This window comes from Diospyros lotus, chromosome 12 (genome assembly GCF_014633365.1).
Source record: "Diospyros lotus cultivar Yz01 chromosome 12, ASM1463336v1, whole genome shotgun sequence".
NCBI classification, from domain to species: Eukaryota; Viridiplantae; Streptophyta; class Magnoliopsida; order Ericales; family Ebenaceae; genus Diospyros; species Diospyros lotus.
The window spans coordinates 31,698,015-31,800,377 of record NC_068349.1 but is presented as its reverse complement, the minus strand read 5'-3'; the positions used below and the strand labels follow the sequence as shown (position 1 = coordinate 31,800,377).

At 37.8% G+C, this 102,363-nt stretch overlaps 2 protein-coding genes across 3 annotated transcripts; both read left to right on the top strand.

Moving 5' to 3' along the window:
• Positions 1-30,067: 30,067 nt before the first annotated feature.
• On the top strand, positions 30,068-89,091 carry LOC127786697 (nucleolin 1). Of its 2 annotated transcripts, XM_052314295.1 has the most exons (10): positions 30,068-30,601; positions 48,538-48,638; positions 48,725-49,079; positions 79,970-80,154; positions 80,260-80,785; positions 80,918-80,975; positions 81,249-81,310; positions 81,398-81,504; positions 82,203-82,290; positions 88,280-89,091. In XM_052314295.1, the coding sequence occupies exons 1-10, from the start codon at positions 30,464-30,466 to the stop codon at positions 88,598-88,600; spliced, it is 1,941 nt and encodes a 646-aa protein (XP_052170255.1). In that variant the 5' UTR covers positions 30,068-30,463; the 3' UTR covers positions 88,601-89,091. The 2 variants fall into 2 exon arrangements, with proteins under 2 accessions (XP_052170255.1, XP_052170254.1); XM_052314294.1 differs by having other exon boundaries at positions 79,970-80,785.
• Positions 89,092-98,687: 9,596 nt separating this feature from the next.
• Positions 98,688-99,756, top strand: LOC127813998 (uncharacterized). Its single transcript, XM_052355201.1, has one exon. It carries the CDS (start codon positions 98,816-98,818, stop codon positions 99,623-99,625), a length of 810 nt encoding a protein of 269 aa, XP_052211161.1. The 5' UTR covers positions 98,688-98,815; the 3' UTR covers positions 99,626-99,756.
• The last annotated feature ends 2,607 nt before the right edge of the window (positions 99,757-102,363 follow it).

Genomic DNA, 102,363 nt, shown 5'->3' with positions numbered 1-102,363 from the left:
TGTGTGACTAATTTTAATCACCTTCTATTTTGGAAAATTATATACATTATTGATAATGTTATTTGATGGTGGTGTAATGCATAATATAAAAAGTGTTCTATATAACATAATTTATATTTTTTTATTATAATATTTTTTATTATATTTAATTGAAGTAATTAAATTTATGTATAAAATTAAACTAAATCAAAATAATAAATACGAAAATTGAATAGATGAAATAAAAATATTTGTACATGATATAAGTGTTCCTCAAATAAAAAAAATATTACCTCATTAAGAATAATTTGTACTTGATTTACTTTTGTAAGCAAATTTTAGTTCAGAAATATTACTCGATTGAAAATATTTTTTATTAGAATAAAAATAATATTACTTGATTAAAAAATTTCTCTTATTTGAGTAAAAATAATATTATTTAATTAAAAAATTTATCTTACTCTAACAAAAAATAACATTTCAATCAGTTTGATTATTTTGATTTTTTTCAATTAAGAGACCGAACTAAACCGAAATAATTGAAAAACTTAAATTTAGAAGCTAAATTGAACCAAAAAGAATCGTCAATTTTGGTTGATTCAATTCAATTATTTCAATTTAATTAAAATTTTACTCACTGTTAATCAAGTCTTTTAGTCATATGAATCATTTTTAAGTTATATAAATAATACTTTTGTCACATATGATTCTTTTATTCTTATCACTTTTTCTTTACATTGTTACCTTATTGGAGTGATCATAACATGACAATACGGAAGAGTAACAAAATGAGAGTAATTAAATAAATGTGATAAGTGTTTCTCTATGTTTGATTTGTCTAAACTTTTTAAGCATTACTTAATAAATTATTATTATTTTTTTTTTTTGGTTAATGCACCATCATGAGCGCCCTTACTGTTCGACCCTACGATATTAGTAAGAGATGTAAATTAGATGACTCAACAGCCAGTTCAATCCCTAATTCTGCCGCAAACGTGAGGGCGATAAGCGATTTTTAACTTTCAGAATTACTCTGATTACTTAACTTCCCCCTCTAACCAGGCCTCGAATACTAAACTTGAGTGTCCAAAGAACAACACCCTAAAGTGTACTTCCTTTACTAGCAGAGCTACACCCTAAGGGCAAAAAATTATATTTTTATAAAATATGGAAGGTAATATGAAAAATTATCACACCTAAATTTATTCTTAAAATACTAAACATGCGAAAAAAAGTACGACGTTTAAAAGTTTTCCACAATAAAAGATAAATAACACTCTTGAAAGATATTTATGTCATTTCACTTATATTTAATGTAATGATAATGCTTTTCTAAGTGTTAATATTACCATCTACAAAATATTTTACACTTTTATATTTTAATACAATATTTATATAGAAAAAGTACATACGATACACCTAAGGTTTAGAGTAATTACAAAATAATATCTCTAATATTTAAAAAAAAAATACAACTATTACCCTTTACTTTTATATCATGTTACAATTTCTCTCATGCCATTACTTAACCCTAATTAAATATTTAAAAAATTTAAAATATCATTAAATTTTAAGGACACACTTTCAATTTATTTCCATTCTATTTGTTTGCCCCTTATTCTAGATTCTCAACTACCTGAGCACATATCTATTTCTTCCTCTTAGTGGTTATGGCATCTCCATCTCCTTTTTTAACAATAGCTATCAACAATAAAGACAATAATGAGTGGTGGTCGGTAAGGATAAGCGAGAATCAATTTAATTATAATTTTTAAAATAACAATAATCGTAATCAAGGTATTATGTCTGTAATCGTACTTATACGATTATGGCTTCTTATAATTGCGTTTGAAATCGACAAATTAATCATATTCGCAATTTATATTCATAATTGTTTTAACGAATTATATAATTAAATAAAAAATAAAATTATTTATTAAATTAAATAATAGGCAACCAACACACAAAAAATGCATAAAATTGACAACCAAAATTGAAAATGAACATTTAAATTAGAATTAACTAATAATTACACAAATTAGAATTGACTCCAAGAAATCTAGTAAATGAAATGAAAATCTTATAATGATGATCTTAAAATGATTACATGTTTTATGGGAAATGGTTTTGCTATTTTTTTGGGATATTGTTGTAATATGTTTTAAAGTAACGATTTTATTTATTAAACATTATTGTAATATATTACAATTTAAGGATATTTTATAAATTATTATTAATTTATAAGTTAATATTATAATATATATAAATTCTATTACGATTATAGTTATAATTACTATAATTGACGTTCTTCAATTTTTTTAACCGCAATCATATTTGTATCTGTTTTATTTTATTTTTAATTGTGTTTGTTGAACATAGTTACAAATTTATTTACAAATTAATCAATCTACGCACATCCCTAGTGGTTGGGGCACATGACAACGACGAAGCTTTTTTGTTATCTTCAGTAAGGAACTCTTCACTTCAACTTGCTTCCAAGGAGTCTGGGTCTTCGATAGTGGCGCCCAATAACTAAATCATTTGCTTGCCCCTTCGTTATTTTTTTCCTTTGAATATGGAAAACGAACTCTTTTTAGTGTATTTTTTCAACAACATCAACAACCCTCGATTACAGGTGTGTAATGATTGATTTGCATAGTTTAAAATGTGTTTTTCAAGTCAAACTATCAAGACTTATTTGCTTATTTTTTAAATCATAACTAGACCACCATATGTTTGTGTTATGCTTGGCAAAAATAAATCTAAAAAGTGGATTGGCCAAAAACAAGCTAAGGGATCAGAGAAATGAGGCCATGCCATGTGGCTGCCCGAGCAGCCACTTTGGGCCCCCACGTAGGGGTTAATTGGGGATGACGCAACCAGGCGGGGCCCCCCACTCACATGGTCGTGCCACGCAGCCACGTGCCTACACACGCTAGTGCCCCAACACACCCGAGTGAGGGTCACTCGAGGGTGCCATGGGCTTGCTCGTGCCCATACCCACGCGCCCACTCTCTCACTCGGGCATCCACGTGCCCATGCTAACATGCCATGTACCATTACCCCCACAAAACCCAGTCAAAACTACCTCCAATTTATTCATCGAGAACATTGAACCGCCTAACACATGTTGGCCTCTTCCATCATTATAAATAGGGGGTCCTTCCCATATTTGGGTATGTAATTTCTCACCTTCACATTTCTTTATTGTATTCAAGTATTCTGCACTTTTGAGAGACTAATTTAGGCATTAGAAAGTCTGCACGAGAATTTTCACTCATGCCCTTAACTGATTTTTTTTCTAGACAGGTCATCCATCGCGTGAAGGGGTTATCCATGGCTTGAGGGGGTTATCCATTGCTATCATTCAGCTGTGAAAGAGTCATTCATCATTGTCACTCTACCTCAGAAGAGTCATCCATCACTTTAAAAGGTCACCCATCGTCCGGATAATCCACTTGTGGGCCATCTTAAGGTAGTTTTTCATACCTAAATTCATTATTGTAATTAAACAACAAGAATTGACGTCATCTGTGGGAAACCAACAAAAGGCCAAGAAGCACTCACTTGTCTTCGCACAAACTCAAAAACAACCAACATACCCTTCCTCGTGGCACTCATTCACCCCAACGAGATACCCTATCTCGTGTTGAAGATCATTAACAGCCAGGTTGTGAGGGCCAAACACTTTCACCCATCAGTCTTCCCGTAAGGGTCATCCACCACTCACTCATCAGTAGCCACCCTTCACAAGGCATTTACACCCATTGGAGATTCAATTCCAACTGTCGCCCTTCAACACCTCATGTGCCCATCCGGGGACCTATTTTCCTAGTCACATTAGCCCGAGTGAACATGCCACATCTATGGTTCCCTGAGCTGAGTACGAAACCTTACGATAACAGCATGTTGAGGGGATGCAAGCCCTTTGTGAATTGGTAGGAATGTTACAAAATATGGTTCCCCGAGGCACAATGCCAACTACCTTGAGGAAGTTTATACTATAAACGGCTCCATCACAAAAAGGCCTCATCAGCAAGTACCAGGAAATAACTCTTATTAGGAGACCATTCTCAAGACTCATTCTTAATCCGTTCATTCTCAAAATAATCAACCAAGGCCTCCTACATGAGGAGCTCATACCCAAGCTCCCCCCCGACAAAGAAATCAAAAAGAGAGGCTAATCGTTGAAGGACAAGTAGGCGAAGCCCTCAAAAGAATAAATGCTCAGAAATTATGGCTAGCACCCCCACAGAGGGAGGTCTGAACTTTCCTAAACTAGTAACAAAATGGAACAATGAGGTTGATGACAACCGTTCGACCTTTAGTGCTCGTGAGGCAGCTAATATGAAGAAAATGATTGAGAAAATGCTTTAACAAAAGAAGTTATTACCGGTCTCAAATGAGCAATCTCGAAAGAGACTTCCATTTATAGCAGGTAATGGAAAAACCCTTACCAAAGAAATTCAAGATGCCCAAAATAACCCCTTACTCAGGCAATCATGACTCTTATGATCCTGTGCAAAACTATGAATCTTTGATGATGCTCCATGGTTGGGACCCCTTAACCTTAGTTGGACATGCTTGGGCTTGGTTTGGTTTAATAGTTTACCAGAAGCTTCCATCTCTTCATTTGGGCAACTAAGGGCGGAATGTTAAAATTGTATAGCAATGACACCACACACTAAGAGGGGGGTGAATTGGTTGATTGAGAAATTTAAAACTTTTTGGGAGGTTTTGAAAACTAAACAAGAAAACAATGAAACACAACCAAAATATAATGCAAGAGGTACACAAGCGATATAGTGGTTTGGCTAAACTAAGCCTAATCTACTACTTTAACTCCTCACAAATGATTTTCAAATCAATCCACTAAACCTCATACCAAACCCGATAGGCCCTCTAGCATAAATCGGTAGGAAATACAAACATCCTACTTATACACAAGTAAGCTCTTTAGTTTAAATTATTAGGAATTACAACCTCCTACCAACACCTGGTAGGCCCTCTAGCTCACAAACTAGAAAATACTATAAATGTATAGAAAATAGAGTCTAAGAAATGAATTTCTTAGTTACAAAATCTCTCAATAGTAAACACAAGACTTAAATGAAATGATACAAATGATAATCAAAACTTCTTGAGAAAAAAATGAAAGCACACGTATAATGGAGAAGTAAAAAAATAAATGTTACCTTAAATGAATTTATTTTTGCTTCTTGGTGGTCTTAAGAGCATCCTTGAAATATTTATAGGCATCCCAAGAGGTTCAAAAGAAATTAGTCATTTTTATAGCTGTTACTGTTTACAACGGTAGGATTACTATTCACAACGTCCGATTACTATTCATTGTTCATTGTTCATTGTACCAAATGGTAAAAAATCTTTTAAATAAATTTTTGCACATTTTAAGCAAATAAAACATAATATTCCAAATGCCATAAAAAAATTATTACAAGATTTTTGGCATTGGATTGCATGATGAAATTGATTTTTAGTTTGGTGCTTAATAAAACATATAAAAGTAATTTGGAGTACCAAATTAATAACCATTAACAAAATAATTCCATCATCAAAACACAATTATTTTTCATCAGCAAAACCATATCAAATACAAAATATCACAGAATTTATTAAAGCATTCGTTATTAACAACCGAATGCAGAAAGATGCAACATATCTCCTTAGCATTCGATAGGGAGGCAAAGAGACCCTCCATTAATATGTGGACAAGTTTCGAAACGCCACACTTAAGGTTCATGACCTACTGATTGAAGTGGCAATATTCGTTACGTTACAAGAGATGTGGTTAACTTCCTTATAAGAATCCTTATCTCTAGACCCGCCAATGTCTCTAGCAGATCTGTTCATCAGAGCAAATAAATACATGCTCCATACGGAAGTAATAAGGACTATAAGAGAAGATGAAAACGAGCAATGAAAAAGAAAGGAGTGAGATGTTGAACAAGGGCCAAGTTAGCGATAGGAAATTACCAGGAGACTAGATATAGTCGGGCCCCAATTTAATCACTATGTCAGACTCAACCAACCCCGATCAGCCATATTAGCAGCCAAAGAAGGCTCGGGCCTCCTCATAATTTCAAAAAAGGCTGACTTACCTATGGAAATAATGAAGATGAGTATTGCAGATACCACAAAACTTGTGGTCACTCCACTGACTAGTGTATAGAATTGAAGAATCAAATTGAGGCACTTATTCGAGATGAACACCTACAAAGGTATGTAAGAGGTGAATGAAGAAACAATCGGGAACTTTAGAGGAGGGAAGATAGGCCTGAGGGCCAAGACAAGAGAAATCAGTGATAAAATGAGGAGAGAAGGGATGAAATATTGGTCATTCCCTTGGATAATAAGCCCACGCATCAAGCTATTCACGTTATCTTCGACGGTGAAACCTTAGTCAAAGACATCTCATCTTTTAGAAAAGCATGTACCTGTCAAGCCTATCAGGTGAATTCAGTGATGGAAGTACAAGACAATGAAGAACCAATTGTTTTCACTCCCACCGATAAGGGAGATGTGATTACACCCCATGATGACCTTATGGTGATTTCAGTTGTCATTGCAAAACACCTTATTGAGAGGCTCTTGGTTGATAGTGTTAGTTCGGTCAACCTTATTTACTTGGATTGTTTTGAACAAATGTATATCTCCCATGATCAGCTGAGAAAAGTCTCATCCCCACTGTATAGTTTCACTAGGAAAGTAGTGCCAGTCATTGGTTTAATTGAGTTGCCAATCACACTAGGTTCAAACCCACAAAGTGTGACTCGCCAAACCAACTTCATGGTAGTAAAAGCTTATCCAGTCACCTATAATGTGATTTTGGGGCACCCCCTACTCAATGATATAAGGGCAGTAGTCTCATCATGTTACCTATTGATGAAATTCCCTACGCCCTAATGGGTGGGGTAAGTCTATGGGGATCAAAGAAAGGCTCACATTTGTTATGTCTCTTCCATGAAGGGAAAGAAGAAGGATGAGACCCTATTAATTACTGAGCAAGCCATACATAAGTCACTCGCCAAGCAAACTATACATATACCTTAACCAATGGAGAAACTAGAAGCTATACAGTTGAGTGAGAATGAACATGAGAAACCTGCTTATGTGGACTCACAACTATTAGAGGAAGTAAAAGGGGAAATCGATGAATGTTTAAAAGCTAATATGGATATATTTACCTGGACGGTGACTAATATGTTTGGAATCAACCCAAATGTAATCTATAATCACCTGAATGTTGATCCACAGTTTAAACTCGTTAAAAAAAAAAAAAAGGAAATATCACCCATGATAGGTTATTGGCGCTAGAAGAAGAAATAGACAAGCTATTGGATGTTGGTTTCATCTGGAAAGTACAATACCCTGATTGGTTAGCCAACGTTGATGGTTAAAAAGCCCAATGGAAAGTGGTGAGTATACATTGACTTCACTAATCTCAACACAGTTTGCCTAAAAGACTCGTGTCCCTTACCCTAGATCAACTGATTAGTAGATGAGACATCAGGATATCGATTGTTGAGCTTCATTCATGCCTTTTTAGGGTATCACCAGATTATGATGTATCCTCTAGACCAAGAAAAAACCTTTCTTATCACAGAAAATGAAACTTATTGCTACAGGGTCTTGCTTTTTTGGTTGAAAAACACTAAAGCTACATACCAGCAAATGGTGAATAAGGGTTTAAGAACTTACTGGGTAATATGATGAAGACATACGTTGATGATATGATCATAAAAAGTTTAAAAGAAGAATCTCATGTTGAAAAGTTGACTCAAGTGTTTAGAGTACCCCAACAGTATAATATGTGGTTAAACCCTCTAACGTGTGCGTTCAAGATTCAATCAATGAGATTCTTGGGGTACATGATTACACAAAGAGGAATCGAGGCCAACCCTGAACAAATACAAGCCATATCAGACATAACACCCCCGATGACCATCAAAGAAGTACCACAATTGACGGAAAGAATAGCAACCCTAAGTTGATTCCTGTCTGAATTAGCTGAAAGAAGCCTCCCATTTTTCCAAACATTAAGGGCCAGAAAGGGGTTTGAGTGGACAGATTAGTGTTAGAAGTCCTTTGAAAACCTAAAAGAGTATCTGAATGAGGCTTCCCTCTTGACAAGGCCTAGAATAGGAGAATCCTTATACATGTATTTGGGGGTGAGCGACAAAGCCGTGAACACTGTGTTGATAAGGAATGAAGGCCAAGTTGATCGTCCATTCTATTATGTTAGCAAAGTCCTACAAGGAGCGAAAATGCGATATCCTTTCACATAAAAGATAGCCCTGGCCTTGGGGAATGCCTCTAGAAAATTGTGCCCATATTTCCAACCTCATTCCATCATTGTCTTGAGTAATCAATCGCTAAGAAGTATCCTGCAGAAACTAGAATGTTCGGGTCGACTTACAAATTGGTCTATAGAACTGAACGAGTATGATATACATTTTCAGCTAAGGCAAGCTATAAAGGGACAAGCTCTGACCGATTTTATTGTTGAATGCACTTCCGCTAGGGAAGCTGAATAAGAGAATGAGGTAGAGTGGTTGCTATTTGTTCATAGGGTTGGCCGTTCACATGGAAGTGGAGCCAAAATAGTGTTCATCCCGCCTAAAGGGGAACCTCTGGAGTACTCATTGCAATTCATTTTCCCTAACTCAAACAATGTGATTGAGTATGAGGCATTGATTATTGGTTTGAGTTTGGCTCAGAAACTCAAGGTGGCACAACTGATAGCCCACAGAGACTCCCACTTGATTATTTAGCAATACCACGGGCAATAGGAAACTAGGGAGCCAATTATGGGACAATATCTGCAAAAGGTTAGGACCCTTGTTCAGGCATTTAAAAATTTTTAGTTGGTTCAAATCAACAGGTTCCTCAACAATCATGAAGACGTGTTATCTAAGTTGGCATCCAATAAAGAAACCACCAGAAGAACAGTATTTGTTGAAATCCTGTTAGTGTTGCATACCCTAATGCTAGATTTAGATGACGTCTAGTGAGATTGTAATAAATATATTTGTTATATCTTTATATATATTAACAAAAGACAAGTTTATCTTATTCATAAACTCTCTAGTTTGCTATATAAATGAGTCCTTAGATCTTCTGTTTGAGAGTCTCATTTTTAAGATGTTAAGAATATGTGATGAGATTCTCTAGTGACAGGAGTTTTTAAATGATTCCTAGTCCTTAGATTAATCAGATGGGACTCTGATTAGTCAAGTATGTGATGGTTTACTCTTGTGATTAGTTTTGATGATGAAAAACATCATTTGGTTTGGATCCCCAAGTCATGAGTCAAGTTTATGGTTTTCAACCAAAATCAATTTCAAGTAGTGCGTTGTTAAAATGAAAACCACAATGATTTATGATTTTCTATATTATATGGAGATTTGCAAAGTCAAATATTTAGTCTTAAAAGAATCTCCTAAAATGATTTTCAAAATAGCTTTGAAGTCGTTGGTCAACATAGAGCTAAATTTATTCTAAAGCAAAAAACCAATTTGATGAAAAACCAATCTTAAATATGAAAAATCATTTATGTTAATCTCATATTTCAAAATAAGTTTTTCATATTTTGAAATATGCATGAAAGGTTTTGGCCTGAAATTCAAATGTCTGAAAAATCCTTTAGTTCATGCATCATGTTTCAAGACTCATTTTGATAAGGTTTCAATATTTTTTTAAGTCTGGAAGGTTAGCACCATATATGGAGACATATAAGAAAATGTTTTCATTTTGAAAAACTATCTCCCGGTATTTCAATAGCTAACATTCATTGGTGTTAAAATGATTTTTAACGAATTTTTCAAGAAATAAAAAGTGTATATCTTGAAGGTGGTAAAATCGCAAAATCCTAAGTTTGTACTAAAACCCAAATTCTACTTTCTTATTGTTATGGATTTTGATTTTTTAAATATTTTTATTGAATCCAAATGGGGGGTATTTTCTTATTTACATTTATGTATTAAAGTAAATGGAAGGTAAATATGTTGTGGATTGTATCATCAAAGCATGTAAATATGTTGTGGATTGTATCATCAAAGCAGTGAATTTTTATCTTAGCAAACTATCAACAGTTTATTTCAAGATGTCGACAATTTTTATAAAAATGTCGACAGTTGAATAGAAACTGTCGACAGTTTCAAACATTGCTCTCTGTATTTAAATGTCGATAGTTCCTGCATAAAAAATGTCGACAGATTTTTAATACTGTCGACAGTTCTTCATCAAATGTTGACAGTTTATGTCGCAGACAGCTTCTAACGGCTAGATTCTCCACTATTCATGTCTCCAACAGCTATATTTTTTAATAGGCTCGAAATGCACTATAAATAGAGATCAAATGGGTGATTCAAAAAAATCAAGAGATTACATTTCAAGCTTCCAAGTGCTTACTCTATTGTGTGCTTCATTGGTGATTTTATTTCTCTCCAAAAAGGCTTTGTGCTTATCTTTGTAAATTTATCTTCAAGTCTTATTGTATTATTGAGAGAATTTGTAACTAAGAGTAATAACTCTTAGATCCTATCTTATCTTGTACTACTTTGTAAAATTCCTAGCTTGTTGTGCTAGAAGACTTGCTTATTGAAGCAAGGGGTTGAAATACCTAACTTAGTGCTAGAGGGCTTGCTTGGTTAAGCAAGAGGTTGTATCTCCTAGCTTGTTGCTAGAGGGCCTATCCGAAGAGATCGGAGGTTTTTAATGGATCGATTGCAAAATCCTTAGTGAGAAGCTAAGGTAGTGGATTAGGCTTGGTTTAAGCCAAACCATTATATATCGTCGTGTCTCTTATTTTCTTGTGCTCTTTGTTTCATTTATTGTTTCAAGCATTTCATTAATCCTCACTTTCACTAAATTCTCATTTTTCATCAAAAGGATTTTCAAGTTCAATCAAATTTTTAAAACAACCCAATTCACCCCCCTCTTGGCGTTGGTGCCATTGCTATTCAAATCAAACAATATGAACTAATATAAAGTTTACTACTTTGATCAGTATGAGTTATTAATGGTAGGGTGGTGAGTCATATGCCATATGACATGGGGATGTCTCTAGTAAACTCATGGGTGGTTGTTGGAGAACAATGCACTGAATGTGATGCTGATGACGAACCACATAGCATTGTGGATAACGGTCATGTTGTCAAGTTGTGATAATGTAACTGATCCTTAAATTTGAACTAACACGGTTATCTTTTGTATTGGTGTGCGGGATTTGCTAATGGACTGAACTATCTAATTGTGAGGTCGAGAGGTTCATCTATGTGGTTCCATATTACTGGTATATGATGGCATGTGTTCAAGGATATGTTCTATCACCCTCGTTGTTATTGATGGGGTGAACTTACTATATGGTTTATATTAGTGTGACATGACAGTCCTAGGCCAAGGCAGATTAATTATCAGGAAAGGTGTTTCCTGAAATGTCATCTAGTCACTCTAATAAGATCTAACGCATAGTTATTGAGTTTATGAATTTATCATTCCACGACTCTCGCTCAGTCAGGATGTTAGGTGATGGAAGGATTATAGCACACAATAATTATCAACTATAATAGGTTTACTTAAAGTGAGATTTCATTATCTTCTATATTGTCCTGAACCGTTGCTATGCGCTTCTTAGGACCTCTCAAATCGTCTTCGGGATATAGAGAGATTCCTGTTATGGGTCAAGGTTTTGGCCAATACCAAACGAGTTTTGGTGCTATTTGGTTGCTATCGAACAATGAATTTAGAAAGTCACACACCATATAGTGTTGCATCTGGTGTTAGTATTATGTATCAAATGTGTTGCATGTATGTCATTAAGTGTTAATGACGACAGCAAGTCAAAGGTTGACTTACTGGAGCACTAAGAGTCGACTGCCTCTTTTATGGGACTGGGAGTTAACTACATTGGCACTGGACGAGAGTCAACTCTTGGTGCTACCTTAGCTCCTAAGTGCAATCCACGTGGCTATAAATTAGGAGGGCAAAAGAAGGTGGCCAAATGAAGAAATTAGACGTGAGAAGAAGCAATTGGAGAACACATAAAGCTTCTCCTTGTCTTCTTCAGTTTTCTCTATTTCTTCTGTCATTTTCTGCTTCTACCTCAGAAATTAACAGGTGTGTGATTGTCATGCGTAGGAAACATAAGAGTGTTGGTGGTACGAAATCCTCAAGGTAGCACAGGAAGAGATGCACGGAGTGATACCAGAAAGCATGCAAGATGAAGACATACTAGAACCACCGTAATGTGAAGTAGATTCGGTCTCGATACATAAACAATTTCTGTATCCAACCTGACATCATACTTCAGGTATTAATCTATTGTATTCCATATAAGAAAATAATGTGTTGCTTAAATATCCACGGTATGTATAGTGTATATTTATTGCTTTCGCTGTGTATATCTAATGCACATAAAAATTTTAATTTTACCTAAACCACCATATGTGAATTCATTCAAGTCCTTTAGCAACCAAGTATAGAAAAAAGTGAGGTGGCATGTGCTAAAAACAACGACAACTGCCGACTGACTCGGTGAAAGTCAAGAAAATGAAAATCCAAGGAGCTTGATTCACCATGATTATACTATATAAGTGAGCTTTCACTATGCCATTCCTTAAATGTTGGGGCCTTCAACAGACCTTGGTTGAAGTTCATAGCGGGGTTTATGGAAAACATATGGGGGAAAAGGCTCTTGCAGCCAAAATTTTATGTTTTGGTTTCTTTTGACCCATATTATAACAAGATGCCTTGAGGAAAGTAAGGGGGTGTGGCAGAAGTTAAAGACATGCTCCAATTTAGTCCGCTCCAATATCTCAATTGCAACCTATAGTAAAATCCATCCATTTGACACAATGGGGTTTGGACATTCTAGGCCATTTTCCTCAAGTTATGGGTCAAAGGATTTTTTTTTTTCAAATTACAACAAATTACTTCATTAAATGGATTGAAGTCAAAGCTCTAACCATGATCATTGCAAATAAAGTGGAAGTCATGGTTTGGAAAGACTGTCGATTTAGGGTCCCAATGATCATTAATACTGACCACGGAAAGTAGTTTGATTGTAATTTCATTCAAAGTTTCTATGAGAACCTAGGAATTCAATTGCGGATTGCCTTGGTGGCATATCCCCAAGCCAATGGACAGGTCGAAGTCAACAACGAAACCATCTTGCATGGCTTGAAAACTCATCTAGAAAGGGTAAGTGAAGCATGGATTGATGAATCGCCAGCCGTCATGTGGGCTTACTCGACTACCAGCCAAGTGTCAACAAGATAAACGCCTCTTAATTTGGTATATGGATAGAGGCTTTGATTCTGATGGAAATAGCTGTTAAATCTCCTAATTTGTGCACTTGTGAAGATGGTGGTAGCTTAGGCAACTCTGAATCATTGAGAGAAAACCTTCATCTTGTCGATGATGAAAAGGACAGGGCAACCGTTCGAATTGCTACCTATCACAAAAGGATTGTTAGCTGCTACAACTCCCATGTAAGAAGCATACCCATAGTTGAATAAATTTGAAATAAGTAAAAGATTCTCCAAATTTCCTAAAATAATCAACAATATAGTAAATTTCTCTTATACATGATAGAATTTTCATAGAAAATGCGTAATAATATTTATTTATTCTCAATCATAATTACCAATTTGAAAATCATTTGTATTGTTCTTATAACCAAAACATTGTTATTTATGTCTTCTTTGTGGAGACATTGTATATCTATAAGTATACAAATATCGTGTTTTATTTGTTTCATTATGACAAAATAATTTTTTTTATATTTGACTGTTTTCAAAATGGTTGATTGTCTTGCCATACGAAATAATATAATATATGTTATTATCTAAATATAACAAATAACATTTAGATTCTTGGAGAATCCATCTTCTAACCTGTAGAATCCTATAAAGAACACCGACAAAAGACCCAAGATGATCCATACGTAAACACTTTGATACTTATGTTAGTATAGGACCAATTGCTAAAAAAACTCACAAAACACTTAATATCAGTAAGAATCACTTATCTTGGAACTATTGGTCCTCCTTTATTTATAGGAATGATTTATTAAAATATGTAAATTTTCTTGTTATTGTTAGATAAGAATTGCTAATTGATAAACCTTATATGTTTAGAGATTCTAGAGTGAACATTGGAGATAGGTTGCATGTTTCTTCTCGAGAAGCCTCGTAACTAATCACTTGAGAGACTAAATCAAAGTAGATGCTTTGGACTTTCTCGAGAGACTCTTCTGGGAGTCTCCTTTAAGGGCTGACATAGGAGGGTCTTCGAGAGACTCTCTCTCGCCTAATAGATTCTGTTAGGTCCCTTCGCCTAGTCTTTTGCCCCTCTTTATATATTTTTTTTCTTTACTTTTATTTTATTCTTCGTTATTATACACGTCAACATCAAAGGTACTATTGCACTTCAAAAAAAATCTAATGTTTCATTTAATTGGGGAAAATAGCTTTTATCTCTTAGAAAATTATTCCATAAAAAGTAAAAAATATTTAAATGTAAAAAATATTCAAATGGAAAATGAATATTTGGATAAAATGGTTTCTTAAAATGAAGTAAACTTTTAGAAAACTTTCAAAATGAGTTTTTAAATTTTTTCTTGTTAATTTGGAGATTTAAAAATTACAATTTTCTAAACAATTTCCATACACTACATTCGTCTTGTTAATAGAAACTAGTGTTCACTCGTGTGATGCATGAGAGATGTAATCACAATAAATTTAAAAATTAAATTTTAATTAATATTAAAAAATTGATATATTAGTCTTAAAAATGCAATATCTTAAATCTTAATTAGTATTGAAAAATTCATGCATTGGCCTTGCATCAAATTAAAGGTACTTATTGATTAATTATTAAAACAAAATTATTTATTATATTATATATTTATTTATAAATTATAAATATAAATTAAAACTTCTAAATGTGAGGAAACATGAATTTTTCAATGTTAATTAAAAATTCATTTGAAATTTATAATTTTTTATCTTGAAATTTAATTTTTGCACTGATAACAAAACTTTGAAAATATGAATTTTAACTTATTTTTCTTTCACTATGTATTAATTTTTTTGCATAGTCTTGCAAATGTAATCTGCTAAATCTTAATTAACATTGAAATACCCATACATTAATATTTATTTTTTAATAATTGAGGAATTAATGAAAAATAATATTATAAATATTTTTGATTAATAATATTTATAAAAAATATTTATTTTTAATTTATTAAGAAATTATATATCTATACATGACTTAATTAATAATTTAAATTATCTATTCAAATTTTCTATTAATAATATTTATTTAATTAATAACGAAAAGTTTCAAGGTACTTTATAGAAGATCTCCAATTGCTTTAGAATAATAAGTATGAAATATAAATTATTTTTATTTTATACAAATGAACAATTTTTTATGACTTAATTAATAGTTTAAGTTGTTTATTCATATTATTCAGAAATAATATTTATTTTTGATAGATTGAGGAATTAATCAAAAATAATATTATAAATATTTTTAAATAATAATATTGATAAAAAATAATACTTATTTTTAATTAATTGAGGAATTAATTGATGAGAAGATTAATTGAGTTTAAAATTAAATTATAAATAAATATTATAAATAGTATTCGAAACATATTTTCTTTCCGAACACACGTTCTAATTTTCTAGATTGAAAACTAATTTACGTATTTATACTTCTAAATAATTTTTCTAAATTAAAAATCTCTCCCTTTTAAAGTAAAGCTTCATTTAACAAAGTTCATAACCATGTTGTGAGGTTAATGTCAAATTTAATAATATAGATGTTCATTAACGTTCTGTTCTTTTCAACTCACTTAGTTTGGTTGAGTTTGAAAACTCAATCTCACCATTTTGGTGAGGTTGCCTTCCAAAACACAAAAATTCACAATTTATTTTAATTTTAATCTTTTAAAAAAATAATTGGTACAAAATTTTCTTCCAATTAATTATTATATCTAATTATCTAAAACAAACTAGTTATTGACATTCCAACAAAATTGAAGTTGCTAAATTTATCAAACATATTTTTCTAATCATACTTATCTCACCTTTACTTAATTTTTATAATTCAATACCAAACAAGAGTTAAGTCAACAATAAATAATTGTGTGAGCGCACTACCCAATGCCTTATCGTTGAGGCACATTAACAATGAATAAGTTTATTAATATGAAGTAATAAGTTGGTAAATTGAAAAAGAAAAATGCAAAAGCTTTTATTTAAGTTTTGAATTTATTTTAAGGTAACGTTTATTATTTAACTTACAAACTTTGAAATATTTGTCAATTTTTCATTAAAATTAGATTAAAGTTGTTAATCACATGAGAGCACACCTCTAATGGTTAGGCACGATCTGAACAAAAATTTGTTAATATTAAATTCAAGAAATTAAACCCTTGGTCACTCGATTCGAGAAGTCGACACTCTTTTCTTAAGCCAAATAGTATCTATCTATTTATCAATTTTATTTTTCTATTTTATTATACAAGCGAATGCCGAATTTAGTGTTACCAAATATTGAAACTCTATCAAATTTTTTAAAATTCAATAATGCCTTTTTTAACATTCCTAAAACCCAACAATAATTTTATTAACAAATTATGAATCCATGACCTTTAACTTAAGATAAATTTATTTTACTATTAAACTAAATTTTGTAATTATTTAATTTTTTCCTACAAAACTAAATAATTTACAACTTCCAATCAACATCAAATAAATATCTATTTAAAGTTTTATTCAATATTTTATTTAGATATAAACAAAATAGATAATCTATTTTCTCTTGTGTAAACATAGGCCGTAGGTGTAGGGGATTCACGCTTTAGTATTATATACTAGAGTTGTACATATATATAAGAAAAAATAATAATAAAAACACCACACATTACCATGCATTATGTGTGCTTGATTTTTTTAGTTTTTCATTATTAAACAAACTCACTAGGCCTTTGCAATTTTTTGGTTAAACCGAACCCATCGAATCGAACTGACCGAACCAACTTATTCGGTTCTATTATTTAGCTTATCGGTTGGAGGGTTGGTGGAAGTTCGGTTCAGTTTATCGGTTCGATTAGTTTCACCCGACGAAATCGAACCGACCGATATATGGAACGACATTGTTTTGTATTTCTTAAAATGACGTCGTTTTGCATTTAGAACCTTGTATACTGCATACCCCAACCCAGTTCAATTCGCGCGCCATTGCCATTTGCCATTCGAGAGACTTCCCAAGTTTAGAGAGAGAGAGAGAGATATTAAAACCCTAACCCCCTTTGGTACCCCGACTATTGTCATTGCCGCCGTCCGTCACCCTCGGTTCCTTCGTTGCCTTCGTCGTCCGTCGCCTTTCCGTTTGCTGTTAGACATCGACATAGTCACATAGGTGAGTCTCATCGCGTCTTGCTCTCTATCTCTCTGGTATTTAACTTTGTTTTTGGTTATGCAGATATCAGCGCCTACGGTCCTCTGTGACTTGTCTGTCCACCGTCATTTCGCCTTCCGACCATCATCCGTCCATGCCTAGGTATTTTTTGATTTATTTTGGTTTTGTCGTTTTCGTTTTGATATAGTACTCAACTTTGTATACACTATTGCGAGCCACTTATGCTAACCGAACGATGAAAAATGTGCTATAGTTGTGGAATTTTTGTGTTTGATTGGGTAGAACTAAATGTTTATTTCTTTATTTTGTTTTGTCTTGAGGTTTATTATTGATGAGAAAAGTCTGCATTCCTAATTTGTTCTCTGCTTCCAAACTAGGGTTTAGTTTTCGACTTCATTTATAATCAATCGATATACTTACACAATTGCACAAAACAGTACACTGCTTATGAACATAGGTTTCTATGGATACTAGTGGTTGTATTATTTAAATCCCACTAAGGTTATCCTTCGAAGGCCATTCAAATAATAGTAACAATAACATTATTATTATTTGAAAGAGATTAATTTTGATAATATTATTGTAATATAATAGCGAGTATAAGTGTTATTACAGTGGTACTTCATTCAAAATGGCAGCCTCGACGTCCTCCTCTTGCAATGTACATAAAGTCATACTCCTATATGGTATTTTTGTAATTGATCCTTGTTTTCATGTGTTGGGTTTTCTAATTTATGTACATAGATGGCATTTCCAACTATAGTCTTTAGTCTTTAAAAACATTTAAATTAAATTAAAATTACTCTTTAGTCTTTAAATACATTTAAATTAAAATTACAATTGTCAATTGTATTAATATAATTTTAGATGGCAAGAGAAGAAGTCATGACTCACACCACAAATATCCCTAGTATGGATGATAGTTCATGGCCTGCACCAATAGCACCAACCCAAGATAGCAAACTAGAAAATGATATAGAGGTGCAACATCACTTGGGAAGGCAAAAAGAAAACCAATAAGAGCTACGTCAGAGGTTTTGGATCATTTTACCAAGTTTACAAATTTAGATGGTGAGATTAAAGGGAGATGCAATTAATGTTTTAAGGAGTTCCACTGTGATTCCAAAAAAAAAATGGGACCACAGCTTTAAGGAATCATATGGGAACTTGTAAGAAACAGTCACATGGTGTATAATCTCGTCAAATGGAATTACATTTTCAATCAACTGTAACAAAGTGTGAGAGACGCAGTGGTGATAATGTTATTGCAGTGGTTAATTACAAATTTGATCAAGTGATTGCAAGAAAGGCATTAGGTTGTATGCTAATGGTAGATGAGCTACCTTTCAAGTTTGTTGAGCGTGAAGGGTTTAAACACTTTGTGAATGTTATTTATCCAAAATTTTGGTTTCCTTCACATTGGATTATGGCTTGTTATTGTTTTGAATTATTCAATGAAAAGAGTTTGAACATGATGAATGAGTTAAAAATTCTTGTCAAAGAATTTGCTTAACCACTGACACTTGGACTTCAATTTGAAGGATGAATTATATGTGCTTGACAACGCACTATATTGACAATATTTAGATTTTGAAGAAAAAAATATTGGATATCTAGTCATAAGGATGATGCCATTGCTATGGCAATTGAGAAATGTCTCATGGGATGAGAACTTGATAGAGTTTTTACTTTGACAATGAATAATGCTAATTCAAATGATGTTGTGGCTAATTTCAAGAAAAAAAATAGCAAAATGGGATACTAGCATTATGAATAGGCAATATTTGCATAAGAGGTGTGTGGCTCACATTATAAATCTAGTTGTACAAAATGGGTTGAAAGACCTAAATGAATCAATAATAAGAGTTAGGGATGCAATGAGATATGTTAGACAATCTCCAGCAAGATTGAGAAAATTCAAACAAAGTGTTGAAATGGAAAAAATTAAATGTAAGGGCTTGTTATCGTTGGACATTACAATTAGATGGAACTCCACCTACTTGATGTTAGAGACCGCTCAAAAGTTTGAGAGGGCTTTTGAGAGATTTGATGAAGAAGATCCTTGTTTTAAACTTGATCGTAGTACAAGTAATTGGAATATTGATTTGAACCAAGTTATTACTATAAATGGGAGACCGAAGCCAAATGATTGGAATAAGGTCAGACTTTTTGTCAAAGTGTTGAAACATTTTTATGAGCTAACTTTGCGAGTATCGGGTTCATCATATGTCACCTCTAACATTTTTTTTCTTGAGCTTGGTAAGATGCATTGTTTCTTACAGGGGTGGTTAGAGAGTGATGATTTTGAAATGGTGTTAAAATGAAATAAAAGTTTGATAAATATTGGGGGGATCCGCTCAAAACAAATCGCTTAATTTATATTGTTGTGGTGCTTGATCTGAGATACAAGTTAAAATATATGGAATATGTATTGAAAGAGATGTATCGGGTGAGAAAGGAGTTGGTGTAGTTTTGTTATTAAAAAATTCCCTACATGTTTTATATGAGGAATATAAGAAAAAATTGGGAGCTCGAGGTGATGCTAGAGAGCCATCTGAAGTGTCTACTCCAATTGTTATTGTAACGACCCCCTTTACATAGTTAATATTTACATTTTCCCTAGGGACGCGACGCCGACACGACTACCAAAAACTCATAGCGACTTCTTCCTTGGAAACCCTGGTTGAGGAATTCAAGGGGAATAATCAGAATAATTGGCACCTACTAGAGTCTTAATTAAATACAATAGCTAGCATACTTACTCCTAATAACAAAGCTTTGCCATTGCCTCATCAATCCACTCATTCCTTAAGGATTTGAGGGTAGATCAAAACCCTCGTTTAGAGTACAGACATAACTCAACCGAAATTTATGTTATAGACCAAATAAATAAAACGGACTAAACTGTTCATACCGAAGAGAATAATACAACAAAGACTCATAACGGGAACTTACATGTAACTAAAAGAGAAAATAACTTAGGACATGGTTAGGAGCTTGCATAAGAGATTAAGAAACATGAGAAGAGGATTAGCAGCTTGCATAAAAGAAATAAAGAAGTGGAAACTTGCATAAAGGAAAGAAATGAGTAGAAGCTTGCATAAGGGAAAGAAAGGAGTAGAAGCTTGCCTGTTTAATGGCGGATCCGATGATTTTTCTGCAAAAAACACCAATTCCTCTAAACCAAATATCAAATATTTTTATATAGAATTGTTTTACATGATCTAATGTATTTGTATGTAAAATTGTAGGGAAAAAGAAGCTAGGAAACGCCCTCATGCACCCTAAGAAGGTGGCCCATCCACCTGGATGTGCGGGCAGTAACGACGCATGTACTGCACGCCTCACCTTTTTCTTCGGCAACTACGAGCACCCCTTCTAGTTTTTCAGTCATATCTCCCTCGTTTTAACTTCGATTTGACCCTTGTTTTTTTCCTACATGCTCATTTCTCTCCCCTTTATTGGATTATAAAATTTAATCGGACTTACCTTGTAATGCCCCGCTTTTCTGGACATGTTATAAATTGAGATAATTCTGGGACAATAAATTTTTGTTTTCTTTCAAACACTAAGGTGGTGTTCTCTTTGTGTTTTAGTTTTGAGTTTTAAGTTTTGAATTCATTTTGAGTTTTGTGTTTTGAGTGTCTATTTTGAAATTTTTAAAAACGCGTTCTCTTTGTTATTCTGAAAAATTGTTTCTCAAAACAAAAAATTGGAAAATGCGTTTACTTTGAAATTTTGTAAAATGTTATTTTATGATAATTTATTTAAGAAATTTGATTCAAAATAAATTATAAATTTCATTTAAAGAATTTCAAATATAATACAACTCATATAATTTAATCATATATAATATATTAAAATTACAAAGTACATTCTAAGTCATTTTTAATTTCACTCAACTATTAATTTCATAATAAATTTATTTTTACCTATAAATTAAATTTGATATTAATTTTGAGATTTAAATTATTCATAATATAAATATTTAAAAAATATATAAAGTATAAAATAACAAAATCTATATTAATTGGGCGTGGAGGCGCGGAAGGGAGAAATGGCAGAAGACAGTAGCGGGCGACTGTATTTGGGCATGGCAGGCGGTGGCGGTGGCGATGGCTTGGGCGTGGAAGGCAGTGGCGGGTGAGAGTGATGGCTATGGCGGTGGCGGATCTGGGCGTGGAAGGCAATGGCCGACGGTGGCTGTGGCAAATCTGGGCTTGGAGGGCAGTGACAGGCGAGGGCGATGGCGATGCCGGTGGCGGTGGCGGTGGCCGATCTTGGCATGGAAGGCAGTGGCGATGGAGGATCTGGGCTCGGAGGGCTATAGCGGGAGAGGGAGATGGCAGTGGCGGGCGGATTTGGGTGTGGCAGTGATGGTCGTGGCGAGCGATTGCAGTGATGGCGGTGGCATGGACGATGGAGGCGATCGAGCTTGAATAGAAAAGAAGAGAAAGAGAAGAGAGAAGAGAGATTGAAGAAAAGGGATGAAAACGGTGGCTGTTTTCCGTGTTTTGGATGGAGGCTGGTTTTGGCTGAAAACAGCCAAAACGTGTTTTTGGCATTTTGAGTTTTCTGTGTAAATTTTTTGTGTGTTTTGCAAAATGCATTTTTGAAAATGAGTAAGTAAACGCGTTTTGAGTGTTTTGAAAAACTGAAAATAGAAAACGAGCTGAAAATGCCAAAGAGAACAGCCCCTAAGCTAAATCAAATCATTCCTCGAATCTGTCCTAGAATTCCCAACTCTTTATCTCGAAAGAGAATCATTATACACATCAAATACGAAAACAATGATCGAAACCTGATATCATAACATTAATCATAAATAAATTCTTACATCTTCAACATTCCTCAAAACGTTCAGAATTTAAAGTAGCAGAACTTAAATACATGGGCTACATAACATACATTTCATTTTTCATCCACTCTGCTAAGTGCCATTTCATGCCTCATTTATCCTCGTATCTGCTACAATCTCCATTTAGAACGTTTGAATATTCCAGGGGTAAAGCCTAAGTTAGATGATGAATCATCTAAGTAAGGGTACATAATGTTATATCATGTGTGTATGCAATGTCTTTCATCGTAGGTGTCAACTGCACCTAGAGGTGTCAAAAGGGCCGGGCGGCCAGCCCGTGACGGGCTGGGCTTTGGCCCGGCCCGTTACTGTTCATACGGGCCGGGCCGAGCCCGGCCCCGATTGGGGGGCCGAGCTGGGCCAAAGAAATTGGGCCCATGGCCCGGCCCGTTGGGCCCTTATGGGCCGGGCCCATGAGGCCCTTACTCATTTTTTTTTAATTTTGTTATTTTTTTAGTAATTATTGATATTGGATACTAAAAAATTTAATTTCGCAATATATATAAATAATAATGATCAATTAATTTATTTAAAATTTTTAAGTTAAATTTTTTATATATTTAAATTATAAATAAACATTCTCCTTTTTATATGTACATTATTTTTCATATCAATTCACAAGAAAAATTATAAGGCATATAGAATTTTGAAATATAAAATAATGAAATAATATTTAAAACTTAAGAATTAAGATAGAAAATATTTTAAAAAGAAACAAATTAATTTTTATATATGTATTATTTTGATATTTATATATGTATATATTATATGTATTATTTTTAAAAAAAATTATTTAAAAAAAAAGAAAAAAAATGGCCGGGCCCGGCCCGCTAGGCCTTGTGGGCTAAGGGCCCGGCCCGGCCCCTTTGTAGGGGGGCCGTGGGCCGGGCCCGGCCCTATCAATGACAAAAGGGCCTGGGCCTGGCCCGGCCCTTTTAGTAAAAGGGCCGGCCCGGCCCGTTTAAAAAGCCCGTGGGCCGACTTGGGCCGGCCCTTTTGACACCTATAACTGCACCCCTTATGCTACCTACCGTTCGTACGACCACCTCTTTCGAAGCCGGGGTGTCTGGGGGCACCCTTGGTAAAGTAGCGGTGCCAGTTCGTACTCTTTACGGCCTCAATGCGTGTGATCAATGATATCAACGTGTATTTATGCATTTTATAGTCATGTCATGTATGCAATCTACGTGATGGGTACATATCAGAGTATGTCAATATGATGAAAATATTTCCAAGGAATATAAATAACTTACAAACTAAGGATTTTCCATAAAACTAGGTTCAGTGTGGAAGTACTACTTACCTTCTAAAATTTATTGAGCTACCTCGATATTCGCGCTTGCCTCAAAATTCGTGCATTGCCTCGATTTGCGTGCCAACCTCAAAATTTGCATAAGTCTCTTCAACTCTAGCCTCAAAGCATCCTAATCACCACATTTATTTAAATAAACATTAAAACTTATTTTTTTCGTAATTCTTATATTTTCTTTATTTTTTTCTCTATTTCTTCCTATTTTTCCTTAATAAATCCAAACTAAATATTTCTCAAATATTTTACTACGATAATTCATAAAATAATATTCTTGAATTTATAAAAATTTTTTAAAAAATTTACTCACCTTAACTTAGCCTCTCGGCTTCCTCGGTATGCGTGCCACATCCTCGAAACTCGTGTCCGAGCCATTTTTCTCCCCAAAATCTCCGTGTTATTATTGAAACATAATTTCCTATTTTTTCGGATTTTTCTGTAAATTTTTCGATATTTTTCCCATTTATTTTTCCTTTTTTTTTTCTTTTTCTTTTTTTTTCTTCCTCTTTCTCCTTCCTCCTCCTTCTTCCTCCTGCGCGCAGCACCATGCCCAGCTCCCCTTCATTTCTTTTTTTACCTTCTTTTTTGTTTTTTCTTTCTTTCTTCTTTTCTTTTCTTTTTTTTTTTTCCTTCTTCTTCCTCTGTTTCTTCCTCCTCCTCACAATGACGCACCAGTTTGCACATGGCTGCCAGCCATTGCCTTTGGCTCCTTCGGACGCCGTGGCCAGCCCCAACACCGTTGGCCGACACCACCGGACCACCGATAACAGGTTGCCCCTCGCCACAAACCACGCGAGCAACTCCCCTACTTCACCGCCACGCCACCCAGCTGTTGGAAGCTTGCGGCCAAGGCTGCCACAAGCTGTTGTGGCCTGTTCCGGCCGGCTTCGACCGTCGTCGCGAGCTCCCAACTTCTCCTTTGTGATCTCTCTCTCTGCTATCGGCCAAAGCTTGTTGCCATTCTTCTTGGCCAAGATTTCTTTCTCTCTCTAAACTCTCTCTGATTGCTTACCCCTTGCTTCTCAATTCATCCTCTCTCTTTATAGGCAATTCCATTGCCTTGTGCCTAACATAGCGCCATCCCTCAATGCGTGAAAATCTCCATTTGCAGAAGAAGAAGTGGCCATCAAATTGCAGGGTATAACGTATGGTTGCAACTTGCAGAGTATGGGCTATGGCATGGCTGTCATCTCTCACGCGCGCGCACACGTACAAATATATATATAATGATATAATTATACATTATATTATACATTTAAATCCCATTTCTTATTTTTATTTTATTTAGGCAATTTTGTAATTACAATTATACCCCGAAATACTGAATTAATTTGCATTTCAATACCGAAAACGCAAAATTAATAAACAAAGATTAACTCGATAATGATGATTTTGCCCCAGCATCCTCACCGGACTATCGATTGATCCCGAAACAACTGAAGGGTTGATCCTAAAGCAAAATCAGAGCCCCTTAGGGTTCCGTTGATTTTTTGGGAGTCTCCTACAACGATTCGATTTTGCAGTTTAAATGGCAACTATATTTTAACTGTATCGAAAATCGTTCCCGATCCGATTTCTTTCGATACCATAAATCTTATCTCGGAACGCTCATCGAGATCATATCATTTTTCTTAGATAATTTCACCTCGAGGCATTCCCTGCAGTTGATTCGGTACTGATATGGGGTATTACATACCTTGTTGTTTTCCAATAGTTTTGGCCAAGATTCCGGTGAAGTCTCAAACTTTCTGGCGAAGCTCGTTTCTTCTCCAATTCCGCTCATTCTTTTTTGTAGAATTTCTCCCTCTTTCTAAAGAACAGAATACTCATTCTCTTACCTCTGAAATGACACAAAATTTCCCCCAAGTTTCCCTTGAATTCTTGAACATTCAACTTTACAACCCAAAGTCTCATTTAATAAACACCTTCGGCCAATCATATTTCACCACGTGTCTTGCCACCCAAGCACCTTCATCATTACTCATAATTGCCTTCCAAATTATGGTTGATCACTTTGTGCCACTTGTCACACCCTCATCATTACTCATAATTACTTTTCAAATTGTGGCTAATCACTTTGTGTCACTTGTCCTAAGCTAGATTGAAATAATATTTGGAATCCAAAATTGTATTGAAACATAATTTGGAATCCAAAGCTAGATTTAATAAGATTTAAAATCCAAAACTGTATTTAATAAGAATTTGAAATCCATAACATTTAGGTCCCTAGGTTATTCTTGAATTCCACCAATTCTTAGGACTTTTAGTAAATTACACTTGTTCCCAAGTTTCTTTTCAAAAATTGCACTTCTACCCGAACTTCAAAATCATGATTTTGCCCCTAACTTTCTATAGTCATTTGTAGATATTTTATTTCCTTGAATATGACATATCTCGAGTATTACAGTTTTGACGGATGATAAGGACGAGTCTAAAAACTCATTTTTTCTCGCTTCAAAAAACGTAAGTGTGGCGGTGGTAGTGGATCTACAATTGTGCCTTCAGAATTAGATAAGTATTTTCAGTGAAGTGTGTGAGCCTCCAACTAAGGAATTTAGCATTTTGAAATGGTGGAAATCAAATTGTTATAGGTTTCCTATTCTGTCTTCGATGGCTCGAGATATATTGACAATTCTAGTTTCTACTGTTGCGTCTGAGCCTGCATTCAGCATTAGGGGTCGAGTACTTGATCCATTTAGGAGCTCTCTATCTCCTAAAGTGGTTGTAAGCTTCATTTGTACACAAGATTGGCTTCGGTCATCTATCACCCCAGTAAGTGTTGAAGAAGATTTGGAGCATATCGAACAACTTGAAGAAGGTAAAACTCAGTTTTACTCTTTTTAAAATTTACTCCAGAGTTAATTCAATACATGTTACTTTGATATTAACTAATTCATTTTGCATATTGATTTTAGAATTGTCAAAGGTTATCATAAACAACAACAACTCAATATCTAATATGGAAATTTAGATTTTTTATTTTAAAGATCTCGTGCATTTGTAAGTATATATGTTTTCTACTTTCTAGTTGTATATATTTTATATTCTATAAACCAGTAAATGTCTACTTAGCTAACGACATTGCTCTTCAACCATTTTCAGATGTGGAATAATTTTAAATTAATTTGAATGAGCAGTTTGTGAAATTGTTAGTGGTCTTACCTTCCAAGGTATGCCTCACTAAACAATTGCGGAAACAGGAAACAATATATGTCAATGTATGTATTTTGTTGGATATGTTTAGTTGGGTTTGAAATGTCAATGAATGTATGTGTTTTGTGTCTTTTATGTTTAGTTGGCTTTGATATGTTGTCAAACTCTAAAGATAGCTGCAGCAGAAACTTTTTTGTATGTGAACTGAAATAAAATATTTTGTTGTTGATTTGCATGATTTGTATGTTGTTTTGCTTTATTTTGTGTTATTCAATCTTAGAGGCAATAGTATTTGGAATAGAGGCTTCAATTTATGTGAACTAAATTTTTTTGGGTTAATTTTTTGTTAGTTCGCACTCTACATTGTTCCTTACTTGCTTAGTTTATATATATAATAACTACACTACCAAGTTATATATTCATTTTTAGATAGCATAGGCATAGTAGTTGAACTGCTAGGTTTTTCTCTGTGTTTTCTGTTTGTTTAAGATAACACAAAAAAAAAAATAAAGACTTGTTGTTTGGTTGGGTTTCCCATTGCCATTTGTCTTTGTCACGTCTTTTCTATGCTAGTAGTAGTACTCAACTCATGTTTGTTAGCTAATATGTGGGATGTTTGGAAGGACCGTAATAACTTACCCTGACGGGTTTACGCGAAGTCCTCGTCATGTGACCTTATAACTGGTCCCAACCCTCCCCAGTCCAGTGTCTCCAGTCCAGTACCCCAGCCTTAGGCTAGTACACGATCCCCAGTCCAGTACGCTCAGCCTTTGGCTAGTATACGGTCCCAACACACTGCCCGAGTCGGCTCTGATACCACATGTAACATCTCACATCAAGCGATAGAAAAGACCGAAACAACTTATCCTGATGGGCCTACGCGAACTTCTCATAGGGTCACCAATCCCTGAGCTTCCCCAACTCAAGCACACTTAACCAGAGAGTTATTTGCCTATATTCAGTAGAAAATGTATTCAGCTGGTGTTGTTTCCTTCTTTACTTATCCTCGATATATACCACCATTCTCTGGGCTCTTGGGGTATTATAATTGCTGTGATTAATCAGTTCAGTTTCTTGGTTTGGTTACATTAAGCTCAATGTCAGTTACTTCGATTTCGGTTAAATCGGTTAGTATAAATATTCGATTCGATCAATTCGGTTATCCTTGCAAAAATAGTTCAGTTCAATTAGCTAAAATCTGGTCGATTCGGTTCAATTAAACCGAATAATCACGCCTAAAACTCACAACTTGGTGTAATATTTAGGCAAAAGTTTTTAAAATTTTCAAAAATACACTTTTTTTGTTTGGTAATTTTTGTTTAAAAAAATAAGAAGATAAAAAAATAAAACTAAAATAGTAAATCTATTTTATCTTCTACAAATGTTAACCTTTTGGTAATAGTTAGCACGTTGATGATGTGAGTTGAAATTGTGTACAAGAAAAAAAAATCATAATTGTACACATATTGCATGTGTTTGACTTATAATTCTAGTAAAAGAACAAAAATCTACTAAACCCCTTAATAATTTATTGGAAAATTCTATTTGTAGCCACTATTTTGTTCTCCATGGCCATTTTTTAATATACTTAAAATACCCTTGTTTCAAAATCCATTTTTACTATCACCATTGCAATCGCTTTCTTTCTCACCATTGCAATCACTTTCTCTTTCAATGAACTATTCACGAGCCACTATATGCGGTCGACATTCTTGCTCTGGGACGATGTGACAAAGACAAAAAATGGATAAAAGTATAGCCATAGAGTAGAAGAACTATGGCAATGCATTTGAACGCATACACACACACAATTGAAGAATCATAGATTGTTGGAGAAATAGTCGGAGAAAAGGGTTGGCCATACCAACCTGCGGTGACTGCCTAAGGGTTTGGGGGCCAAGAAGATGCCCTGAAGCTAGGGGTTCAAGGTGCTATGAAGGCATTTCGAACCTCGAGGTTCAAGGTTCAAGCTCATGTCAAAAATGACGTTTGGGTCGTCTTTTCCAACTAAAGAAGACTGCTGGAGAAGACACACATATATACATACTTTGTGTTTGGTTTTGGTTTTGGATGGTATATTTGATACCATTGTCGAGCTTGTTTGCAATTGGTGTGATATATAATGCTAAACATGTCTATAAATGTTGAAATTAGTGGGTGACAACTGTGAACGCTGTATACATATACATACACACACACATACGAGTATGCTTAAAATGTTGGTGTGGAACTTATAGTCCCAAACTCCAAGATTCGGGGAACTTGGAGTTATAGGGTTTTGCCTGTCAAACCCTGCTCAAAACCCATAATTTCCCTAACCTTGCTAGAATTCTTTTTATAATTTTTTGCTTGATTGGTTTGTTTTTATTTTTATATTAGGATAATTGTAAGAATGAAACTGCTTGTGTACTTGAGCAGTCATTTAATGTTGTTCAATTGTTTATTACAGAGGGGCGTGCGAGAGAGTGATAGAGGGTGACAAGGAGAGAGCGAGTGAGAGAAGGCAATGGCGACAAGGATTGGGAGGTGGTGTAAAGAATAATTATACATAATTTTATTATTATTAATAATTAAAAATAAAAATACCAAACTTGTCATTAAATGAAGAATTTTGGTGTTAAATTGCTAATTGATGATTTGAGAAGAAAAAAAAGTGAGAAAATGGCTAATCAGTTCTTAAACCCAAGTGAAATGTAATTAATTTTTAACCTAAGTGAAATGTAATTCATTTTTAAATTACATGAGTAATTTAGTCTCCAATTTATTTATTTTTGAATCATGGAAATAAAGTAAAATATAAGTAATTAACTTTTTTTTATTGAATTTTCTTATTTTTTCTAGTAAATACAAAATGCACAATTCTTTTGATTTTTTTATTTTTCCTTAATAAATATGATTTTTAATTAAAATTTATATTTATACTTTTAATTTAAAAAATTAAAAATCACTTACACTCGAGAACAACCACGAACAAAAATTACAATAAATTGCTTCATAACGAAGTTTTTCATTATAGAAAGAATAATAGCAAAATAATATTATTTTCTTATGTTTATATTTTTTTTTACAATTTTTTATTTTTCTTCTCAAATTATTAATTTGTGTGAAATTCTTTCAATTAAGAATAAGTTTGATATTTTTATTTATAATTAATTTATAATAATAAAATTATGTATAATTATTTAAAATTAATTAAAATATTATAATCATTTTTCTAAGTTTGACAAGTATTAGCAATGCATCCCACTCGACTCTACTAGTCGGCGAACATATATATATATATATATATACAGTAGCGAGGGGCATGAGCTTGTTCCATTCAGAGTCTCTCCCCAGAAAAAAAGAAAGGGAAAAAGGCATTCTGGGGGTTTCTCTTGCGCGACGAAATCAATTCCTTATCGTCCAGCGCAATCCAATTCCTGCCACTTTCCCGAGAAAATCTCCGAACGCTTCCATATATACCGCCTCTCGCCGCCTTCTTTTACCGGCGGATCGCTTATCAAACAGCTTCGTCCGTCTGTATATATATGCCACTACGTATCCGGAGGCCAACTGCATTCTGTGGCCGAGTTTCATTTGCCGTACGCGAGCGGGGCTGCAGTTATTGAGTGGGGCCGTTGCGTTTTGGAAGGGTTCAGCATTCAACAATCATCGGCAGTGAAGCTATCTAGGGTTTTGTGTGTCGAATTCAAGGAGTAGTATTAAAGATGGAGGGTGCGGATCGAGATGGTGATGATCGGACCTTTAGGGTTAACTTTATGGGCGATGGGGCTGCGATGCTGCGGGAGAGAGTGAATGAGAAACTGAAGGAGTTCATGGGGGATTACACTGATGACACTCTCGTGGTATGATTTTGCGGTTTAATCTTCTGTTCGTGGCATTGAAATTTAATTAAATTTTGAGTTTACTGTAAATACGTCTCATGAATGCACTGTTGGAGTGAAGAATTTAGGGTTTTCCTGGGTATGGTATCGTCTCTTTTGACTGGGATGATTAATTTTTTTATTTCATATATGATATTTATGGATAAGGAGCTGTGTGGGGATAATATTGTGGATAGTGTCTTATTCACTGTATTGAATAATTTTCTTGCCTGGAGTATAAGAGTGAAAGTAAATTTTGTTCCTCCGAGTTGAATAGTGAATGCGTAATGTCGAAGGATACGCTGCAGTTCCTTGGATTATACTACACTGTGCTTTGCCCTTTTGCCCCTTATTTTGTTTTCCCTTATTGAGAAACTTCACATACTTTGGACATTGGTAAAGATGTTTGTGGACCTAAATCTTGGCAGAAATCTGGGCTGCTTTACCGTTTTAGTTTTTATTTTTTATTTGAATTTCAAGAAGATAAAAGATATATTTTCAATAGATATATATACTCAAACTGAGTAATTTACCCATTTTAGGGTATTACTTTGACAATGAATGTAAAGAGGCTGGGTCAATTATCTTCTTGTGGGTTTCGAGGTGGGATTGTGACAGGCTGCATGCCGGTAGATATACCAGGTCATATGCCATGTGGATACGCTGTTCATTTTGTTGAAATAACTTAAATTTGACTTGTAACTAAACTTAACCCATAGCTTGTACAGCATTAGCCTTTTCCATTTAAAATATAATATGGTGATACTGATTTCTGTTTCGATGGCATGCCTCTTGATTGCTGTTGTTGTACCATGATAGATAAAGTAGTATAACAGAATGAGACCATTCACAATGACTTGAGTGAACCACATGACAATAAATCAATTGTATCGTGATGGGCTTCTATTTCCTGGCTTGATTGTCATTACTACTTCTTGAATTTAGTAGACATTCCTTGCTTAATGGGAGCTTCTGGATGGAAGCAGAACGATGATATCCTAGTATTTTTCTCATTAGGATCCTTTGGCTAGTTTAAGGGGATAAAATAGGAAAACTTTTGGCATTTAAAAGAGGGTTTTAAGCTTTGGATACTTTTTAGCATTTGCTTTGTTTTGCCATTGGGGTCCTTGGTGTGATGAAATCAAGTTATTTAGGTGTGAGGGTAGTCAGTTATCAACTCAAGCTTTCGACAATGACACCTAGGGTTAGGCATTTGCCTCTTGGGTAGGATTGCCCTATAATGGATGTATCATTCTTGTTTGATCCTGGGTTAGGAACCAACCTGTGTCCCTGGTCTGTGGGGGGTGAAGTGTATCCAACTTCCATACACTCCTCTGCTTATGAACCTTTGCACATTGCAGTTTTCTGCCTATCAAGAAACAAAGAGGTTTCTGAAGGGCTTATCTTTATATTTAAAAGGTTTCATTTGATTTTATCTTACCTTTTAGTACTGTGCTCCTACTGATGCTGTTAGAAGTTTGAGTTTTGGTCATTTTAGAGATTTTTTTTTGGGTGCTTGATATAGCCATGTGAAAATTGATCATTCCAATAGTTAAAATCTAAAGTAGGTTGCAAAAATATATCAGGAAGCTTATATAATTTGATCAATGATATTGCTCCAACATTTTCAGTTATTGGGGTGTACAATTTTGATGTTGAAGTTGCAATCCTTTTCAAGATGTTGGTGAAAACATTGAATGTGATGAGACCATCCCAGTATAACATTTTTCAGTTATTGGGGTGTACAATTTTGATGTTGAAGTTGCAATCCTTTTCAAGATGTTGGTGAAAACATTGAATGTGATGAGACCATCCCAGTATTGAAGGGGTAGATTATACTTGAACATTTGATTTAAATATAAAGGTCATAAGAAATTGCTTATAATGGACTGGGACACTGTAAACATTGTTTGTTGATTACATCTTGTGTTTATGCTAGTCAGCAAAGGAAGAAGCTTAGAATGGAAACAAAGATCAAACCTGTGACTTGCTTGTAAGATGTATAGAATGGGCTTCATAACTTGTAGAATAAATTTATTGTTCTTTCTTCTTTTAGGTTTTATATTATTTCATTTTTCTTGAATTTATTTTGTTTGGGATTTTTTCTTAACAAATAAGAATATATATTTGCCAATGACATTGTGACCTACAACTAACTATAAATAATATACAATTATTATGTAGGACAGATCTAGTCTTCTGAGGATACCTATCTGATCAGAGGCTTATTTAGGGTTAGAAGGCTAGGGAAAATTGTTGTTAAAGCTAGGGTTTAGATATGTAATGTGGTGGGGCAATTTACAGGCGAAAGAAGAATTTTAGGGGCTGAAAACATGTACGGAAGCAGGGTTATGAAAATAATAATCTGAAATTAGAGAATTAGGGAACAAAGGAAGAGATAGCTTTTAGGTATCACACCTAGGGTGCCATAGTTATCACACCTAGGTTTGGAATTGTATCAACCCAACTCAAAGAAAGCATAGCATGCTTAGAGAAAAGAATTGTATTAACACAACTCAAAGAAAACATAGCATGCTTAGAGAAAACTAAGGGCTGTTTTCTTCGTGTTTCAGCTTTTAGTTTTGAATTCATTTTTAGTTTTGTGTTTTCAGTGTCTATTTTGAGATTGCTGAAAATGCGTTCTTTTTTGTTTGTAGCGTTTTTCGTGTTTTAAAAATTTTGAGCATGTTTGTGATGAAAACAATCAAAACAACTTTATTTGTTTTGAGTTTTCTTTACAAATTTTTTCCTTGTTTTTGAAAATGCGTTTTTGAAAATATGAAAGTAAACATTTTCACTGTTTTGGAAAACTGAAAATTGAAAACGATTTGAAAACAACAAAAAGAACATGGTCTAAGAGTTTCATTCATTACTAAAAATATATTACAATGGTATTTATAGAGCTCTAGTAATGCTACTCCTTTTAGGATTAGGAAAACTCAACAAAAAATTGAAACTACTAGTTATAAGACTAGGAAAAGATCATAAATAAAACCTAAACACATAATTAGTGTTTCCAAAAGACTTGAGGAACATTATGTAGAATGAACCAATGCCTAAAACATTAAACTAAGTCTAACAAAGCTACCAAGCGCATCCTTCATCCATAATGATCCAAATCAATGCTGGGGACTTAGAATTAGTTTTAGGCATAGTCGTTAAAGGCGTGTCTAGGCGCAAGGCGCCAGTTCAATGCCTCGCTTGGGCTAAGGTGAGGCGATTTCAGTGAGGCCCTTGCCTTGCACGGTGAGGCGCTGAGGCGAGAGGCGCGCCTCATGAAACTTAGGTTTTAATTAAACCTGGGGCAACCCAATTCCTCCCCCTCTTCTTGGTTCCAGCATGTATACATTATAACATATTTACATTTCTTTAGTTTTAGTAAATGTCTACATTTTCTTTTATTTATATTTTACCTTTCATTTATTTTAATACATAAATGTAAATAAGAAAGTATCCCCCATTTGGATTCAATAAAAATATCTAAAAAATCAAAATTCATAACAATAAGAAAATAAAATTTTGGTTTTTGTACAAATTTGGGATTTAATGATTTTACCACCCCCAAAATACATACCTACTATTTTTTGAAAAATTCATTAAAAATCATTTTAAAAACAATGAATATTAGCTATTAAAATACTGGGAGATAATTTTTCAAAATGAAAACATTTTTTTATATGTCTCCTTATAATGCGCTAATTTTCCAGATTTAGAAAAAATGGCATTTTTCAAAATGAAAACATTTTCTTGATTGTGGACTTGTAGTGTTTATATGTTTGTTTAGAATTTTGCATGATGATTGGTACTTGTTTGATTTTGAGACTTTAATTTTGAACTTTGATGATGTTTCTAGTTTAGAATTTGCATGATGAATGAATCAACTTTGATGTTGTTAGTTTAGAATTTAAAGATAATGAATCATTAATGATATGCATATGTTATTATTGATAATTTGATAGTTTTTTATGATTTTACAAGATTTTGAGTATTTTTTCTAAAAGGTGCGCCTCGCTTCATAAAGGCGTGTCTCGCCTCGTGCGCCTTGCGCCTCAGACTCCAGGACCCTTTGTGCCTGGCTGCGTCTCAACATAGTTCTGAAAGGTGTGAGGAGCAAAGGGTACTAGAGCCTGAGGCGCGCCTTTGCGAAGCGAGGCGCACCTTTTAGAAAAAATACTCAAAATCTTGTAAAATCATAAAAAATGATCAAATTATCAATAATAACACATGCATATCATTAATGATTCATTATCTTCAAATTTTAAACTAACATCATCAAAGTTGATTCATTCATCATGCAAATTCTAAACCAGAAACATTATCAAAGTTCAAACTTAAAGTCTCAAACTCAAACAAGTACCAATCATTATGCAAAGTTCTAAATAAACATATAAACACCCAATAAAATGTTTTCATTTTGAAAAATGCTATTTTTCTAAGTTTAGAAGATTAACGCATTATAAGGAGACATATAAGAAAATGTTTTCATTTTGAAAAACTATCTCCTGGTATTTTGATAGCTAATATTTATTGTTGTTAAAATAATTTTTAATGAATTTTTCAAAAATAGTAGGTATGTATTTTGAGAGTGGTAAAATCGCTAAATCCCGAGTTTGAACTAAAAGTAAAATTCTATTTTCTTATTATCATGGATTTTGATTTTTTAGATATTTTTATTGAATCCGAATGGGGAGTATTTTCTTATTTACATTTATGTATTAAAGTAAATGGAAGGTAAAATATAAATAAAAGAAAATGTGGATATTTACTTACTTTAAGTAAATGGGGTAATATGTTGTAATGTATATATGTTGGATCCGAGAAGAGGGGAGGAATTGGGCTACCCAGGTTTTAATTAAAACCTAAGTTTCATGAGGCGCACCTAGGTGCGCCTCTTTCCTCGATGCCTCACCGTGCAAGGCGAGGGCCTCATTGAAATCGCCTCGCCTCTGCCCAGGCGAGGCGCCGAACTGGCACCTTAAGGCGCCTTGCATCTAGGCGCACCTTTAACAACTATGGCCTCGCGCCTTTCAAAACTATGGCTTTAGGATGCCTTTTATGTCTTTAGAGGTTGCTGCCAACCTCCTCCATCATCTCTCCTCAGCTTGAGAAGACTTGGCTGTGTCAAGTTGGGAGCATGATATTTGTCATAGAGATCATGATCCCTAAGAGTCTTTGGCAATCATGTGGCAATGTCCATGTCACAATTTTTACTCCGACTACTAATATGACAAATCTGGTCTGTTTGGGGTAGGTATGGACTCGAAATTTCATTTGACGGGACTAATATGGAGGAGGGAGGAAAAATGGGTGTGCGTATGGGAGCACCCTACCTGCATGTATTATTAGTTTTATATTTATTTTATTTAATAGTACACATGTTATTAGATAAATATACAAGCTACAATAATATATTTAGAAGTGATAAGCTAAGGTCATGAGTTGCAATTAGGCCTAATCTAAACAACTTATATTAAATTGCCTTTTGAAACCCAACCCATACTTTGATTTTGTTGGAGATGTTTTATGTTGTATGGATTTTTGTAATGGCAAATATGATTAACTTAATGACTGTAGGTGACTGCAACAGTTGTAATTTTGTTGTTATGAGCATTACTATAAGCATTTGATATTATATAAATATGTATTTTATTTCCTTGGTATATATCAAATTTTGATTGAGAATTTGACATAAAAATAAAATAAATATATAATTTTTAATTTAAATTGAACAGGTACAGGTTCAGGTACAGGTATCCAATGGATGTCCATTTCCTAACGGGTATGGGGATGGAAGAGTAAATATATTATCTGACAGTTAGGAGTATTAGGAAGGGGGTACAGAATTAGGAGTTGTTATTTTTACAGTTGTTGAATTATTTACAGTTAATTTACAGTTATTGGGTAGTGGGGAAGTAGTGGGTTGGTGGTAAGGGTTAGTGGTAACTGCTATAAAAAGAACCTGGATAGCTTTTATATATTAAGCTATGCTAGATTACTGAAATTATCAAGTAAATTGTGAAAGTTATTCTCTCATTTCGTCCTTACAGCTATGCTTCTCTCTCTCATTGTCTCGTCTCTTCTTTCTAAAATTCTCTCCCTTCTCTCTTCCTTTCTTCTTTTTCCCGTTTGACACTCGAATTCCTAGATTAAAACCCTAGGATCCTTACTGATATGTGGAGGTGGAATCGTTGGAGCTTCTTAGTTTACTTTCTATTACTTTCTATTTCTGTTATTCCCAAAATAGGTTCTGTGGGCATGCTTTCACATGCAAAGTTTAGGTTCCTGGAACTATGAGATGAGCCTTTTGTGTAAAGTTTCATATATTAGAAAGGTTGTGCTAAAACTTGGCATGTAATGGTTGTTAATCCTAGGGTCACTGGATCAGTTCTCTTAGACAATAATTCAGCCACTTTTCACCCGAAATCAAAACCAAACAACAGAAGTAAGACTGAAATTTAAAGAACAGAATTTAAAGGAATGAAAACAGTAATGAAACAACCAAACCACAAGAAGCGGCAGGTGATATATCTTGGTTCGGATTGCACCAGTTGCGACCCTACATCTAGCGTCCAAACCCCCACAAAGCGGTCTTTCTTTTATTGATTAAACCGATTAGTACAATGGCAACCCTTCTCTTTCTATACCCGAGTACAACAATCCCTCATTCCACAAGATTACAAAGCTACCTTTTCGGTCTTTCTCTCAGAATGAAATTGCACTCCATCACAATAGAAATGAGAAGATGATTGATCACTCTCTTCCTTCTCTATCCTACCTAATACAATCTTCTTGGAGATTATAAAGAACTTTCTTGGACACAAGTATTTCCTCACACACTGCACTCGAACATAGAGATTGAGAATGAATCATGTTGCACACACACCCCATGCCCTCTATTTATAGAAAAGGCGGATATCCCAATGAAGACATAAACATATTTACAGTTTAACCCCCCCCTCACTAATTATAGATTGGGATATAAACTCCTATTTAATTCTTCATTGGCCCTCAAATGCATTGCTTTCACTGATTTTCTTATCCTATACTCGAGACAACTTTTTAACAATTCTCCACCATTGCCTTGAGTATGCTCCTACATTCATCCATACAAGCCTTGGCCTTCCAATAGATGAACTTGAGCTGCTCTCATTTGGACTACTGCACAACCTGATCACTCAAAAACAACAACAAACATTTAAGAATATCAAAACACTGCTGTAAATTTCAACAATGGAATACCTTGGATAATACTTCCAGCTGCATTACCAATACTTGCAACTCTTATTAGGATTGATCCTTCTTCTCAAGGATTTCCTTAATGAATAACTTTCCTAACATCAATATGTTTGGTCCTTCCCATGGTGGGACTGAATCTAAGCCAAGTGAACTGCCCATTGGCTATTTAAACTTTCTCTACCTAGACATTCCTTTAGGGTTCCAGCTATACAACCTATAACCTAAAATACATAACTTTCCGTCTAAGTACACTCCACCATAAACCAAATCCATACTTAATGTTATTTCTCCATTCCAAAGGATCCAAACTTTTACACAGCATCACAACAACAGTGCACCTTACCCGGATTGGTCTAAACACTGCTAGACTTACTCCTAGCTCCCCAAACCGGCCTTTAGGCTTTGCCACTGTCTTTCCTTCTTATGTTTGCTTCAAACTCAAAGGATTGCTCATCTCTCCTATGCCTCTTTTATCTAATAGCCTATCAAGATATGCTTAGGTTTGGATAACCTAGGCTATCATAAGCTGTCAATTTCTGTTCCATCCTCTATGCCTTAGAATTTCCAGCTTCTCCTTTATCCTACACTCTCAAACACTGACCTAAGTTCTCAGCTACATCTTGAGAGTCTTTCATGGACAATTTCCAATGAAGATGCCTTACATTTCACTAGGCATACCATTGAAATACTCATAGCTTCCTTATGCACTCCATTTTAATCCTTGGACCTATTCTAGAAGGATCAGATTTCTTATACCTTCACCTTGGGAATTACTATCATTTATAGAGAGACCTTCTAAGCAATAAACCATGCTTACCTTTCCCTCCAGCCTCTAATTCCTTGGGCTACTCTATAAGATCAGTTTTCCCTTAATTTTCACATGGATAATGGCTGTTAGTGATACCTATTTGACCTGAAATTAAGCCCTCATGTGCTGTTTTAACCAATGGCCATTTGTCTAGCATTTTCCTAGACTTTTCCCCATTTCCAGCACCTTCCTGTCACGACCTAAGGATAATTAGAAGGGCAATAATGTAATTAGATACCTTTATTTGTTAGGACCTATTTTTGTCATTTTGTTACAGCATATGGGGTTGTTATTCTAGATATTTCTTTTAGTGTATAGCTTATAAATAAGCTCAAGTATATAGAGAAGAGTATGCAAAATGGATATATTGAATTCATAATTCTCTCCTTGCTCTCTTTCTCTCTCTCGTTCTCCCTTGTTTTTCTCCCTACTTTCTCCCTAATTCTACTCTTATCTCCCCCTTCAATTCTTCTCTGTTTCTTTCCCAAATTCCTTTCAATTCCTTCCTTGACCCTAGCTAAACTCTAGGGTTGTGACAAATGGTATCAGAGTCAATCGTTCCTCGGCTGTGATTCTAGCAAACTTGTAGCAATTTAGTTCTAAGGACCGAATTCCAACGGTGGTCGAACCCGGCGGTTCTCAGCTCTTGATAGGTGAGTGCAAGCAACAATTCCGATCAAATTCCGGGGAATCAAAGGATGGGTCATAACCGAGAGAGCAAAACAACTCTTGGTTCGAAATTGCGAAGTGAAGCATAGGTTGGTTTCAGAAGTTGTGCATCATTTTAGCGAATTCAAGTAGCAGGTCGGAGGTGACGCGAACATAGGAGCGTTCGCTGTGGGTGACTGGTGGCAAGTCGATCGTTTTTTCGTTGGAACATAGGCAGCCTTCGGCAATTAACGCAAGTTAGGAAGTTGACGACGAGAAGCAAGTTCCTACTCCATTGTTGAACATCAACGAGTTGCTGGTCATAGGTGGTTCTAGCAAATCAGAGTGGAGGCGATTCCGATCCAAACAGACGGTGATTGCGTGAGGCTAGCACGAATTCAATCAGGTGCATTGTTGATGCTGCCGCTTTGATCGGTTGGGGATTCCAACCCAGACGGTGATTGCGTGAGGCTAGCACGAATTCAATCAGGTGCATTGTTGATGCTGCCGCTTTGATCGGTTGGGGATTCCAACCCAGACGGTGAACTGTAGTGGATGTTTCGAGATGATTGGAGTCCGTCAGAGGGTGAAGAGAGACAGATTTGAAAGGTGAACTCGAGGAGTGCGGGGGTACTCCAATCATTAGTCGATGATTGGGCAAGAAGGATGAATTGAGGCAGAGCCGATCCAATTAATTGAGGTCCATCGCCGATTTAGTTAATCGGAATTGAATCGGATTTGGAAGCAAAGTAGATCCAGATCTTAGTGGATTTCGTGAAGTGAATTTGGAGGACGAACCAATTCAATCAAGTTCCGGAAGTATTTGCACAACATAAATGTTGTTATCAGAGTGGCACAATGGGTTTTGGATCGGAAACGGATCATGAAGGCAGAGTCAGGATGTTAACCATGAATTGTATTAAATCGAGGTTCGAAGTTGAAGGCAACGTGGGGTGAGCCAGATGGAGTTTCGATCGGATGCAATTGAAAGGGGAAGGCAACAGAATCAGGAACAAGTGGAGGATTGGATGGAAATGCTGGAGTTGGGAATCAAGGAGGAAGTGGTTGGTTATATGGCCAAGTTAGATCGAGCCTTTAACGGGGTCCAGGAGGAAATTGCTGGGTTCTGCCAGCAAATCAGCCAGCAGTTGAATGCCTTGAGCATGTTAGCTCGGCAACCTAATGTCTGCCTTCCGATGGAATTCACTCCTAGGGCTTCATTGGCTCCCATTCTAACGACGCCAATGAATAGACAAAGATCACATGATTCGAGGGAGGCGGATGACAAAGCTGAGGTAGAGGAGGATAATTGGGACCAAGGGGTTGGCAGTAATCACCCCACCATTCCAGAGTCACAAATGGACATTCCCCCGTTTGGAAGAGAAAGACCTCAGTAGTGGATCTGACGGTGCGAACAAATGTTCTACCAACACCGAGTAGTGGAAGGGGAGAACGTGAAAATGGCTGCAACTTATTTGGATGGTGTTGCATATGCTTGGTTCCAGAATTGGAGCTGGGGAAGGGTAGAATTGGACCTAGCCATAGGTTGTAAACGCCTTGTGTACTTGGTTTGGAGAAAGGCCCAAAACTAATGTTGTCATAGGAGTTCCTAAGGCTGCTCATCAAGTAGTGCAGGAAGCTGATGTAGTAGCCATGGAAGAGGAAGGTGGTGTTCATACAGCTCAGGAGGAGTATGAGGGTGATGAGGTATTAAGAACGAGAATGGTAGCTGCAAGGAAGGAGGACAACCCTGTTGAAAGTGAGTCCTTGGTGTACTCCACCCACCGACAAGTAAAAGTCTTTCCACTTGAGGAGGTCCCTATTGAAGATATAGAAGGATCTAAACATACTCTTCCCTTGGTCTTGGCTGTGGAGAGGGTTAAGGAGTACATGGAAGAAGAGATTGGGGAGGAGGAAGTGGAGGATGACACTTAATCACTTGACAACCTCTCAAGCCCTCTTGCTAGTGCTGAGACACTTGATGCTATTGATCTCTAGAAACAACAGAAGAAGGAAACTTTTGGGATATCATCAGGTTCTGAAAGTAGTTTTGGGGATATCATCAGGTTCCATATGAATTTGATGATATCCTGAACATAGGTTCAACATAGAAAAGATAATGGCATTTTTAAGTTCATCAAGCAATTCTTCTATGATTGGTATAGGAAACTTTTCCTTAATGGCCAGGGCATTTAGTTGACAATAATCAATACAAAAACGCCATGATTCGTCATTTTTCTTGACAAGTAGGATAGGGGATGCATTGGGGCTTTAGCTAGGTCTGATTAAGGATTTCTGTAAGATCTTTTTAACCATCTTTTTAATTTTAGTTTTCTAGTTTGGCAGATATCTATAGGATCTGACATTGATTGGTTTTGAGTTTGGTTTGAGGTTGATTGAATGATCCAAGGATCATTTAGGGGGTAAGGAATTAGGCTCCACAAAGAGATCCTCAAACTTAACCAAAAGTATATTAAGTTGGGGTAAGGGATGTACCTCCCAATTGTTTTGATCCGGGGTGTTGATGGCTAGCTATAACTCCCATTCTTGCTCCATACTTTCCTCTGTCTCCTCCATAGTTTGATTGGAAAACAGCTGGGCAGCTTGGGCCCATTTACTCTTGAACATCTTTTGAAGCTTCCTGCCTATAATCATCTTACAAGTCCCCATCTCCTTGCTGCCTGGAAGAGTCAATCTCTTACCTTCCTTTTCAAATGTCACTTCCATCCTATTGAAATCAAAGCTTATAGGGCTGACGCTCTTCATCCAATCCACACCTAGCACCACATCACAGCCCCCTAGTTGTAGCAACCTTAAGTTAGCCTCAAACAATTGTCCTTGCATTTCCCAACAAAACCCTACACAAGCTGACTTACTCAATACCTTATTACCATTGGCAATAGTGACTATCAATGTTTGGGTCCCCGTGAGTCCACAATGAAGCTTCTTAGCCGTGTTTTCATCCAAGAAATTGTGGGTACTCCCACTATCAATTAGGATCATCAGTCTACACTCCTGCACTTTACACCTTTATAATCTTATTATTGATCAACCCCTTGAGGGCATGTAATGAGATCTCTCCATTATCCTCTCCCTCCAATTCCACCGCTTATTCCGTTTTGTCTTCTTGTACCAACATTCCATCCTCCCCTTATAGCAAGAGCAATTGCCTCTTGCATTGGTGTCTTGGGAAATACCGGTCACCACATTTGAAGCACAACCCTGCTTGCCTCCTTTGTTTGATAAATCTTCCATTCTGCCTTGCTAGAGAGTTAATAGGGACAAGAACCATCACTCCTTTTGGTCCTTGATTCACCCTAATCAATTCTTTGCCATACCCTCTGCTTGCTTGCTTGTGCCATAGATCCAATGTTAACCCCCCTAGTTTGTTGCCTCTGCTTCTTCATTTTGGCTTCCACCATGATCTCTTGTAGCTTAGCACTCTCGGCTACCTGTTCCATTGTTTTTGAATGTAGCATTTTCACCATAAGCCTAAGCTCTTCACTCAACCCACTCATGAAGTTGAGCATGAGGGATTTTAACTCCTCAAACCAGGCCTGGTAAGCCTGCACTCCTCCTTCCTGCTTGAGTTTATTGAACTCTTCTACTAGATCCATTCTGTTTCTATCTCCAAACCTTTAACATAATTTGTCCACAAATTCATTCCATGGACACTCCACTCTCACCTTCGACTACCAGGCATCCTTAGCATCATTGAGATAGGCAGTTGCTAAAGCCACCCTATGCCCCTTCGGTACATTGTACCAACTGAACATACGTTCACATCTCCTCACCTACCACTATGGGTTACTCTCATCAAATAGGGGGGTCTCCAACTTAGGCATTTGAAACCCCAGCTAATTTGGGACAACCGGTTCCTCTCGCTATTGTTCCACCATAGTCTCCACTTTTGCCGGGGCCACCTCAATTTCTGAGGGCCTTACATTCATATTTCCTCCCCCATGCCTGGTGAGGACTGGCTGTGTTCTTTCTCTAGGGGGAAAATCAGGGGAGAGCCTTACCTGATTATGTCGTGTAAACATAACCATGAAGCTCTGAAGCTAATCTCTGATATGAGTCCCCATTTCCTCTCTGATTTGTGAGATTGCCCCATCTAACTGTCTCTCCAATCTGCCAAAAGAATTATCCATTTTCCGATACATCGCCAAGATCGCTTCATGGTTCCTAGTGGATCCAATCTCCAGTAATTCCACTCGGGCTTGTAGATCAGAAACAATAGAATTGAATTGCTACACCTGCAACTCCAAGTTTTTCATTTGCATCCCTTTCGCCATCTCAAACTCCTCTGAATTACCACTGGCCCAGTCGCGCTCTGATACCAAATTGTCAGATCTTAGAGATCTAACAAGAATTCTATAGAGAATTCTAGAGAACAAGGGAAGAATTTGATAGAAGAACACACACACACACACACACACACACACAGAGAGAGAGAGAGAGAGAAATGAAATGAGGGAGAAATTCATAATGATTTTGAATTCAATTTCACGATGCCTCAAACACATGAGATTGAGTCCTTATATAATGGATCTCGCATTCATCCTCCTGTCAAAACTGAATTAGAATTAGAATTACACATTAGCCTATTCTAGAATCAACTAACAACTTCTATAACTACCTGTTCATATAAGCACACCACTTGCACATGTAGGCCCTTTCTAGGTACTTAGAACGTGACACTGTCCTTCTTAAATAGATCAATTAGGGGTTTGCTGATAAACCCATAATTCCTCTCTTGTAATAGCTGGTTGGTCCTAGGAATCCCCTTAAGGCCTTAACAGTGATAGGCCTTTTCCAAGAGGTCATGACAACCACTTTCTTGGGGTCTGTGCTCACCCCAGAACCAAAAATGATGTGCCTGAGATACTCCACCTACTTTTGGGTAAGGGCACATTTTGACCTCTTAGGATATAGTTGGTTCAGCCTAAGGACCTCAAATGTAGTTCTCAAGTGGTTAAGGTGTTGGGCAAAAGGAGGACTATACGCAAGAATATAATTAAAGAAAACTAAAATGAATTCTCGTAGATTTGGTTCATTAGGGCTAGAATGGTGGTTGGGGCATTGGTGAGACCAAAAGGCATCACTGTGAATTCATAGTGCCCATGGTGGGTTCTAAAGGTTGTTTTGGATTTGTCCTCTGGTCTCATCTTGATTTGGTGATAAATAGATATGAGGTCTAGTTTGGTGAAAACTGCAGCATGTTTTAGTTCATCTAATAGGTCTTCAATAATTGGGATGGGGAGCTTCTCCTTGACAGTAATGGCATTTAGTTGATGGTAGTCAACACAAAATTGCAATGAGCCGTCTTTCTTTTTGACTAGTAGCATAGGTGAGGGAAAAGGGTTGTGGCTGGGCTTTAATAATGGGTTTTTGAATCATGTTTTTCCCCAGCCTTTCAATCTCAGTCTTTTGAATGGGGGGATATTGTTATGATCGTATGTTAACAGGTTTAGCGTTGGATTTGAGAGAAAGGGCATGGTCAAGTGTTCTTTTAGGGGATAAGTGTAACACCCCGCCTTCCAGGGCATTAATATATGTTAGGATTTTTTTTTTTTTTCCAAACATAAACTGACAATAAATCCTCCACATAACTTTTATTTAATAACACTCCCAAACATAGTAAAGGAATGATACAATTTAAACATAAGCGGAAGCAAGATCAGAACCTGCATGAAACCTTGAAAATATAACCTGGGTTCATCAACATCATTTACTCAACACATTTATTTAAAATCTAAATAATACAGCCGAATGAAACATATGGTCTACCCTCACATGGGACTCACAAAATTTCTGTCGTGATCAGGCCTCGATCACCTCCTTGCCCTTCCGGCCGCTTGCCTCGCCTGGAATGTGGAATATTCCAGGGACATAGTCCAATATTAAAAAATGAAATCTTCTAAGTGAGGGTTAGACAAGCATGAATGAATGAGTGATGCATGGACATTTATAAGCATATACCTTTAGTGTAACTTCCCTGGCCTACCAGCCCGGCACGGAACCTAAGCAAAATCCCGAACCTCTGCAAGATAACCCTAACGTTGTTCCATCAATTGCCCTCGGGAAATTACGGCTACACTCTTAGGACGACATCTCAACCTCATGCACGAGTTTCAATATGATGATAATATCATGCCATGTGAGTATCACAACTTTCCATGCAACAATATATGAACAAGTATGGCGAAATTGATCATAACTTATGTAAATATCATGCATAGAAAGGTAATCATATCGAATGTGGGTTATGGGGATAAAACCACTCACATTCCACAATTATCGAGATACCTCGAACAACGTGCAAACCGCCTCGTTTTACGTGCCAATTTTGAAATTCGCACCAAATGTTTCTCCTCAAATCCAAAGGCACCCTGAGTAAGCTCGAAAGGAGGCTCGAAAATCGGTCAACTGGAAGCTCAAAGTCTTGGTCGAACCGTCTGCCTTGCTTCTTCGGCGAGCTTCAAAACACACTGGATTCGACTCCTTTGCTCACCAAACTCTCCAGAATACTTCTACCACTCTCAAGGATCAAAAGCCCTCTATCCTTGCCCTTTGATTCAACCTAAAATGCCTTCGATTTCAAGTTCAAAGTTTTTAAAATTTTTGGCTACAACATGCTCTATTATAGGCGATGTTGAAGCCTGATTTACCTTTGGCCGCTTAGCCAATTGCCTTTGGAGTCTTCCTCTCCCCTGGATGGACCTGGAAGCACCCTCCCCCGACCGAAAAAAACGAGTTGCAGGTTGCCATTTTCGGCCAGCTTTCTTGGTCGAATTTTTCGAAATTCCGGCCACTCTGGTGGCCATTGTCGGCTCATCATCACCTCTTGGCCCTCCCTGACCATTGCCCATGCAACCCTAGAAGCATTCGGCGCCCCTCGTGGCCTGGTCGGTTTCCCATTGTTGCCATCTTTGAGTTTTTTTGCATTTTGGCCCCTCAACTTTTGGCCTTTACTTTTTTGCCCTTTTTACTTGGTCCCTGAATTTTTTAATATTGCATTTGAGACCCTCAAGTCCTAAAACATCCGTTTGACCCCGAAGATTTCGGAAAAAAAATCATTTTGACCTCCCTCTAGCAATTTTAGGGAACTTCACTTAGGCCCAAATATTCGTTTTGGTCCTAAACCTCTTCGTTTCTTCCTGAAACCACTGAAGGGTTGTCCTTTATGAAAAATCGAAGCCCCCTCAAGCTTCCGTTGACTTCTCGGAAGTCTCCTTTAAAGATTGGGTTTTTGCAGCCTAAATGGCAGCTGCATTTTTGCTGTACCGAAAATCGTTCTTGATTCGATTTCTTTTGGTCTTAAAAATCCTGTCTCGATATGCTCGTTAAAGGCGTCCTTTTTTCCTTAGTCATTTAAGCTCTAGGGTTTTTCCTTCGGCTGATTCGGTAAATTTTTTGTGCTTTTCAGATACCTATTTTCCGTGAATTTCCATTTTTCCTTTAAATAACAACCCAAAGTTCTTGGATATTACAATAAGGAATCAGGCTCTACAAATAGGTCCTCAAACTCAACTAATAGCATGTTATGAGAGTCAAATTCATGTACCTCCTAGTTGGACTGAAGCTGGCTGCTGACAGTCAACAATAGTTCACCACCTTGCTCCTGATTTCCCTCCATATCATCCATGGCATGAATAGAGAGCAGCTGGGCTACGGGGGACAGCTTACTTTTGAACATCTTTTGTAACTTCTTCCCAGTAATTAGCTTACATATACCCGTTTCCAAACTGCCTGTAAGAGTTAGTTTTTTCCCTTCCTTCTCAAAAGTCTCCTGCATTTTGTTGAAATCAAAGCTGATGGGACTAACAAGTCTTCATCCAGTCAACCCCCAAAACTATATCACATCCCCCTAACTTCAGCAGCCTTAGATCAGTTTCAAACTTTTCCCGATTCATCTCCCATCGGAAGCCAATACAAGCAGACTTGCTGAGTACCTTGCTGCCATTGGCCACAGTCACTGACAAGGGCTGTGTGCCAGTGAGTTTGCAGCCTAACTTCTTGGCTGTGTTCTCATCCAAGAAGCTGTAGGTACTCCCACGCACCTTCCCTTCCACCTAAATCATTTTGATATTGGTCAACCCCCTTAGGGCATGCAATGAAATCTCCCCATTATCCTCTTCTTCAACGTCAAGTGCAGCTGCAGGTATCTCTTCCCTTGCTTCTACTTCTTCTCTTTCCAGCAAGAGTATCTGTCTCTTGCACTGATGCCTTGGTACATATTTATCCCCACACCGAAAGCGTAGTTCAGCCTGTCACCTTTGCTCAACAATCCTTCCTCCTGGTGGCTGATTTGAAATGGCAGTGGATGGAACGGTCAACAGGTCTGCAAGTCCTGTTACCTTGCTGCAGAACAGATGAGATACATAAAATAGATAGGCAAATGAGTATTTTCAATTATAGCTATTTATGTTTTTTTTTTTTTGAAGAAATGTAGCTTGTTATGCCCTGTGAATGTTTTCTTGTCAAATTGTTCAGTAACAGTACCCTCTGTTGCTGTGATAGGGTTAACTTTTCATTCTCTACCACTTCTTTTTATACTGGGTTCACTCCCTTTGTGGTCTCCTATTAAAATATACAGGATTACTTATAAAAAATAAAATAAAATAAAACAGCAGGAGCAGCAACAACAAACCCAAGCCTTATCCCCACTTGGCAGGCACTGTTTATCAAAAAATGAAAGAGAGAACAAAAAAACTATGTAACCCAGAGACAACACCAGATACCACTAGGGGGAAGCAAAATTATGGATATGTATTATGCAATGTAGCTTAAAAATTTCAAGTTCCCTAACTGGTCTTTGCTGCTTGCAAAACTTAATTTTCCATCATATTTTATCCAGTGCCACATGATACTTCTGATGACTTTATATTATAGAGTTGTAGACCAACTTGTTAAAGTTGTAAGACAATTCTGGTCTCTGGATTTAAGCGTCAATTGTTTTATCATTATATTGTTATTTCAATGCCCCTTTTTCTATATGTGTGAAGTCTGCCTTGGGAAAATCTGACAAGTTCTCCATTGCATGCCTGTCTGAAAGGTCTTCAGTCTTTTTGTTTTAGATTTGATTGTTTTGCATACTGGCATGGAACTAGTTATTTTTGGCAATTGGTACTGCATTTGAAAAAATAGATTTTCTTGTGTTAAGTTGAAAATTATACAGCTTGGTGCTACAAATCTGCCTAAACTTCTTAATATACATGTGCAGGAGTATGTGATTGTATTGATAAAAAATGGCAGGAGCAAAGAAGAAGCAAGGAAAGAGTTGAATGTCTTTCTGGGCAGTGATAGTGATTCTTTTGTATCTTGGTAATTATTTTATGTTTAAGTGAATTGATATTGGGCTAGCTCTGTAAATTCTAGATATAATATTTGGTATTTCTGTTTTTCTATAGGTTGTGGGATCACTTGGGATCAAATCTTCATCTTTATGTACAACCTCAGGAGTCACATCTAGATGAAGCTGCTAAAGTAAAACCCACAACTGGGAACGAAACTGGTTCTCACCGCTTGGATTCTGATGCTGAAAGAGGAAAGTCTAATAAGTCATCCAGAAGCCGGCACAATAAGGAGTGGAGAGGTCTAGTAAGGGATGCCAATGAACCACCCCCTTTCCAAAGCTCTGTGATCGACAATGTTCATACAGATGAGAGGATTCATCATAAAGTCAGTCATGCTAAACGATCTCCTTCTCCACAAGCTGTAGCTCAGAAGAAGAGAAGATGGCCTGATGAACGGCAACAGGCTAAGGTTTGCAACATTTGTTCTCCTCCCCCCTCTCCCCCAACACCTCACGTGCGCACACGAAAGAATTTGGAAATGTTTATTAATCTTGACCTCTTTTTGAGTTTTGACATTTTGAGGCCTTGAAAATCATCTGGTTGGAGGATTGCACAGAAAACTGAAAAGCATAATGATGTATTTTCTTTTGTTTAGTCTGGTTGAAGTATTTTAACAGTTCAGGCTTTGGGCTAGTGATTGAGAATGGGCTCTTGGAGAGAGTTATTTGGGAAAGAAGAACTAGAAAGGATTTTGTAAGAGAAGCTCTGTATCATTACAACTTCAGCTTATTGTGAATGTGTGAAGTTCGCATTAACTTCTCATATAGAAGGTTATATTTTTAATTTTTTTTAGCTTTTTTGTGTTATGAACACTTACATTTAAGAATTTTTGCAAGATCCTTGCACTTGTATGGTAGTGCGCTCTTTTCAACCTTTCTGGCTTCTTTATGCCATTGTTGTGCTCTTTGTCAGACCCACCAGTTTTGCTGCACATGACACGAAGAAGGGACGAAGCCTGAAGGTTTTGTGGTACCAGAATTCTCTAGTTCCTTGTATTCTAGGTTTATCTGGGATGCTCTGGAGACCTAGGGTCTTCTAGGTTTTGGAATGTTCCTATGTAAATATCTAGTAGTTGTTTGTAGGCATTTATGAAGACTGTTCTAGAATTCAATCATAGCCCATTGATTAGGATCAACATTCAATCATGGGTTGTGGTGGAGTCTCTATAAATAGTTGTAGGCTCTTTTGTGTTTTGTATCCTAAGACTAGTTTATACTTGTGTATAAAGGATTGTAGAGAGCATCTTGTACTCAAGATCCTCACACATGCATGCAAACTAGGTTAGGTTAACTTAGCACCATGGGGGGGGGGGGGGGGGGTTAGTTGCCAAGTGAGGAGCTTGTGGTCGCTTGGTAGGGTCCAAGCCCATGGTTAGTTGCCAAGTGAGGAGCTTGTGGTCGCTTGGTAGGGTCCAAGCCCATGAGCCAACCCCCCCCCCCCCCCAAAAAAAAAAAAAAAAAAAAAAAACACACCAAAGCCCCAACACACAAAAAAGAAAAGAAAAGAAAAATTGATCATGTAGGGTCCTCATATGTATTTGTTATGACCTAGGGTTTAGGTGGGAAATTGGAAGAATTCGAGGGGGAATTAGGATAGAAATGGAGGGGGAAACAAACAGAAATGAGGGAGGATTAAGACATAACAGAGATATGGAGAGCATTAGAGGGAATCAGGAGGTTGATCAGAGAAGTTGAGAGAGAAACAACATTCAATTATCATTCCACAACACCTAACAATACATGTAATTTATTATTACTAATATGTCATTGGGGTTGTGACAGTATCTTAAGTGTTTCTATGGGAAAAATTGGTAAATGCTGATATGAGGTGGAGGTAAGGAAGTAGAGACATGCCCATCTAGTCAGATGGGACTTCAATGAGTATTACATAGTAAGGAGAGAAGGGAGGGGGGTGTGGGTAAGGGCTTTGGGAGTGAGTGCATGATGAGTAAAAGGTCTCCTCATTGAACAAGGGCTTCTTTCATAGCAGTTTGTACACAAACCTACTCTTGCTTTGCGAAGAGGTTGTTTTCACAACACAAACTTGACAATAAAGAAACCTTATTGGTGCTGCCAATGCCTGTCCTAAAAATTGAGCCTCAACCTTAATGAGCACAATAGAAAAATTTTGTATGGTTAATTATTTGTGACCAAGAACTTCAAGGGTTTTTTGTGTATTCCTCTTTTTTTTTTTTTTTTGGAGGACCTTTGGGGGGCTGGGGTGAATAATAAGTTTTCTACTTTAGAATAAGGAATCTTATGTATATGGATTCTTGGAGAGAGAACTTGGAGTCTTATTGTTAATGGAACTTCTCTTTGATGAGCTGATAAGCCTAATCCTCTAAGAGAACTGTCTTCTGATCAATAGAGGTTGTTAGAGATACCCGAGAGATTATTGTCCATATTTAGGGATTGATATGGATTGAATTCAGCTGATCTATCTTTCTATATTTCTATGTTAAATCTTCTTCCTAGGAGATTATATCTTAACTGTACTTTCTATTGTATCCTAGATTGTAAATATTTCCAAGTCTAGATTAGGAAACTGTCTAATTAGAAAACTGCCTATATGGGAGAATAAGTTGTATATATATTTCTTGTAACCCTACAATGAAAGTGTGATTGGATTTTTCGTCATTTTAACATGGTATCAGAGCCATAGGTTCATACCCGTGGGAGTAAGTCAATTTTTGGCTTCCGGTGGGCGTAGCCTACATCGATCCAATCTTCTTTCATAACCTTATAACCATGACGGACTCCATTGAATCCAGTAGAACACACAGAAGTTCCTTTTGCTGGAAATTCTAGTAATGGGGCAATGTCTGGTGGAGAGCTACAAAACATCCAGGCAGCTTATAAGTTGAATGGAAAAAATTACTTAAAGTGGTCCCAATTTATCAGGACATTCCTGAAGGGCAAAGGGAAGCTGAGTCACTTACTTGGAATCATCCCTAATGAGGATGATCTTGTTTTTGTTGCTTGGGATGAAGAGGACTCGTTGGTTATATCCTGGCTTTGGAATTCCATGCTGGCCGAGATTAGTGACACTATCATGTTCCTAAAGACTGTTAAGGAGATTTGGGATGCTGTGAAGCTCACTTATTCTAAAATACATGCTGCTGCTTAGATCTATGAGATTAAGACCAAAGTGGCAGCCACCAAGCAAGGATCTCGGTCTATCACCGGGCATGCAAATCTCTTGCAAACTTTGTGGCAAGAATTGGATCACTATTTATGCATTCAAATGAAGTGTAGTGAAGATGTTGCTATACAGAAAATGTTTGTTGAGAAAGAGAGGACCTATGATTTTCTTGCAAGTCTAAACTTGGAGTTTGATGCAATGAGAGTCCAAATACTTGGGAAGGCAGATTTGCTTTTTCTAAATGAGGTAATATCAATTATATGTGCAGAGGAAGGGCGCAGCGGGGTGATGCTTTAGACTACTTCTACAGATAGTTCAACACTCATAACCTTGAGGAATTCTAACCAGGAGAAACAACCTAGAGAGGACAGGAAGGTTTTTGATTCTTCCAAATGACGAACAGGGACACCTTGTGGTGCACATACTGCAAGAAGCCTTGACATACTATAGAGAAGTGCTGGAAACTCCATGGTAGACCAACTAAGGGTGGACAACAAAAAGGCCAAGGGCAAGTATTCATGGCCAGTTGTCAGCAACCTACTGAAGGAAAAGCTCTAGATCAAGAAGATACATTGGAGCTAAATCGGGAGGAGATTGAGAAGCTAATGAATCTATTGGGGTCGTTGGAAAAGAAACCTGGGACAAGTACATGCACTCTAGTCTTCACAGGTATATCTTCCTCGTCTCTTACCTTTCATGCTTCAGATATAACCCTCCCAAATACTTGGATACTTGACTTTGGAGCCACAGGCCATATGACATGTTCGGTTTCTATCCTATACACCATATTCTAGCACAAGGAAAATAACTATGGCTGATGGATCATTAACAACTGTAGCTGGCCAATGAGATGTCCTTGTAAACAATAACCTAATCTTAAAGAATGTTCTCCAAGTCCCTAAACTTTTCACCAATCTTGTGTCTATTCAAAAACTTACCACTGATGCTAATTGTTGTGTTATCTTTTATCCCTCATTTTGTGAATATCAGGCACATAGGAGGATGATTGGGCGTGCTAGGGAAAGAGATTGACTTTACTATCTTGAAGACCTTAGTGAACAGACTAATAAAATGAGAGTTTCCCCTGTATCATTCCTAGTTAAGTCCAATAAGGATAGGCTTTGGCTTCATCATTTTTGTCTTGGTCATCCATCTTTTAGGGTTCTTAAATTGCTGTTTCCTTCATTATTCAAGGGATTAGATGTTAGGGATTTTCATTGTGATGTGTGAGCTTGCAAAACATAGGAGAGTCTCGTTTCCTCTTTGTGGAAGCATGTAGCATTTGAGTAGCAACCTTTACTTATATTTTGATGATTGATAATTGTAATGCTTATATATGTTGTTGTTTGTGTTAGCATAAGTAGTGGTTGTTAGTTAGGCTTTTACTTGAGGCGGTTTCTATTGTTATAAGATTGCAACAACAATCTGTTGGTGAGGCGAGCTGTATATAAATCCAGCTACGCAATCTCCCTCTTGTAATTTTGTTTACATTCTCATTTTAGTAAAATTGAGTGAATTCCTTTCTTCATTTTCTTTCGCGTCTTTCTTATTGTGCCCTAGGGTTTCATTACATTCTTAATAATAACAGAAGTTCTCTTCATTTACATTGATTCATAATGATATATGGGGTCTTTCTCTTGTTTCTAATATCTCAGGGGCTTGATGGTTTGTCTCATTTGTGCATGATTGTACACGTGTAGTTTGGTTATACCTATTAAAAGCTAAATCTAATGTGTGCACAATTTTTCGAATTTTCTATAATATGATTAAAACTCAGTTTGGAGTTGAAATAAAGAGAGTTTGGTTAGACAATGCTAGAGACTATTTTAATCAGTCTTTGTCTATTTTCTTCCAAAAGACAGTGTATAATCCATGAGTTTTCTTGTGTTCATACTCCTCAGCAAAATGGAGTGGTTGAGAGACAGAATGGTCACCTCTTAGCTGTTACAAGAGCTCTTCTCTTTCATAATAATGTTCCAAAACAATATTGGGGAGAAACAGCCTTAACAACCACATATCTTATTAACCGGCTATCTTCTAGAAGTCTTGATTTCCATTGTCCGATTCATCTCCTCACAAAGGTCTTTCTTTGGTTCAATACTTCTAATGGTCTCACTCCCAAAGTTTTTGGCTGTTTAAGTTTTGTTCATATTCACACTCCTAATAGAGCCAAACTTGACCCTCGGGCTCTCAAATGTATCTTTGTTGGGTATTCCTCTACTCGAAAGGGCTATAAATGCTTTCACTCTCCTACCAAGAGGATTTTTGTTTCAGCTGATGTAAGTTTTGTGGGGGACAATTCCTACTTTAATCATCCATACCCTCAGGGGAAATTGCCTTCTTGGAAGATAGAGACAAAGACTTGTTCCTTCTTGATCTTCCTTCTTCTTCGTTGCCACCTTGGGTCTTTGTCTCACATGACTTACAAAGCATGATACAAAAGGAAAATCTACAACCTTCTTTTGGTCCACTATAGGTGTATTCAAGGAGAAAGGAGAAAGGTACCAACTCCTCCACCTATGCAGGCTACAATATCTGAACCAAGTTTTGAACCTTGCATTTTTATTTTTGAACCTAATTTATCCTCCATCAAACCTACACCTACACCTGATCCTGACATGAGTGCATGTGATCAACCTAATCTTAGTGATCTTGATCTTCTTATTGCCATCAGAAAGGGAACAAGGACCTGTATCAAACATCCTCTCCACTTGTTCATGTCCCACTCAAATTTGTCTCCTGGGTATAAAACTTTCCCCACCAGCCTAAACACTAGCCCAATTCCAAAGACTTTTCCTGAAGTATTAGGTAATGAAAACTGAAGAATGCCATGAAGGTAGAGATGGCAGCATTGGAGAAGAACCAAACCTGGGAATTGGTTAGATTGCCAAAGGGAAAGCAACCATTAGGGTGTAAATGGGTGTTCACCGTGAAATATAGATTTGTTGGGTCCTTAGAAAGCTACAAAACGAGGTTGGTTGCTAAAGGATATACCTAGACATATGGCGTTGATTATCTAGAGACTTTTGCTCCGGTAGCAAAGATGAATACAGTAAGGGTGTTATTGTCCTTAGCTGCTAATCTTGGCTAGCAACTGCAACAATTTGATGTAAAAAATGTTTTTCTACATGAAAACATAAAGGACAATGTCACGGAACCCAGACCAAATTTTGCTACGGATTTATTTATCTGTTATGTTCTTTTATTTACTTGTTATGTTCTTTATTATTCCATAGTAATTATCCTTTGTTCTAGCTGTTAGTTAGTTAGAGAGAATGTCCAGCTGTAAAGGTGTTTGGGATAAGACAAAATAGTTGGTTATGGGGGCTGCAATCTGCTGTGGCAGCACCCTAGGACAGCTATATAAGCCCCAAACGGCTCCTGTAAGGAATATTGAGTATCAATTAACAAATTCCAAATTTTACTCTCTGCATTCTCTCTATCTCCCAACTATTCTCTCCCTCAATCTTCTTCTTCTCTCTAAACCTTTCTCTTCTACTACAATTCCCTAGCCAATTCTAATCCATTCTGGAACGGAAGTTGACAGCAGTCACAACGCAACTGTGACATTTGGTATTAGAGCATTGATCCCGGCAGCAGAGGACCACGCGGAGTAATGGCCGAAGGCACTCGCATGAAGAATATGGAGTCACAACTCTAGCAAGTCACCTCGACCGTGGGGGAGTTCCAACATCGTGTGGATCGTTTGGAGTTGGGTTCTAAGAAGAACTACGAGGCTATCAGAGGACTGGAGCGTAGGCTTGAAAATGGTTTGAATTAGATGAGGGAAGATATCAACCAGATGAGAGAGGAGATGGGGAATCAGTTTCAACAATTCATGCTGATGTTCACCCAGCAAAACTAGGTAAGAATAGCCCTTGACTTCCCTCGTAGAGCTAGAATAGAACCCATTTTGCATAATGAGAGGGTGAACCGAGGCAATGGGACCGCAGAGGTTGAGGTTGAGCAGGACAATGAGATCGAAACTGAAACAAGGAGAGGAAGAGATGACAGACTTACTCCACCCCAACCAGGATTTCCAATGCCTAGAATGGAGATACCGGTATTTGAAGGAACTAATCCTAGGTGGTGGATTAGGAAGTGTGAACGGATGTTCAAATGGTATAATATACCAGTAGAAAGAAGGGTGGCCTTGGCTGTAGCTTACTTTGACGATACGATGGATGCATGGTTCCAAGGATGGACCTGAACGAGGGGGAATTACACCTGGAGGGAGTTTTCAGAGAAGCTATGTGAAAGGTTCGGGGAGAGGACCATGTCGGACACTATAGAGGAATTCAACAAGTTAAGACAAGTTTCCCATTCCCCTTGTTGAAGACCTTATGGATGAACTACACCAAGCCAAGTTCTTTTCCAAATTAGATTTGCGCTCGGGCTATCACCAAATAAGGATGAAGCCCGAGGTCATCCACAAAACGGCCTTCCGCACACACCATGGTCATTTTGAGTTCTTGGTGATGCCCTTTGGGCTCACCAACGCCCCAGCCACTTTCCAATCTCTAATGAACCAGATATTTGAACCCTATTTAAGGAAGTTCATCCTTGTATTCTTTGATGACATCCTTGTTTACAGCCCCACCTTGGACCAACACCTCATCCACCTAAGAACCACTCTTGAGGTCCTTAGAAGAAACCATCTATTTATCAAAAAATCTAAATGTGCATTTGGCCAAAACTAAGTGGAATACTTGGGACACTTAATTTCAGAAGAAGGAATCAACACCGATCCCAGCAAGGTGTAGGCCATGCTTAGCTGGCCAAAACCCACTACAATAAGGGCTCTTAGGGGATTTTTGGGGCTGACTGGTTACTACCGCAAGTTTGTTAAGGGGTATGGAGTCTTGAGCAAACCACTTACAAATCTATTAAAGAAGGGAAACTTCCAGTGGGGTCCGGAGGCAGACTTCGCTTTCGAAGGGCTGAAGTTGGCAGTAAGCAGGGTTTCCACACTAGGACTGGCGGACTTCAACAAGCCCTTCGTGCTAGAGACAGATGCTTGCAGAGTGGGGATAGGCGCGGTGTTGATGCAAGATGGAAGACCATTGGCTTTTCTAAGCCAAGTCCTCAGTCCTAGACACCTGGGGCTTAGTGTTTATGAGAAGGAGTTTTTGGCTGTCCTAATGGCTATTGAAAAGTGGTGCCATTATTTGGAGGCGAGAAGGTTTATTATCAAAACGGATCATGAGTCCCTGAAGTTTCTGCTCCAACAAAAGCTTCAATCTCAACTCCAAAAGAAAGGGATGACCAAACTAATGGGTTTGGACTACTCAATCCAATACAAGAAAGGGAAGGAGAACCTAGCAGCGGATGCATTGTCCCGGTGCCAAGAAGAAGCCAGATCTGCCGCCATGACTGTGGTAATTCCTGAATGGTGTAAAGAGGTGGTGGACAGCTATGAGGGAGATGACTGTATTAAGGGCCTCTTGGAAAAATTGGCTCTGGGAAGTGGGGAGGCAGAAAACTATACGATGAGGAATGGGCTGCTGAGGTATAAGGGCCGGATAGTAATAGGCCACAAGGAGGAGCTTAAGAGTAAAATTTTGCAGTCATTTCATGAGTCTCCTTTAGGGGGACATTGGGCCATCCAAAACACCTACTTGAGGGTGCAACATCTATTCCACTGGCCGGGGCTAAAGGGAACGGTCAAGGGTTTTGTCTTGGGGTGTGATACATGTAATGGACAAGTGTGTCCATGGACTTCATCGAAGGACTGCCACGTTCTGAGGGCAAGGATTGCATAATGGTGATTGTCGACAGGCTCACTAAGTTTGCACACTTTGTGGGGCTAGCACACCCTTACACAGCTCAGGAAGTGGCTAGGGCGTTCACTGACCGGGTAGTCGCAATGCACGGGGTCCCTAAGACTATCATATCTGACCGGGATAAGATTTTTACCAGTCACTTTTGGAGGGAGTTGATGAAAAATATGGGCACGAAACTCAACCTATCGACTGCATATCACCCTTAATTGGATGGGCAGACCGAAAGGGTGAACCAAAGTCTCGAAACCTACCTCCGCTGCGTGTGTTTGCTGCAACCTAAGAGTTGGCATAGGTGGCTAGCTCTAGCTTAGTGGTGGTACAATTCCAGCCACCACACATCAATAAAGATGTCACCCTTTGAAGTTGTATTTGGGTTTAAACCTTCAATTCTACCGGCCATCGAAGAGTGCATCTCAGCTGTTGCAGTTGAGGAGTATTTCCAGCAAAGGAGATGGGTGATACAACAACTCAAACAAGAGTTGGCGTTAGCCCAAAACCGGATGAAGCAGCAGATTGATAGGAGGAGGACTGACAGAGAATTTGGAGTAGCAGAGAATGTCTATCTACGGCTGAGGCACCCCCATCTTAAATCCATTTCTCAAGGACCAGTCTCTAAACTTAGCCTTAAATACTTCGGGCCTTTCCCCATAATGGCTAAGGTAGGCAAGGTGGCTTATCGTTTACAACTTCCCGAAGGCTCCCACATTCATCCAGTCTTTCATGTTTCCCTACTGAAGAAGTCAACGGGGCAGGAACGAGTGAACCCAAAGTTTCCTGCTTTACTTAAAGAGAAGGAAGTCACAAAGGAGCCAGAGGCTATATTGGACAGAAGAGTCATCTACCATCAAGGGGCTCCTCTTATGTAGGTGCTAGTCAGGTGGCAAGGAGAATTCGAGAGGGAGGACACCTGGGAGTACCTTCCCCAGCTACTACAACAATTTCCCCGAACCGCCAGCCTCCTAAATATTTCTTGAGGACAAGAAATCGCTGAAGGGAAGGGAATTGTCACGGAACCCAGGCCAAATTTTGCTGCGGATTTATTTACCTATTATGTTCTTTATTATTCCATAGTAATTCTCCTTTGTTCCAGCTGTTAGTTAGTTAGAGAGAATGTCCAGCTGTAAAGGTGTTTGGGTTAAGACAAAATAGTTGGTTATGGGGGCTGCAATCTGTTGTGACAGCACCCTAGGACAGCTATATAAGTCCCAAACGGCTCCTGTAAGGAATATTGAGTATCAATTAACAAATTCCAGATTTTACTCTCTGCATACTCTCTATCTCCCAACTATTCTCTCCCTCAATCTTCTTCTTCTCTCTAAACCTTTCTCTTCTACTACAATTCCCTAGCCAATTCTAATCCATTCTGGAACGGAAGTTGACAGCAGTCACAGCGTAACTGTGATAGACAAGATCTATATGGAAGTGTCACCTGGTTTTGGTTTTAAAACTAAGAAAAATGTGGTATGCAGGTTAAAAAAGGCTCTCTATGGGCTGAAATAGTCACCAAGAGCATGGTTTGGGCATTTCACAAAAGTTATGCTTGGTATGGGATACAAACAAAGTCAAATTGATCATATTCATACCTTGTTTGTACATCATTCGGCCACAGGGGGAGTAAGTGCATTACTAGTGTATGTGGATGATATCATTGTCATCGATAATGATAAGGAAGGAGTAGAAATATTGAAAGGATGCCTGATCAAGGAATTTGAGATAAAGGAGTTGGGCAGATTGAAGTATTTTTTGGGAATTGAAGTGACTCTTTCTAAGGAGGGTATTTTTATATGTCAACAGAAATATATACTTGATCTGTTGATTGACACTGGTATGCTAGGTAGCAAGGCTATTGACACTCCTTTTGAGCCTAATCATTGGCTAGGTGATGTTCCTGAAGATGGTGTAGTAGATGAAGAATCTTATTAGAGACTAGTGGTGAGACTCGTTTACCTATCACATACACAGCCAAACATTGCTTATGCAGTAAGTGTGGCTAGTCAGTTTATGCATAATCCTAAGGAGACTCACCTAAAGGCTGTGCACAAGATCTTACATTATCTCAAAGGGACTCCTAGTAGGGGTATATTATTCAGAAAGAGGGAAAAGCTGTTTCTCGAAGGATATATAGATGCTGATTATGCAGGATAAGAGGTAATCTTGTGACTTAGAGAAGTAAAAAATAAAATGTTGTGGCCCAGTCTGGTGCTGAAGCAGAATTTAGGTCAATGGCCCTAAGAATATGTGAATTACTATGGATTAAGATACTATTGGATGACTTAAGGATCTAGTGGACAGCTCCTATAAGACTCTATTGTAACAAAAAAACAGCCAATAGCATTGCACATAATCTAGTTCAGCATGATTGGACAAAACATGTTGAAGTGGATAGGCATTTCATCAAATAGAAACTAGATAGTGGATCGATTTGAACCCCCTTTGTACCTATGAGAGATTAACTTGTAGATATCCTGACAAAAGGTTTGCCCAGGCATGTGTGTCAATGATTACTGATGCATGACATTCACTCACCATCTTGAAGAAGAGCGTTAGAGATACTCGAGAGATTACTGTCCATATTTAGGAATTGATATGGATTAAATTCAGTTGATTTATCTTTATATATTTCTATGCTGAATCTTCTTCTTAGGAGATTATATCTTGATTGTTTTTTCAATTGTATCTTAGATTGTAAATATTTCCAAATCTAGGTTAGGAAACTCCCTATATGGGAGAATAGGTTGTATATATATTTCTTGTAACCCTACAATGGAAGTGTTATTGGATTTTTCGTCATTTTGACAGAGGTCTTTGGAGAGATGAGATGCTTACGTAGTGACGAGCCTCTATGTGATAAACTGGTAATAATTAGATCTTTCCCTATTATGTAAAGGTATTTTTCTTGCCATATCCGTGCTAATTAGGGGCGAAAGGTGCCCCTAAGGCGCTAGGCACCAAAAAAGTGCTTGCCTTAGTGAAGTGAGGCGCTAAATTGACAAAAAATTAATAAAAAACATCTAAAATGTCATGGTATAAGTCACAATTAGATAATGCATATAATAATAGAACATCTAAAATGCCCTCAAATACAAAAAAAAAAAAAAAAAAAATCAAGCTTAAGTAATAAAAGTGTCACATTCCCAAGGGCCATATAGGGGCAATGTCATGGTATAAGTCACAAGCATGGGAATAAGTAATGCGAGTGGCAAGTGTCACATGCACATGGGTAGGCAGTTATGTAGTTAATTCTAGAAGGGGGCACTCATGTAAATAAACTCTCCTTGGCGGGAATAGACACGCGATATCCTTTCTATATAAAGGATCACGCAAATTGTATGGAGCATATTGAATTTTTTGAATCAAACTCATTCTAAATTCTTCCTCAATTCTCTCTCTCTTTCTCCAATCTTTCTTCCCTCTCTTTCTTGGATTCTATCTCCCTAACTCTAGAGAATTCTCTGAATTCTCTAGAATTCATTGTCAGATCCGTTAAAGTCTGACAATTCTGGTATCAGAGCTCATTCTGGGCTGAAGATGTTGATGGCAGAGGGAACTCGAATGAAGAATTTTGAGTCACAGGTGCAGCAATTCCATGCGACAATGACTGATTTGGAAGTGCGGGTGGAACTGCTGGAAATTGGATCCAACCGCAACCATGAAGCAATCACGACGATGGACAGAAGGGTGGATGCGTCTATCGACAATTTGGAGAGGAGGTTGGATGGGATCAGAGATGAAGTGGGAAACCAGATCCAGGAGCAGTTGTAGAGCTTCAGGGTAATGTTTAAGCGCCAAAACCAAGTAAGCCTATCACCTTATTTCTTGCCAAGGGAAAGGACGGACTGGTCCTTACCGGTGTCGGAGGAAGACATGAAAATATTGGGGCCGTTGAGATCGAGGTAGCACCAAGAGTAGAAGAGGAAGTAGAAGTAGAATTTAGGCGAGAGGGACCAGTTATCCACAATCAGCCGAGGTTCCCTATGCCTAAGATGGAGATTTCCGTATTTGATGGGAGTACCCTGCGGTGGTGGGTTAGAAGATGTGAAAGGATGTTTGAGTGGTACAATATACCGAGGGAAGAAAGGGTATCCCTGGGAGCTGCATACCTCAATAATGTGGGGGATGCCTGGTACCAAGGTTGGTCATAGAGTAGGGGAGAGTGTCCGTGGGGGAATTCGCGGACAAATTATGCAAAAGGTTTGGAGATAGAAATAGGAAGGATGTACTAGAAGAATTCAACAAATTAAGACAAGAAGGAAGTGTGCAGTCTTATCAAGTACGATTCGAAGAGCTGAGATTGATTATGGTCACCTTGAACCCCCATCTGTCCGAAGCATATTTTGTCTCAAGTTTCTTAAGTGGGTAGAACGAAGAGCTTCGACCTATAGTCAAGATGCTGAGGTCGGAAACCATTGAGGAGGCAGTAGAGAATGCAAGGTTACAGGAGATCATGGTAGAAGCGATCATGAAGAAACAAAGGCAGCAAAATAGGGGAGCTAATGGGGGACTAGTAATGCCAATGATGAGAGGATATGGAAAGGAGTTGGGTAGGGCGAACCCTAGGGTAAGGGGGGTGACAGTGACTTCACCTGGTAGCCAATCGGTAGGCCAAAGTGGCAATGTGATAGAACAAAGGAGGTAGGCTGGGCTATGTTTCAAATGTGGTGATTGGTATCACCCGAGACACTAATGCAAGAGGCAATTACTCTTGCTAGAAGGTGAAGAAGAAGTTGTGGGAAATGAAGAGGAGATAATGGAAGAAGAAGAGTTAGAAGAAGAAGATAACGGAGAAATTTCATTGCATGCACTTAAGGGGGTAACCAACAACAAGATGATCAAAGTGGAAGGTAGGGTATTGGACGACAGCCTAATGATTAATCAATAGTGACTCTACCCACAGTTTCTTGGATGAGGGCACTGCTAAGAAGCTCCATTGCAGGATGATAGGGACCCAACCCCTATCGGTGACCGTTGCCAATGGTTACAATGTACTAAGCAAGCTAGCTTGCACCGGGTTTTGTGGGGAAATGCGGGGTGAACTGTTTGAGGCGGATTTGAGACTACTCAAGCTAGGGGGCTGTGATGTAGTGCTAGGAGTGGATTGAATGGAAGTGACTTTTGAAAAGAGGGGCAAGAAAATGACTCACAAGTTGCAAGGAGATTCGTGCTTGTAAGATGATCATGGGAAGGAAGCTGCAGAAGCTGCTTAGAAGCAAGTGGGCTCAAGTGACCCAATTGTTCTCAATCTAGGCTATTGAGGCGGCAAAGGAAGGGAATGAGCTGCAAGGATAATCTTACTTAACAACACTCAGCAGAGATCAAAATCGAATAGAGGTACAACAACTAGACTGTCTTAATATACTTTTGGCTTAGTATGAGGAATTGTTTGTAGAACCTAACTCCCTGCCACCCCAAAGATCCCTCGACCACTCAATCAACCTGAAACCTAACTCCGAACCTGTTAATATTCGATCATACCGATACCCTCTTCACCAGAAAACCGAAATTGAAAAGATGGTGAAGGAAATCTTGCAGCAATCCCTAATCCGACCAAGCGAAAGCCCATATGCATCCCCTTTCCTACTTGTCAAAAAAAAGGATGGTGCATGGTGTTTCTGTGTTGACTATCATCAACTTAATGCCTTGACCATCAAAGATAAGCTTCCAATTCCTATCATCGAAGATTTACTTGATGAACTAAAGAATGCTTCAATTTTTTCCAAACTGGATTTATGTTCAGGTTACCATCAGATTCGCATGAAACCTGATGATATCCATAAGTTCGCTTTTCGAACCCATGATGGCCACTACGAGTTCTTGGTGGTGCCATTTAGGCTCACCAATGCTCTCGTTACCTTCCAATCACTTATGAACCAAGTCTTTGAGCCTTTCCTACGTAAATTCATCTTAGTTTTCTTCGATGACATCTTAATTTACAGCCAAACTTACGCCCAACATTTGCAACACCTAAGGACTACATTCGATATCCTCAAGTCCAGTCGTATATTAAGTGGTCTAAATGTGCCTTTGGCCATAAGCAGGTGGAGTACTTGGGCCACGTTATTTTTGGGGTTGGGGTGAGTACTGAAGAAAGATGGGTTTAAGTGGGGATCGGAGGCAGAGAGAGCATTTGGGCAGTTGAAGGATGCCATGTCTAAGGCGCCGGTGCTGGGATTACTGGATTTCAGTAAGCCATTCATCCTTGAGACGGATGCTTGTGGAATCAGTATAGGGGTAGTGTTAATGCAAGAGGGTAGACATCTGGCTTATCTCAGTCAGTCCTTATCTCCCAGACTTGATGGACCGAGCATATACGAGGAGGAGGAGTTAGGAGTAATGATGGCTGTGAAAAGATGGAGACACTATTTAGAAGGTGGTCAATTCATTATATGCACTGACCACGAAAGTCTTAAGTTTCTTCTCCAACAGAAATTGCACACACATTTTCAGCGGAAAGGGATGGCCAAAGTTATGGGTTTGAACTACACCATACAATATAAGAATTGACCCCGGATTGGTACAAGGAAGTAGAGGAACAGTTAATACTAAGCCCTAACAACAAGCCTATACACTGAGTCATGGGATAATGAGACATAAGGGGAGATTGCTAATCGGGAACAATGAGATCTTAAAGAAGAAGATATTGAGCTCCCTACATGAGTCACCCGTGGGGGGCCACTCAGGAATCCAGAACACTTATCACAAAGTGAAACAAATCTTCTATTGGCCCTAGATGAAAAGGTATGTAACGGAGTTTGTGATGGCCTATGATACTTGCAGCCGATGTAAACATGAAACAATAGCCTCCCCAGGTTTATTACAGCCCCTACCTATCCCTGCTCAGACATGGGAAAGCATCAGCATGGACTTTATAGAGGGTTTACCTAAATCGAAAGGAAAAAACTGTATTATGGTCATAGTGGATAGACTCACGAAGTTTGCTCACTTTATTGGGTTAACTCATCCATATTTTGCTCGAGAAGTGGCCAGAACTTTCCTTGACCAAGTTATGAAGCTGCATGGGGCTCCCCACTCAATAATTTTCGATCGAGATAAGATTTTCACTAGCTTATTTTGGCAAGAGCTTATGAAGGCCTTAGGAGTGAGATTGAAGATGTCTGCAGTCTACCATCCTCAGACGAATGGCCAGACCGAGTGAGTGAATCAGTGTGTAGAAGGGTATCTAAGGTGCCTATGTTTCCTTCACCCTAAGGGATGGCACAGATGGATTTCTCTTGCACAATGGTTTTACAACTCCATTCACCATGCCTTGATTAAATGGTCACCTTTTGAAGCGCTGTTTGGCTATCAACCCCCACTCTTTCCAGCTGTTGGGGAGGGCATTACGGTGGCCACAATGGAGGCTTATTTAGAAAAGAGACAGAATGTATTACAATAGCTCAAGGAAGAATTGGCCGTGGCCCAAAACCGCGTGAAGCAGTACATGGATAGAAAGAGAAGTGAAGGGCAATTCGATGTAGGGGAAAAGGTCTATTTGAAACTTCGACCAGCACACCTCAAGAAGATTGCCTAGGGTTAGATAACCAAGTTGAGTTCCAAGTACTACGGGCCCTACTCTATTGAAGCTAAGGTAGGCACTGTGGCCTATAAGCTAAAATTGCCAGAGGAGACCAAGATCCACCTGGTTTTCCATGTCTCCTTACTTAAGAAGTCTGTGGGAGATCAACAGGTGGCTTCTAATTTACTGTAATTGTCAAGGAAGGCAGACGTTATAGCACAACTGAGCTCAATCCTAGACAGGCGGGTACTCTACAAGCACGGGGCCCCAATTATTCAAGTGCTGGTTAAATGGTCCAACCTTTCCCATGACAACAACACGTGGAAATACTTACTGACCTGCTCAGGCAATTTTCGCAAGCAACTAGTCTACTCACCATTTCTTGAGGACAAGAAATGTCTCAAGCTCCGAGGAATTTGCCATGGTATAAGTCACAAGCAGGGGAATAAGTCATGCAAGTGGCGAGTGTCACATGCACATGGGTAGGCAGTTATGTAGTTAATCCTAGAAGGGGACACTCAAGTAAATAAACTCTCCTTGGCGGGAATAGACACGCGGTATCCTCTTTATATAAAGGACCACGCAAACTGTATGGAGTATGTTGAATTTTTTGAATCAAACTCATTTTGAATTCTTCCTCAATTCTCTCTCTCTCTCTCTAATCTTTCTTCCCTTTCTTTCTTGGATTCTATCTCCCTAACTCTAGAGAATTCTCTGAATTCTCTGGAATTCACTGTCAGATCCATTAAGGTCTGACAGGCAATGATGTAATTGAGCTACAACTGTTTGTTAAAAGATATTTTTATTTTTGTTGAGTGCACATGGGTGTTGTTTCTAGAATTTGCTTCCAGTTAGATAGCCTATAAATAGGTTATAGTATGTAGAGAAGGGTATTGTGAAGTGATATTTGGAATTCAGACTTCTCTCCCTACATTTCGCTCTCTCGATCTCCCCTGTTTTCCCTCTATTCTCTCTATTTGTGCTCTCTCTCTCTCTCTCTCTCCCCCCCCCGCGTGAATCCTTCTCAATTTCCTTTCCAAACCCTAGCCCAACCCTTGGTTGTGACAATAAGTTATCTGCAATATGTTCAGTATTTATATGACAAAAAAACAATGTTTCAACAAAGGAAACAAATTAACAATATAATATATATAATATAATAAGAACACATAAAAGCAAGTAGGCAAGAACTCCTTCGCACAACACCTGTAGGCTATTTCAGCATAGAAAAGCATCAAAGCAGTGAAGTGAGTGAACAACCCTAGATCCATAGCAGGCCAGACTAAAAAGTTATATTGGAGAAGGGATGACCACTGGAGGGTCACTTGTCATAGGCAAGCCTGCTGGTGGAGATAAATTGCTGGAAGGGTCAGGCACTTGCCAATGATTCTTGGCGCATGATGTCTCCTATAGACCTCTGGCAACTCCTCTCAAACTCACCTCCCTCAAATCTGCAAGATTATGTCCATTACGGCCATCAAAAGCAAGAAACATGGAGAAATTGAAAGAAAATTACAGTCTTTGCATCGGTTTACATTGCAGCAGAGAAACAAGTGTCAGAACTCTGTTTTCTGACAAGGAATTCTCAGCGATCCAATGGAGAATTGTAGAGAATTGAAGTGCAGTCGAGAGAATAGAGGGAGAGAACTGAGAGGGAAAGAGATTGAAAATGGAATTGGGAGGGAAAAATGAATCTGTATTTTCTCATTCATACCTCAATTAGGTCGTGGTCTTGGCTTATATAGCCCGCCTTGCGCCACCATTTGGTTTTACATTTGAATTGTAACCACTTCTATTCTCTTATTACAATAGTGCCATAATCCTAACTACTCTTCTGTTATTACTCGAATACCCTCCCTTAGCCGACGAACTGTGACAACTGCCCCCGGTTAGAGACTCTGCTTGTCCTCAAGTAGGTTAGAGTAAGCCGGCGGCCCTGGGGAATTGCTGAAGTAGATCCGACAAGTACTCCCATGTATTATTCTCGGGGTGGAGGTTGGACCAACGAACCAGCACCTATGTGATGGGAGCTCGATGTTTGTAGATGATTCTTGTTGAAACCGAGACTATAATCTCTCAAGAATCACTCAAGAACCTTATCGAATTCAAACAATATTGAAGACTGAAAGTAAATAATAAAAACATAATTAAAAGTAGAGAAAACCAAACCAGATTGCAGCACACAAGATATACCTTGGTTCATGCCATTTACATGGCACTACATCTAGCAATCCAAGAAGCAACCAATCCACTAGAAACGAATGAGGAACCAGTACAAGAATACCCCTCTTTCACTCCTCCTTGCCTCTCGAATACAATACTCTAATGAAGACAACAAGAACTAGAATTGCACATCTCTTACTCTCACCTCTCATTGTATCCGAACACAAGGAATGAAAGATATGAATGTTTTGATGAATTAAACTGACCTCCATATTCTTCTATTTATAGACTAGAGGGGCGGAACTACCTAAGGGAAAATAACTAACTCATAAAAGTCAAATCTATCATTAATAAAACAATTAGATACATTTATGTCCTATTAACTAACTGCTGCCAAAACATCTTTATCTCTTTCTGATTTCTTCCAAAACTCCAGCATTCAATTACTTTAGGCAAAACAGTAACAATTCTCCTTCCAACAATTGTTGTAGGTTCTGCCTCTTGCTGGCTACTCTGGTCTGTGGGAGGCAGGGTAGGACTCAACGGATTATTACCATGTGAAGGTTTTAGAAGGGACGCATGAAATACCGGGTGAATGGAAGACTCCCTCGGAAGCTGTAATTTGTATGCAACCTTACCCACTTTTCCAATTACTTCGAAAGGGCCATAAAACTTTGGGCTGAGTTTGCTTACTTTGTGGGGCGCTATAGTCTTCGACTGTACTGGTCGTAGCTTCAAATACACTCTGTTCCCCACCTCAACTCCCTCTCACTCTTGTTTTTATTTACAAATTGTTTCATTCGGTTCTATGCCCCGGTTAACTCATGCTTGAGAGTTTGTAACATTTGTTGTTGCCGGGTAAGGTAATCATCCACTGTGGCCACAGGATTATGGCTCTTTTCCCCTAAGGGCAGAATCAGTGGTTGGTACCCGAAGAGTGCTTCAAATGGGGTCTTTTTCAAGGAGGAGTGATAACTGGTGTTGTACCACCATTGTGCGAGAGAGAGCCATTTATGCCACCCTATATGATACATTAAACAAACACACCTGAGATAGGTTTCTAAGCATTGATTTACTCTTTCAGTTTGTCCATCTGTCTCGGGGTGATAAGAGGAAGACATGTGGAGCTGTGTTCCCAAGGACCGCATGAGCTCCTTCCATAGCAAGCTGGTAAAGATCTTATCTCGATCGGAGACAATCACTTGAGGCAGACCGTGTAACTTACCTACCTGGTCAAGAAATAATTTGGCCACTTCCTGAGCAGTAAACAGATGAGTTAAGCTAATGAAGTGAGCATATTTGGTGAGCCTGTCAGCCACCACTAGCACACAATCTTTCCCTTCCGATTTTGGCAAACCTTCTATAAAATCCATATTGATATTGGTCCAAGGTTGATCAAGTATCGGTAGAGGTTGCAAGAGTCCCGGAGGGTGTATGTTTTCATGTTTGCATTTGTTGCAAATGTCACATGCCTTCACATATTCCTTTACTATTTTCTTGAGTCCTGGCCAATAAAAGACTTGCTTCACCCGGTTGTAGGTATTTAGCTCCCCTGAATGGCCACCCACAAGAGTCATGGAGAGCCCTCAGCACTCTCCTCCTTAAGGGTTCACCTTCTCCAATTACCAGCCTGTCTTTATGTCTGATCATTCCATTTTTAGAGTAAAATCCGGTCTACTGTGAGGGTCAATGGTGAGCTGCTCCACAACTTCTTTACCCACTCACCTTGGGCATAGCTGGAGGTTACTTCCAGGAACCAGGTGGGTGTTAAGGCAGTAATAGCTGCTTCTCCCCCTTCTTCCAAACACCTTGACAACGCATCTGCAGCTTTATTTTCGTATCCCCTTCAATATTTAATTATGTAATCAAGCGCCATTAACTTTAACATCCCCTTCCTCTAAAAATGGGTGTGAAGTTTTTGTTGCAACAAGAATTTAAGGCTTTCATGATCCTTTTTTTATGATAAATCTTCCCCCTTCTAAGTTATGTCTCCATTTCTCCATTGCTATTAGGACAGCCAGGAGTTCCTTGTCATAAACGCTTAGACCCAAATGTTTGGGAGCTAAGGCTTGGCTGATGAAGGCTAGGGGACGGCCTCCCTGTGTCAATATTGCTCCCACCCCAAAATCACTCGCATCTGTCTCTAGAACAAAGGGTTGACCGAAATTCGGAAGACCTAGCGTGGGCACCTTACTCATAGCCACTTTTAGTTTTTCGAAGGCTTCTTCCGCTCTAGCGTCCCAATGAAACCCATCCTTTTTAAGTAATTATGTCAGAGGCTTACTGATTAGGCCATAATCCTTCACAAATTGCCTATAGTACCCTATAAGGCCCAAGAATCCCCTCAAGGCCTTGACATTGGCAGGTCGCAGCCAAGCGAGCATTGCTGCAACTTTTCCAAGATTAGTACTTACTCCTGCACCAGAGATGATATGGCCTAGGTATTCAACTTGGGATTGTGCGAAGGCACACTTAGACTTCTTAATGTACAACTTGTTGAGCCTAAGGACTTGTAGAGTAAGCCGTAAGTGCTTTAGATGTTGAGTTATGGTAGGACTGTACACAAGGATGTCGTCAAAGAATACTAAGATGAATTGTCGGAGATATGGTTCGAATATTTGGTTCATGAGGGCTTGGAAGGTGGCTGGCACATTGGTTAATCCAAAAGGCATTACCAAAAATTTGTAGTGCCCTTGATGGGTTCTAAAAGCGGTTTTATGGATATCATTGGGGTGCATATGAATCTGATATCCGGATCGGAGGTCAAGTTTAGAAAAAACCTTGGCCCCATGTAATTCATCCTATAAATCTTCGATAATAGGTATAGGAAATTTGTTTTTAATGGTAAGGGAATTTAGTTGGCAATAATCAATGCAAAATCTCCAACTACCATATTTTTTCTTAACTAAAAGCGAAGGTGATGCATAGGGGCTGGTGCTAGGTTGAATGGTAGAGAAGTGTAACATCTCGCTAACCATCCTTTCTATTTCTTCTTTTTGTTTTGGAGGATATCGGTAGGAATGAAGGTTGACTGGTTCGACGTTGGGCTTCAAATTAATGGTATGGTCTATGGATCTTGGGGGTGGTAGTGCCTTTGGCTCCTCAAACAAGTCCCCAAACTCAGCTAGAAGTAAATTAAGTCTAGTTCAGTTACCTCCCATGAAGTATGAACTGCCTTTGTAGAGTGTAATGATGATGGCTCTCCTCCTCCGTTGTCTTCCTCCACTTCCCAGGTTTGTATTGAGAACAGTTGTGCCACCTTGCCCCATTTGTTCTTAAGCAATTTGTGCAGCTTCTTGCCTATAATCATACAACAGGTCCCTGCTTCGGCATTACCTATGAGGGTCATCCTCTTACCTCCCTTTTCAAATGTGACCTCCATCTTATTCAAATCAAAACAGATGGGACTAACTTCCCTCATCCAGTCCACACCTAAAACCATGTCACACCCTCCTAATTTGAGCAGGCGTAGATCAGCCTCAAATTCTTCCCCCTGCATTTGCCAACAAAAGCCGGCACAAGCAGATTTGCACAATACCTTCTGTCCATTAGCCACTGTGACTGATAGGGGATGTGTTCCTGCGAGGCTGCATTTTAGTTTCCTGGCAATAGCTTCATCTAGGAAGCTATGAGTGCTCTCGCTATCTATGAGGATCATCAGGATGTTTCCCCTTGCCTTGCCTTCCACCTTAATGATCTTGTTGGTGGTCACGCCCTTGAGAGCATGTAAGGAGATTTCCACCTTCTCCTCTCCTTCCTCCTCCCGATAACCTTCCTCTTCGTCCTCCTCCCCTTCTCCCTTCGTTCCTTCCAGTAGCAGTAGCTATCGTTTACATTGGTGGCCAATTGTATACTTGTCCCCACAACGAAAACATAGGCCGACCAGTCTTCTTTGTTCTCTCAAATTCCCCACTGCCGATTGAGGGGGTGCGGATATAGCCAATCCCTTGCTACTCTGTCCCCAAACTCCTCCTTCCTTGGTGCCCCCTCGATTGTTTTGTTGTGGAGGCATCATCTGCCAACCTTTATTCATCCCTTTTTGCTTGCAGGCCAGTGCTTTTACCATCATCTCCTGTAGTCGAGCACACTCCATGGCCTGTTGGACAGTCAGGGGTCGAAACATTTTTACAATAGGTCGGATTTCTTCGTTCAAGCCACTAATGAAGCTTGAGACGAAGTATCCCTCAGCGAGAGTGGGGTTCAAGATCAACATGAGAGCCTTCAATTCTTCAAACCTTTGTTATTAAGCTTGCACTGATCCCCCTTGTCGGAGCTTATTAAACTCCTCTACATTGTCTGTCATACCCTTTTCCCCGAATCTCTCACATTGTCCTTCCGCAAATTCTTCCCACCGGCATTCCTCTCGTCCACCCCTCCAGCTTTGATACCAAGCATTGCTCACATCATTCAAGTAAGCTGCTGCTAACGACACCCTCTCTTGCTTAGCCACATTGTATAAGCTGAAAACCTTCTCACATCGTCTCATCCACCATCGCGGATTGTTGCCTTCGAATAGAAGAATCTCCATCTTGGGCATCAGAGAATCGATCAGATTTGATCCGTTTGTAGTGCCTTGTCTTCTTGTTCCTTTGTTTGCCTCCGGCATTGGCTGCTCAATAGCTATGTCTGTAGATCCCTCCGATCTCAAATGACCCCCCTGGTCATTGAGAATTGGTTCCAATCGTCCTCTTGGAGGAAACTTAGGCGAGATTTGTACCTGAGTCTGTTACAAGAACATCAGCATAAACTGATGCATTTGGTCGCGGAGAGTCTGAGTCTGCTCTCGCATTTGATTCTCTAGACGTGTGGTTTGCGCTCTACTCTCCTTGCGCCACACATTAACTGCTCCATCAATCCTCCGTTCCACTGCATTTTCCAGCGTCTCCATCCTATTTTGCATTTCGAAAACGGTGGACTATATTTGTTGGAGATGCGCCTCCATTTGTTTCATCCTTGTTCCGTCTGCCATGGCCCAATCCAAACGCCCAAGAATTGCTCTGATACCAAATTGTCAGAACTCTGTATTCTGACAAGGAATTCTCAACAATCCAATGGAGAATTGCGAAGAATTGAAGTGCAGTCGAGAGAATAGAGGGAGAGAACTGAGAGGGAAAGAGATCGAAAATGGAATTGGGAGGGAAAAATGAATCTGTATTTTCTCATTCATACCTCAATTAGGTCGCGGCCTTGGCTTATATAGCCCGCCTTGGCGCCACCATTACATTTGAATTGTAACAACTTCTACTCTCTTATTACAATAGTGTCATAATCCTAACTACTCTTCTGTTATTACCCGAATACCCTCCCTTAGCTGATGGACTATGACAACGAGCTCGAGTATGTTTATCTTTACTTGATTTCTCAGTTTTCCTCTTCTTATTAGATTTTTTGGGACATTACACAATCTTCTCTAACTTTTGGAGCCGATAACCTTTCACTTTCAATTTGCTTTTTTCTGTTTTTTCTGGGTCCTACCCTAGGCAAGTGCCTGTGGTGCTTGACGCCTCATCAGAGGCACTCGCCTTGGCAATGTTTGAGTAAAGGGACCTCGCCTGGCACCATGCAAGGTGCTTCCATGGTGCTTTTTCGTCGCCTGGGCGCCTTTCTCGCCTTTGATTACACTGGCCATATCAAAACTTGCCTCTTGTAGTTGGATTGACATGGAGGCTGCTACTGCTAGCCCTTGTGCTGGGCGTAGTGCCACGTATGACCGTTGTCCTTATTACAGCTTTGGTCTACTGGTGCATGCGGAAGTCATTTGGTGTCCAAAACATTCCTGATTGTGTAGGAACAGTCATTCTGTTAACAGCAATGTTGCCTCGTGGTTCCTCCTTGAATGTTGACTGATGAGATAGCTTCAAGGTTTAGCTTAAATTATAGGAGCTTGAACTCTAGACCTTTTAAGCTCTTAAATAGCTTAAAAGCTGCAGAAACTTATTTTCCAAATGGAGCCATTTCCAGACAGCTTATAAGCTCTCTAGAATGAAGTTAGGGGCTGGTAGTTTTTTAAAAAAGCTGATGGAAGAGTTGATATACCAGGTAGCTTATAAGTTCTTCCTGGTGAAGCCAAGCAAGTAACAAAACTTATAAGCTCCCTTTGACTGTTAAAAACAGGGAGCCAAACAAGCTTTAGATTAAGCCAAATGCTGTTGGTTATATGGATATTTGTTTTGCTGTTGTGAGAACACAAATGAATAGTTCACAGTAACATGTAATAGTAATACGTGTATAAGAAAACTGAAAACTTGGTATATATTTCTCTTACACATCACAATGAATGGTTACAACATATATAGGAGAAAAAACCAATCAAATCCCTATAATTAAGGAAAAAAGAAGGAATCTTAATTACATCAATTATTAATTTACATCAATCAATCAATCCCAACAATTAAAATTGATTATAATCAAATCCATAGATTGTGGGATAATTGAGATTGATAATCAATCAATTAATCAATCAACACTCCCTCTCAAGCTGGTAAATGAATATCAATCATTCCCAGTTTGCCTATGAGTTCCTCAAATCTCTTGATAGGTAGTCCCTTTGTTAACACATCAACAATCTGATTTTCTGAGGTAAGAAAGGGTATACAAACTTCCCCAGCTTCCAGGTTTCTTTTTTTAATAAAATGTCTATCAATCTCAACATGCTTGGTTTGATCATGTTGCAGAGGGTTATGTGCAATACGAATTCCTGATTGATTATCACATAACAACTTCATTGGTCTATAGCTAGAGATTTTTAGGTCTTCCAGCACTATTTTTAGCCACAATAATTCACACAAGCCAAGTGCCATTGCCCTAAATTTAGCTTCTGCACTAGACCAAGCCATTACACCTTGGTTTTTACTCCTCCAAGATACCAAGTTGCCTCCAAGAAAGACGTAATACCCTGTAGTTGACCTCCTATCCACTAGTGAGCCCCCATTGTCAGCATTTGTATACCCTGCAACTTCTAATTCTTTTCCCGATCTGAACAACAAGCCTTTCCCTAGAGTTGCCTTTAGATAGCACAATATTCTCCTCATTGTTTGCATATGTTCTTCGGTTGGATTATGAATAAACTGGCTCACCAAACTGACAACAAATGCAATGTTAGGCCTAGTGTGAGATAGGTAAATCAAACAGCCTACCAACCTTTGATACCTTCCTCTTTCTACCACAAGACCATCAGCTTTTCCTAGCATCCCTTTTTTCTCTAGCAATTCCATGGTATACTTTTTTTGGGAAAGAAAAATACCAACACTAGAGTAGGCTCCTTCTATTCCCAAGAAGTACCTAAGCTTACCTAGATCTTTGATATCAAATTCTCGAGCCAAATCTTTGTTTAGCTCTTGTTGCTCATCAAAGTCATCACCAGTGACAATAATGTCATCAACATATACAAGCAATGCTGTTAGGCTACCCTGCTTCGAATGCTTAATAAATAGGGTGTGATCACCCCTACTCTGCCTATATCTCACACTCTTCTTTGCTTTAGAAAATCTATCAAACAAAGCCCTTGGGGACTGTTTTAACCCATAAAGAGCTTTCTTTAGCTTGCAAACCTACCCTATAACTCCATTATTGAAACTAGGAGGTGGTTCCATAAGGATTTCCTCCTCTAGATCACCATGTAAAAAGGTATTTTTTTACATCTAATTACATCAATTGCGAACCAAAATAGCTAGCTAAGGATAGAAGAATCCTTACAGTGGTCATCTTTGCCACGGGTGCCAATGTTTCTAAGTAGTCAATGCCATAAGTTTGAGTATACCCCTTTGCTGGGTTTATATCTTTCCAAAGTACCATCTTCATTGTACTTATACATTGAATACCCATCTACAACCCACAGGCTGCACTCCTTTTGGTTTAGGCACCATTTCCCATGTTTGATTTTTCTCTAAGGCCCTCATTTCCTCTTGCATAGCATGTATCAATTTCTGTTTCTCACTTGTGTTCAAGTGAGAAACGATGGTAAGAAATAAAATTGGCTATAGGATGCTGTGTACAACTCCTAATTCCTTTCCTAAAAGCAATGGGCAAGTCCAAATCAGTGTGTATAGGGTCATAATAAATAGGAGACTGAGCTGATTCCATACCTGACATTTGGGGTGAAGTTGGTCCTTGCATAACACATGGATCAGGCTAACCCTTCCTCTTATACACATAAGGTGATCCTGTGAACCTTGTAGGAGATATGACTAGATTTGGTATAGGGTGAGGAGAATCATGACATGTTGGAGAATCTAGTATAGGAGAGATAGGTTGAGGGGAAGAAGAAGCTGTAGTGTCAGGAACAAGTTGTGACTGAGGTGCAAGAGATAGATTAGGAGAAGGTAGCAGCCCCATTGAGTCATCCAAACTTGACAGCAAAATCTGGTCACCACTCATACTCTCCCCCTGGTGACCAGAAGAAAAAGGGTGGAAAAATGACTGGTTCTCCACAAAAGTGACATCCTTAGAGACAAAAAACTTTCATGTGGAAGGATGGTAACATTTATATCCCTTTTTAGTAGGAGAATAGCCTAGAAAGACACATTGAAGGGCCCTTGGATCAAATTTGTCCTTTTGTTGTTTAGACACATGAACAAAAGCCACACACCCAAACACTTTGGGGGGAAGAGGAGTATGAAGACCAAGTTCTGGGAAGTGGGATGTGAGACACTAAGAAGGGCTGAGATGACCTAGCACCCTAGAAGAAACCCTATTGATAAGATATGTGGCAGTTTACACTGCCTCACCCCAAAAAGATTGAGGCACAGAATGCTAGTGTAAGAGAGCCTTAGTGACATTTAGGAGATGTCTCATCTTTCTTTCAGCAACTCCATTTTGCTGAGGGGTGTCAACACAAGAGGATTCATGAATAATCTCCTTTTGTTGGAAAAAAATAATTTAAATGATAGTTAAAGTAGTCCTTTGAATTATCAGTTCTGTACCTTTTAATTAACACTCCAAATTGGGTGAAAATCATGTTGTGAAATGATGGGAGGATGTTACTAAGGGCTGCTTTATCTTTCAATAAATAAACCCATGTCATCCTAGCACAATCATCAACAAAAGAGACAAATCACTTAGCCCTAGAACAGTTAGGAATTTTAGAAGGCCCTCACACATTAGAAGGCACCAAAGAAAAGGGAAACAAGGATAGTTTATTACTGGTAGCATAGAGAACTCTATGATGCTTAGACAATTCACATACCATACAATGTAATTCTTTAATATTCATTGTTTTTAATAAAGGGAAAGGAGGATGTCATAATCTAAGATGCTGAAGCCATACATTATTTCGGGTAGAGGTTGATTGGGAAGAGCAGGCTAGAGTGGGCTGATCTCCTACAGGTAATTCAGAGGCCTTTTGGAAGTAGTACAACCCTTTGTGTTTTAGCAACACCAATCTTCCTTCCTGTGGCAGATCCTGAAACACAGAGTCATGAGAAGAAAATGTTACACAACAATTAAAATCTTGGGTAAGTTTGTACACTGAAAGAAGATTGATAGATAGGTTAGGCACATAGAGCACATGTTGTATTTGAAAATTAGGATTTAAACACTTTTCCTTGCCCAATTATAGGAACAGATTGGTCATTAGCAACTGTAATTTTTCTGGAGCTATTTGTGGGTTTATAGGTCTCAAAGGTTTTTAGGTTAGGTGTCATATAGTCAGTAGCTCTAGAATCCAATATCCATAGTTCATTCCTAGTAGTTTTAAAGGCAATTAGATTTCAAAATTAAAGCACATACCTGCTTAAGCTAGAGAACATGATTCCCTTTGGAAAGTTTTAAGGAAGGTTTTCAACTTACTCATCTCCTCTGCATTTAACTCCCCCAGGTCTGGGATGGCAGTAGGCTTACTCTTTTCAACAAATTCTTCTGCTTCTTTAGCTGACAGGTAAACTCTTGTGGAGTTCTTAGATGGCAGGTTCTTGAATCCCCCCATTTTGCTTAATACGGCCTCCTTACCATGCAGTTTGAAGCATGTCTCTCTCGTATGTGTTATAGGATAATCACACACTCCCTCTTAAGACACTCTCACTTTCAATATACCTACCCACAAAATCTCTCAAACCCTTACAGCAACAAGAATCAATGGAATACATAAATAAAGAACATGAAACCGAAAACAAGAACAATACCAATTTATCCTGGTTCAGTCTTCTAAAGAAGACTTACATCCAGGCTGCCCCCTTAGGTACCTTATCTCCACTATCTTGAACGATCAAATCAAGGATTACATGCACTATATCTCCTCAACAATCTTATGCCCAAAACTGTTAAGAGTTTCCCTACCCAAGAATACAAAGATATACCCTCTTTGATCTCAAATAAAAACCTCGTGCATGCTCCTCTCGCCCTCTCGAAACAAGATAGTACAATGCTTTGACTAAAGCCTCTCACCCGCCCTCTATTTGTACAACATAGAGGCGGTAAAACAGAAAGCTATTTAAACCGGTAGTTACAACCAACTAACTGAACTAAAAACTGCTAACTAACCCTTCTAGAAACAATCCTTCTAGAATAACACAAGTGATATACAAATGCTAACAACATAAGAAACTCTCCCGAGATAACCAAAGCTAATCTAATACAAGTGATTACAACAGTATGTCTTGGCTTCTTGCAATAGGAACACCATACTCCCTCTTTGTTTTGTTTAGGAGCAACTTGATCCTTTCCTCGAAACATTTTCTACCATGCACCTTATTGGAAATCATAGCAGAACCTTCCAAATGATGGTCATTAAACATGGCTGTCCTCCTATGTTCCCCACTTCGAACTATAAAATAGACTTCATTCAAAGACGACATTTTTTCACGACTAAGGACCTGTGCCCTGACCTGATCAAATTTAGGATTGAGAAAAGCCAAAAATTCTACTATTCTATCTCTTTCTAGCATAAAGGTTAGAATAATAACATCTTTACTACATACCATCTTGATAATGCTCTAATTCAAGCCAAAAATCATTCATCCTATTATAATAATCAGTCACAGACAACGATCCTTGTTTTGTGCTACTGATTTTAGTCTTAATTTCATAAATAACCGATGCATCTTGTACCTTTGAGTAAGTCCTCTTGACAGTCTCCCAAATGTCCTTAGATGTAGATAGGAACATGTAGTTTTTGCTCATCTCGGGTTGCATCGAGCTCCATAATCATGACATCAACATTGAGTCTTCTATATCCCAGGCAACAAATGTAGGATTTGTAGCTTTAGGGGCTGTTCCAGTGAGGTGAGAAATCTTCTCTCTACCCATCAAAAAAGTTCTCACTAGTTGCGATCATTGAAGATAGTTACCTCCATCCAACCAGTATGAATGGTGCATACTGGGCAGCTCACTGGAAGAACTTCCAGTTGATGGCTCTATTGGTATTGCTTCCCTTGTTGACATGGGAGAAGCAATTTCTGGGATCTCATACATTGTATGGAATGATGAAAAGAAAAGATAAAGTGAGAAGCTATCGGATTATAGTGGCAATGAAGACCAGAAGAGAATGAGTCTTCTTTAGGCAACAATTGACTCTGATACCATGTAGAAGAAAACTGAAAACTTGGTACATATTTCTCTTACACTTCACAAGGAATGGTTACAATATATATAGGAGAAAGAAACCAATCAAATCCCTGCAAACAACAACAACAACAACATATCCAGCCTTTATCCCATTATGTGGGGTCAGTTATATGAATTCTAGACTTCCATGTATTTCTGTCTTTTGTCATATAATCAATCCCATATATTGTGAGATAAGATTGATTATAATCAATCCCTTAGATTGTGGGATAATTGAAATTGATAATCAATCCCATAAATTGAGGAATCAATCAACAATACGTATATTTACTTGGTGTATATGCGGGAAGGAATGTCAATAACTGGTGAACTGGATTATAATATGGTGACATCAAGAAAAGGAAATGTGGACCTTTTTTAGGTATAAATAAAGTATTATCTTGTAACTTTTGATTTAGCCTGTCCTAAATATCCTGCATTTGTGGTGCAATGCACAGATTGATTTAAATATGTGGTTTTTGCATTGCCCAGACCCAGAATGATGAACTTGGGAATTGCTTTTGGATCGTCGGTATCTATAATGTTTTTAGCTTATCAGATCTTTTAAGAGGGGCCTAGTTTCTGAGTATCTATAATGTTTTTAGCTTATCAGATCTTTTAAGAAGGGCCTAGTTACCGAATATCTTTGGATTTACTTGTGCATGGCATACGCCAGGCGCATGTGTACTGTAGTTGCAACCAATTTACAGTAGATTACCATGCAAAATTGCTCAGACATTCCAAGATTCGACTTCATATACTATATATTTCTGTCCAAACCTGAAAACACTTGTTAACTTCTAACTGAACCTCATTTATGAAATCCTGAATTGTTGAGTATCATTTATGGTGAACTTCCTATAGGACTTTTATCATCATCATCATCATCATCATTGTTGGGTGTGATGCTAGATTTTTCATTTTAATGAATTTGCTTGTAAATCATTCTTAAATGCTGCTTCAAGATCCTAGGCAAGCAAGCATGGAAAAGTAGTATATTTTGGAATTTGGTACATAATGTCTGTCATGAATTCCTTCATACTTGAAAATTCATTGGCCCAATGATATTGAAGAACTGAGTTTTTTTACTTGGTTTGGAGCAACCATAATTTGATTTTCAAATCTACTCGTTTTGTGATATGTTTGTTTACTTGTTGGCAGAGGGGATTAACTTCCCAAGTAGCCATTGATGCTCCTCGAAGGCTGCTGCAGTTTGCTGTTCGTGATGCTGTGACCACCAAAAGACCATCCACTTCAACATCAGAACCTGCACTAAAGCGTCTACGTTCTGTAGTTTCTACATCAGGTGGAGACTCAATAGTTGAAGGTCATCGTCGTAGAATTCGGTCAGTTGCAACAGTTCCTAATGCCATGGCTACTGCTATTAAAGCTGTTGAAGAAGCTGCCAAGGATGTTGTTAAAAACAGGACATCACATAATGTGTTTGACAGGCTTGGTCGTGGTACAGATTTTTCTCAGGGCAATGACCAACAAGAAGAATTTGGTGAAGCAGCATTTGAAGGTATGGAATATGGAGATTGTAACCAATCTTGGAAGGAGACCCACTCACCTTATCTGCAGAGAAGTGGCCATGGCGATGCGACGATTTTGGAACCTGATGCCAGAATGGCTTCTGATTCAGCATCTGATAATGAAGGATATGATGGCATTTCCGCTGGAAATGAGCAGGACGACTCACTAACGGTGCAGTATAACATGGCTGAAAACAGCAGCAAAATGTCGCAAAAGCCACGGAAAGATCAGGATCAGCCTGCTTTGGTAGCTAGCAATTCTCAGAAGATTGTGAATATATCTGTAAATGTAAATACATGGAAACCATCTCACTATCAGGAGCCAAGAGAGATGCGAGAAGTGGATGTTCAAAAATCCATTCAGGAGAGTGAGTCAGGTCATGGCAAATCTGGGATGTGGTTGACAAAAGAGAATAGCAACCTGGTTACAGCTAGTAATGGAAATGTAAGATACATGCCTCGTTTATGAGCCACATATCTAACTTATATTGCCTCTGTCTAGTGCATATTGACATGATACTATCTTTTTTCATTGTTGTTGTTTTCTTATGTCTTTTTCATTCTTTTCTGTGGATAGGCAAAATCTGTCGCAGATGCTGAGAAAGACTCCCAGAAAACGCTGTCTACTACTCATGGTGAGTTATGGACTCATTGTGAAGCTTTACGCCCATTATACTTAGCAAATTGCAAAGATTAAAGCTTCTATAGTAGTTCTCCCCCTCCCCCCCCCCCCCCCCCCCCCCTTCTTGTTTTTCTGTTTGTATTTCTTCGCTGCTAATTCTTTTATATCACAAACTCCTTTTGGACAACTCTTCTTGTTGATTTAGATAATATTTCATACCATGAATGGTGTTGCCGCTGCTGTACTTATCTATAACCATAATAACTATTTGGTGGCTATTTTGCAGGCTTGTATTCTACTGGCCGTCCTATAGAAGATGCTGATTCTCGGACTGTTTTTGTTAACAATGTAATAACCAGTGCTCCTGAGACTAGATTTATCCTCCTGGTTAAGATATCATTTCAATTTTTAATGTAGGGATGTTATCTTTCGCAGGTTCATTTTGCTGCCACCAAGGATAGTCTTTCTCGGCATTTTAACAAGTTTGGTGAAGTGCTCAAAGTAATAATTGTGACTGATGCAGCAACTGGGCATCCAAAAGGGTGAGTTCTTCCATTTACAGGCTGTTTCATCAACTCGTGTCTAAAATCAAGTCTGAGGTGTCCAGTGTTTAAAAAAGCAGGCTTAAGCCTCACTTTAAGCCCAAAGCCCAACTCCTTCGGAGCCTTTTGTGGATGAAGCCCAGTGACTTTAGTTGAGGAAGCACGGTTAAAGCATGCTTAAGTTGCGCTTTTATCTAAGTTGACATTGTATAAACTGTGCTTCTAATATGGACTGTTGGATTTGCTTAAACTTGTGTTACAGTGTGGCTGCTTGTATGGAATCCTTACCCAGAAACATCTGTCATCTGATCTCAAAAAGATTTAAATATCTCAAAAGGATTTAAATAAAATCAAATATATATTTAAAAAAAATAAAGACTCCAGATTCCTAGAAATGTCTGATTTCTGATGGAAAGAATTCAGATTTTTCATCTTTTCAGTGAAGAGTTCAGGATATTCAATGAAGAGTTTAGACCTTCCATCTTTTCTTTCTAATGATTGCTTTGTAAGAGAGTATATTTTGTACAAAAGTTTATGCTGTCTATTTCATTTATGTGCGCTTCAGTTCACTTAAGCATTTGATTCGGCTTTGTGCTTTACGTTTAAGATTCATAGGCCTTTTGCACTTAGTGCTTTTGAAAACACTGGAGGACAGTTTGTCCCATGATATGCTTTGCTAAATAATGTTGCTTTGCCAGGTCAGCATATGTAGAGTTCATGAGGAAAGAAGCAGCTGAGAATGCACTATCGCTTGATGGTACCTCGTTTATGTCACGCATTCTAAAGGTATATTATAGAAGTGATAGGTGCTCAATCATGTTATAAATGGTGGCATTTCTATTATGTGGTGTTATTAACTTCGTTTTTGTGTTTAAAGTGAAGTCACTTATATCAGCAAGAAGCTGATGGTGCAAATTATAGAGTTATGATGTTTTATTAAGATTGCAGTCTCCTTTAGAGTTGTTGATCTTGACTATTTTAGAGTTTTTGGATGATTTGTTGTGTTAATGGTATTAGAGTTGAGCATGCATCTGATCATATGGGTGAAGACTTTCTGTGCTGGTGCCAATTATGGGGGGAAAAAAGGAGAAAATCACTGCTATTCAGGAAAGATGTTTCTGATAAATTAGAAAGAAAAGCCCTATGGGTGAATGTTATGTGTTGTGCCTTATCGACACTATTGAGTCAATTATATACAAGCAGTAACGGGTCGTGTAGTACAAGTATAGTACAATCAGTACTAATGTAGTACAATAGCTAAACTACAATAAATACACTATTTTAACACTCCCTCCTCAAATTGGAGCATATAGGTCATATGCACTAAGCTTGTTACAAATGAAACCAATGCGAGGACCTTTAAGAGACTTAGTAAAGATATCTACCAATTGTTTAGTTGAGTTGACAAAATTGGTAGCAATACATCCGGACAAAATCTTCTCTCTTATATAGTGACAATCAATTTCAATGTGTTTGGTCCTTTTATAAAAAACTGGATTAGAGGTGATATGCAATGTTGCTTGATTATCACAAATTCACGTCATTTGCACAATTTCTCCAAACTATAATTCTTAAAGTAATTCCCTCAGCCATATAAGTTCACACGTTGCCAGAACCATAGCATGATACTTGACTTGGCAACAACATCTTGCTTCTTACTCTTCCAGGATACTAGATTGTTGCCAATAAGAATACAATATCCTAAAGTAGAGTGTCTATCTGAAGGAGACCCTGCCCAGTCTGCATCAGAATACCCAATCACCTGAGTATGCCCCTTATCCTCATACACAATAATCCTTGGCCTGGTGCTCCTTTGATATATCTAAGGATGCAAATCGCAGCATCCCAATGACTGTCACATGGAGACTGTAGGAACTAGCTAACTACACTCACAACGAAATAAATATCTGGCTGAGTGATAATGAGAGAGTTTAGCTTTCCAACAAGTCTTCGGTTTCTTCGAGGATCTGCCAAAAGCTCCCTCTGTCCTGGTAAGAGTTTAACATTATGGTCCATGGGCGCGTCAACAGGTTTGCAATCTAACATGCTAGTCTCTTCAAGAATATCTAAACCATATTTTCTTTGCGAGATGACAACACCAATATTAGATTAAGCTACCTCAATACTAAGAAAATACTGAAGTCTACCCAAATCTCTAGTCTGGAAATGATTAAAGAGATGCTTTTTTAATTGCAAAATACTATCTTGATCAGTTATGGTGATGACGATATTGTCTACATACACAATAAGATAGATGCATTTTCCATGTGATGAATGGCGAAAGAAAACACAATGGTTTGCCTCATTGGGAATCATGCCAAACTTCTGAACAATGGTACTAAATCGCCCAAACCAAGCTCGTGAAGATTGTTTTAGTCCATAAAGGGAGTGACAGAGCCAACATACCAAACCAGACTCCCCCTGAGCAATAAAGCTTGGCAGTTGCTTCATATAGACCTCCTCTTGAAGATCGCAATGAAGAAAAGCATTTTTTATGTCCAACTGATAGAGAGGCCAATGACACATAGCAACCATGGAAAGAAACAACCAAATAGAAGCAATCTTGGCCAAAGGAGAGAAAATGTCTCCATAATCCAATCCATAAATTTGAGTGTAGTCTTTTGCAACTAGACGAGCTTTAAAGTAATCAATCCGTCCGTTAGGACTAACTTTTATAGTATAAATCTAGCAATAAGACTTGCCAGGAGAAAAGGGAACCAATTCCCAAGTGCCATTAGAATGTGAAACAGTCATTTCATCAACCATTGCTTGGTGCCACCCTAGATCTAAAAGTTCCTCACTGGTTGTTTTAGGAATAGACATAGAAGATAAAGAAGACACAAATGCATAATAGGGTAAAGACAAACGATGATAATTGAGGAAAGTGTAAATAGGATGACGATTGCATATAGAATGATTACCTTTCCAAATGGCATCGAGTTGAGGTGAGTCATTTGGAACATCAATAGTACTTGTAGGAGGGTTAGGATGTGGACAACGATGATAGACCTGTAGGGGAGGACCAAAAAATAAGGAATAGGGAGAACCTCAGAAATGGCATTGTCTTCAGTAGTAGAGGAGGTGAAGAAGGGAGAAAACTCGAAGAATGTAACATCGACAAAGATGAAGTAACATTGACTGTCAGGAGAATAACACCTATTCTCTTTCTAAAGTTGTGAGTAACCTAAGAAGATGCACTTGATGGACCTGGTAGAAAGTTTGTCTTGGATAGGGGTCAGATCATAAACAAAACAAGTGCAACCAAGGACACAAAGGGGAAGAAGATAGAAGGTTTGAGTAGGAAATAAAATGAAATGTGGATTTTTGTGCTGCAAGATAGATGAAGGCATATGGTTAATTAAATAACAAGCGGTAAGAACAACATTGGCCCAAAAACGAAAAGGGACATTATGATGGAGCAAAAGAGTGCGGAGGATTTCAATGAGATGGCGATTTTTACACTCTGTAACTCTATTTTGTTGAGATGTGTGAGCATAAGAAGATTGATGAAGAATACCTTGAAAAAACATAAATGTGGTGAAAGGAGTAGAGAAATATTCATGGGCATTATCACTGCGCAACACACTTATAGAAGCTTTAAATTGGATCTTAATTTCAGCACAAAAAGCTTGAAAAATAGAGAATAACTTAGAATGATTTTTCATTAAAAATAACCAAGTGCATCGAGAATAGTCATCAATGAAGGTTACAAAATATTGAAATCCTAAAACAAAAATGACACAACTAAGACCCCAAATATCAGTATGAATCAATTCAAAGAAGTACGTAGATTGATTATTGACACGCTTGGGAAACGAAGTATGATAATATTTACCAAGCTGACACCTCACAATTTAAAGAAGACAAACTAAAGAGACCTAGAACCATCCTTTGGAGTCCGAAAAGACTATGATCCTGTAGGTGATTGTGGATAAGGGTTAGAAACTCAGTAGAAGTGTAAGCAACTTTTGATGGAGGCATGGAAAGATGATAAAGTCCCTATGACTCACGTCCTACACCAATTGTCTGTCCTGTACTCCAATCCTGCACAAGAACCGAATTATCAACAAAGATAACATAACAATTAAGAAGACATGTTAATTTACTAACGAAGACAAGGTTCAAAGGACGTCTAGGAATATAAAGAACATAATCCAAAATTAATGAAGGAAGAGATTGAGGTTGACCAATCCCTTGCCAACTGCTTTAGAACCATTGGCAAGAGTGACACTAGGAAGACACGTGGAATGATTAAGATTTGAGAAAAGACGTTAATTACTAGAGATATGGTCAGATGCATCAGAATTGAGAACCCAAGGGTCAACTGAGTAAGGCAAACAATAGAATTACCAGTGTGAGCTATTAAAGCAATAAAGGATGTGGACTGCTTAGTTCCTCATAATCAGCTCTAGTTAAGAGAAGAGATGGCGACGACTAACTCGCGGATGCTTCAAATTGAGAATTAGAATTAGCATCTTGAAGCACATTAGCAGCTCGAGGAGGTCGGCCATGTAATTTATGACAATTCTCTTTGGTGTGACCCCACTAGTTACAATAATTGCATTTGGGGCGGTTTCCTTTGTTTGAAGTACCACTTCATCCTCTTGCTTGCTCTCCTCTAGCACTAGTTTGAGAGGCCAAAACTGAACTTTGCTGAATTGCTCTCAAGCACTGTGAGTCAAGCAAAAACATCCTCTAGAGAGAGAATGATGGGACTGGCTAGGATCTAATCTTGAATCGAAGAGAGTTCAAGTCTAAGGCCTGTCAACCCTAGTACCATAAAGAACTTATTAGCAGTTGTTCCTCAACATTGGAGTCCTCGTTAGTTCCAACGAGCATGAGAGAATTAAACTCCTCTTTAAGTGATTCAAGTCTGCGAATAAACTCAGATATGTTCAGATTGTGCTGCTTCAAGTGAACAATGTTAAAACACAACATTATAGAGACGTTGGATATCATTAGTGTAAAGAGTTTTAGCTTTGTTCCATAACTGATAACAAGTCCTTTAAGCCTTGTAAATAACATAAAGTTTAGGATCAATAGATTGCCATAGTAAATTGCAAAGGAGAGCATCAACTTTCCTCCAAGTAGCTCGTTCAGTTGTAGGAATATCATCTACCTTATGGAAAATTTGGAAAATTGCAAAGGAGAGCATCAACTTTCCTCCAAGTAACTCGTTCAGTTGTAGGAATATCATCTACCTTTTTAGTCAAATGATCCTCATATCCTTGACCCAAAACCATAATTCAATAGATGCAGCCCAAGACGTATAGTTGGCACTACCAATTAGCTTTTCAGAGGTAATGACTGGAGGAGTGATAATTTGAGAGAAAATACCAGATTTAGAGCCCAAATCAATAGAGGAACTGGTGTTGGACATGATATGGATGGAAGGCAGCTCTCAATTCTTGAAATTTGAGTGAAAAGAGGTCAAAAAGGACCCTAAACATTGCAGAAACCTCCCTAGAACAGTCACGGCGGCGCATGGGGCAGTTTCCGGTTGTGGGCTTCTGGGGTTAGGCCTACCGGGGTTAGGCCGGTAGGAAGGTGTTGGTTCTGGTGGTGTGGTCGGTGTCTTGAAACGACCACCAGAAAAGTGAATCGGAGGCTGGAAGTTGTGACGCCAGCAGCGGAAGTGGCAGCACATGGCAGCGATTCCTGCGACGAGCTTCCAGGGTAAGGCAGATTGAACCTTTCTGAACACAATGGTGTGGTTGGATTTCTCAAACGGAACTGGGAAGTGGGTGAACAAGCCCAGACAAGTGCGGGAAGAGAGAGAAAATATGGTATGGATGCTGTTGGAGAGAGAAACACAGTGGGACTCTAGGGTTTAGTCTCTGATATCATGATAAATTAGAGACAAAAGCCCTATGGGTGAATGATTTGTGTTGTCTCTTATTGATATTACTGAGTTAATTATATACAGGAATTAAAGTGTCATGGGCCATGTAGTACAAGTATAGTAGAGTCAGTACTAATGTAGTACAATAGCTAAACTACAATATATATATATATATATATATACTATTCTAACATTTTCTTGATACAAAATATCAATAGGCATGAGGAGTGCCTACCTAGAAATTTTGATTGGTATAAGGAGTGTCAATCAATAAAAAGCTTCTGATTCTATTTTGGTTGGCCAAAGTGAAAGTTGGGGGTAGAAGTGGGTGAACAAATGACACGTTTGTACATACCAGAACTTGTGAGGGTAGATCTTGAATGCATAAGTAGGTACTATGAATTCAAGTGCAAACTTCTTGATTAATCTTTTAATTTCAGTTCTTCTAGTTATTAGTTAAATCCTAGTCAACTGTGGACATAACTAACCATGTGTGTTAGATTGTTTATCTTACACTAGTAAATAATCAGTGTCGGCCAATGCACATTCGTCATTCAAATGTTCAGATTCTTAATGCCATCACATGGTTGCTACTTGTGAGGACTAAAATCATGATGAGTGTTTTTGTGACAGAGGAGCTACTTATTATTCATGAGTCGGTGATCCTACAGGTTTCTGCCTGAAGTTTCTTTCTTTTCTACTTATTAATCCTTGTAAAATTAAGATGTCATCGATCAACTGCTTGTTATTTACTGCAATTGCAAATTGATAAATCAAGAACGGATGCTAAACTGTGTTCAAACTGCGTCTGTGGTCACATTGGTGGAATCATAATCCCAAGTTGTTTTTAAGATTTTTGTTTTATCTTTCATTGGGATACATTATTCAAACCATCTGTTCATCTGTGTGTACTGAACCTCTGTCTTATTGCAGGTTGTGAAGAAAAGCTCTGCCCATCAAGAACCCACATCCATCCAAACATGGCCGCGTGTGTTGCGTGGATCACCATTTGTGCCCCCAAGATTTGCCGGAGTCTCTTTTCCAAGAGGCGTGCACGGTCTATACAGAGCTCGGCTCCCAATCAGAGCTGGTGCTAGGAGCTTTCAGTGGAAGCGGGATGCCCAGGGCACTGCAAATGAGAGTGGTGGTGCTGGCGGCGCAGCCTCCAGTAGCAATATTGCCTCTCCTGGTGCTCGAAGTCTCACCTATGTCCGACCAGAGCCTAGACCCCATGGGAGTTCTGCTGCTACCTAATTCTCTACGAAATTGCCTGTCTTGTCAGCTTGTCCCAACTGAACTGGGCACAAATTTTGGGTTACTTGCAGATGAGGTTAATTGGAAGAAATCATAGTAGTTGGGAATCTATGATTGTTCTTTGCGATTCCATGGTTGGGGGTTGGTTGGTTCTCTAGATTTTGAAGGGTTCCCTATTGTCACTGTTCTAAAAATAACAGAAGGGGGGGTTGGGGGTGGGGTTGCCCAAAAGGTGAAAGTAATAGGGGAAGTTAAGTTGTTGCCCTAAAAAAGTAAAGTTGGTCCAGTAACTCTTGTTTTTTTCCTCTTTTCTTTTGTTGAAAGCTGTGAGTAGGGGATGGATGGTATAATTTATTTATTTTCTGCTGTATGTCTTTTTTTTTTTTTTTTTTAATTTTTGAACTGGGAAAAATTGAGTTAGACAAAAAAAAAAAGAAAAAGAAAAAAGGAGAGATTTTTTATATATATGCACAACAACATTTCTAGTCTTACATGTGTGTAAGTTGGTGTTTGTATTTCTTTCTAGCATGCATAAATGTTTCCTTCGAAATTGATGGGGGACATGATGTAGCCCATTGAATCTAATATGAAAGATGATGATGCTGTACCCCTCAAATCACAAATCTTTTTCTGGAAGTTTCTAGAATGATGAACATTGGATTGGTTATGCTTCTTAATAAGTCACACTTGCCCTTTTGAATGAATGAATGTATTATGGGTTATTTGGTTTGTGCACCCTCCAATACCATGGAGGAGGTTCATGTTTTAATTCATCAGCATCATCATCATCATCTGCTTCCTTTTTGCTTTCCAAATGGGATGGCTAACATCTTTTTAGCTTTAGAAGATTCAGCAATCATCCTCTTTTCATTCCTCTTTTAACTTATGTGATCATAACATTAGTCTCAACAAGTGTTCCAAGAGGCTGTCCTGCCCCTCTCAAACACACAACCACATGGTGGGAGGAACAATACATATAGACACTGTCTGCTTTCATCAGAAGAAGAATGGGAGCTCTAGGCCGCCTGGCAACAAAGAAATAATCAAAGATGAAACGTTGTTGATGCAACAGCCAACAGCAGTGTATCAGACACACAGAAAGGCATAAGAAAAAATAAGCATCATGTTATCGGTACATTTTGTGTATAACATTTTGTGTATATTTTGAATTACATAATGTATTACAAATAATAAAAATATCTTCCATGTTTCATTGCCTCGCCTCACCGCGTCTAAACGTCTTGGGTAAAGGATATTTTAATCATACGCTTCACCGTTTTATCTCACCGCTTTGGGTGAGGGGTATTTTAGATATTTTAGCATTATTATGTAACTTAAAATGTACACAATAATATACCAATAACATTTTTAAAAAAATAATATTGTTGGTTGCTACAACAACAAGAAACAACAAATCATATTTAAATAAGAAAATTTCTCAACTAGAAAAAAAAGAAAAAAAAGAAGAGGTTGGAAAACATGATCAATGTTAATGGTCCTTATTTTAATAATATAAATGGAAAATATGAGTTTTAAAATTGACCAATAATAATACTTTCATAACATTACTTGTGTTTAGGGGTGTTCACAGTACAGTTTGGGCGGTTTAAGATATTTTCAACATGCCAAACCGCACGGTTCGATTTGGTTTGGTCCGCGAAAATCGCACCGCAATTTGTGGTGCAATCTGATGTGGTTTCCACGGTCAGATGTAATATTGATCAAAAGTAGAGTAACAAGCACATATCTAAACCAAACCCATAGAATAATCCTATAAGTCTAAAACTCAGAACTCAATAGAGTAGTAAATGAGAGAACTTACAGTAGTAGTGAGCGAGAGAGAGGCAGGCAGGGGCGCTGGGTAGCCCGCACAATAGCGACCGTCGGCCATCGAGCTGTTCGAAGTCAACGGCCATAGAATGGATCAAGAGTGGAGAGTCTGAGAACGAGCAAGAAAGAGGTCGACGTGCAATGAACCAAAGTCGAGAGTGAGAAAGAGATAGAGGGAGGGTCACAACGACCAGACCACCAGCAACGACCATCGGCTACAACGTTGTGGATGGCGACGGTGGAGATATCGGCGGTAGAGCTCATGGCTATGGGAGGCAGTGGCAACGATCAAAAAGAGGCTGTGGGAGCAGAGGGAGAGAGAGATAATGTGTGAGAGAGAGGAATGGGAAATGGGGCTATCACTTGTGCAAGGTAAAGAGAGTGCGAGAGAAAATGGTGGGACGGAGAAGCTGTGGGAGCAAAGAGCGAGAGCGAGAGATATGGGGGCGTCACTTGTGCTGCAGGGTAGAGAGAGAGAAGAGAATGGTGGGGTTGCATGTGAGTCTGACAATTCAAAATGTCTTAATGGCATTGGCACCTCCGCGGACCTTTAATTAATGCAAATGACATGTCTTAATGGCATTGGCACCCGTGCAGTAGCTTTAATTAATGCAAAGGACAGATCTCTATTAATTTAATAATAATTTATATAATTATAATTTTTATTATTCACGAAAATTTTGAAGAGTCGGGCGGTTCGATTTGAAACCGAACCGCTAAGGGCCCAAACCGTGTAAACCGCTATTTGGGCATACTACAATCCGTTTCAAACTGCTTTGACAAAAAAATCGACCGATCCGGTTGGTTCAGCCGATTTTCGCATTGTGCCGATTTTTTTGCACACCCCTACTTGTGTTATCGTCAATAATATCACTAATTGTGCCATTTTAATGTACGTAATAATAAAATACTAATTACAAATAATAAATTCTTTCATCATTTTAATAAATATTAATATTAAATTATAGAAAACTTCTAATAATAATAATAGGATATATTTCACATACAACCCTTGATATTTGCCTAAATTGTACTAGCCACCATTTTACTTTCAAAAATAACACTAACATTCCTTGTAGTTAAGAGACTAAATTAAATTTTTTTCCCTCTCCCCTTTTTTTTCTTTCTTTCTCTCTCTTCTTCTTCTCTTTCTCTATTTACTATCATGTCACCAACAACCAATGAAGGGTTACTCGTTCTTGACTGTTAACAATTGATCTTTTTTTTTTTTTTTTGTCAATATCATAATGCATGTGATAGGGCTTCCTCCCTACCATCATTCGAGGAAACCCCATCTCAAATTTTTGTACACACGCACAGACACACATATCTTACTCACCCATTGTTAGCAATTTTTCTATTGTCTTGTATGTCAACCCACTGGTGGTGTTTTTGTTTATTTGTTTCACTATCATTATATACACACACATTTAAACTCAAATCACATATGGGTCATGTGGTTCAAGATTTTTTTATTTTTTATCTTTTTATTTTTTTGAGACGAGAAGGCATTTTTGGAATTTTAAAAAATTTAACCACTATTATTTAAAGACAAAGGTATATGTATTGCACGATAATTAACTTTGAGGGAGATTGATCAAATTGTTCGCTTTGATGCATGGAAACGGCTTGGAGTCGCCATTTGGGAGTTTCCAAGACGTTTTTCGTTTTAGAAATGTTAAAGACAACTTGAAACTTTTTTGGACTGTTTCTGTAATTTGCAAAATATTTCAAGGGTATTTTACAATTAAAGAAAACTTTCAGAAATGTTAAAGGCAACTTGAAACTTTTTTGGATTGTTTCTGTAATTTGCAAAATGTTTCAAGGGTGTTTTGCAATTAAAGAAAACTTTCAGAAATACGTTTCCAACGATCGAATCTAGTTAGAGACATAAGCAATTTCGTCTCTAACCAACAAATATATACCTATTATATTCTTCTTCTCATTCCTTTCAGTCTTTACTCACACTACCTTTAGCCCTAATTTCCGAATCCGAAGATTGCCTTGCCTCAAACCTTTCATCGATGTTCTTACTATTACATTTATCGATTGTTGTCGTCGATTTCCAGCAATTGCTCGTTGTTTGGTGCTCGTGTCACCGTTGTTCCTTCTTGCTCGTGCCATCATTGATTTGGTTGCTTGGTGCTCAGCTTATCGATTTGGATGCTCGGTAGTTGTTGTTGGAATGCATTGTGGACTTTATGTTTATATTTGTTTGAATGCATTATGGAAGTTATATTTATGTTTGTTTGAATGTATTATGGATTTTATGTTTATATTTATTTGTCTGTAATGTATTATGAAATTTATATTTATGTTTGATCAAATGCATTATGGAAAGAGTTTATGTTTAATTTTAGATTGAATAACTATTTTTTATATTAAGAATTATATTTATAAAAAAAACCCTATATTTTTTTTAATTTACACTTTACTTGCATTTTCATTTCTTACTTTTTTGGAAAACTATCATTTCTTCATTTCCGTTTCATATCGAAAACGTTTTCCATTTTCATTTTTGTGCAACCTAAATTGTTCAAACATAATAAATTGTTAATACGGTCAAAGTGAAATTAATTAATACCTAGGGTCAGTGGGGGTAAATTTATCCGTAGCTAAGCTAAAAGGGTGTTTGGTTTCCTGGTTTAACCACTTATAAGCTACTCATTTAGCTTATAAGCTATCTAATTTTTTTTCATTACGTGATTTACTAAAAGCTTAAATGATGTTAAGCTTATAAGCTATTTTAACAATGTTTTCAAGAAATTGCTCCATCACCTTTTCCAAATAAGCTTTTGGTAGTTTATTTCGTTGATCAAATAAAAGACATATTTGCCCTTATACAACTTTTTAATTTTCAATCAACCCATCTCTTTTATCTCACTCCCTTCGTCGTCGCTGCCTTCCTCCAACTTCGGTCCTCGCCTCTAACTCCTCTATAACATCCCATTTTTTCGAGCGTGTTATAATTTGGAAAATTCTAGACTTTTTTTTTTTTTCTTTAAATAACCTTTGCATGCTTAACAATCATTATAGAATGCCCAAAATTTCCGTCTACCTATCTAGCTTGAGAATCATCATACGACATATACGCTAGACTAGGTATTTCATCATTAGCAGAAGCAAGAATCGAACCTAACTTTAACATTTGCCACAAATTATATTATATATCATTGTATTTCAAAACGTTCAGAATTCAAAATAGTAGAAACTTGAATACATAAATTGCGTAATCATGAACATCATGCACTTGCTAGGTGTCATTACATGCCTCTTCCATGCTCGTTTCTGCTACATCTTCTTCTGGAACGTTTGAATATTCCAGGGGCAAAACTTAAGTTAGATGATGAATCATCTAAGTAAGGGTACAATATTCATGTTTCGTGCATGGATGCAAAATGCATAATGTCCTTGTTCCTTTCGTTTGACTCGACCGTACCTCATTGCTACTCTTCATTTTTACGACATTCTTACCAGACCAAGGTGTATGGGGGCACCCTTGGTAGAGCAGCAACGACAGTTCGTACTCTCAAATCCATGCGATACATGATTAATAATATCATCATGACATATGAATGCACTCTACATGATGTATAACATAACAAGGCATGACAACATGATAAACCATTTCCATAAAATCGGGTTTAAGGTCAAACCATATGCAAGTCAAAACTATTTGTAGGAAATTAAATCCAGTTTGACAGCACCACTCATCTTTGATAACAATTTATCATTGAAACCTCGAAATACATGATGACTTCGATTAACGTGCCAAGACCTAATAATCACACTCTTGACGGAATCTTGATGCCTCAATGATCCCTGGCCATCCCATTTATTCAAGAATTTCAATATCACATTTTCTCAAATTTTTCTCTAATTTTCTTCCATTTTTTCTTGATAATTCTAAAATAAATATTTTCTCAATTATTTCTTCAAATTTTTCTCCACGACAATTCATAAAATAATTTTTTAGAAAAATATAAAAAAATTCCAAAAATACCTATGCTCCACGCACTCTCACACACCTGCATAAAGATTGTATGTGAAAGGCTCTCACGCGTCGGTCGTCTTCAAGCTTTTTTCAATCGCCATTGATGCTTTGATGACTGATTTTCTTGCACCACTTTGAAGTCCTCTTTAAGTCCTTTTTGATGGTACTACCATTGACCTGAAAACACCACCGAAGATGCCCTGATTTGGCCGATTTTAGACTAGCTCCAACAACTTACTCAAAACTCTGGCCAAGCTTGAAACTCACTTCAATGCACTCGAAAACCCTCATATTTTTCAGAAACGATCCTCACATATTCAAGAACAAAAACCCCTTATCCTTCTCCCTTAATTCTTCCTCAAACACTCGGATTTTCGAGATTAATTTTTGAAGAATTCAGCCACCCCTAACCCTTTATTTATACCGAATTTTTGAGTCAAAACAAGCGATGCTTAGTCAAATCCAAGCCTTTAATGCCCGATACGACCTTAGATACCCTCAAATCATGATGATTTGCCACGAACACCCTTATCTCGAATTTCTGGTGACCCTCGGCCATACCCCATTGTAACACCCCACTTTTCGGGCGTGTTATAATTTGGAAATCTCGGGACTAATTTTTTTTTTTCAACATAATAACTCCCAGAATTTCCTCATATCTAGCATGAAAAAATCATTATACATCAAATAAGCTAGACTAGGCATTCATCAATAGTAGAAGCAAGGATCAAACATAACATCTTAACATTAATCGTAAATCAATTCTTAAATCATTATCTTTCAAAACGTTCAAAGTTTCAAGTAGCAGAAATTTAAATACATCAATTCCAACATCATAATCATAATTCATCGTGCATTTGCTAAGTGTTGTCACATGCCTCTTACGTATCTGCTTCTACTACAACAACATCTGGAACGTTTCAATATTCTAGAGGCATAACTCGAGTTAGATGATGAATCATCTAAGTGAAGTATAAAATATATTTTCATGCATGGATGCAATGTGCAAAATGGCATTATTCTCTTTTTAGTTTGAGTCGACTGCACCCAACTGTTGCTTCCCATTTTTACAGCCTTCTTACCAGGTTGAGGTGTATGGGTGCACCCTTGGTAGAGCAGCGGTGCCAGTCCATAATTTCAAACCCTGATGTAATGCATGACCAACAATATCACCGTGTACGTATGCACATTTCATCATAACATGTAAATGCAATCTACATTATGCATAGCATATCAAAGTATGTCAACATGATAAAATCATAAAATCGAGTTTAGAGTAGGACCACTCACAATAAACCAAGTTTTTTTTTTTTACGTCAGAACAATCACCTTTGACAAATTTTAAAATGCCTCGATTAGTGTGCACAACCTCGATTTTCGTGTCAACCTCAATACTTGCTCAAGTCACTTCACCTCAAGCCTCAAAGTACCATAATCATCATATTATTCCATCAAACATCAGATTCTAGCGTTCCCATAATTTTCTCACATTTTCTTTATTTTGCTTTCTATTTTTTTTTCTCACCAATATTCTAAAATAAATATCTATAACCAATCTTAGGCCCTAAGGCACCCTAAACACCATGGTAAATCAATAAATACCAACACCAATTTTTTCATATTTTTTCTTCACATTTTTCTTTAATTTATTCCTATTTTTCACCAAGAAAATCTAAAATAAATACCTACAACCACATTTTTTCAAATCTTTTTTCCACCATAAATTCTAAAATATTTTTCTAAGAATTTAAAAAAAAAACAAAAAATACCTGGGCCTGTACGCATCTGCACGTGTCGGCGCGTGAATCTACGTGTCAGACTGACGCGTGAGTTTCACGTGCCGGTCGTTTTTTTCAGCCCCAGCCTTGCTAGTGATGCCCAACTCCTATACCGATTGATTCCTCTCCTAGAGTCAATCAAGATGGCATGTCTTGATGCATGAAAGGAGGACCAGAGGTGCCTCAACCAACCATTTACAGGCTCGGCCCTGTCGCCCGCCTTGATTTTTCAGCCATCACTCAAAACCCACTATAATCTATACAAAATCACACCAAATTTTCCAGAATTATTCAACAACTTACAAGGATTAAAAGCCCTTTATCCTTGTTGCTCGATTCACCCTCTAACATGCCCGATTTTGAGCTTTAAATTTGAAAAAAATCAGCCACTTTGGTTATCCTTTTATACTTAAAATCGAACCACAAAATGACCAATCTTGCACAACCCAAGACCACTAATGCCTTATCTGTCCCTAAATCAGTCCCAAACCCACTGAAATGGCCCCAAAATCTCAATCCTAGTAGCCAAACTTTTGCCCGAAAGTTGGCCAATTTCGATGGTGATATGGCCGTTTGTCGGCCAAGAGTCTTGTCCAGGCGTTGCCTCGAGACCCCCCCATCCACTTTCTTGAGTCTCCCATGGCCAAATTCGGCGATATGATGGGCTAGTTGGCCATGCCTGTTTTGGAGGTTTTTCTGAAATTACACTTTCACCCCCTAACTTTTGAAATACATTTTTGGCCCTTTCCACAAGGCCCCTAAATCTTCCAAAACTTCTGTTGTGACCCTCACGTTCTAAACTTCTCATTTGACCCCCGAAGTTTCAGAAACAATGTCGTTTCGACCTCCCTTGAGAATTTTCAAAAATTACACTTTGGTCCGGACTTATGCTTTGACTGCGAAACCCCCTTATTTCATCTCGAGACCACTTAAGAGTTGTTTCTTACATAATATTTGACTTCTGTAAAGGTTCCGTTGTCTTTTTGGAAGCCTCTTACGACAATTCAATTTTTCAGTCTAATCTGAAGCTATACCAAAAATCTTTTCAAATCTGATTTCTTTCAATGTCATAAATCATATCTTGAGATGCTCGTCAATACCATATTCTTTTTATTAGACATTTTGATTCCAAGGCACTCCCTCCAGTCAATTCAGCTGACCAAAGTTGACAATTTGTCTCCTAAATCTTTAAAGACGACTATTCTAAAGTTATGAAATGATGAAATATGTTATATATATTATTAATTTCAAGTATGGGGTCTTACACCACCATGTTTCTGTCAAATCATGGTCATACTTGACCATTTCTCGGCCATGCACGCTCCCAATCGACCCACCATGCTATGGGGCCCATTTTTGACCCTTTAGACGACCCTCACGACGTAAGACAGAGGCTGGCCAGCGGTGGTAATGACTTGGTCGGCAGTGGCCATTGTTGTCTTTTTTATTTTTTACACTTTGACCCCCTATTGTTTTCAAATTTCATTTTGAGCCCTTATTTGAAGTCCTTAATCTTCAATGTTCGACCATTTGAACCGCTAAGATCCATGTTCTTCATTTGGTTAAACAAATTGGAAAAAAATATCATTTTCAACGACTTTTCAACTAGAATTAGAATTTACGCTTAGGCTCGAAATTATGTAGAATCACGTTTTGATTGTGAACTCCTTTATTTTATCCCGAAATCATTTCAGGGTTGATTCTTATGCAACACTTTAAATCATTTTGGGGTTCAGTTGCCTTTTCGGAGGTCCCTTGCAATGATTCGGTTTCCTAGGCCGCATAGCAGTGGTATCGAAAATAGTTTTCAATTTGATTTCTTTCGGCATCAAAAATCCTATCTCGAAATACGTGACAATGATATTCCTTTCTTTTTAAACAATTACGTCCCGCCTATTCTTTTCCATTGATTCAACTATTTCGAATCATAAATTGTTTTCTAGACTTATCTCAATGTCACAAAAAATGCAATACTTTATGCATTAACGTTATATTTATTTATTTCAACTAGGGATATTACATCCTCCGTCTCCATCGGTTGCCACCTTTAGTCTTGATCGTCACCTTCTCCATGTCCGTCACCGTCATCCTTCGCCTGTGCCTCCATTGTCAGCCACTTCTTCCTCTATCGGTCGCCTCTTTGTGTGTATATATATATATATATAATATATATATATTTAACATATATATTATATTAATATATTTTTTAATAGTTATTTATAATTTATTAATGTATAATTATAATAATTTATATATAATTTCATAATTTATTTTTATTAAAAAATATTTTTTTAAATTTTATTTATAGTATTTAACAACATATCTATTTTTATCTTTTTTGACAAATTTTAATAATTTATTAATTTTTTAATAAAAATACATAATTATTTAATTAATAATTTAAATCATATTTATTTAAATACATTATCAATTTAACTACGTAACCTATAAACTTCACACAACTTAAAAAGAAGAGCTTATGAGCCATTAAAAAGATCCATGCGCCGAACACCCTCTAAAATGCAACTAACTGGCCCTCTTGATCTCTCGCATCAGTAGCTTCTGAGAGCCCCCGTCTCTGTCTCTGTCTCTCCGTTTCGCCAACAGAACAGAATGGCGGCCGCCATCTCTCGCAGGCTCAGTCCCAAGCTTCTGAAGCCTCATCACGCTTCGTCTCTCTTCTCATACTCCTCCGCCTTCTCCATCTCCCATAATCCTCCTCCTCCACCCCCACCCTCCATCTTTCCCCAAATTCCTGATCCATCTTCCCGACGACCAATCCCTCCTCAAACCCTCTCAAACTCCATTTCCAATCTCTCCAACTTCGCCCATTCTTCAGCGCCTCTAAAGCCCCCGACAACTTTCCATCATTTTCTGATCAGGTCACACCCGATCTTTTACAGACAATTCTCTAGCTCTGCTGATGGGGAAAACCCGCAAAACTCTAGTCAAAACCCTAGTCCGTACCCCAGCCAAAACCCTGAATTCAAGAACCAAGAGATCGAAGGGCCGACCGTGGAGCGGGACTTGTCGGCGCTGGCCAACGAGACCCGAGAAGTGCTCGGAACGATGATGAAGACCGTCTATAGTCTGAGCAAGGCGCTGGCTCTTCTGGGTCTTGTCCAGCTCGGTTTAGGAGCTTGGATTTCTTACACCACTCGGTCGGCGCCGATTGCAGAGGCTTCGATTCAGAGTTTCATGGCGTTCGGGTTCCCCTTCACGGTAGCCTTCTTACTGCGGCGGTCGCTGAAGCCGATGCACTTCTTCAATAAAATGGAGGAGCTAGGTAGGTTGAAGATTCTGACCCTAACTCTTCAGATTGCTAAGAACTTGAATTTGCTCTTCGTGCGGATCCGTGGTGTTTCCTACTTGTGCATTGCAGGAGCTTCAATTGGGTTGTTGCTTAGTACATTGTCGAGATGATTTTTAAATGACAATTGCTTGTTGCTCGCTGACTAATATAGTGCTTTTGGTGGGAATTTTTACATGTATGTATCTCCACAATAATGTGAAAGCATGATATTTTGTTTCGGTACTTCTGTTTTTTATGATTAGTTTTTGGATTCATTTATTTACATAACTCTGTGATGTGTTACATAGCAGATTGACAAAACTTATATACTGAAGTTTAACTATCAAAATCCTGCAATTCGTTTTACAGAATCTGCTAAGTGTCGTTTTCAGCTACCCGATTCAGTAGTTGGTGGTCTTTATTGCTAGTTAGCATTTTACATGATTATACAATCGGGCATAGCATAATTGCCTTGACATGTGCAAATCAATGATAACCATAGATCGCCTATCATGTTAGTCATTGATTGGAAAATGTAAACCGTGCATTAAATGACATAGACAGGTTCAAACTCAAAGGCCATCTTTGTGGATAAATAAGAGCCTTAACCAGCATCCAAGAATGTTCTTTAGCCAATTTTTGGGCTAAGTATACTGAAATGTAAGACAAACAAAACTCTTGGGAGGCAAGGCCGTCCAAACATCGTATTCCTCAGGATAGTTGAGGAGGCCAGCTTGACTTGGAGAGGGAGTATTTTGTCTCACTTCTATTAGGTATATGGATTCTAAAGGATAAGGCATATCTACAAATAATCTTTTACCCATTCAACCTGGAATTGGCCTTATCCTTGACCAAAACCAAAGGATTGGATTGTTGACAAAAAACCAAATCTTGAGAGTTATAAGTTATTGTCTTCTATACGTTAGGGTTCTAATTGGAGGGAGAATCATGTTTCGTAAACACCAAAACACTATTGCTTCTTTCTTTTTCTACTTTTGTTGCTTTATTTTTCATTCTCTCCATCCCACACCTGTTATTATGGGTAACAAAAAATTTGGGAGTTAAGATGCCAGACCTCCCTTGACCCTAATGATACAGATTTCAGAAGTATTAAGTTGTGAATAGTTGGGGATGGTGGTGCAAATGGCAAAGCAAGATGGGGTCTGGTTGGCAAGGGGATTGTAACTCCCAACCAAACCTCAACCTGATTAAATATAAGAATACCCTCTATATAAATATGCATTCAAAACCTAGGATTTCTCCGATTTCCTTCCATTGGCATCCCTTTCTCCTCACCTCTCTCTCTCTTGCTCGTTCTCTCATGCATGCACACAGAAGTTTATCTCATCTCCACTCAAGTTCCATTTGGAAGAGCTTCTACCTCCCAACACAACCTTTTTAATTGGCCTCTCTCTCTCTCTCTCTCTCTCTCATGCGTGCGCAAGTTTATGCCGTGTCCACTCAAGCTTCATTTATAGGAGCTTTCCCACCCAACAGAAAGGATAAGCTGCTGAGATTATTTCTTATGGCTTCGGTACCTCTAAAATTGAGTAAATCTGTCTTCTTGTCCACTATATGCTTATGTCATATTACTAGTTCTTATTTTCCTTAGATTAGTTGGGTGTTATGCTCTATCTGTGTTGCTTTTCTTCTTTAAATGGCTTAACACAATAACGAGTTGTGTTATTTTTCTGTTCTTATTTTTTTATTCTTTTTTTATTCACAAGAACTGCCACCATCTATTTGGATTGGTGGTTGTTTGATAGTGAACCCCATGCCTCTATATGTTTTCTAAGAGAACGAGAAAGAAGAAAACAAAACCAAAAATGCATTGTAGATTGTTGAGTGCTTGATTTTGTTGAGTAGTAGTATTCTAGATGGGCAGGTTGGGGCTACACATTGCAGGGCAGATGGGATTGGAGTGACAAGTGGGGGCAGGTCAAGGAAGGGTGTGGTCCCCTGTGCTCATTCCTACCCTTTATTTTTAAGTGCTTAAAATTACTAGACAATGTCACTGCCAATAGTTTCGTATTTCCACCCACAGCATAGTAGTTATTGCCTTTAATTAACCCCTTCTCTAGCAGGTGTAACGTTAGAAATGGAGAGACTGGTTGGGAGTGAAGAAGTAGTCATGGGATAAAATGTGAGGATTATAAGGTCGGATAGGATTGCGATCCGGATCCCAATCCTACACAATTGTACTCAAAATCACATTGTGGGGGTAAAATATGGCCTAATTATTATGTAGGTTTTCTTTTGTTGTGGGCCTTGGGACCCCAAAAACTATAACCCAACCTTAAAAAATAATACAAAAACCTTGGGGATTTGTGTCATTTGATGCCAAAATTCAAAAGCTTATATAGAAAACCAAGTACAAGTGCATTCTCTAAAATTGTATGGATATTTTCATAAAAATTAATACTACAAATACAATATGATATTGTTAATAGTATAATATTGATGATGAATGATCATTGATGGTATGGATAATATTTGCCTTAAATTAAGGATTGATTCTTGATTGTTGATTTATTTTAAATTAAGAATTGGTTGGTTGAAGATTGTTGCAAATGAGGAGTTGATTAATTGATAATTATTGTAAATCATGGATGATTTTTTTTCCCTTATTCTTCTATATAAATTATGCTAATGAAATAAAATGAGATTTTTTTTTGTCAAACTTTTACAAAAAATAAAAAGAGACTCAATAAAATAAAAAAATAAAAATTAAAAAGAAGTTTTGACATATTCATATCCTTTTAATCAAGAGTTCAGAATATTTGCCTTTTAAATTGTACAAGGAGCAATAGCTAACTACATGGTTGTATGAACTTGTAAATTGGTATATAATATAAATAAAAAATGATGT

What these genes read in the sequence shown, in the direction of transcription:
- LOC127786697 (XM_052314294.1), top strand. Translation starts at nt 30,464, where the DNA reads ATGGAGGGTGCGGATCGAGATGGTGATGATCGGACCTTTAGGGTTAAC. An exon ending in GCAACTGGGCATCCAAAAGG is followed by an intron (nt 81,505 to 82,202) that starts GTGAGTTCTTCC and finishes TTGCTTTGCCAG; the next exon opens with GTCAGCATATGTAGAGTTCA. An exon ending in TTATGTCACGCATTCTAAAG is followed by an intron (nt 82,291 to 88,279) that starts GTATATTATAGA and finishes GTCTTATTGCAG; the next exon opens with GTTGTGAAGAAAAGCTCTGC.
- LOC127813998 (XM_052355201.1), top strand. Translation starts at nt 98,816, where the DNA reads ATGGCGGCCGCCATCTCTCGCAGGCTCAGTCCCAAGCTTCTGAAGCCT.